Source organism: Stomoxys calcitrans, chromosome 2 (assembly GCF_963082655.1).
Source record: "Stomoxys calcitrans chromosome 2, idStoCalc2.1, whole genome shotgun sequence".
Lineage (NCBI taxonomy): Eukaryota > Metazoa > Arthropoda > Insecta > Diptera > Muscidae > Stomoxys > Stomoxys calcitrans.
This window is the reverse complement of record NC_081553.1, coordinates 56,096,889-56,241,067: the sequence shown is the minus strand read 5'-3', so window position 1 is coordinate 56,241,067 and position 144,179 is coordinate 56,096,889. Positions and strand designations below refer to the sequence as shown.

Here is a 144,179-nt window from a genome sequence, read left to right as displayed (position 1 = left end):
GCGATGAGGGTCATTTCTGGTTGAATGGCTACGTAAATAAGCAAAATTGTCGCATTTGGAGTGAAGAGCAACCAGAAGCCGTTCAAGAACTGCCCATGCATCCCGAAAAATGCACTGTTTGGTGTGGTTTGTACGCTGGTGGAATCATTGGACCGTATTTTTTCAAAGATGCTGTTGGACGCAACGTTACGGTGAATGAACACATTTCGAACCGAACACTGATTTTGGTAATAAAATTCAATGATTTGCAAGCGTTGCTCGTTAGTAAGTCTATTCATGATGAAATGTCAAAGCATACTGAGCATCTTTCTCTTTGACACCATGTCTGAAATCCCACGTGATCTGTCAAATACTAATGCATGAAAATCCTAACCTCAAAAAAATCACCCTTTACATAATGGGGACATAGACGAATATTTCGAGGAGTTACAAATAGAATGACGAAATTAGTATACCCTCATCCTCAGACGAAATGTCAGTAAAATGTTCCAGTAAAATTTTCCCTAATGACAAAAATCCAGAGAAATTTCCTCAAATGACAAAAATCCAGAGAAATTTCCTCAAAAACCAAAATTTCAGTGAAATTTCCTCAAAAATTAAAATTTTAGTGAAATTTTCTCTAAAAAACAAAATGTGAAATTTTCTCTAAAGACAAAATTTCATTGAAATTTTCTCTAAAGACAAAATTTCAGTGAAATTTTCTCTAAAGACAAAATTTCAGTGAAATTTTCTCTAAAGATAAAATTTTATTGAAATTTTCTCTAAAGACAAAATTTCAGTGAAATTTTCTCTAAAGACAAAATTTCAGTGAAATTTTCTCTAAAGACAAAATTTCAGTGAAATTTTCTCTAAAGACAAAATTTCAGTGAAATTTTCTCTAAAGACAACATTTCAGTAAAATTTTCTCTAAAGACAAAATTTCAGTGAAATTTTTTTCTAAAGACAAAATTTCAGTGAAATTTTCTCTAAAGACAAAATTTCAGTGAAATTTTCTCTAAAGACAAAATAGTAAAATTTTCTCTTAAGACAAAATTTCAGTGAAATTTTCTCTAAAGAAAAAATTTGAGTGAAATTTTCTTTTAAGACAAAATTTCAGTGAAAGTTTCTCTTAAGACAAAATTTCAGTGAAAGTTTCTCTTAAGACAAAATTTTAGAGAAACTTTCAGTGAAGACAAAATTTCAGTGAAATTTTATCCAAAACAAAATTTTAGAGAAACTTTCAGTAAACACAAAATTTAGTGAAATTTTATCTAAAGACAATATATCAGTGAAATTTTCTCTAAAGACAAAATTTCAGTGATTTCTCTAAACTCAAAATTTCAGTGAAATTTTCTCTAAACACGAAATATCAGTGAAAAATTCTCTTAAGACTAAATTCCATTAAAAGACAAAATTTCAGTGAAATTTTCCCTAAAGGCAAAATTTTATTGAAATTTTTTATTAAGACAAAATTTCAATGAAATTTTCTTTAAAGGCAAAATTTCAATGAAATTTTCTTTAAAAGCAAAATTTCAGTGAAATTTTTTCTATACACGAAATCTCAGCGAAATTTTCTCTTAAATTTCGTTTGAACGTAAAATTTCAGTGAAATTTCTCCACATACTTAATTTCTGTGAAATCTTTTCTTAAAACAAAATGACGGCAAAATTTTACTGAAGTTTTTTTTTAAAACTAAATTTTAGTAAAATTTTCTCTAAAGTCAAAATTTCAGTGAAATTTTCACTAAAAATTTCAATGAGATTTTCTCTAAAGACAAAATTTCAGTAAAATTTCTCCAAAGACAAAATTTCGGTAAAATTTTCTTTAAAGAAAAAATTTAGTAAAATTTATACTAAATGAAAAATTTTAGTGAAATTTTCACCATAGAAAAAAAATTGTCAGTGAAATTTTCGGAAAAGACAAATTATTAGTGAAATTTTTTCTAAAGACGAAATTTCAGTAAAATTTTCACTAAAGAAAAATTTTCAGTTAAATTTTCGGGAAAGACAAAATGTTGGTGAATTTTTGTCTAATGTTCTCTTAAAAAATAGCAATGAAATTTTCTCTAAAGAAAAATTTTTAATTAAAATTTTCTTAAATAAAATTTAAATGAAATATTTTCCTGATCGGGCAGTCCTTTGATACATGACCTCAAATTTGAATGCCGAATATGTATTCTACTGTCATTTACCTTTCATTTGAGTCCCATTTCGTTCCAATTAGTCAACATGTCCGCTCGATGGGGTTATGGGGTCGGGCGTTCCCCCTAGTTTACAAAACCAAGATTTGAATTTAAGATTCTTGTTGTTGGATACAATTTTTCCAATAAAATTTTCCCAAAACTCTCTATAGACAAAATTACAGGAACATTTTTTCTCAAAAAACAAAACTTTCTTTTTAAAGACAAATTTGGATAAAATTTTCTCTAATGAAAAGATTTCAATGTCATTGTCATAACATTTCTATGGAAAATTCATTTTGCCAGCGATATCTTGACAATATCGATAAAAATATTCAATTGACTGGTGTCTCGCAGTCATCAATGAATTCCACGTAAATGTAGTAAAACTAATGTTAACAATAATTCAGTCGCACTTGATGGCCAAAAGGAGCCAAAAACAAATTTATTGCCGATAACGAAATTTGATAACTTATTTTGTTTCTTTATTTTGGTTTGCTTTCTCTTCGCTTTTGACAAACGGAAATGTGCAAAATATTCAAATATTATATGCCATTTCCGTTGCAAAAGGGATTCGAAAGGGATTTCGTTATAAGTCTGCAACATTAACAAGTACAACACAAAATTAAATTTCTTTTGTAAGGCGAAAGCCTTATCGCTATGTAAGGTGAAGGTGAAATCAATTGAATCAGAATGAATAAGTGAATGAATTTCGCAGCACTGCGAAGAATTGCACCTGAGAGGTATTAAAGATACAAACAAAATAATACAACAACAAAATACAAATAATTAATTAAACAAAATGGAGAATTAATGAATGAATGAAAATGAAACGAGCCCAAGGCATACGCTGTTGACACAATGTACGTTATATTTTTAAACACTTACATCAACCGAATTGTGATTTCAGCCTTAGTTTCGTTGTTTGCTATTTTGAAAAATTACTTTTTAGATAAGCGCACTGTTTCTATGACACAATCAAATGAATAAAAGTTAACAATCTAACAAAGAAATTTAACATGACTCCCACAATTCTTATCTGATACATATTTCAGTATGACTCTTGACACCGTGTAGAAGTCTTGTAATGACTTGTATTGCAACCAACAAAAACTGCCAACCACTATGAGGAAGCCATTTACCCACTGATGTCATGCGGATTAGTCAATAGGTAGATCTTTAAAATCGCTAAAACTATCAAAATATACAAAAAAAAATTATAATCATAATAATCAGGATAGCTCATACGAAGTGGTATCAAGTTCACGCGGGTATATCTGTCACACTAGAAATGATATTTGTTTTATTAACAGCTCATAATTCGTAATGGATTTCAAGCGTAATAAAGCGATTTGACAGGAAAATCACAACTGGTTATTGTTTGCGAACTCAAACACCTCAAAGTGGACAAAATGTTTGTATATCGAACCATAAGTCGTCATGATGATACTGGTGGCTTTGCCAAACGCCATGTTGCCAGTCCAAAAATAAAACTGCAACAACACCTGAAATGTGTGGATTTCTTTTTCGAAATCAGTTTAATGATCGAACATTTTTATGCAATGTAATGAAAGTCATAGGAGATAGAGGCTCGACTTCAACCCATGAAGACTGGAATTCAACGAAATTCGCATCGTAGTTGCAATCAAATGGGTAATAAATGGAAAATATCCCGTTGAGGAATCTATTATTTATTTGAAAAAACAAGCTCTAGGTTAAGCCTTACAACTCTCAAAAGGCACTTACACCATAGCAAATAAGTTCGAGGCGAACAAGCAAAAACGTTGCTATACTGGCACGAATGTGGTGAATAACCGAACATCATGTTCTCACACTATACAAGACACAGATACTAATCGTGTTGTTATATGGTTCTGAGGCATGGATACTTGTGAAAGCAGACGAGGAGTGTTTGAAGTGTTTGAGAGAAAGATTCTTCGTAAAATACATGGAACAGTTTGCGTTAATGGAGAATATAGGCGTCGTATGAACCACGAGCTGTATGAGCTAAACGGCCAACGACTGCGTTGGCTAGGTCATGTTGTCAGAATGAATGAAGAAGCTCCAGCAAAGAAGTCTTTTGAAGGCAAACACGGTGGTACAAACCGGGAATACCAAAAGCCCGATGGAAAGATCAAGTGGTGGGAGACACCTCGAAACTTGGTGTCAGAGATTTAAGAATGAGCGCAGAAGATCGAAGCGCTTGGAACGCTATTCTACGTTCGGCTGCTGGAACAAATGTTCTGTCATAGCCAATTGAAGTAGAGTAAAGTAAACTTAAAAGCAATGGACCTTTCCATTTGGCTTGCAATTCATTTCATAATAAATCATTTAATTCATATACGTAATCTTGTAACAAAGTATAAGACCAAGTAAGGATGGGCTAAAGTCGGGCAAAGCCGACCTTTTGATTCCCTACACCACATTCGATATGCAGGCTTAGTTGTCGAATTTAAAATTTGCTTTTATGTAGATCAAAATCTCTACATATTGTAGGAGCCATGGGTAAAATCGTAGTGTAAATTTTTGAGAAGATCGATTGCTAAATGCGTTAGCATAGGCCTCAAAAGTGAAAATCGCTAGACACATATATATGGGAGCTATATCTAAAACTGAATAAATTTCTATGAAATTCATCAGTCATCAGAACAGTTATAAGAGAAACCTTCGTGCCAAATTTTGTGAAGATCGGTTAACAAATTACTAAATTATTGAGTGTGATTCAAAATCGGACGAATATATATGTGGGAGCTATATCGAAATCTGAACCGATGTCTATTAAATTCAATGGCAATACTGGGAGTCATAGGGGAATCCATTGTGCCAATTCTTAAGTGAATCGGTTAACAAATGACCAAATTATTACAATACTAGTCCAAAGCGAACGAACATATATAAGGGAGCTATATCTCAACCGATTTCCATTAAAGTGGTTTCGATTTCCAATTGTGTCGAGACTATAAGGTAATTCTTAATGCAAAATTTCGTGAGAATCCATTTGCAAAAGACGGTATAATTGCAATTTTAGTCCAAATTGGATGAACATATATATGGGAACTATATCCAAATCTGAACCGATTTTTTCAATTTCAACAGGCTTCGTCTCTAGACCTCGGAAAATGTTTATGCCAAATTTGAAGACGATCGGATGAGAATTGCGACCTGTACTTTGTACACAAATTAACATGGACAGACCGACGGACAGACAGACGGACGTAGCTAAAACGAATCAGCAACTGATTCTGAGTCGATCGGTATACTCATCTATGGATCTATCTTTCTTCCATTTAGATGTTACAAACAAGTTTGCTAAGTTATAATACCCCGTACCACAGTAGTGGTGTAGGGTATAAAAATGTGTAAATGTGATTTTTAGGCATTTTTTGGTCAAGAAAGTATTTACATTGATTAGTCTTTATTGAAAAAATTTACTTAAATATTGGGATGCCCAAAAAGTAATTGCGGATTTTTCATATAGTCGGCGTTGACAAATTTTTTCACAGCTTGTGACTCTGTAATTGCATTCTTTCGTCTGTCAGTTATCAGCTGTTACTTTTAACTTGCTTTAGAAAAAAAGTGTAAAAAAAGTATATTTGATTAAAGTTCATTCTAAGTTTTATTAAAAATCCGCAATTACTTTTTGGGCAACCCAATAACTTAATTTTTATACCCACCACCATAGGAAGGGGGTATACTAATCTAGTCATTCCGTTTGTAACACATCGAAATATTCGTCTAAGACCCCATAAAGTATATATATTCTAGATCCTCTCGACGTTCTGAGTCGAACTAGCCATGCCCGTCTGCCAATAACACGATAGCGGTCGAACGCGTAAAGTTAGGCGCTTAAAATCTTGCATAGATACTTAATATTGATGTAGGTCGTTGAAGATTGCAAATGGGGCATATCGGTTCAGATTTAGATGTAGTTTCTATATAAACCGATCTCCCGATTTGACTTCTTGAGCCCCGGGAAGCTGTAATTTTTGTCCGATTTGGTTGAAATGTTGCATGCGGTTTTTTGTTATGACTTCCAACAAATGTGTCAAGTACGGTCAATCTGTCAAGAATCTGATATATCTCCCATATAAACCGATCTCCCGATTTGACTTCTTGAGCCCCTGAAAGCTGCATTTTTCATCCGATTTGGCTGAAATTTTGGACATAGTATTCTGTTACGACTTTCAATAACTGTACCAAGTACGGTTCAAATCGGTCTATAACATGATATAGCTTTAATATAATCCGATCTCCAGATTTGACTTCTTAAACCCCTAGATCCCTAAGTTTTCATCCGATTTGGCTAAAATTTTGCATGCGGTGTTCTGTTATGACTTCCAACTACTGTGTCAAGTACGATCCAAATCGGTCAAGAATCTGATATAGCTCCCATATAAACCGATCTCCCGATTTGACTTCTTGAGCCCCTGGAAGCCTCAACTTTCATCCGATTTGGCAGAAATTTTGCACATAGTATTCTGTTATGACTTCCAACAACGGAGCCGAGTACGGTCCGAATCGGTCTATAACCTGATATAGCTCCCATATAAACCGATCTTCCGATTTGGCTTCCTGAGCATCTAGAAGTCGCAATTTTTGTCCGATTTAGCTGAAATTTTGCACATGGTGTTCAATTATGACTTCCAACTACTGTGCCAAATACGGTCCAAATCGGTCAAGAATCTAATATATCTCCCATATAAACCGATCTCCCGATTTGACTTCTTGAGCCCCTGGAAGCTGCATTTTTCATCCGATTTGGCTGATGACTTGACTTCCAACTACTGTGCCAAGTACGGATCAAATCGGTTTATAACCCGATATAGGTCCCATATAAACCGATCGCCCGATTTTTATCCGATTTGGCTGAAATTTTGCATGTAGGGTTCTGTTATGACTCTCAACAACTGCGTCAAGTACGCGTCCAATTCGGCCTATAACTACATATAGCTCCCATATTTAAGCAGGATCCATGGTGGTGGGTTCCCAAGATTCGGCCCGACCGAACTTAGCACACTTTTACTATTGTAGTTTATTCTCATTTTATAAAATCTTACTTTTCACAATTAAAATGTTTAACTAATTTGAATTCTGTTCATCCATTTTATATGAATATAATCCATCCATCCATCCATTTTATATGAATATAATATCAGTTTTTATAAATGCAGTGAACAAAAAAACTAAAGCTGTTGTAACCACACCCTAGTGGGTGGGGTGGGGGAGATATAGTTATAAGTGACTCGTTGATGCTTAGAAAACGCAAAATCTTATCAGAGTTATTTTTCTATTTATAAATAATGTTGACTTGCATTCTATCACCCTTCTCCATGTGAGTAAAAGAGAGAGAGAGAGAGAGAGAGATCACACACATTCTAGTGTCTATGGTCAAAGTATAATCTCAGCGTCAATACTAAAATTAGCCATTTACTAGAACAAAAAAACCTCTTCCATAGAAATCAGCATATTCTAATGGTTACGATATAATTACAAGGGTATTTGTTGTAAAACCACCAAACATGCGGGTTTTCTTCATCTCGTTCTAAAATTGGCACTCGCTCTAGCTTTCAACAAAAAGAGTTTTGTGGTCACTATTGGGCCTTGGATCGCCAGAAAAACCTCTAATGCTGTTAGTAGGGGTGGTAGTTTTGTGTGGTGTGGTGGATTTATGAGTTTTCATTATTTCAAAGTTGATTCTTGATTTTGGGGGGGGGGGGGGGGGGGGGGTATTTTTTTCAAAATGCTAAAGATTCGTCTTAATATTTATAGAAACCCCTTGTGTGCTATTGTTAATCAGATTCTGAGGTTGTTAACCAAAAGTATTAATATCGCCTATACGAGTGGCTTATTTTGTGGTGTAGGGGGAAGTCGTAGAATGAAAGTCTAAAGAAAAAGGGTTGCCAAACGTTTGGTTTTATTGGAGTTGTGGCAAACATTACGGTTTATAGAGGGAAGGAATATTTTTCAATCGATTTTAAGAGAATTGGGAAATGTTGGGGTCACAGGCCCAACTGCCAATTTTATTATCTGACTAAATATGGCATCTTTATTTTTTGTGTCACAAATCTATCCAACCTTATATACAAAGCTTGTTAAGATGCGTGGAGTATTAAAAGCCATGACATTTTACTTCACTTGCAACACAAATAAACTTCCCTTATAAAACACATTCAATTATTATAGGAAATCCTTTATAAATGTCAAGAGAATCAGCAACAAAAGTTGAGTATAGGAATTTTCTACCACTTTCGATATGTTCCCAGAAATGTCAGGCCTGCTAAAATTATTAACAATTTACAATTGCCCATTTCTTGTTAATAAATTATAAATCCATAAAACCACCATAAACATACCAATGTAAGAGAGAAAAAAATAAAACAAGGAAAAACGGAAATTCCCCCCAAAAAAACTGAGCGCTGGGGACTACAAAGAAAAAACGGAATGACATTTAAACGCCACCACTGTTGCAGGCGAAACAGACTTGACGACGTGCTCATACAATGGGTGCCAATGATTTTGAACGTGGAAATAAAAAAAAAATCATACGGCCAGCTACAATCAAGAAAAAAAAACTAAGGAACAGACGGTTTGAAGAATGGTCAGACCATTGAACAAACCAACAACCTGAGTGTAGTCAGCCAGTAGTCCATTTAGCCAATGAGCACGACAACAGCAGATTTCCAAGAAAAAGCGTTTTTTATTCCTCATTCAATGTTTTCGATAAAATGAGAACGAACCAATGAACGAACATACAACGATGAATGGAGCAATAAAAACTTATCAACTCAACTGCAAATTGACAAGCGAATGTTTGGTCGCTATATGCCATCCATGGTCATACATGGGGATTGTATCTTTAGTTGTATTTGAGGGGAAGTACACAATTTAGTCGTTTTAGCCAAAAACCTTTTATACGAAATCTGCACAGAACCGACTATTGCAAATATTGGCAACTAAAATAAGCCAAAATAAAAAAAAGAAATATTATGAAATAAATGTTTACCCAAAGAACTATACAACAAAGGAAACGAGCAAATATTAACGACAAATGGGCCATAAACGTTATCCAAAACAAATATTTATTAAAAGACTACAGAGACAAACAACTAGGAAGTGGTGACATGCAGGAAATTCCAATGCTTAGTTGGGAGTTGGAGTGAGAAAAACCCAAAAATTAAAGTTTATCTATAGAAAACCTAATTTTGCTAGGTTGAATTGAAGTTTTCCTAAAGAAAACCCAATTCAGCTGGGCTGAATTGAAGTTTTCCTAAAAAAAACCCAATTCAGCTAGGCTGAATTGAAGTTTTCTTAAAGAAAACCCAATTCAGCTAGGCTGAATTTAAGTTTTCCTATAGAAAACCCAATTCAGCTAGGCTGAATTTAAGTTTTCCCATAGAAACCCCAATTCAGCGAGGCTGAATTGAAGTTTTCCTATAGAAAACCCAATTCAGCTAGGATGAATTTAAGTTTTCCTATAGAAAACCCAATTCAGCTAGGTTGACTTGAAGTTTTCCTATTGAAAACCCAATTCAGCTAGGCTGAATTTAAGTTTTCCTATAGAAAACCCAATTCAGCTAGGCTGAATTTAAGTTTTCCTATAGAAAACCCAATTCAGCTAGGCTGAATTTAAGTTTTCCTATAGAAAACCCAATTCAGCTAGGCTGAATTTAAGTTTTCCTATAGAAAACCCAATTCAGCTAGGCTGAATTTAAGTTTTCCTATGGAAAACCCAATTCAGCTAGGCTGAATTTAAGTTTTCCTATAGAAAACCCAATTCAGCTAGGCTGAATTTAAGTTTTCCTATAGAAAACCCAATTCAGCTAGGCTGAATTGAAGTTTTCCTATAGAAAACCCAATTCAGCTAGGCTGAATTGAAGTTTTCCTATAGAAAACCCAATTCAGCTAGGCTGAATTGAAGTTTTCCTATAGAAAACCCAATTCAGCTAGGCTGAATTGAAGTTTTCCTATAGAAAACCCAATTCAGCTAGGCTGAATTGAAGTTTTCCTATAGAAAACCCAATTCAGCTAGGCTGAATTGAAGTTTTCCTATAGAAAACCCAATTCAGCTAGGCTAAATTGAAGTTTTCCTATAGAAAACCCAATTCAGCTAGGCTGAATTGAAGTTTTCCTATAGAAAACCCAATTCAGCTAGGCTGAATTGAAGTTTTCCTATAGAAAACCCTATTCAGCTAGGCTGAATTTAAGTTTTCCTATAGAAAACCCAATTCGGCTAGGCTGAATTTAAGTTTTCCTATAGAAAACCCTATTCAGCTAGGCTGAATTTAAGTTTTCCTATAGAAAACCCAATTCAGCTAGGCTGAATTTAAGTTTTCCTATAGAAAACCCAATTCAGCTAGGCTGAATTTAAGATTTCCTATAGAAAACCCAATTTAGCTAGGCTGAATTTAAGTTTTCCTATAGAAAACCCAATTCAGCTAGGCTGAATTTATGTTTTCCTATAGAAAACCCAATTCAGCTAGGCTGAATTTATGTTTTCCTATAGAAAACCCAATTCAGCTAGGCTGAATTTAAGTTTTCCTATAGAAAACCCAATTCAGCTAGGCTGAATTTAAGTTTTCCTATAGAAACCCCAATTCAGCTAGGCTGAATTTAAGTTTTCCTATAGAAAACCCAATTCAGCTAGGCTGAATTTAAGTTTTCCTATAGAAAACCCAATTCAGCTAGGCTGAATTTAAGTTTTTCTAAAGAAAACCCAATTCAGCTAGGCTGAATTGAAGTTTTCCTAAAGAAAACCCAATTCAGCTGGGCTGAATTTAAGTTTTCCTATAGAAAACCCAATTCAGCTAGGCTGAATTGAAGTTTTCCTATAGAAAACCCAATTCAGCTAGGCTGAATTTAAGTTTTCCTATAGAAAACCCAATTCAGCTAGGCTGAATTTAAGTTTTCCTATAGAAAACCCATTTCAGCTAGGCTGAATTTAAGTTTTCCTATAGAAAACCCAATTCAGCTGGGCTGAATTTAAGTTTTCCTATAGAAAACCCAATTCAGCTAGGCTGAATTTAAGTTTTCCTATAGAAAACCCAATTCAGCTAGGCTGAATTTAAGTTTTCCTATAGAAAACCCAATTCAGCTAGGCTGAATTTAAGTTTTCCTATAGAAAACCCAATTCAGCTAGGCTGAATTTAAGTTTTCCTATAGAAAACCCAATTCAGCTAAGCTAAGTTTTCCTAAAGAAAACCCAATTCAGCTGGGATGAATTTAAGTTTTCCTAAAGAAAACCCAATTCAGCTGGGCTGAATTTAAGTTTTCCTAAAGAAAACCCAATTCAGCTTGGCTGAATTGAAGTTTGCCTATAGAAACCCCAATTCGGCTTGGCTAAATTGAAGACCGGGAATATCGGTTGATACATGGCTTTGCAAAGGCTGAAGAAATTGAAATTAGGCGATAGATATATATAGGAGCTATATCTATACCTGAACCGATTTCTACCAAATTCACCAGTAATGTCCCCATATAAACCGATATTGACTTCCTGAACCACTAGAGGGGGCGCAATTCATATCCGATTTGGCGGAAATATAACATGAAGTATTTTGTTATGACTTCCAAAAATTGGGTTGAATATGGTTCAAATCGATACATAACCTGATATATCTGCCATATTAGCCGATCTGGGATCTTGACTTCTTAAGCCTCTAGAGGGCGCTATTCTTATCCAATTTTGCTGAAATTTTGTACAACAGCTTCCCCCATGACATTCAACATACGTGTCCAATATGGTCTTAATCGATCTGTAGCCTTATACAGCTCCCATATAAACTGATCTCCCGATTATGCTTGTTGAGCTCTTATAAGGCGTAATTCTTATCCGAATGGACTGAAAAATTACCTAATGACTTCCACTATGGTCTTCAACATTCACTTATGGTCCGAATCGGACTATAACTTGATATATCTCCAATAGCATAACTAATATTTTCCATTATTCTTTGTTCGCCTAAAAAGAGATACCGCGCAAAGAACACGACAAATGCGATCCATGGTGTAGGGTATATAAGAGTCGTCCCAGGGTATGGAGGGTGTATAAGAGTAATTTTGCAAAAAATTTGACTTTTCCGATAGTATCCATCGGAAAAATATTAATCGATATTCAGTCAAAAAATTAAATATCGATAGTGCCATCGATATTTTGCCAGCTCTATTTAGGAGATTATTGATAATGGTAGTTCCTTATTTTCACGACTACAATATCTGAGCTAAGTACGGCATTCATAGCTCAACTTTACGATATAGTCCCATATCTTAAGTCACAGAAAACTTATTATTCATCTGTTTTCGACGAAATTTGGGACATTGAATTAAAAAGAAGTCCATCGTTGCACAGAGGTTAGCATATCCGCCTGAACGCCTGTGTTCGAATCCCGTCTAGAACATCAGAAAAAATATTCAGCGCTGGTTTTCCCTTCCTAATGCTGGCGACATTTGTGAGGTGCTATGCCATGCATGGAGCCAGGTAAACACTTCTTCTTTAAGAGGCCTCGCATTGCGGCACTCCATTCGGACTCAGCTATAAAAAAGAGGCCCCCTATCATTGAGCTTAAACTTGAAACGGACATTACTCATTGCAAGTTTGCCCCTGTTTCTTAATAAAATGCTCATAGGCAAATTTGCATTTGAATTACAAAGTCTCCAAACAACTTTGGCAAAGTATAGGGCCCTCCACTATAAATTTTGTGCCTGTAAGTACTCTGCTCCATAAACCAGTTATCTAAGTATAAAGTGCACATCTTTGCAAAAAAATTTCTAAAATGCATACTTTTACTATCTTTTCCTCCCAAAGCTAATATTTGCTCATTGTCTTCAGCTCGACTATTTAACAATGCATATTCATTAATACAAAAACAAAACAAAAACTTTTTATTTACTATTCAAGTGAACATGGTGTGGAGTACTACAGAATTTATGACAGCAACTAACGTAACTACAATACAAGTACCTGCCTGCATATCGGCATATGGCCACAACCGACATTCTTCTTGTATTGACCGTGTTTTTACTACACTTTAAAAAGCACTACGGAAGAAAAAACCAAAAAAAAAAAATTCATTCATTTTAATTCACTTCATTCATGAATGAAATGAAACACAAATAACAGCAACAACAACAAGAACAACGGTGCCAACCAACAACAGCTATGCAAACAAGCAGACAAACTACACAACTTGTGAAGCTAAAACAAAGCGATGACTCATCCGCATTTTAGCCGGAATTTATAATATCAGCAAAAGTTCAAATGCCCTCTTTTACCCTTCTCCCTACATTACCACCCATCATCAACCTGCCAATCAACACAACAAAACACCTTTTTCCTTTGCTGGAAGGTTTGGGGGCGAAGGGGAATGCAGTTGGGGTTTCGTTGGAGGTTGTGTTGTAGGCTGTTTTGATTGCGTTCGCTTTACTTTTGGGGACAAGTTCCGTAGCTTGTGCTGGCTGCTGCTTCTGCTGCGATGAAAGACGCTGCCGTCACTGCTAATGTCCGAGTTGAACCATCGTCGTTATGTGTTCGTTTGGACCTTACAACTTGTTTGTCATATAGCGTACATGATTGCTGTCTGGTCAGCCTTTTTTTAGTAGCAGTCAGTAACCACACTTTGAGATAAGCATAAAACTCTTAAATTAGACACAATAAGAGCAACTGAGCAAAAGTGAGAGAGAGGGAGAGTCTTTGATATAATTGAGTGAAAAGACATAAAAATGCTCTCGAATAGTTTGTGTGGTGAAGAACTCAGCTGATTGCAAAAGTGATTTGTTGTTAGTTATAGTTTAGTTATAATAGTTGGTTTAGTTAGTGGTAGCTTTAGTAGGTTGGAGGTGAAAATTGTTTATGTATAAATTCTTTTAATTTCACATTTTATTTAAAAATTGGCTCAAAAATCAATTACGAAAAAAATAAAGGCTAAAGGAGAATATTCTCGAGCAAAGTTTAGTATGTTGTTGTTAGTTATAGTTTAGTTATAATAGTTGTTTTAGTTAGTGGTACCCTTAGTAGGTTGGAGGTGTAGTAAAATTGTTTGTGTAGAAATTCCTTTAATTTGACGTTTTATTTAAAAATTGACTTAAAATTAAAAATAAATTTCAAAACAAAACAAGTAAGAGCGTGCTAAGTTCGGGCGGGACGAATCTTATATACCCTCCACCATGGACAGCATTTGTCAAGTTCTTTGCGCGGTATCTCTTTTAAGGCAAACAAAGAATAATAAATAAGAACTGTTATGCTATTGAAGCTATATCAAGTTCGATTCGAACCATAAATGAATTGAATATTGAAGAATATAGTAGATGTCATTGTGTAATATTTCAGTCCATTCGGATAGGAATTGTGCCTTGTAGGGACTCAAGAAACAAAATCGGGAGATCGGTTTATATGGGAGCTGTATCAAGCTATAAATCGATTCAGATATCGATCCATATTGAACACGTATGTTGAAGGCCATAGGAGAAGCCGTTGTACAAAATTTCCGCCAATTCGGATGAGAATTGCGCCCTCTAGAGGCTCAAGAAGTCAAGATCCGAGATCGGTTTATATGGCAGCTATACCAGGTTATGAACCGATTTAAACAATACTTAGCACAGATATTGGAAGTGATACCAAAATACCCCGTGATATATTACAGCCAAAGTTTATATGGGAGCTATATCAGGTTATCGACCGATTTGGACGGTACTTTACACAGTTGTTGGAAGTCATAACAGAACGCTATATGTAAAATTTCAGCCAAATCGGACAAAAATTGCGGCTTCCAGGGGCTCAAGGGGTTTATATCAGAGCTATATCTAAATCTGAACCGTTATGGCCCATTTGCAATCCCCAACGACCTACATCAATATAAAGTATTTGTACAAAATTTCAAGCTACTAACTTGACGCGTTCGACCGTTGTCATGATATCGACAGACCGACGGACGGACATGGCTAGATCGAATCAGATTGTCGAGACGATCCAGAATATATATACATTATGCGGTCGCAGATCAATATTTCGAGGTTTTACAAATGAAATGGCTAGATTAGTATACGTCCATCCTATGGGGTTGGGCATAAAACAATTGTAGAGTAAACTATTTTTTTAGGTTGCTGAGTACCTGAAGATGAAGGCTCTATATAAAAAAAGAAATACATTCTTTGACTTGAACTATTCCTTTCTTTACTTTTCAAAGGAACTTTGAAAAAGTTTAATTTTGGAGCAATTGTGGAGATAGTAGTTATCGATAAATAATGCTGTAATTTCGAATATCGGCATCGCATTTTGTATATTTTGTCGTAAATCAAAAATCGATTACTATATCGGAAGCGTCGTTACGAGGGCCAAATACCCCACAGTGCCCTCTGTGCAGGCGATGACGATGAACCTTTGTATGTTAACCGCAGCTTATACTTTGGCTTTTATTTTAGTATTTTCGTTTTACTGAAACTAAATTAAGTAGAAAAAAATATTGAAAGCACTGAAATTTTTATGAGATGTATATTATTATCACTGAGCTTAAACTTGAATCGAACAGCACTCAATGATATGCGAGATTTTTGCCCATGTTTCCTAATGCAATGTTCAGACTGAAGACCACAGCAAAATCTTAAAATAAAAAATTATATGAATTTTCATTGAAACCCACTTTATAACTTATAATTTTAATACTTTCTACAGAAAACAGTCTAATAGACATTGTAAATAATCGGCTGCATAGTAAAAGAAATTGTTTATTACTTACAGATAAAAACAATTGAAAAGACATTATGGATCTGAAAAACTTACCTAAAAAAAAAAGAGAAAAATGAAACATTAATTCAGAAATAATGAAAAAATGTAGCACAATTAATAAAACAATATTAAATTTGAGTTAAATAATAATTATTTTTGTTAAGGTATTTAATTATTATAATATTAATTGCTATTAAAATAGTTTTAACATTCTTAATGGCGTGCCTCTTTATTTAAACGATTTAAATAGCAGGAATTCATTTAAATGTTGCCAGCCTCCTTGAGGAGATAACTACCGTTAACATTTCTTTAATGTTCTCTCAAATATTCGAACGGTCCCCCTCCTACAATATGTACAAACAGCACTTGATGATGCTTAATTTCAATATTCAAAAGAGAGAGAGAGGGTGACGCCAAACATGTTATTGGTGGTCCCCCATCTAAGTACTAGCTGCGCTCATTGTTGCTTAATTTCGGTGATCGGATAAGAACATATGTACTGTACAGCGGTTGTTCTTCTCAAAAAATTGGCGTTGCCAACAATGTTAGTCGCTCTCAAGTGGTCCCCATTCTAAATAAAGGGTGATTTTTTTGAGGTTAGGATTTTCATGCATTAGTATTTGACAGATCACGTGGGATTGCAGACATGGTGTCAAAGAGAAAGATGCTCAGTATGCTTTGACATTTCATCATGAATAGACTTACTAACGAGCAACGCTTGCAAATCATTGAATTTTATTACCAAAATCAGTGTTCGATTCGAAATGTGTTCAAATTTTGACAAATTTTGTTCAGCGATGAGGCTCATTTCTGGTTGAATGGCTACGTAAATAAGCAAAATTGCCGCATTTGGAGTGAAGAGCAACCAGAAGCCGTTCAAGAACTGCCCATGCATCCCGAAAAATGCACTGTTTGGTGTGGTTTGTACGCTGGTGGAATCATTGGACCGTATTTTTTCAAAGATGCTGTTGGACGCAACGTTACGGTGAATGAACACATTTCGAACCGAACACTGATTTTGGTAATAAAATTCAATGATTTGCAAGCGTACTATCCGTACCCGATTTTGCTTAGTTTTGGTTATTGGTTGGAAACCGATGTGTTCAACGTGGTTTGTTCATGGCGAAAATTGCTTTGCCAACAATACAGGATGTTCGCAAGACGTAGCTCATTTATGTACTAGCGGTGGCCGAGGCTATTTAATTTTAGTTGTGGGGGAGAACCGATGCACAGTGGGGTATTTTACATTCAAAATGGAGATCAATTCAGGGAAGCGCCCAATCATGATAAAAATTACCAAAAATGTTTTTTATGGCCTACGAATGACAAATATTTAAATTTTCAAGCTTTTTGCTGTTATGGCGAATATCATTAAATTTCACAATTTTTGTTTGTTCCTTTTTCGAGACGAGCTCAATTATCAAAGATTTTCTTTGCAAATGCCAGAGATAGCAACACACACCAACCACTATGAGACGCCTTTCGTCTTTGGTTAGAAGACTGTTCAACCATATTAGGTGTATGTTTAAAATATCTCAAAATTGATTTTTCCGATTTTTTAATTGTCCGTTCGCGGACTAGAAAAGAACCAATCTATTCAGAGTGCTATGTTCGTTGGCCATTCAAGTACAAGCCAAGACCGACGCTTTTTATTTTAAGTGACCCCACGAGAGACCATCCACTCAACGTGGTGTGTCAGAGTCTAAACCCAATCAAAGTGTCAAGAGTCAGCGTCAAGTTGATTTACATGCATTTTATATGATAAAGCATAAAAACGGCGCGGCTAGAGTCAGAGTCTAGCGTCATGACGTTGAAATAGAATCTATTCTATTTTGGCAGCGTCGCTCTCAAAGTTCTCTTCTCTAGCATATTTCTTTCTGAAAATGTTGCCATATTTTCATGAAAATTCTTTAGGTTGCCAAAAATTTTCGGAGAATTTGCAAAATTGCAGTTCAAATATCAAATTTTAGAAAAATTGCAAAAAAAAAAGATTGGGTCCATTATGACCAACGACATCTGTTGACCACCACTTCTAACTAAAATACAACTGAAAGATTGGGCCCATTATTACTAACGACATCTGTTCATATTGGATGTCTTTGGATATAGTCGTTGGTGTTGCCAACATACGCGTTGTTGCCAAGTCGTTTCACAACTATGAAATAAAATGTTGACAATAATATTACAGAATGACAATTGAAAAAAAAATTTTTAGAACATACAATTTTGATCAAATTTTTACTGAAACAACATTTTTCAAAAAAATTTTAATGAAATAAAGTTTTTGAAAAATTTTATTATTGAATTATAATTTTGCCAACATTAATTTTACAAAATTAAAAAAATTACAAAATTAAAATTTTTATAGGAATAAAATTTTATATGGAAATAAAATGTGGTTCAGAAACTACAGTTTTAACAAATTTAAAAAAATTATTATTGACAAAATTTTCTAACTAATTCTAAATTTGCCATGAACATTCCACTTAGGAACAGGGGATACTTCTCTCATTTCAATGAGTGCAGTCCGATTAATGTTTAATGAACCTCCTTTTTTATGCCGAGTCTGAACGGCGTGCCGCATAGCGACATCACTTGCCAGAGAAGTTTCAACATGGCAGGATACATCACAAATATAGCCAGAATTAGTATTACTGGATAACCAACCCTGAAATTTTTCTGCTGTTCACGCCGGAAAAAATTTTCTTTTTAATCCGTATAGAGTCAAACACGGCTGAACCGATTACCTTGAAATTTTCACAGATTGTGTAGGTTGGTCTAGAAGAAAATATAGGCTATAAAATTTTTTGTTATCGGGAGGGGGGCGGACCCTCCCCCTTACCCCAAAAGTACTACCCAAAAATAAAAGTGGACCGATCAGGACAATACGCGATTCAAAAAAGGTATTCAAGAGTAGAGTACGATTTTCATAATTAAAGTTGGGTCCAAGTACCTGGGGCGCCGCCCCAGCCCCAAAACCTAGGTTTCAAATAGGTTTATTTCACGATCATGACAATATGCGACTCAAATGAAAGGTATTCGGGAGTAGATTACGAATATGGTCAGGAAGAAGAAATATGCTTTATAATTTGTTGATATCGGAACGGGGGCGGACTCTCCCCTTTACCCTAAAATACCACCCAAAATCACAAGTGGACCGATAAAGACAATATGGATATCAAATGGAAGGTATTGGAGAGTAGAATACGAATATGGTATTAAAAATTGGGTACCCAAAAAGTCACCCTAACCCCGAAATGTCTAAAAACAGACAAATTGGTCTTCCATATCAATATGGGGCTTAAATGAAAGGTATCTGGGAGTAGATTACGAATCTGGCATACAAAATCAGATCGAAGTGTATGGGGTCACCCCACCCCCCAAAAACGACCCAAATGGGCATATGACCCATCCTGACTTTATGAGACTCGGTTTGTTTGTTTGTTCCGTGAAATTAAAAAAAGAAAACATAGGTTATATAATTTTTAGATATCGGATGGTGGCTGACTCTCCCCCTTACACCCAAAACGCCACCTAAAACCAAAAGAGGACAGATACCCACAATATGGGTATTATCAAATGAAAGGTATTGGAGACTAGAAAATGAATATCGTATATAATTTTGGGTCCAAGTACCCAACGGGCCGCCTTAACCCCAAGATGGCGCTATTGGTAAATTAACCCATTATGGCAATATGGGACTCAAATGAAAGGTATTTAGAGATTGGAAAACGAATTTAACATTCAATTTTGGGGGTACGCCCCAAATCACCCCTTAAACTGAACTTTATTTACGACTATAGCAATATGGAGCTCAAATCAACGGTATGTGGGAGTAAAGAACGAATTTGATATATATTTTCAGGGCAAAGTGCCGGTGGCCGCCCCAGCCTCCAAGACACCCTCCAAACGGTTCGTGCTTACCGACCATGATAATATGGGGCACAAAGTTCTACATGACCATACAAGGCATGATACCTCGCAAATGTCGCCAGCATTAAGAGGGGATAACCACTTCTTTAAATTTAGTCCGAAATCCCGCCAGGATTCGAACGCAAGCGTTCAGCGTCAAAGGCGGACATAGGCTGCAGTAGCACGTTATGCACATTCAGGGCGAAGTGTTCCCACCCTAAAAGGATATTAGAGAGTTAAAGAAGACGCAGCGGAGCGAGCCCTGCCTAGCTAGTTTTTATAAAAATAAAATTTTGACATTTTTTCTTAAGAAAAAAAAATATACAAACTTTTTTTTTATAAAAAATTAGACAAAATTTTCCATAGAAATTAATTTTTTTTTTCAAAATTTTAACAAAATTTTCTAAAGAATAAAATATGACAAAAATTTCTAGGGAATAAACTTTTGACCAAATTTTCCATAAAAAAACCCCACCATCGAAAAGATTTTGAAAAATATTAGCCATTTGCCCAACAGCCTCTGCAATGGTCCATCTTTTTCTCTAGAGTTTATATAACAAATTTTTGTTTGCTGTTGCTATGCCATGCTTTGGCGCCTCAGACACTATAAATTCCCATAAAATGTTCAAATCGCATAAGATTTTCTTAAAAATTTATTTATTTTTTTTATATTTATTTTATTATCATCTCCTCAATGTTGGCAGTTTACTTCCTTTACGCTTCGCTTGAAATTTTAAAACAGAAAAGCTTTAATGTCTGGCCACAGCTGCCTAGCTGTAGTGCATCAACACTAGCACCGGTTTCAGATCTCACATGAAGAAAGGAGTGGCTCTGGCTGTCTGGCTGGCTTTTATCGCACTGGAAAACGCATGTTTTGAGCATGTTTTACTCCAAAAACAAAACAAACAAAAAAACTCAAACGAAATCATGCCACCGACATCGTTAAAACCAACGCCACCATGCATGCAACACCAGGCAACCAGGCCGCCCCAGTGTAACACCCAACCCAGCCACTGAGAAGGTGGAGCAGGAGGCATCTTCATTCAACCATCATGCATCATTTTATGGAATTTCACAGTTCTGCGATTTGTAGTTTTTTTTTTGGTGTTGTGGCTGCATTTTACTTTAAGAATTTCATTGGAAAAGTGTAAAGTTATGTTTGCATGTCCGTCCATCTGTCCTTATGTCCATCCATTTGTCGTCTTTGGGTTTGTTTTTTGCTTCCTTTTTTTATTTGCAAAGACCTCTCCCAAATGAAGGGTAAGGTTAAGTAGAATTTGATATGAATGTCATATAATTTATGGAGAATTTATGTCCGATTTTATTTTGTCGTTCTGTTTTTTTTTTTTGCTTTTTTTTCTTCATGTTGTTATGCGATTAGGGTGACTGAACTTGGATATGGTGTTCATTTTTTCCCTTCTGAAAGTTTTTAAAGTAGGATTTTTTTTTTTGGTTGCGTCTGGTTGGTGTGGTAACTTGATATGAAGTTATCATTGACCCGTGCTCAAGTTTAATGTTGCACTTTAATGTGGCCAGAAATAAGAGATAACAAAAAAAAATCGGTTTAAAAAATTTCAAGCGCCATAATTCGCATAAAAAAAGGCAATAGGGGTAGGTAGGGAAGATGATGAGGTCAATAGAATATGAGAAATTTTTGATTGATTGGGGAAATGTCTTAACAAAAAGCAATAAGGGTTGGTAGGGGAGAGGGCGCTGTACTCTATACCTTAAAATTATAAACTTACAAGTCGAACCGGGCCCGCTCCGCTGCGCCTTCTTTAACTCTCTAATATCTTTTTAGGGTTGGGACACTTCGCCCTGAATATGGATATCGAATTCGTGCCATTGTAGCCTATGAACTCTGAACGCATTCGAATCCTGGCGGGTATAGCGGACAAAGCGGTGGTTATCCACCTCTTAATGCTGGCGAGATCGGCGAGGTACAATGCCTTGCATAGTCATTAAAAATGTTTCCCCAAAAAGGTATCGCACTGCGGGACGCTGTTTGGACGCGGCTATAAAAAAAGGTCCCCTTTCAAAGAGTTTTAAACTTGAATCAAGAAGCACTCATTGATGGGTGAGAAGTTTGCCCCTGCTTGGTTCCTGGTGTTTTTAAAAATTAGGGTAATAATCAGTGCTTTTTAGGGGAGGGATGGCACCTCAGACATTTCAACTCAAAGATGGATATCAAATTCCTGCTGCACTTTCAAATCCTTTGAATTTGAGCCCCATATTGCCATGGTCGGTAAATATAAACCGTTTGGTTGGAGTTTTGGTGCTAGAGCGGCCACCGGCACTTTGCACTAAAAATAGATATAAAATTCGTTCTTTATTCCCAAATAACGCTGATTACAGCTCCATATTGCCATAGTCGGAAATGAAGATCAGTTTATGGAGAAAAGACTTGAACAAAACACTTGGCTCCGAAATTGGATATCAATTACGTTTTCTACTCTCAAAGACCTTTCATTTGAGTCCCATATTGTAGTAATGGTTCAATTAACCCATTTGACGTATCTTTAGGAGGAAAAGCGCCATCTAGACTTGAACGGAAATTTTAAGGTCATATACGTAATCTACTCCCAAAAACCTTTCATTTCAGTCCCATATAGCCATGGTCGGCTTATATGCCCATTTGGGGGTATTTTGGGTCCCATTCCTTGGACCCAAATTTTAATACCATATTCGTTTTCTGGTTTCCAATACCTTTAATTTGATACCCATATTGTGCCCATCGAACCACTTTCGGATATGGGTGGCGTTTTTGGGGTAAGGGGGAGGGCCCGCCTCCATCCGATGTCTAAAAATTATATCGCCTATGTTTAATTCCTTGGAGGCCATCGTAGCTCAAAGGTTAGCATGTCCGCCTATGACGCTGATCGCCTGGGTTCGAATCCTTGCGAGACCATCAGAAACAATTTTTCAGCGGTGGTTTTCCCCTCCTAATGATGGCAACATTCGTGACGTACAATGCCATGTAAAATCTTCTCTCCAAAAAGGTGTCGCACTGCGGCACACCGTTCGTACTCGGCTTTAAAAAGGAGGCCCCTTATCATTAAGCTTAAACTTGAATCGGGTCCGTCCCCCTTCCGATATCGAAAAATTATATAGCCTATGTTTCCTTCCAGACCAACCTACACAATATGCGAACATTTCGAAAAAATCGGTTCTGCCGTTTTTGAGTCTATACGGAACAAACAAACCGAGTGCTATATAACCGTGATTGACTAATGTCCATTTTGGGTGTTTTTGTGGGGGTGCGGTGACCCCCTATATTTAGACATGAATTTGTATGACAGAATTGTTATCTACTCCCGCATACTTTTCATTTGATACCCATATTGTCCTTATCTGTCCACTTTTGATTTTGGATGGTGTTTTTGGGGTAACGGTGGAGCCTATTCCTACTTCCTGATCATATTCGTAATCTACTCCGTAATACCTTTCATTTGAGTCACATATTGTAATGATCGCCAAATAAACCTATTTTAAGAGGTTTTGGAACTGGGACGGCCCCCAGGTACTTGGACCCAACTTTTAAATTGAAATTCGTACTCTACTCTTGAATATTTTTCATTTAAATCCCATATAGTCCCAAGTGGTCCACTTTTATTTTTGGGTAGTACTTTTTGGGGTAAGGGGGAGGGTCTGCCACCTACCGATATGAAAAAATTATACAGACTATGCTTCCTTCCATCCCAACCTACACAATATCCGAAAATTTCGAGAAAATAAGTTCTGCCGTTTTTCAGTCTATACGGAACAAACAAACCGAGTACCATATATCCTTGATTGGCGAATGTGCCCATTTTGGGTGTTTTTGTGGCGGTGGGGTGACCCCCCTATATTTAGACATGCATTTGTATGCCACCTTCGTTATCTACTCCCGCATACTTTTCATTTGATACCCATATTGTCCACTTTTGATTTTGGGTGGTATTTTTGGAGGGTCCGCCCCCTTCCGATATCAAGAAATTATAAAGCCTATTCCTACTTCCTGACCATATTCGTAATCTACTCCGCAATACGTTTCATTTGAGTCCCATATTGCCGTGATCGTGAAATAACCCTATTTTAAGAGGATTTAGGGCTGGGGCGGCCCTCAGGTACTTAGACCCAACTTTTATTATGAAATTCGTACTCTACTCTTGAGTATTTTTCATTTAAAACCCATATAGTCCCAAGTGGTCCACTTTTATTTTTGGGTAGTACTTTGGGTAAGGGGGAGGGTCCGCCCCCTCCCGATATCTAAAAATTGTATAGCCTATATATCCTTCCAGACCAACCTTCACAATCTGCGAAAATTTCAAGGTAATTGGCTCAGCCGTTTTTGAGTCTATACGGAACAAAAAAACAAAATTTAAATTTTATATATAAGAAGATGGTTGGTTAGGGCCAGTCAGGTCTGAATCTTAATGTGCGACAAATTTGAGGACAATGGCATCCATAATGTCCCCAACCGTTTTAAAAACTTCCACAACACATTTAGCAGCTTTTATTCATAACTTCGATGAAACAAAAAGTCAATATAAGTTAACCAAAAATTGGAAACGCAGGTGATAACTTGACATCGAGGAAAATATTGGGGACAATGTCAGCCATAATGTCGATGATAAAGTAAAAAAGTGAAGAATTTTCACGGTTCAGCCGTTTTTGAGTCTATACGGAACAGACAAACAAAGGATATCATATTTCCCATTTAAATTTTTTTAGGATCCAAGGTGAAACTGAACTTCGCAGGCCACCGTGGCGCGAGGTTAGCATGTCCGCATATGATGCCTAAAGCTTGGGGTTCAAATCCCGGCGTGAACATCAGAAAAATCATTTTTCAGCGGTGTTTTTATAAGGTATCCTGTCATGTTAAAACTTCTCTACCAAGTGGTGTGGCTATGCGGACGCCGTTCGGACACGGCATAAAAAAGTAGGCCCTTATCATTGAGCTCAATTGATATGAGAGAAGTATCCCCTGTTCCTTAATGGAATGTTTATGGTAAATTTAGCTCAATAGTAAGGTGAAACTTCTCCAAACTTTTGTTAACATCACTCTGTTCAAAAATTCAAAATTTTACCGACGACTTTAAAAATTCCCTTTTAAATAATCAAAAAAATCAAATAAATAAATGTAATAAATTTTTGTTTATCTTAAATATGCTCCCTTTCTTTTGTTAACCATCTTAAACATCACATTCAAAGTCTAGGCAATAAAAACCTACGCTTTGAAGCGCCACATTGGCTCAATGCCATAAACAATCACATTGAAGGAAAAATCCAATTCCAATTTCCTTGAGACAAATAAACTATCCAACCATTAAGGAAAATACGAAAGAAAACGTTTTCAGAGAGACTAAAGCAACAACAACAAAAACACTAACGAAAAGAACAAACAATTTGTAAGTATTGTTATTAGTAGTTCTGGGGAAAAACTTCATTCGCCTCGTCCTTAAAATGTCCACAAAAAAAATGCTTTCACTTAAAGGAAACTTTTTTCCCCAAAATTTTGCTTAGCAACTAGAATAGCTGGAAAGAAAAAAATCATAGAAAAAGTGTAAGTAAATATATGAAATCTGAATTTGTTGTTGGCATTTTGGCGACACTGTCAAAATGTAGAAAACCCCATACCTTTGCTTGCTCTGTTTTGTCTCTTGGAAAACTTATCGAAATTTCCTAGAAAAATGGCGGGAAAAGCACGCAATCTCTGGTAATGTTACGACCGACCGGCATATTATCCCAGACTGTGCGTGCGTGTATGAGAATTTTTTCAATAGAAAAACACATAAACCTTCAAACCACAACCCAACTCCTTGACAAAAAAAAGGACATAACATTTGAAGAATACAAATACCATACACAAGAGGATTATAACACAAAAAATGACGTCAGATAAACAATAAGTGAAAGAATTTCCAAGTTATGGCCTTTGGGAAGCGTCTGAAACTGTGGCTAGAATTGGGAATGGTTAATAAGGAAATAAAAATGTTTGACGCCATTCGAGATAGAAAAAAGAAAATAAAATGTGGACGAAATTTTCTACAAAATAAATTAGACAAAAAATTTTTACAAAATTTTCTATAAAAATAAAATTTTCACAAAATTTTCTATAAAAATAAAATTTTGACAAAATTTTCTATAAAAATAAAATTTTCACAAAATTTTCTATAAAAATAAAATTTTGACAAAATTTTCTATAAAAATAAAATTTTGACAAAATTTTCTATAAAAATAAAATTTTGACAAAATTTTCTATAAATATAAAATTTTCACAAAATTTTCTATAAAAATAAAATTTTGACAAAATTTTCTAAAAAAATAAAATTTTGACAAAATTTTCTATAAAAAATAAAATTTTGAAAAAATTTTCTATAAAAATAAAATTGTGACAAAAATTTCTATAAAAATTAAATTTTGACAAAATTTTCTATAAAAATAAAATTTTGACAAAATTTTCTATAAAAATAAAATTTTAACAAAATTTTCTATAAAAATAAAATTTTGACAAAATTTTCTATAAAAATAAAATTTTGACAAACTTTTCTATATAAATAAAATTTTTACAAAATTTTCTATATAAATAAAATTTTGACAAAATTTTCTATAAAAATAAAATTTTGACAAAATTTTTTATAAAAATAAAATTTTGACAAAATTTTCTATAAAAATAAAATTTTGACAAAATTTTCTATAAAAATAAAATTTTGACAAAATTTTCTATAAAAATAAAATTTTGACAAAATTTTCAATACAAAAAAAATTTTGACAAAATTTTCAATACAAAAAAAAATTTTGACAAAATTTTCAATACAAAAAAAATTTTGACAAAATTTTCAATACAAAAAAAATTTTGACAAAATTTTCAATACAAAAAAAATTTTGACAAAATTTTCTATAAAAATAAAATTTTGACAAAATTTTCTATAAAAAATAAAATTTTGACAAAATTTTCTATAAAAATAAAATGTTGACAAAATTTTGATAAAATTTTCTATAAAAATAAAATTTTGACAAAATTATCTATAAAAATAAAATTTTTACAAAATTTTCCATAAAAATAATATGTTGACAAAATTTTCCATAAAAATAAAATTTTGACAAAATTTTCAATACAAAAAAAATGTTGACAAAATTTTCTATAAAAATAAAATTTTGACAAAATTTTCTATAAAAATAAAATTTTAAAAAAATCTTCTTCTTATATATAACCAGTAAGGAAGGGCAAAATTCGGGCGTTGCTGACTATATTATACCCTACACCAATTCTCCAATTCTGAACCAATTTTGGTGGACCTCGGCGAATGTTTTTAGATGGGTTATTAAACAATCCGTGTCAAATTCCGAGCAAATATGTTCAAACTGTAGTAACTACAGTTGACAAATGACAACATTATTGCAGATTACCCAAAATCTGACGAAGGTATATACAGGAGCTGGTAGTCGCCGAGGAAAGCGTTGTTCAAAATATTGGCAAGATTGCTCAGTAAATGCGCTTGCAGTGGCTCTTGAGTGAAAATCGGCCGATATGTATATATGACAGCTATATCTAAATCTGAACCGATTTCTACGAAATTCACCAGCAATGTTGAAAGTCATAAGAAAATCTCTCCTGCTGAATTTCTAGAGAATCGGTTAGCAAATGAGCACTTTATTGCAATATTTCTCAAAATCGTACGGACATATATATGGGAGCTATATCTAAATCTGAACCAATTTCGACCAAACTATATAGACATTGTGAAAGTCGTCGAGGAAAGCGTTGTACAAAATTTTGGGAAGATTGATCAATTAATACGCTTGCCGGGGCCATAGAAGTGGAAATCGGGCGTTTTATATATATGAGTGCTATATCTGAATACCGATTTCTATGTCTTAAGTTATACGAAAATGCTTCCTGCCAAATTTCGAGAGAATCGGTTAACAAATGACCATTTTATTGCATTATTACCAAAAATCGGACGAATATATATATATATGGGAGCTATATCTAAATCTGGACCGATTTTTTCCAATTTCAATAGGCTTCGTCTCTAAGTCGATAAACAATGACTGTACTGAAGACGATCGGATGAAAACTGCGACCTGTAGTTTGTACACAAATTTACATGGATAGATGGACAGACAGACGGGCATAGCTAAATCGAATCAGAAAGTAGTTCTGAGTCGATCGTTATACTTATCAATGGTCGTTATACTTATCAATGGGTCTATCTCTCTTCCTTCTGGTTGTTACAAACAAATACACTAAGTTATAATACACTGTGCCACAGTAGCGGTGTAGGGTATAAAAATTATGTTCCAATGTATGTTCCGTATAGACTCCAAAACGGCTGGACCGATTTTCACAGATGGTGTAAAATGAACACGTGATATCTGAAGGGGCGGAGGACCCTCCCCCTTACCATAATTTCCGAAAACACCAGATCGAGGAGATGGGTGGTGCGTTTCAAGGAAAATTTTGTTTTCACTCTTATAGTAAACTAAAACCAAAAATTTGGTATCTAAATTTAGGGTGGGGCACCTGAGGGGACCGCCCCGCCACCAAAACTCTCAAAAAGTATATATAGAACAATCATAACAATATGGGACTTGAATAAAAGGTATTTGTGAGTAGAAAACGAATTTGGTAACTAATTGTGGGACTAAGTTTTCCGTTGGTCACCCCACCCCCAAAAAAACCCCTCAAATCGGACATATTTACCGACCTTGGCAATATGGGGCTCAAACGAAAGGTACTAAGGATCAGCGAACGAAATTAATACCTATTATCGGAACCAAGTTTCTGGGGGTACACCTCTTCCTCACAACACCCCTCAAACAGGTCATATTTTCTGATCATGCCAAAATGGGGCTCAAATAAAAGGTATTTGAGAGAAGAATACGAATCTGATATCCAAATGTGGCACCAAGTGTTTAGGGGGTTACCCCTTCCCCAAAAGACCCCCCGAAGAGGACAAATTTACCAACCATACCAATATGGGGCTCATGCGAAAGGTATTTGATTTTAGAAAATGAATTAGATATCCAATTTTGGGGCCAAGTGTTTGGGGGACGCCTCATCCCATAAACTCCACAAACCAATGACAAAATACATGATATTTGAGAGTAGAGCACGATGCTGAAATTTTTTCAGGGCTAAGTGTCTGGGGTGCCACCCCACCCCACCCCCCCCCCCAAATCGGACATATTTATTTACCCACCATAGCAATATAGGGCTCCAATGAAAGGTATTTGGGAGTAGAGCACGAAATTGTTACCCACTTTCGGGGTTCCACACCACCCCCTAAAACTCACCCATCACCACCCTGTGGGCCTTTCCACTCCCAAAATCCCCATAAGAATATCGGGCTTTTAACAATGGAGTGTATCTAACATCAAAAACTGAAATGAACCTAAACCCTCCGAGCAAATTTATAGACCAATAAAGATCAGAAGGGATTCAAATATAGGCATTTATATACAGTTAGTGATTAACAACTCTTTAATTGTCGAAAATAAATATTCAAAGGAGAATTTTTGTTCCATATATTGTAAACGAAGACGCAGCGGAGGGGCACGGTTCAGCTAGTTTTCTTTAAAAACAAGAGTTTGCAGAAATTTTCTTTAAAAACTAAATTTTGACAACATTTTTCTGAAACCAAAGATATAACAAAATTTCCCATAAAATCGACATTTTCACAAAATTTTCTATAGAAATGATTGAAATGATTTTGAAAAAAATTTTCTATAAGAATAGAAAATTTCTTATGCCACCTTATCGTAATCCAAAAACACAAAATCGGTATAGAAATTTGGGGCCAAATAACCGCGGGGGGTGTCCCCCACACCAAAGCCCACCCGAACGGACTTGTTTGCCGCATGGGACAATATGGGTATAAAATGAAAGGTAATTGGAAGTAGAATACGTTCTCCGAGATCAATTGAAGTGAAATTTCTTATGCCACCTTGTGGTAATCCAAAAACACAAAATCGGTATAGAAATTTGGGGTCAAATAACCGCGGGGGTGTGTCCCCCCACCTCAAAGCCCACCCGAACGGACTTGTTTGCCGCATGGGATAATATGGGTATCAAATGGAAGGTAATTGAAAGTAGAATACAAGACAAAGACAAAAATTTGGGATAAAGTCCAAAGGACTCACCCCACTCCATACACCCCCCCAAATCGGAAACGTATGGGGTTCAAACGAAAGGTACTTGAGAGTAGAATGCAAAACTTATATAAAAAAGTTGAGGATAAATTGATTGAGTTGAGGATAAATTACCAGGCGGGCCGCCCCACCCCACCCCAATAATCAAACGAAAGATATTTGAGAGAAGAATACAAAAACTATATAAAAATTGGGTCAATTTCCGGGGAGCCGTCCCAGCCCAAAAATAAACCCCAAATGAACATGTAACCCAAACGGGACAATCTGGAGTTCTGGGGAAAGTTATTTGAGAGTTAAATACGAATATAAATAATTTTAAAATTTGAACCATGTTTAAAAGGGGCCACAAACACTTATGGGTGTAGCGAAAAACACAGGGCCAGCTAGTATTCTATAAAAATATAATGTTTCCATAAAAAAAAACTCAAAGATATTTTTCCAATAAAAAAAACATTGACAAAATTTTCTTTGAAACTAAAATTTTAACAAAATTTTCTATTGCATTTTTAATTGGACAAAAGTTTCTATAAAAGCACAATTGCCAAAATTCGCAATACTATAAAATTTTGACCAATTTTTACATTTTCATGACATTAGTGACAATTATTTATTTGGAAAATAAAACCATAGAAACTGGTTATACCCCAAATTTCAATGCAGTTGCGAAATAAATCTTAAATTTCTGGTAGCACCAACAATAAATTTAGGTTTTTTCCAAAACAACAAATGAATGCTAATTTGCCATAGTCGTATGGCAACAAACACAAAACACTTGAACATGACCGAAAAAGCTAAAACTTTTTTTTGTTGTTGTATATTAGCATAATAACAATAATAAAGCAAAACTGAAAATAAAAAGAAGAAAACTTCAGGGGAAAAATAAAAACAAAAAAAAAAAAACTTTACAAACAAAAATCATTTAAAAACTACCTGAGACCATTATTATTGGCGATCAATAAATGAACAAACGGACAGACAGTCTGACGGTCTACTTCAAGACCTCCATTTGGTTGTTAAAACCATATGATTTGCTAGCCGTCAACTCGAAAAGTGCTCCAACGCTGCCGTCGTTTCCACCTATAAATGCCATAATACCATGGAAATGATGTCATTTGAGTGAGTGAGAGAAGTCTTTAGTCTTCTTTTTAGTTTTTGTGTTATTAACAAAAACATATCCCGTCATTAACATAACCAAACACCGCCTCGACGTGCAACAAAACAATTGAATTGGCCAAAAGTGTTTTGCTCCCAAACATTTAAATTCAAAAATAACACCATGACACAAGACATTTGACACAAAATATGCATATATATGGAAATATGGGAAAAAAGCATATTCAGTTGCAAAGAAAATGTCCTTCATATATAAATCTATAAAAAAAATTGTCACCACTATATTGTGTCAAAATTATCAATTAAAAATGTCAACATTTTATGTTTATAGAAAATTTTGTCCCAATTTTTGTTTTATTGAAAAATTTTTAAAAATTTTGTTTTTAAAGAAAATTTTTTTTTATAGGAAATTTTGTCAAAAAAATTTTTTTATTAAAAATTTTGGTAAAAATTTTTTTTATGGCAAATTTTGTGTAAATTTATTTTTTATAGCAAATTTTTCAAAATTTTGCTTTTATTAATTTTTTTAAAAATTTTATTTTTATAGAAAACTTTATAAACATTTTGTTTTTATAAAAAACTAGCTGACCCGGGCCCGCTTCGCTGCGCCATCTTTTACTTTATATGGAGCAAAAATTTTCCTTTGAATGTTTATTTTCGACAATTAAAGTGATTTTAGTGAAATACCATGCTACGAACAGTTTAACAATATAAGTGCCTTTATCTGAATCCCATATGATCTTTATTGGTCTACGAATTTAAGTTTAAGGATGTAAGGTGTACTCCATTCTTAAAATACTTTATTTCAGCCCGATATTCCCATAATATCTGATTTATGGGTGTTTTCGGGGGTGAGGTGGTCCCCCAGACACTAGGCCCTGAAAATATATCAGTATCGTGCTCTTCTCTCAAATACCATTTATTTAAACCCCATATTGCCATTGGTTTAAGGGGAGCTTATAGGATGAGGTGTCCCCCAAACACATGGCCCCAAAATTGGATATCAAATTCGTTTTCTAATCTTAAATACCTTTCATTTGAGCCACATATTGACATGGTCGAAAATTTTTCACCCTTTGGGGGGTGTTTTGGGCAAGGGTGATGCCCTAAATACATGGTCCTGTATTTGGATATCAAAATCCCAAAAACCTTTATTTGAGCCCCATATTGTGATGGTCTGTAAAAAAATTGCTGTTTGTGGGGTATTTTGGGAAAGGGTTAGACCCCCAGAAAATTGGTCCCGAAAGTGGGTATCAATTCTTGCTCTGCCCCGCAATACCTTTCATTTAAGCCCCACATTGACATGGTCGGTAAATATGCCCGATCTAGGGGTGTTTTGGGAGTGGGGTGGTCCCCCAAACACTAAGCCCGGAGAATATATCAGCAATGTGCTCTATTCTCACATAACTATTATATATATCGTTTATTTGAACCCCATATTGCATTGGCCTCAAATTGGATATCAAATTCGTTTTCTAATCTCAAATACCATTCATTTAAATCCCTTATTGCAAAAGCCAGCAAATGTGTCCGGTTTTTGGAATAGGGCCTAAAAACTATGAATATCGAGCTCCACAGTATTGAAGACCCAAATTGTCTTGGTGAGCAGATACGTCCTATTTGGAGGTTGCTATGGTGATTTGACATCCCCTAGACAATTGGTCCCTAATGATGATATCAGATACGTGGTATACTCCCAAATACCTTTCTTTTGAGCCCCATTTTTCCATAGTCCGCAAACGTGAACTGTTTGGGGGGTGTTTTGGAGTAAGAGTGACTCGTCCTTGAAAATATATATCGGATTCGTGTTCCACTCTAAAATACCTCTTATTTGAGCTTCATATTGCAATGGTCAGCAAATACTTCCTATTTGGATGGTGTTATGGGGTGGATTGGCCCCATAGACACTTTTTTCCCGAATATTGATATAAGATTCGTGCTTTACTCCCAAATACCTTTCATTTGAGCCCCATATTGTTATGGTTGTAAATTTGTCTTTTTTGGGGAGGGGCGCCCCCCCAAACACTTGGTCCCATATTTGGATATCAGATTCGTATTCTACACTCAAATACCTTTTATTTAAGCCCCATATTGTCATGGTATGTAAATAAGTCCTGTTCGGAGGGTGTTTTGGGGGTGGGGGACCCCCTCGACACTTAGCGTGACATTTTTATGACAAATTTGTACCCTACTCCTAAATACTTTTCATTTGATACCCATACTGTCCCAATCGCTAAATATGTCCTGCTGAGGGGTTATGGATGGTGGGGAGGACCCTCAGACACCAAAAAATAAATTTGTATGCTACTTTCAAATACCTTTCATTTGATACCCACATTCCCCAAAGCGGTTATAGTGTCCCGTTGGGTGATTTTTTTTTTTGGGGTTGGGGGGCTCATTTACTGCCCGCTTTTGGGAAAAATTGGGACAGTGAGTTGTTTTAGGCATTTCAACATTCTTCTTCAATTTGGCTCAGATCGGTCCAGATTGGGATATAACTGCCATATAAACCCCCGATTTAAGGCTTTTGGGCCCATAAAGGGCGCATTTACTTTCCCATTTCGCCGAAATTTGAGACAGTGAGTTGTGTTAGACCCTCCGACATCCCCCTTTAATTTGGCCCAGATCGGTCTAGATTTAGATATAGCTGCCATATAGACCGATCTCTCGATTTAAGGTTTTGGGCACATAAAAGGCAAATTTATAATGCGATTTCCCTGAAATTTGACGCAGTAACTTATGTTAGGCTTTTCGACATTCGAATCGTATATAATTCAGATCGGTCTATATTTGGATATGGCTACCAAAAAGTCTAATATTTTGTTCTACAAAATTAAACAATGACTTGTACATAAGAGACCACTCAATGTCCGTGACGAATTTGGTACAAATCGGACTATATTTCGAAATAGTTGCTATGGGGGCATAAATTATTCACTTTTAAACGGATTATGTCGAAAGGTTGTTTACATATATACCCGAGGTGGTGGGTATACAAAATTCGGCCCGGCCGAACTTAACGGCTTTTTACTTGTTTCGATGGATTCACGAATATCCCTCTAGATAGAGATACAACCAATTTTAAGAGACAGGCATTTGTCCTATTTTCCTCTAGAATGCAAAGTTTAGGACATACAGCCATTTGAAAGTTTAAAGCCGAAATTTCGATTCTTGAAGAATTTTTGATAACATTATGTTCCTAAGCCCTGTAGGACGTATAGGTTGAGAGTTACCACCAATTTGAAGCTTTCAAATGAAATTTAATGTTTTGATGAATTTTCGAAGAAATTTTGATTTTTTTGATATAGTCATGAATAAGGGGCCATTTTTCCACTAGAACGTATAGTTAAAGTAATTAGGAAAAAATCTCTGACACCGACCAATCAAAAAAAAAACCGAATTCTTTATTAAGTTTATTGGACACGGGTGTGTATGATTACTTTGCGATAATAAATCCCAGGAATGTCATACATCATACGCCACCTTGGTCACTCAAAAAGAATTTTTGGCAAAAAAAAATTAATCGCAAATAAAATCGTCAATAAATATGAGGAACCCTGATATATTTGTATTTTATCTAAAACTATCAAAAATTGTCAGGAAAATGGAAAAATCTTCAAGGCAGCAGCTTTTACTGGTTGCTGCATCATGCATTATATCCCATAATGGTGGTGGTTATATAAAAATTTATAATTTTGTTGCCTAGTCTTCAAAGACAGTGGGTGGCCAAACAACTTTGTTTTTTGTTAAACAGCAGCAAACACCACGAAATTAAGACCATATGTGGTATGTCAAATGATTTCAAAGCATTCTCCTCCCGAAAATGGTGTGGAAAGATATGAATGGATGATGTCGAACATATTGTCTTAACCTTGACATCCTTTTGGAATTCCAAAAACGATCGATCATATAATGGGTAACAGAATAGTGCAAAGGAATAAATTTACTTTTTAAGAAAGGGTAAAGTAGCGATTTACCAATATACAAAATGATTTTAAGATTTAAAATCAGCTATTGCTTCTTAGTCATCTTTCCAAGCCACTAATAGTTCCTACTAATATTTTCACGTACACTGAGAAAATATTAGAAGAAGCTATATAATGGCCAAATTCAAGGGCCCGACATTAAAAGCCTACTGTCATCCGCCTTAGCCTCTAATAGATCCCACTAATATTTTCAAGTACATTGAGGAAGTATTAGTAGGAGCTATATAATGGCCAAGATTAGCAGGTCGACTCTCTGGTTATAATTGCCTAGTTTAAAGAGACTTGAATGGCCATCACTTTTCATGGTATTCTCTTCTAGGTAAAGACCAGCAGGGCATAGCATTGTTAGAGCATATTGAAGGCTGCACAGTGACTGAGGATGCCCCCACTAGGATTATGAGGAGGTGCAGCAGCTTGCAAGACATTTCAATTGGATAACCTGATCTCCTGACTTACACATCCAGGCAAGCCGTCATTTCTTGGGATCAGACCACCTCCTTGTAAGACTCACTATCGACCTACCACGCGACTTCATAACCTCTGAGCGCCGGACTTTTAGCAATCAGAAGAAGGTCGATTACATCGGCTTTAGAGAAAACACCAATCGCCACTTCAGTGAGCATAATGCTACAGGTTGTTCAACCGTCAATTTATTGTGCATCACGACTGTTACAATCCTAAGAGGAGAGCCATTCGTCGTATCCGCGGTCTCCAATCCGATGGACAAGCAAATATAAATTTGTTTATGAACATTTCATTAAGGAACACTGATGCTGTAAATTCTGGATATACCTGCAGTCGGGTACCTTACAACTGTCCTCAAATTGTCTTTGGTCACTGTTATAGTACCCGATGCCTGGAACATATTCACAGTGATACCTCTTCTGAAGCCTGGAAATGACCCCAATAAGGGGGAGTTGTAATGACCGATCTTCCTTCTCTCACCAGTAGCCAAGGCGCGTGAGGGACTACTCAAGCCTCGACCTCGGACCTCCCGAGTCTCGTTGGAGAAATTGCATTCGACAAGCATTAGCATGGATTTCGAAGACTACATAGCACAACAACTGTTTTGCAAACCATCACCGTACACATGTTGTGTAGCTTTCGACGCTGTCAGTCATGCCAAACTATTTGAGGACATCGCAAACACGTCCCTCCTGCCAGTCCTAAAACGGGAATTATCTGTGTGGTCGGGAATCTTAAAACAACTCACTGTTTCCAATATCAGCGAAATCTTTATGGGCTTCGGACCCTTTATAGGCAGATCAGTCTATATGGCAGCTATATCTAAATATAGTCCGATCTGAACCATATTTTGATCGTATGTCGGGAGGCTTAAACCAACTGTTTAAAATTTCAGCGAAATCGGCAGTAAATAAAGCTTTATTGGGTTTTGGGCCCTTTATAGGCAGATCGGTATTCATAGCAGCTATATCCAAATATGGTCCGATTTTGCCCGTTCAAGAATTAAACTGCGTCCAGCAAAAAAACGTGTTTGTGCTAAATTTCAGCTCAATATGTAAATTTTTGAAGACTGTAGAGTGATAACAACAGACGGATGGAAAGACACACGGACATCGTTAATAGTCTTAGAACTTTAATACGATCCGAAATGACTTAATGAATATACCCCATTTCCTATGTTGGTGGGTATACAAATTTTGAAAATAAGACCACAAACAAAGATTTGGCAGTCCCATAAATTTTCGAAATACCGAGGTGACCATATGTTTGGGGCCTGCCAAACGGCGTTCGGACAACCTAGGGCCTTGGAATTTTGCCACCTAACCCAACGCTAACACCTCAGCTCCAACCAATCCAAATTTCAAAGAGATATCTCTACCTGTTCTCACACGGCATATTTTTTACAAATTTTTTTTCAGTTCTATCCCACTGTGGGTTAATTGTTTAACAGCCCAGCCAGAACCACTCGACTCAGACTAGAGCTGGCAAAATATCGATGGCACTATCGATATTTAAATTTTTAACTTAATTTTTGACTGAAACTTTGCACAGATTCTTTTTTTTTTTGTCCATAAGCAGGTCAAGGTCGGAGATGGGCTATATCGGAATATATCTTGATATTGCCCCCATATAGACCGATCCGCCGATTTATAGTCTTAGGTCCATTTATTATCCGATTTTGCTAAAATTTGGGACAGCGAGTTACGTTAGTCCACTCGACATCCATCTTCAATTTGGCCCAGATCGGTTCAGATTTGAATATAGCTGCCATATAGACCGATCTCTCGATTTTAAGCCTTGGGCCCATAAAAATCGCATTTATTGTTCAAGATAAGTTAAGCCGCTCGACATATTTCTGACATTTGGCCCAGATCAGTTCAGATATAGCTGCCAAATAGACTGATCTCTCGATTTATGGTTTTGGACCAATAAAAGGCGCATTTATTGTCCAACATTTGAGAGAGTGCGCTGTGCTAGGCCTTTCGACATCCTCCTTAAATTTGATTTAAATTGGTCCAGATTTGGATATAGCTGCCATATAGACCGATTTATCGATTGAAGGTTTTGGGGCCATAAAAGGCGCATTTATTGTCCAATGTCGCCGAAATATGGGACAGTGAGTTGTGTTAGGTCCCTCGGCATCTTTCTGCAATTTGGGCCACATCGGTCTAGATTTGGATATAGCTGCCATATAGACCGATCTCTCGATTTAAGTTTTTCGGCCCACAAAAAGCGAATTTATTGTCCGATTTCACCGAAATTTGGGACATTGACTTGTGTTAGGCTCTTCAACATCTCTCTGCAATTTGGCCCAGATCGGTCCAGATTTTGATATAGCTGTCATATAGACCGATCTCTTGATTTAAAATTTTGGGCCCATAAAAGGCGCATTTATTGTCCGATGTTGCCGAAATATGAAACAGTGAGTTGTGTTAGGCTTTTCGACATCTCTGCAATTTGGTCCAGATCGGTTCAGATTTGGGTATAGTTGCTATATAGACCCATCTCTCGATCTAACATCTTGGCCCCATAAAAGGCACATTTATTGTCCGATATCGCCGAAATTTGGTACAGTGAGTTGTGTGAGGCCCTTCGACATATTTCTACAATTTGGCCCAGATCAGTCCAGATTTGAATATAGCTACCACATACACCGATCTCTCGATTTAAGGTTTTGGGCCCATAAAATACACCTTTATTGTCCCATTTCGCCAAAATTTGGTACAGTGAGTTGTGTTAGGCTCTTCGACATCCTTCTGCAATTTGGCAAAGATCGGTTCAGAATTGGGTATAGTTGCCATATAGACCCATCTCTCGATCTATCCGGACTAATAACCTTAACATAATTGTTGTAATTTTTTTTTTTGCTATCTAGGCCCCATAAAAGGCACATTTATAATTAGATTTCGCTCAAATTTGAAACAGTGGCTTATGTTAGGCTTTTCGACATCCGTGTCGTATATGTTTCAGATCGGTCTATATTTCGATATGGCCACCAAAAAGGCCAATATTTTGTTCTGCTAAATTGAACAATGACTTGTATTTATTAGACCACTCTATATCCATGTCGAATTTGCTCCAAATCGGACCATATTTCAATAAAGCTGCTAAGGGAGCATAAATTATGCATTTTTCAGCAGATTCTAACGAAAGGTTGTTTGTATATATACCCGAGGCTGTGTATATCCAAAGTTCGGCCCGGCCTTTTTACATGTTACTTGTCATTTTCGTTTGATGGAAAGTTAACGATAGTATCGATACTATCGATATTTATTATTAAAACTACCGAAAATATCGAACATTGCGATTATCGTTAGTTGGCCAGCTCTAACTCAGACCCAGATCCCTCTAGGCGCAACTCACCTAAGTCGCACAGTTCCTGGATCTGGATATTCAACAGAGCCAAGCAGACGAAAGTTGACACACAACCCACTGCTACAACAATAACAACAACAACGAATGTTTTCACTTTTCAACCACTGTTTTACAAAAAAATTCAAAAATTACAACACTCACTACACCGATAAAGTTATATTTGTTTATATTTAGAAAAGCTGTCATTATAACAAATAAGAAAACAAAGGTGTTTTAATGAAATGTTTCAGTAATTTTTCTGTTCTGTCGGTGCCAGACGCTAATTAAAGGCAAATGTCTGCCGACGGTCGCCATGATTGCGCCAGCCAGGCAGATTCACGCCATGATATCTGATGACATTTGCAATTTGTTTACTTTGGCCAGCAGCAATGTCTGGATAGAACTGGACTGTGTCATACCAGACAGGGTTAGAAAACTATTATAAATTATGGCATTAATAGCTATGCAGCATGTGGGTGAGTGAGTAGATGTCTTATGTATGAGACTACAATATTGAAAAAAGTCATCAACCTGATATTTTTATTTTATCAGGTAACAAATTACCATAAATAGACGCTTAGAGTTTTTATTTTATCGATTTCAAGATAGTTGCAACCTAAAGTCATGTATAAAACACAAGGCTTAAAAATGTCTCTGGAGTAAATTTACAGATCTTCCCTCAAAAATGCAAAATTTAGCCATGAACATTCTGCTTAGGAACAGGCGCAAACTTCTCACATATCAATGAGTGCAGCCCGATTCAGGTTTTAAGCTCAATCATAAGGGGCCTCATTTTTATAGGCGAGTCCGAACGGCGTGCCGCAGTGCAACACCTCTTTGGAGAGAAGTTTTACATGGCATAGTACCTCACAAATTTTGCCAGAATTAGGAGGGGAAAACAACCGCTGAAAATTTTTTCTGATGGTCACGCCAGGATTCAAACCCAGGCGGACAAGCTAACCTCTGCGCTACGGTGGTCTCCGATCTTCCCTCATCTTCTCAGTATTTAGTAAGGACGGTCTGTCAGTTATATTTTGCATAAATACTTCCTTGGTAGGTTATGCTAGGATCTCCTTAAATCTGTATTAACTGGAGAACGATTTATATATGGTCCCCATATACACCGATGTTTCAGTTTGACTTTCACAGGACTAGCCTACTCGATAATGAAGTATGGGGTTGCCCAAAAAGTAATTGCAGATTTTTCATATAGTCGGCGTTGACAAATTTTTTCACAGCTTGTGACTCTGTAATTGCATTCTTTCTTCTGTCAGTTATCAGCTGTTACTTTTAGCTTGCTTTAGAAAAAAAAGTGTAAAAAAAGTATATTTGATTAAAGTTCATTCTAAGTTTTATTAAGAATGCATTTACTTTCTTTTAAAAAATCCGCAATTACTTTTTGGGCAACCCAATACAATTACTTCTCTATTTAAGTCTCTATCTGCAACTAGTTCTTCTTCTTCTTCTTTCTTACTTTTCTCAGTTTTAAGGACTCATGATTTTTTCAATTTGTTTGTAACCATTGATTTTATTACTCACTTTGAAATGGCTATTCTGGCGACAAAAATTGTTTCCTAAATGGCACGACAGATGAACGTTATGGCATTGTAAGAGGGGGTGGGGGGGGGGGGGAGAAATAGTTTCAATCAGTGTCCTCCTTACATACATCCATAGGTAATTAATTTAAGCCCCTCTTAAAATGGGGTGGAGTAATTAAATTTATTGCCATTTTATGCTTGCGACTCTGCAGTCGTTTTTAATTATTTGCCAACACTTGATGGTCGCACAAATCTGAGAAGTAGCTGCAGCGGCTACTTCGACAAGACTGCTGAGAACAACAACAGCCACATACACCTGAAACATTTATCATGTAGTCGTGACTTTTATGTTTCTATTCAGCCAACCAAGCGGCGACGAAAACCATCCATTTTCTGTCCGTCCTTACATTTGCTTCAGCTCGCAATGAGCATAGATTTCCTTGGCGGTATGATTTTAGTCGGTGGGGGGATTGTTTGTCACATTGCCTTCAATATTATTGACACTTTTTCCTTTTCCCCCCACTTTGAAACGAAACGAAAATTTTGTATGCGACAGATAGTAGTTTTGTTGTGTAGTAGACACCATGTGATTGTATGGGATGATGTCGTGTTTTGTTGTAATAATGGATTTTTCTGTTCATGAAATTGTTTTCGTTTTCGGTTTTTTTTTTTCTGTCGATATACATCCCATTCACGAATGATTTTGACCTTGACATTGTTATGTTGCCATGCGGCTGCGGCTGCGACTGCGACTGGTGCCCGGCCAACCGGCTGTGATTGTTATATTGCTGGTTGTTGGTGTAGGCATGTCTGGTGGAAATTTTTAGGGAGCATATCAATTACCTGCTGACGTTACAAGTAAAAATTATGGCCAAAGTTCGTGGGAAATTCCTGATATGAGATGAGGAAAAATGAAAAGGAAATTTCGTGATGTTAGAATAGGTTAGCCTGAAAAGAGGGTGCAGATATCAATGTGACCCATGCTACTATAGACATACACCTTAGCCAGCAATCGGCTTATTGTGCGCTCTAAAAACTAAAAAGTAACCTCGAACAAGTAAAAAGGCGTTAAGTTCGGCCGGGCCGAACTTTGGATACCCACCACATCGGCTGTATATGTAAACCACCTTTCGTCAAAATCCTGTGAAAAATGCATACCTTATTCTCCAGCTATACCGAAATATGTTTCGATTTGGACTAAATACTACTAAGTACAAGTCATTGTTCAGTTGTGTATAGCAAAATATTGGTCTGTTTAGTAGCTATATCTAAAAATAAACCGACCTAAACCATGTACGACACGGATGTCGAAAAGCCTAACATAAGTCACTGTATCAAATTTCAGTGAAATCGAATTATAAATGCGCTTTTTATGGGGCAAAAACTTTAAATCGAGATATCGGCCATATCGGAAGATATATCGGAAGATATGACAGCTATATCGAAATTTAGACCGATATGGGCCAAGTTTTTGAAAAATGTCGAAGAGCCTAACACAACTCACTGTTCCAAATTTCGGCGAAATAGGACAATAAATGCGCTTTTTATGGAACTAAAACCTTAAATCGAGAGATCGGTTCTATATGGCAACTATATCCAAATCTCAACCGATCAGAGCAAAATTGAAGAAGAATGTCGAAGGGCCTAACACAAGTCACTGTCCAAAATTTAGGCGAAATCGAACAATAAATGCGCTTTTTATGGGACTAAAACCTTAAATCGAGGGACCGGTCTATATGGCAGCTGTATCCAAATCTCAACCGATCTGAGCCAAATTGAAGAAGAATGTCGAAGGGCCTAACACAACTCACTGCACCAAATTTCGGCGACATCGGACAATAAATGCACCTTTTATGGGCCCCAAAATCTTAAATCGAGAGATCGGTCTATATGGCAGCTATATCCAAATCTAAACCGATATGGGTCAAAATAAAGAAGTGTGTCGATGGGCCTAATACAACTCACTGTAAAAAATGTCGGCAACAACGGACAATAAATGCGTCCTTTATGGGCTCAAAACCTTAAATCGAGAGATCGGTCTATATGGCAGCTATATGCAAATCTTGATTGGTCTTCACCAAATTGCAGATTTATGTCGTGGGGTTTGACGTAACTCACTGTCAAAAATTTCGACGAAATCGGACATTAAATGCGCCTTGTATGGGCCCAAAACCTTAAATCGAGAGATCGGTCTATATGACAGCTATATTCAAATCTGGACCGATCTGTGCCATATTGCAGAAGTATGTCGAGGGGCTTAACTTAACTCACTGTACCAAATTTCGGCGAAATCGGACAATAAATGTGCCTTCTATGGGCCCAAAACCTTAAATCAAGAGATCGGTCTATAAGGCAGCTATAGTCAAATCTGAACCGATCTGAGCCAAATTCAAGAAGAATGTAAACGGGCCTAACACAACTCACTGAAAAAAATTACGGCGACAACGGACAATAAATGCGCCCTTTATGGGCTCAAAACCTTAAATCGAGAGATCGGTCTATATGACAGCTATATTCAAATCTGGACCGATCTGGGCCAAATTGCAGAAATATGTCGAAGGGCCTTATACAACTCACTGCACCAAATTTCGGTGACATCGGACAATAAATGCGCCTTGTATGGGCCCAAAACCTTATATCGAGAGATCGGTCTATATGGCAGCTATATTCAAATCTGGACCGATCTGGGCCAAATTGAAGAAGGGTGTCGAAAGACCTAACACAACTCACTGTCCAAAATTTTTGCAAAATCGGATGATAAATGTGGCTTTTATGGGCCTAAGACCCTAAATCGGCGGATCGGTCTATATGGGGGCTATTCAAGATATAGTCCGATATAGCCCATCTTCGAACTTAACCTGCTTATGGATAAAAAAAGAATGTGTGCAAAGTTTCAGCTCAATACCTCTACTGTTAAAGACTGTAGCGTAATTTCAACAGACAGACGGACGGACATGGCTAGATCGTCTTAGATTTTTACGCTGATCAAGAATATATATACTTTATAGGGTCGGAAATAGATAATTCGATGTGTTGCAAACGAAATGACAAAATGAATATACCCCCATCCTTCGGTGGTGGATGTAAAAAGAAAATCTATGTTAGGAATTCCGTGCTTCTTACAAAATCCTTAATTATTTTCCATGTCACGCCCTTAAGTTGGTTCATGTCTGGTATTGTGTCCCCTCCTAAGTGCCGGTATCTGTTAAACGCGAAAGCCGGGAAATGGCAAAGGAAACTCTACAACGTCTCATTATCTTCCCCGCTCATAGTCCTGTGTGTCCCGTTATGATACCAATAGCTATACTGACCTCCTTCTTGCTTCCTTTCAATAATAGCCTCGTCCTCTCACGATCTGGATCCCCCCATAGGACTTTCGCCGTCCTACCGACTTTTTCCTTATTCCACAGTATTGCATACGCAATCGTCGCCCTTAACTCGGACTGCGTCGACCCGAAAGGCTTTGGGTTAACCAAGTTTATTGACGGCAGTCCTTTGGCCTTCACTGTCAAATCGTTTGCTTTTTCATACCCCCTTACTCTGTTATGGCCCGGCATCCAAACGATACGGATTTTGTCATCCTCAGAGAAGGCGTTTATCTCCTTTTTACACTGCAAGACAGTTCGTGACCTTACCGTCCTGGTTGTTATTGCCCTGATGGCCAGTTTACTGTCCTTAAAGTTGTTCAGGTCGAGTGTGACGCGTTAGCACCACACCACTTCACGCATTCCGCGATCGGCCGTATATCCGACTGTAGGATCGTATTATGGTCAGGCAGTCTAAAAAAAATCTCAGTCCCTGCGGTTCTAAATATAGACCCCCAGGCCGACTCTGTCCAGTAGCTTTGATCCATTCGTGTAAAATGTTCTTCCAGATGGCAGTACTAGTGTTCCGTCAATCCCAGAGTGTGTCGTTGGCAGCAGTGTCTCGCACTCAACCTCAAGGTTCATCTCAGATATCCGATCGGAAACCTTTTCTCTTCTTTCCAGGTTTCCTACTGTCGCCTTGATAATATCTCGATACTATGAGCTGCTCCCATCCTTAATCCATTCTCCCATTGCCTTAAGTCTCATAGCCGCAGTGGCTGCTGCACACTTAATCTGTATGCTAATGGGTCGGATATCTAGAATAGTCTCTAGTCCCCGAGTGGGAGTGGTTCTCATCGCTTCGCCTATGCCAAGACAACACTGTATGAAACTGTTGTATGGTCTTTATATTGCACTTTTTCTCCATAGCAGTCTCCCAAACTTATGAAGCGTAAGTAACTATTGGTCTAATCACGCTCCTGTAGAGCCAGTGGACTATCCTTGGATTCTGGCCCCATTTCGAGCCTACGGCCCGTCTACATAATGCCCAACATCTGTACGCCCCTGAATGTATTACTTCCAATTCTCGTTATAGTTTTTAATGAAACATGAAACTTTGCACAGATTCTTTTTTTGCCCATTTACATGACTTTAACCATGACTCGTAAGTCGTGAGTGTCTCCTGCGTCGAGATTGTTTCGTGAGTCGTGAGTGTCCCGTGAGCGGTGACTTTCTCGTGAGTCGTGAGTACTTCGTGAGACGTGATTGTCTCGTGAGTGTTTGGTGAATCGTACGTGAGTAAAATTGTTGTCTCGTGAGAGTGGGAGTGCGTGAACGTGAGTCGACATATAAAAGTGAGTGAGTAACATTTTTTTCGTAAGCATGAGTGAAACATTTTTTTGCTTCCGTGTATAGAGCGTGTTTCCGTTTCGACAAAAAAAATTCATGTGCGACCTTTTGCATGTTGGATTGTAGTCTCCTGTGCATGTTGGATTGTAGTATTCTTAGCATGCCTGCTGTGAGGCTCCTTTACACCATCCTGAGCCCGGTAGGTGATCTGTTGGGCCTATTCCGTAGTAGTAGCATATACAATACCAGACATGGAATCAGTTTAGGGCCATACGATCGAAAACAGAATTTTTGCCCTATGTACATAACATCGAGGATGTCTTTCGGATTCAGAGCACACAAAATGCCGATTACTAACTTAGATGTATTTTAACCTGCAGTATGGACTCAGAGTAAATAATTGAACTACATCATACAGATGTGCAATGACCAGATTGGTGGTTTACGCTTTGGTCCTGTTACGCAACTGCCTTCCTTTGTACCACAAAAAAAATATAAAATTTTAAAATGTTGGCTTAATTACATTATGAAATAACAATTCTGTTCTTTCCTCTTATCCCACAGCAACACAAGATTTTTCCCCACAAATGATACAAGCAAACACACTTATCACCTTTCTTGAACTAGTCTCAACATTTAATTCTCTTTAAGGTAATGGAAGTTTCCTAAGAACTGTTAACCACCCATAGTCATTATAACAATTAGTTTTGACCTCGTTTGGCTATTTATTTCTTTGAAGGACAATGAACTTTCAACTTTCCCTTTCTTAATTCCACAAGCGTCAGAGAGCGGGGAATAAATTGAAAAAAATCTACTAGGGTAATCTCGTGACATCATCAATTATGTAGAGAATATGTAATGGGATTTTGTGTCGCCGGACATTTCAGGAAGTGCTCTTGAACAAACAATAGGTCATAATAGTCAGCACCGAAGTTCCGTTGGAAAAACGGAAACATGTGGCATGCCGCATGGCATCAGTAAGGGAATTCCTATACAGTGAAGAGCAGAAAAAAACTATGTAGATAACAAATCTATAGCATGAGAGAGATATTATTTAATCAAATTTTGTAAATACTCTTGCATTCTTGAAAAATAATTCGCGCTCTTTCTTATTCTCACTCTCTGGGTATCATGCTCTATGTTTGTGTTTACTAAACGTATAAAAAATAAGTGTCAAAGTAGAAAAAGAAGGGGAAAGAACATGAATTCCAACTGGAGAAACTTGAAAATAAAGGAAAACGCATAATAGAGACACCAAACAAACCACAAAAAGATACAATGTGAGATTGATACGAATTATGAGATACAACCAGAGTTGCCAACCAGGTAAACTAAAATAAATTCGAAGAATATGTTTTTTAATGAGGGAAACTAAATTTTTGTTTCTCTCGGCAACAGTTTATAATTATTGTTTGTAGAAGAAGAACAACTTGAAAGATTTTTCATATAACGGGGACATGTAATAAGAAGGCAGACACATCAACATGGACATTCAAAGTGAAGCTTCCGAGCCGAAGGACTGATTTGCAAAAAAATTAAAATTATCATAGAAATTTGAAAGTGCTTTCGAGAAACATGTGGAATGCGGTATTTTATGTTAATATACCCTACAGCAACATTTTGGTACAGGGTATTATAACTTAGTGCATTTGTATGTAACACTCGTAGCACAGAGGTTAACATGTCCGCCTGCGAAGCTAAACGCCTGGCTTCGAATCCTGGCGAGATCATCAGAAAAAAATTGTCAGCGGTGGTGTTCCCCTCCTAGTGCTGGCAATATTTGTGAGGTACTATGCCATGTAAAACTTCTCTCCAAAGAGGTGTCGCACTGCGGCATGCCGTTCGGACTCGGCTATAAAAAGGAGACCCCTTATCATTGAGCTTAAACTTGAATCGGACCCCACACATTGATATGTGAGAAGTTTGCCACTGTTCCTCAGTGAAATGTTTATGGGCAAAATTTGGAAATTTACCCACAAGGAAGAGAGATAGACCCATTGATAAGTATACCGATAGACTCAGAATCATTTTATGATTCGATTTAGTGATGTCCGTCTGTCTGTCCATGTTAATGTATTGCCCACTTGCAGAAATATCACTATTGTGAATGGCAAAATAAAATCCAAACCAATCTTTATATATAAAAATCAATTTGTGTTTGTTTGTAGGTTTGTTTGTTTGTGTGTTCCTTATAGACTCAGAAACGGCTGAACCGATTTTCACAGATGGTGCATAATGATCCCGTGGTGAAAATAGGGTACTACATTTTTTGAAATATGAAGGGGGGACGGACCCTCCCCCTTACCCTAATTTTCAGAAACGCACGCTCTCAGAGATGGGTGGTGCGAAATGTTGTGTGCTCTCATATAGTACTCTAAATATCTAAAGATAAAAATTTGGTATCAAAATTTCGGATGGGGTACCTAGGGGGGCCGCCCACACACAAAACTACCAAACATATATTTGGACCAATCACGAAAATATGGGACTCAAATGAAAAGTATTTAGGATAACAAAACGTATCTGATATACAATTGTCGGACCAAGTATTAGGGGGACCACCCCAACCCCCAAAAAACACTCCTAAATCGGACATATTTACTGACCATGACAATATGGGACTGAAATGAATGGTATTTGCGAGTATAATTCGTATGTAATATCCAAATGTGGGACCAAATTTCTGGGGGTCTACCACTTCCCCAAACAGGACTTATTTACTGACCATGGGAATATGGGGCTTAAATAAAAGGTGTTTCAGTGTGGAATACGAATCTGATATCCAAATATAGAACCAAGTGTTTGGGGGCAGCCTCTCCCCAAAAACATCCCCCAAAGGGGACAAATTTACGCCAATAGGAATATGGGGCTCAAATGAAAGGTCTTTGGGAGTAAAGCACGAATCTAATATCAATATTCGGGAAAAGTGTCTATGGGGCCACCCCACCCCCACAACACCACCCAAATAGGAAGTTTTTGCTGTCTATTGCAATATGAGGCTCAAATAAGAGGGTTTTTAGAGTAGAACATGAATCCGAAATATATTTTTAAGGCCAACTCACTGAGTGGCCGCCCGTCCCCCAAACCGTACATGTTTGCCGACTATGGAAATATGGGTCCAAAATTAAAGGTATTTGGCAGTAGACCACGTATCTGATATCAACATTAGGGACCAACTGTCTAGGGGATATCCCACCACCATAACAACCCCCAAATAAGACGTATTTGCTCACCAAGACAATTTGGGTCTTACAGAGAATGGAACTACATATTTATAGTTTTTAGGGCCAATACCCCAAACCAGACATATTTGCTGACTTTTGCAATAAGGAGTTTAAATGAGATTAAAAAACGAATTTGATATCCAATTTTGTGGCCAATAGCAATATGGGGTTCAAATTAATGATATATAGATTTATAAGAATAGAGCACGTTGCTGATAAATGTTCCGGGCTTAGTGTTTGTAGACCACCCCAGTCTCCAAAACACCCCTAAATCGGGCATATTTACCGACCATGTCAATGTAGAGCTTAAATGAAAAGTATTAGAGGGTAGAGCAAGAATTGATACCCACTTTCGGGACCAATTTTCTGGGGGTCTACCCCTTTCCCAAAAAAGTAAAAATGTTTCGACCATGCCAATATGTGGCTCAAATGAAAGTTATTTTAGATTATTAAACGAATTTGATAACCAATTTTGGGGCCATGTGTTTGGGGGACGCCTCATCCTGTAAACTCCCTTTAAACCCATGGCAATATGGGGTTTAAATAAATGGTATTTGAGAGAAGAGCACGATGGTGACGCTTTAACCTCATCAACACCCCTAAATCAGACATCATTAGAATATCGGGGTGAAATAAAATATTTTAAGAATGGAGTACACCGTACATCCAAACTTAAATTCGTAGACCAATAAATATCATATGGGATTCAAATAAAGGCACTTATATTGTTAAACTGTTTGTCAAGCGTAGCACGGCACTTCACTAAAAGCTCTTTAATTGTCGAAAATAAATATTCAAAGGAGAATTTTGCTCCATATAAGTAAAAGAAGGGGCAGCGGAACGGGCCCGGTCCAGCTAGTTATTTATACAATTGCGTGCACAATTGCGTTTTTTTTCCAAAAACTCACTTCTTTTTCACTCTCATTGTTTTGACAGGTTGGTAAATGGTGTTATCACTCCATAATAAACAGACTTGCACTGGAAACTTTTTTGCGTTTTATTTTTGCCCTTCTCGGCTTATCTATGCAGTACTAAAATAAAACACAGCAATAATTCCTTGAAATTTTCTTATTTGAAAACTCAATGGGCAACCCTGGCTACAGACTTCTGGTTCGGTTGTGTTTGCTCGCTCGAAACGGTAAAATAAAATAACTCTCTTGCACACACACTTGCATATCCGCTCACTCAGAGTTAATCCCCTGTCATTTGACAAATGTTTTCTTGAACTTTTTTAGTTGTAGTTCTTATTATTGGTGTTTTGATGAAAGTTAAAAGTGTAAATTGAAATTCCATAGATAAACCAGCAAAAAAAAAAAAATTATTAGCAGTCACACAATCAAGGTGACGACTGAGACAACGACGGACTGCGTTGAAAGGAACAAAAAGTGAAAGAAAACAAAATGCGAAAAATAAACTACATTACGAACGTGGGGCACACAGAAAGCAAACGAAAAATAAGAATTTGAAATTGGGAATAAACAAATAGACATAAAGGCCAATGCGCGCCAACAACAACTGTGGGATAGGGGATATGAAATTAACGATGACGGCAGCGATAATAGATACGGCCGAATGACCTTTACCCCAGGCAAAGTAGTAATAGCAGTGGCAAGACGAGGGGTCTTTATCGGCAGATGGACGTTAGGTTGTATAAATTGCAGAAAAAAAGGGCATCAACATCAATTCAAGCGGCACATTAGAGCAAGAGGAAAGAGAAGAGCGACTGAGCCCCTGCGGGACGTTATACAGATATAAATTAAAATGTTAATAAGAAGAAAAACTCACAAACAAGTTTTTTAATCTAAAGCCTCATGCAATTAAGATTTAATTTATTTTAACCCTTTCAGACCCCTCCAACCTCCCACACACCCTCTCTTACTTTCAAAATAGGTTTATAGTACAGACTCTGTACTAAGCCGCATTTCATACAAATTAAATGTTTTTAGAAATCTACATGGTTATGCATAACCATGAGAAGCAAGACTATTTTGCGCCTTTTTGAACGCATTTTAAAAATCGAGTAAAATAATCAAACACAAAAACTAAAGATAAAAATATGTTTCCATAGATTAAATTGCTTCACAGCCAGTGTAGTTAACAGCTAATTGTTGTAAGTAGAAACGACAATGCTTGTTTTATCAGTTTGTTTTATAGTACAATGAAATCCATTGTTTATATGATATTAAAAAAAAATTTAATTCTATGGTAAGCATGGCAATCCTGTCTATCAGCTGCGAAACGTCTTATGGTGACATTACAAAGGGCGCATACACGATGAAATCAAATTTTATGGAACCTTTCCAGTATTCACTGAATAAAGTTAAGCCAAGCAATCAGCCGACATATTTTTTTTTTTAATTTTTGGCAGTAATTGGCATTGGGGATGTCAACTTGTTCTCTTTTTACGTTCATTCTTTGTTTAGGTTCTCTCCTATTTGATGACATTTTCAAACGGCAGATTTGACATCCTTAATGATGTTCATGGGGCCTATCCACTTTATGTTTTGGCTAGTGACCTAACCTATTATAAGTGAATCCTGCAACCTTTCCGGTAACTACAGAGAACAGTTCTGACTAATATTGTGGAGCATTAAGCTTGTCTCGAAAGACAAATTAACAGAACAGGCATGTTGTTGAACTAGCAATTTTAGAAACTTAAAAGAAACGATATCTCTCTGCTCATGGTTATGGTTATGAAGCGATCTGCAATCAGATACCACAGGAACCGTTGAACCATTAAGATCGCTATCAAAAGCCAAACAACAAGCACAAGTATACTTCCGATACTTGTCGGAGAGCTTCTTCTAAGAGTTCCTTCTGTTTATACGCACACAAAAGATTATTTACTGTTTCCTTTTTTACAATGTCCTCACAGCTGTTTATGATATGGTTATAATAGGACAGTGATCAGTCATGATGAACACCTTTTCGAGTTAAGTTTGAGCCATAAGTTTTTGGCACAAGTTGTGACCATCTGTCAACAATGTCCTCACAGCTGTTTATGATATGGTTATAATAGGACAGTGATCATTCATGATGAACACCTTTTCGAGTTAAGTTTGAGCCATAAATTTTTGGCTCAAGTTGTGACCATCTGTCAACCGTTACCCTTCGCGTCTTGTTCTCAAAGAATTAGCATGTAGGACGCGATATATGTAAAGTGGTTCCTAGTATACGGAGGCTACCGTAACGCAGTGGTTAGCATGTCCGCTGAAAGACTAGGTTCCAATACTGGCGAGAACATCAGAAAAAATCAGCGATGGTTATCCCCTCCTAATGCTGGCTTCTTTTGTGAGGTACTTTGTCATGTAAAAACTTCTCACCAAAAAGGTGTCGCACTGCGCCACACCGTTTGGACCGGACTATAAAAAGGACGCCCCTTATCATTGAGCTTTAGCTTGAATCAGACAGCACTAATTGACATGTAAGAAGTTTACCCCCATTCCTTAATGGAAGGTTCATGGCAAATTTGCAAATTTTTTGTTCCAAGTATATCTTGTAATTGATCCGGCAGCCAGAGAAGGTGAATTTTGAACTGTTCGGGTAAAACCACACCTCTAAAGAAAGAATTCCTTAAATATATTTACTAGCAGTGCAATGGTTCGCCAAGATAGAAGCATGGTATCTCTGTATGAAGAGGCCACCGTAGCGCAGATGTTAGCATGTCCGCCTATGACGCTGAACACCTGGGTTCGAATCCTGGCGAGACCATCAGAAAAAATTTTTCAGCTGTGGTTTTCTCCTCCTAATGCTGGCGACATTTGTGAGGTACTATGCCATGTAAAACTTCTCTCCAAAGAGGTGTCGCACTGCGGCTCGCCGTTCGGACTCGGCTATAACAAGGAGGCCCCTTATCATTGAGCTTAAACTTGAATCGGACTGCACTCATTGATATGTGAGAAGTTTGCCCCCGTTTCTTAGTGGAATGTTCATGGGCAAAATTTGCATTTATCATCTCTGTATGAAGACGTGCCTTTATAGTCTCACTCAAATGTCGCCCTTTAGAACAATTTCGATAAATAATTCCCCCTGTTTACTGTTTACTGTCCTTAAAGATGTTGATAATCGACGTCCTTGCGTTAACACCACACCACCTCACGCATGCCGTGATATCCCGGACCTCCGCCTGCGGGGCCGTATTATGTTCAGGCAGTCTAAAACAGATCTCAGTCCATGGGTTTTGGGGGTTTACATTGAGAACCCAGGGACTGAGATCTGTTTTAGACTGCCTGAACATAATACGGCCCCGCAGGCGGAGATCCGGGAGGTCACGGAATGCGTGAGGTGATGTGGCTTTGACGCGAGGACGTCGAGTATGAACATCCTACGAAAACTAGCTTGCTTTCGACAGACAAACAGACAGACGACATGGCTAGATCGACTTAAAAGGTCGTAACGATCAAGAATATATACTTTATGTGGTCTTAGACCCATATTTCGAGGTGTTACAAACGGAATGACGAAATTAGCATACCCCCATCCTATGGTGGAGGGTATAAAAAAGACACCAATACCTTGGTCACCTTGTAATCCATTACATACCCCAAGTCTCATTTGCGCAGTCACGACAGAAAGTCCCATTCCTGCCAAAATACTACCAAATAATTTCACCTATATGGTAGGAACGAAAACTTTTCAGTACCGCCTCGCTGTTCACATAAATTGGGACAGTTTTATGGTCATAAAAAAACAGGTCACCAGCATCTTGGACACCTTGTAATCCATAATATACCCAAGTTTAATTTGAGTAGTTGATCTGTCATCCAAGCGTCGCCAGCTCATGGGTAACCTACTCCCTACTCAAGATTCGGAGGTACTTCATGCACTATCTCCACACGTTTCGACCCCATAACCGCCAGAACAACTCTTCAGTACCGCCTATAGCATAGCATAGTCTGCCGCCTAACTGTCCACGCAAAAGAAGACAGTCAGACAGAGCAGTTTAAAGCCTGCAAAATATTTGCTTGAAGACACTCCCGTAAGATCTTCAAAAACTAACTTCACACTTCTACCACGAAAATATGGTACTTATGGTCCCCTCTGGGAGGGTCAAAAGAAGTGCCGTTTCACTCTATGCCAAATCTCTCCGTCCCAAGAAGTCGAAATGCCGAAAATCTTCGCATGAACAATGATTCATCCTTATCCAACATGTAAGACTGAGATGGTAGTTGCCCGGAGAAGTTAGCCTTGCCTTATAGTGGCTTCTAATGCCTGCAAAATCCGTAATCAATTCCTAAGAACTCACTCCAAATATCTTTTTCCGAAGACTTTAAATTAAAGAATCTTCGCCGGAAGATTTCTTAGAGGGTCAAAAGAGAGCAAAATCCATCTTCGCCTAAAGATTTCTTAGAGGATCAATTGCTAAACCCATGCCGTTCATATAACGGCAGATAGCTTCGTTTCGCCGCTCAGAACACTTGGCAACCATGGTCCATGGTTGTCAGGTTTCATTAACAGAAGGTTGCATCACTTGCAAAAGAACAAAAGTGGAAAGGCCCCATGAACATTAGCAAAGTCAAAAAAATGTGCCGATTGAAAATGCCATAAAAAGGAGAAAACGTAAATAAAAAATTAATAACCAAAAGAAAAATTGACTTTCACAATGACGAGAACTGTCAAAATTTCAAAAAATTATATGTCGTCTGATTGCTTTCCGCGACCTTGTTAAGTGAATCCTGTTTGCTTGTCAAGTTTTCTGGACTATTCAGCGTCATATTCATACACATTTTTAGGTCATAAGAGGAATTTTGCATTGTAAGGGTTCAAGAAGTCAATCAGCAGGATCAGTTTATACCGGGCTGTGGGTCGATTTGGTTCATAGTAGACCAGGAGTTAATCAAATCAAATTCGAATTCCTCCACTCCAGGTGCTCAATAAGTCAAATCGAGAGATAGAAATATATGTAGTGGAAGTAAGAACAGAACACAAAAATGTTGAACTAAATATGATATAAATAACGCCCACACGTTATAGACCAAATTAGACCCTACTTGGCATAACAAAACACTGTCCAAATCGCTGTCGATTCAGATAAAATCTCTATCCTATATGGGCCATGTTGTGTGTAACAGGAAGCAAGAACTGATTAGTTTTTGAGAGAGGGAGCTAGGATTTCTCTAGTCTCGGTTACTGTCATTTACCTCTTCCCTTTAACATATACGACAGAATCGGAGTGGTATGGAAAACAATTAGAAATTTTGTAAGTAGCATGGAATTCCTGACTTAGATTTCCTTTTTCGAGGTTACTTTTTTTACCCTCCACCATAGGATGGGGGTATACAAATTTCGTCATTCTGTTTGTAACACCTCGAAATATTCGTCTGAGACCCCGTAAAGTATATATATTCTTGATCGTCAGGACATTTTAAGTCGATCCAACCATGTCCGTCTGTCTGTCGGTCCGTCCGTCTGTCGAAAGCACGCTAACTTACGAAGGAGTAAAGCTGGGCGCTGTAGGCCGGTTGGGATTGTTAATTGGCAATATTCATGTTTTAATATAGCTGCCATATAAACCGATCTTGGATCTTGACTTCTTGAGCCTCTGGAGGGCGCAATTCTCATCTGATGTGGCTGAAATTTTGCGTGAAGTGTTTTGTTATGACTTTCAATAACTGAACTATGTATGGTGCACAGGCTGTGAGAACACGAAACGTAATATTGGATGAAGAAGATAATCTAAACAGCGTCATTGCAATCATTATCGGACACAATCAATTTAAATGTACATGGCTCGCATTGGTATTACGAATAATGACATCTATCGCTGGCATCATGGAACTAACACCGCGGAAGTTAGTTATCATTTTCTATGCCAGTGTTCGGCCTTAAGTCATTGCAGGAATAAATACGGGGAAGAAGCACAATGGGCCACACGAGGGTCTAGGCGGATAGCTATTTTCTGGTATTATACCCTTGAACCTAACACTCTCTCTCTCTGTTTCTTTAGGAGCTACATATAAACATTGGCCTTTTAACACTCTAAGCCGACCAATATTGGTAAATTTAAGTATGTGTGGGTCTTAGTTTACTTTTTCAAGATGCTTCGAAAAGAATGAATGTTACAATTCACCACTTTACCGTATGGTGGTGGGTATAAAGAATCGCAAAGTTTAAACACCCATTAATAGTTCAATTATCAAATTGGCAACACTGACTCTTAGGCCATATGTTTAGCCTCACTGTTTAATTGTTGAGAGTGAGTGTGTGAGCGGTTTTGCAATTGAGGCTAACAACGGTTCCTATGCATTTTGTTTTCCAAGAATTGTTTATTGTTTCTTGCGAATATGTGCATGTTTTGCTAAGTATGTACTTACGATAAGATTATTATTGCGCGATGTTGTCGAAGTCAGCGTTGTCGATGGTGAGGTTACATTCAATTGTGGCAATATATCCAATGTATAGGTTTCACCCACACCATCGTTTTCTTCCTCCGCCTCCTCATCATCGTCGTTGTCCTCTGCAACGACAGCGGAAAGTTTGGGCAGTGCCAAACTAATGGCATTGTCTTCGTCTTCCTGTAACAATTGTTCCTCCTCATCGGTGTCGACGACATCCTTTTCCGGTGATGTTTTTGTAACTTGGGGTGTTTTATTTTGAACTTTAAGTTTTGAAATATTGGTTGTAGAATCGACTTTGACTTTCATGGTTGATCGTAGTTTTGAGAGATTTGAAATATCAAAACAAACGAAAAAAACACTTTTTTGCTATTTACACTTTGTTGTTTAGAATGTAGTAATACTATTTAGTTTGAGATTTTAAGTTTGGTTGTATTTATAACAAAAGGAGGGAATGTTACGAAGGAAATTGAACTAAAAAATAAAACAGAGTGCTAGTATTGTGAACCTTTGATTTTAAACTTTAAACTTTTGTGGGGAGCAACAAGAAGCCGAAATCTTGTTTTAGCTGCCTTATAGTTTCATAACAAAAAAATAAAAGCAGGGAAATAACCGACTTCCTCAAATGCTTCTTATCTCAAAAACACTTGAAAAATATTTCTTGGAACTGTTCACTAATTTTTTTATCTTCAATTAAATTGTAAATTTCCCGATGTTAGGGTTTGCTTCACTTTCAGCTGTTACAACTCCTATTGGCAATCTTATTTCGTTATTTACAATCGACACACCCTGTTTTTGTAACAGTAAGGCTTATTTACGACACGTTACAATTTTTTTACATGGAGAAAATAAAAATGATGTCAAATTATTTGCATTTAAAAACAACAGCCACAGCATACTATGTGTTATTATGTAGAATTTCACAATCTTATATAAAATTAACAATAAACAACATTTTGTAAAAACAAGCAACACACAAAATGAAATACACGGTCTTTAACTTGTCTGCTATTTCTACTGGAAATCGCGCACACATAAATACTGAACATTGTTTTTGGCAGGCTAACGAAATCATATGCTACCTCGCTTTTTCGCTCTTTCTCTCACAACAACAGAGTGAGAGAGTGCAACTGAGGTAATCACAGATGTTAACACAAATTGACAGCGAAACACATGTACTGTAATGTCAATTGAGAGTTTTTTTCAAATAAGATTGCGTTGCAAGACGACGGCGTTTTTACATTGAAAAGGAATTGTTTCTGCCAAAATATTTTTAAAAACCATCTCAAAGATGAAACCGCAGAACTTTGTCCCTTCTAAAGAATAAAATGGTTATAATAAAGCAATATGACTTTTAATACGAACGGACTAAAGTTGCCATCATACAATATGTGCGTTATATATGTGCTGTCGCTTTCCGTAGCCAGAGGACTTTCCTTGTGTACGTCAAATACAAAAAGGCGCGCTCTAATCTGCATGTATGTTAACATCAAAGATGTTTGCTGGGATGTCAGCCAAACAAAAAATTCTTTATATTGGATTTCGATACCAAAAAATTGCTGATTCTATTGATTAATTCATTGACCGCTGTCAGTCAACATTGTCCGCCTGCAACAACAAACAGTGAACCATCATGATTTGTAAGCAACAATATGAAATGGTAATGGTAATGAAATGTAAGCATTTCTACAGCTAACGCAAGGGTCAACAATCCGTATCCACCAGTACCGCAGATCAACAGCAAACACAGCAAAGCGGGTAACCTGACACCTCATGACGACAACAATAACAAAATCGTCAATCAGCAAGAAACCAATAGCAGCACCAGCAACAGCACCAACCAACAGCAGCAGCGCCAACAGCCGCACCAACCAACTTCAACCTAAGTTTAAGATTTTTGATTTAGTTCTGTAAAAGCACTCAAATTAATAAAAACAGAAATGTAGTAACTGTTAACTGGCGCCCAACAATCCATCAACGCACCCGGAGGCTGTGACCAAGGACCAAAAAAACACCCTAGAAGACCACAGAGGCTGTAGCTACAACTACCGGCTCAACACACGTCAACAAGTAAGCGGACGATTCTCCAAGTAGATTTAACGAAAGGACAACGAAATCGCCTCCATGGACGTATGGAAAATCTTTATAGGGATACATTTGTAAGTAGGCAGTGAACAAAAAAAAGTTGTGAATCGTAGATTTAATAATTAAGAAGAATTTAAATACAAAAGTGAAAAAAATGTGAAAACTCTGGTAGAGAAAAAAATTTTGGTGAATAATTAAAGAATTTAAAAATTGTAACTTCAGGAAATAGAAAAATCAATAGAATTAAGAAAAGTTGGAAAAAGTTAGATTTAATAATTAAGAAGAATTTAAGTACAAAAGTGAAAAAAATGTGAAAACTCTGGTAGAGAAAAAAATTTTGGTGAATAATTAAAGAATTTAAAAATTGTAACTTCAGGAAATAGAAAAATCAATAGAATTAAGAAAAGTTGGAAAAAGTTAGATTTAATAATTAAGAAGAATTTAAGTACGAAAGTGAAAAAAATGTGAAAACTCTGGTAGAGAAAAAAATTTTGGTGAATAATTAAAGAATTTAAAAATTGTAACTTCAGGAAATAGAAAAATCAATAGAATTAAGAAAAGTTGGAAATGGATCGACGGAAATCCAGATCACGACGATTTCGAGATAATAGAGCAAAAAATTAACAATGTTTTGTCAAGCAATAATAGGCAGGTTGTAATAAATAATCTGTCTCTAAAAAAAATAGATGAACTCACAGAAAATACCAACAAAATTATAAAAATTGTAAAAACCAATGAAAATTTTATAACCATGCTCAAAATGAAAATTGACCTTTTAAAGGAAGAAATTGTTAATGTAAATTATGCCATTCACTGGGCAAAGTCCGGCATAATAAATTCATTTGTATTGTCGAACACTGAAGTGAATATTGCAAAAGAGCTTTTCGAGAAAGATTCAATTCCCTTTGTAAACATAGAAGAAATATTCGAATTCTCTGAAGTAAAAATTGCATCAAATGAAAAATCACTTATTTATATCGTCAATGTACCGACTACGAATTTAGATTCCTGCAGTAAACTCTTGATTAAACCCACTAAGAGTGGGGATCTTATTAATAAAATTGATTATAATGAAATACTAGTTTGTAAAAATGAATCCTATGGGATCCTTAAACCATGTAAATCTTTCAATAATCTGACTGTTTGTAATTTAAATAATGTCAAAAGAATAGAAAAAGAAAATTGTTTGTTAAATCTTTTAAAAAGCGTAGAAGCAAACTGTACTTTATTGAGACATAGCACCACCCCTACAGTAGAGGAAGTCTTGCCTGGGATGATTCTACTAAATCAATTCGATGGTACCATTCTCATCAACGACGAGCAGTACAATCTTACGGGAACCTTCATAATCAAGTTTCAAAACGCTTCCATAACAATTGACAACGAGACATACAACTATTTCCAAACAACGTATGCCGAACCATTACCTGCAATCCTACAACCTAGATCTCCTGGATCAAAAATAGAAGAAGTAACCACTTTGGAATTTGTAAAAAGGATCCATCTAAACAATACAAAAGCGATAGAACTGTTGAACATTAAAAACAAATGGAGTGCGGCCGTGCATTTACTCACAATAGCTGCAGCTCTCATTCTGGTATTGTTCTTGATAAGAAGAAAGCAGCGCCCATTGATTGAAACCGTTAATCTAGCACCTCCCAATCAACTATCAGTTCCGACATCGAATTCAACAAACTTTCCAAGAGACGTACCAAGATTATCTCAGATACCTTACTTCTAACGGTATTACGATCGAGGACGCTCGTAACTAAGAGGGGAGGTGTTAACATCAAAGATGTTTGCTGGGATGTCAGCCAAACAAAAAATTCTTTATATTGGATTTCGATACCAAAAAATTGCTGATTCTATTGATTAATTCATTGACCGCTGTCAGTCAACATTGTCCGCCTGCAACAACAAACAGTGAACCATCATGATTTGTAAGCAACAATATGAAATGGTAATGGTAATGAAATGTAAGCATTTCTACAGCTAACGCAAGGGTCAACAATCCGTATCCACCAGTACCGCAGATCAACAGCAAACACAGCAAAGCGGGTAACCTGACACCTCATGACGACAACAATAACAAAATCGTCAATCAGCAAGAAACCAATAGCAGCACCAGCAACAGCACCAACCAACAGCAGCAGCGCCAACAGCCGCACCAACCAACTTCAACCTAAGTTTAAGATTTTTGATTTAGTTCTGTAAAAGCACTCAAATTAATAAAAACAGAAATGTAGTAACTGTTAACTTGTATTCTCAATTGTATTCTAGTTTTGTTATAGACATGTGTCTACATGTATGTTCGATGAAATACGAGCTCGCTTTAATCGAAAGAGTTGGATATTAATTCGAAAATCCATCTTTCATAAATAATTTTCAGTACGTATCACACGATGTGTACAACATTCAGAGTTGCTATCTTTGAAAATACATTAGACAATCCATATCGTGTGATAGCAGCTTAAGTTGTTTAAAAGTTAAAGCCTGGCATCAGCAGACAGGCAGAAGGGCATCACTGTATCCTATAACCTGTTTGTCCCAGTCTTCGCCCGTAGCAGTTCAGAGTCATATTTGAACCACCGTTTTTCAATGGGTTTAAATCCTGGACCACGGTATGGCGTAATACTTACGAAAGTCCAAGGAATTACACGGAAACGGCAACTCTGGACGGTTTGACCTACACCAAGCTCAGGATTCTCTGAATAAAGTTAAGCCAAGCGATCAGCCGACATACAATTTTTCTCCTATTTTTATGACATTTTCAATCCGCAGGTGTGACATCATTAATGATATTCATGGTGCCTATACACTTTATGTTTGAGCAAATGACCTAATCTTCTATTAATGAATCCAATTTGAGCTTGGATTCATGCACCAAGCTATTGGATTGGTTGTTTCGGATCCAAACGATGCCTTTACCACAACCGCAGTTAGAAAATATAGGGTGGGTTAGGTCAAAGGGTAGCCCACCAACAAGGAACGTTATCTAGGAGGTAAACTTGGACAATTTTGATATCCTAGTTAGGAATTAAAGGTATACGAGGGTAAAAGATTTAAATATTCCTTGGTCATACAACTAACACGCAGTCCCCTATGTATGCAGTGCATTTTTTGGCAACTAGAAAGAAAGGGGGAAAGAGAGGTAGTGTTTATTACCATGTGTTTTTATTGCCGGAATGTCATAGTACGTGGAATCACATTGACCGTAAGATGATTCCACATAAGAATCGTTCGGGCGAAAAAGGAATTTTCTCTGTAGTGGATGGTCCTGTCATCTGGCCAATCAACTACAACTGTCGAACTTCTTGCATAGCGAAGATAAAGACGAAAATCTGTGCAATACAAATAATGGAAGAATCGATACAACAGCGCGACACAACCCACATTTCGACGATTCTCAAGGAAACGTATAAAGTTGGATACAATACTAGCAGCAACTCCTAATCTAGAAGTTGTTAGGATGATTTAGAAGCTGCTGTACATATATGTAGGCTATATTAAGTGTTCAGTCTGACATTGGTAGTAAAGAAATTAAGAGGATAAGAAGTGAAGTCATTTTGAATCGCTAAAGAAAGCCCAAACACTTGAATGCTTATTTCGACACTTCGAATACATTTTTTGGCCGAAGGAAATCACATTGTGTATATTCCGGGGGCCCGCCCCCTTAAATGAAAGTAGAATACGAAACCTTTATAAAACAAAAACCACCCCCTAAGGGACATGTTAGCCGATCGGGACAATATTAGATCCAAACAAAATGCTCTGGAGAGTAGGGTACGAAACTTTTATAAAAATTTGGGGTCTACTCCCAGGTGGATCGGCCAACCCCAAAATTATGCCTCAAATAGACATGCACACTGAACGGGACAATATGGTACTCAAACGAAAGGTATTTTTGAGTAGAATAGGAAACTTATATATTTATATATTTGGATAAATTTCCGGGATGTCGCTCCAGCCCAAAATGTGCCCTAAATGGACATGTGTACCAAACAGAACAATATGGTACACTAAAGGATGTAGCGTAGCACACCGGGTCATCCACCTGCTAAAATATTATTCGATGTTATCGCCGAGATTTGAGCCCAGTCGGCAGACGCACATGGAAACCTTTGCGACACAGTGACATCAAAAATTCTAAAGACCTTTAATAGGTCACTCTCTTCAATTTTTCGTATTCATGTTCGAAGTCTCAACAATAGAGACAAAAATTCTAGAAATCGAAAATGCGTCTTTAAAATTTTAAGGGGAATAACGCAGATCAACCAACTTTAGACTTTTACATATTCCATATTTTATATTTAAATCTAATCTAATTTTCCTATCTGGCAAAATAAGTGCGGATTTCTCGTAGAATTTTCGTGTTAGCTAACCGGAACATTAATTTATTGTGGAGATAAACCCCCTGTTAATCAATTTGGTTTTCTCGTACACTTTTAAGGTAATTTCAAAGATATGGCAACATTACGCAGCAATAAGCATTTAGAGTGTTTGCGTACTCAAAATTTTTCACAAACTTTTACGGAAAGTCGTTCGTTTTTTTAATAAAAGAGAGTGTCAGAGGGAAAACCTTTTGGAGAGTTTTGTAAGGGAAAGGTTTCAAACTTCTGGTTGTTATTTTTCCCGCAGAAGTGTTGTTACTGAATAAGTACGCGAACACCCCGTTATATCTATCATGCAGCAATAGGTAAACAAAATACAGCTGTATTTATCGGGACGATATGTCGCTAACCGGCACCCATCTGCCAGTTAAGGTTTATCATTAGCATAAGCAAAAATCATATATTCAGAAAACCAAATTCTTTTATGGCTGGTACTATGTTTGTTTTTCACCCCCCTATTCGCGATTACTTTTCTTAAGCATTACAAAAATAACAATGATAAAGTAATAATTTTATTAAAATTTTACTATAAGAAATGAGGGAATGTCCTACTGCACGAAATCAGCAAGTTTTTTTGCTTTTAAATCTATTATCTCAAAAAAGTAATCGGCGAAAAACATCACAAAAACGAATATAATACCTGCCTTTAACCAGAAGAATATCAATATAATAAATTGCAACCGGGGAATGAGAAACCCGGCCAAAGGCTCCTTAATACAAACAACCCTGATTGCTAAATTCGTTCTATGCCATTTGCCAATAGGAGTGTTGACAACACTGTTTCTTATTTTCTCATTTTGCAGCCATGCGAATGAATTTTAAAATGACAGACGGCCAAGACCACGTTAACGAAAACAAAGGAACACAATAAAAGGCGGAAAAAACAACAAATACAAAGAAAACAAGGAATTTCACATAAAAACACACACATATACACTCTCCAAATAAACACTAGTTAACATGTATGGACTTGTTCACTTTTGCACGAATTTAAAACAATGAAAAACGGTGTTAATTTTTATTATTGAAGTTTTGGTTTTAGATGACTGACGACAATCGATTTTGCAATCACATGCAATTAATATCACCAATATGTTGGTTTCAGATACTAACAAGGCAGAGTATCAGTGAGAGAGTGGGAAGGGATATATGGGATTTGTTTAACACTTTTTTTGTACGACAAAGGCGGCGGCTACCTTTGTGTGTTGTTTTTTGTTACCGCAATAAATTTGAATTAGAATAAGAAGAAGAATGACAACAACACGGGAATAAAGAGCATTCACTTTGTGTCATATTCCCACCACCACAAACACTTGTTTTTATTTGCTTTTGTTTTCTGGATGATGTTGATTGGGGGTGTGGGGAGGTGGGTAATGGATGTTTGTTTGACAAAATCGTGAATTAAAAAACCGAAAAAAGAGAAACGACGATTACAGACAATACGATGAAAACAGAAAAAACAACGTCTGACGTTCGCACACGCACGTACACACAGACACTTACAACTACACTAAACTACTGGAACAAACGACAAAGTGTAAATGTGAAGACGAAGAAGAAGCAGAAAAAAACACGAAATGTGAACGTACTTGAACTTAATGCAGAAAAATAATAATTTTTTATTGGGATTTGTTGTTTTTTCTGCTATTTCCAACGTGAGACGACTTATGTTACGGGGTTTCACACACACACACACACACATTAAAATGTTAGAAAAATAATTAATTTTTTTTTGGGATGTGTAGCAAACACAAAATTTTATAACTCCTCTGGGAGAGTAGATTTTAATTTCTTAAAACGCAATATAACAAATTTTGTGGAAATTTTGGATTTTTCGTAAAGATTTCTTTTTGGTGCCTATTTAGTTTCACTAAGAATCACGTCACTTCTTTGGTAAATAGTACAACGTTTGGGAGTCTGGTGACCGCCACCGTTTGTTTGCTTTTTTGCTGCGCGTTACGTTTTAGTTGTGGGTTGTCGTAATCGTTTCACTGAAATTCTTTCGTTTCTTTATTTTGCTCTTGTTTAGTTTCTTTTTCTTCTATGATAATTTTTCTTTCATTGCTCTCACTTGCTATTTTATTTTATTTATTTTGTTTGTCGTTTTTTTTTTTTTTTGATTTTATATTTTCACTATTTCGTAGCAATTTGGTTTAATGGGAAAGTGAGGGATTTGCCCTTACTTTTTTACTTTGCTTGCTGCTAGAAGAGTTTTATCGTTTTTTCTCTCGTTGTTTTTGTCTTGACAAAAAGCGCGTTTATGTTGGTTCGTTAGGGGGACTTAACTGAAAATCGAAAAAATAACTAAATTCCATAAACTTCGTTTTTTACGTTTCTATCTTCAAAATTCATCTACATACAATCGAACACACATTCATGTGTTTTTTAATAAGTAGGTGTATCTCAAATTCTCATGTACGAATGACGACAGTAACAACACCAACAACAATAGCACCACGACTAACACCAGTCAACAATCTACAAACAGAGAGAAATTGACGTTTCTTTGGCTAATGGTGTATAAAGGCGACCGCTACTACAAATACAAACCACGACATCGTCCACTTGTACCGTTGTTTCTTCTCACCTCCTCTCCTTCGCTCCTGCTCCACACCAGAGTATCTGATGAAATTTGTTTGTTTTTGGGAAATCAACAGTGTTTCTCATCTAGGTGTTGGTATGTTGTATCTGTGTATGCTTTAGTTGTTGTCTTCGTCGTCCGTTATGGTGGCTGTTTTCGTTTCGTTATTTGAGTGAGGCGACTAGGGTTGCCACAACCATAGTTAATATAAGTTAAAGAGGATAAAACATCGAAAAGTATTCGAACCGAAACCATTGACACAATGATTTCTAAGAAATTTAAAGGAGAAAACGGGAAATCCAAGTAGAATCCCTTAACCCATTTATAACAGCAAATCCAAAGATGACCATGACCAATCCAATAACGAAAAGAGGCAAACTTCTGAAACATCGATTAGTGCTGACGGATTTAAGTTTAAGATCAATGATAAGGGTCCGCCTTTTTAAAACCGAGTCCCAGGCCATAGCGCAGTTAGTGGTCATGCTAACCTCTTCGATACAGTGGCTTCCATTAGCGACTTATGTTTAGAAAATGGTCTAGCTAGCTGCTTAAAAATGTCTAGCTGAGTTTCGTGGGAAATACAATTTTCAGATTTCATAGCCATGCGATGGATGAATGAAAATAACTTAATAAAATTTTCCCGCCATGCGAGACCATGTTTTGGGGGGAAAAGTGACACGTCAAAGGTCAACAATTTTACAAAGAGAAAAAATTCTAAAATAAATTTTTGGAGTGAGATTTCGTGATTGTGTTGTTTTGGTGGCTTGCAGTGTTTGAGGCAAAAAAAAGCTTTCACCTGAGTCGGAGCATTTCAGAAGCTCGCCCTTCTTCCGAAAGGTGAAGTCGAGGTGTGACTCAGCAGCCCTGACATTTGTACTATTAAAGAAAAAAACTTACCATAATATTGGTTTCTCTGCAAAATGCTTTCTACGAGACTTACCTGAAAATAAAGATAAGAAATATAAAGTCAGATATATAATGAATTTTTTTAAAGTTTAATTTAAAAGAACATTGTCAACGAAGATCGCACTCAGGAACCGATTTGAGACTTTTTTCATCAGAATAAATGGTGCTCGACTAAACTGAGTCGAGCAATTTACCATAGTAAATTTTTATTTATAGCCGAGTCTTTTTTGGATGGATTTTTGAGAGTGAAATATGAACTATAAGCATCAGATTTGGTTTTATTAAAGACAACCCTTTACTTGAGATGTAGATGGAAATCTTCTACAGAGGATGAGTGCGGGCGTATAGAAATATCATTTTGGACAACGTTATTATGTGTGTACCGCCCAGCAACTAACCCTTCTCCAAAACCCCGTTTATACTGCTCTTTTAATCCGGATTTAATGACTCGATCATCTGTTTTCCCTTTATAAAATTAGCTGACGGGGGCCTTAAATCCAGATTGAATAAGCAGTGCAAACGGGGTTCAAAATAATAAGGCAGAATGAGCCGAAGGTTTACCAGCTGAGTTATTTTAGACCAGAAGCGACAAGCTGATAAGGCGTACAATGAACAGAAAACTAAATAAGAAATATAAAATATAAAAACCAATATGGATATGGGCGGCAGAACGATGGAAAATATGTTTCTTCCGACACAACTGCAGATAGAAAGAGTATTCTGAGTGGACCACAGTCAACATAATCTCCTCAAGACAAAAGAGCAAAAACATGCCGCCCATAACCTTTAAAAAAAAACGGGTTCGATGGAAAACCTAAGGGACAGTGGCGGAGCCGCAGCTGTCATCGGCATGGTCCCGATAAACGTAGAGGCTCCGGAGCGGGTCAAGGTGTATATCGTGAAATCCACCCCTCAAACGAGAGGGAAAGATATACTCAAGCGTATAATGCACAGGCCATACGAGATAACTTAAATCTGATCAAGTTGTTATTCGAAAATAAAGTGTTTCTTAAGAGCTATAGAAAAGTTTTACAAAAAAAAAACACATAAAATTCAGAAAAATGCATTAAAACTTTGTTTGAATCCATAGTACGGTCCATATAATTAAATGTTTGAAGATTATTTAATGCAAATGTTAACCGTGACTGCGCCTCAAATGGTCCATCCAATTTGGGCATACTCTTTCCAACATTTTGGCCGATATCTCACGAATAAATACTTCAATGTTATCTTCCAAAGCGTCAATTGAAGCGGGTTTGTCTGTATAGACATAAGCTTTAACAAAGCCCCAAATAAATAGTCTAAAGGCGATAAATTGCACGATCTAGGCGGACAATTCACCGGTATCGAACGAACTCGCCTCTGAACAAATCCATTGTTACGCGTACTGTGTGGCATGTGGCAGCGTCTTGTTGAAACCACATGTCATGCAAGTTAAGCTCTTGCATTTTGGGCAAGAAATGTTGGATATCATCTCACGGTAGCGCTTACCATTCACACTTACATTACGATTCATCTTTGAAGAAGTACGGTCCAATGATGCCACCAGCCCACAAACCGCACCAAAATGTGACTTTTTCAGGATCCATTGGTAGCTCTTTCAATACTTCTGGCTGATCTTCACTCTAAAATCGAAATTTCAGATCATTTACGTACCCATTGAGCCAAAAATGAGCTTCGTCCAAAAAATGGAAGAAGCATGCGATGAAATTTATTAACAGAGCATTTTGCAAGCGTTGTTCGTTTATTAGACAATTCATGGTTACATTATAGACCAAACTGAAGATGTTTGACAATGAAACAAAACGCTCAACGTGCGTGAGCTGTTTAAACCAGTGATTCCAAAAAGATAATAGCTAAAAAATCACCCTTTATGTACATCGTATGGGGAAATGTTATTCGAACACCTTCACGTATGAAGTATACCGGCGACGACATTGAATAAATTAAAAAAATACCACTGTTTTCATAAATTGACTTTCATGTTTCTGGTGAAATCAAATCGAAAAGATTAGAGAATCTTGTTCCCAAATAATAATATCAAAGTCATACTCTACTCTCAAAGATCTTTCATTTGAGTCCCATATTGCCGTTAACCACCTACATGTCATTATTAGAGGCGGCTTCCAGATAATTTGTTGCCAGTTTTATGCCCCCCAGATTCCTACTCTATTGTTAAAGTCCTTCCATTTGAGTCTTATAGTGTCAAGTTCGGGCTACATGTCCATTTGATGGGGAGTTCGCAATGGGCAGACCTTCAGACACGCGATGCAAATTCAGACATGAGATTCGTATATCCTAATCAGTAAAAGTCCCTTTTGACGGGTTTTGGGATGGGTCGTATTTCCAGGCTTAAGAGATTTTCTTAACTGAATCTCTTAGACTGGGTCTGAGTCGAGTGGGTCTGGCTGGGCAGTTAAACAAGAGATGTGTGTCGTGGAATCACTGGTCACAATCCGGATATACATCCTGCATCAATCCTTACTCTGTAGGAGTTGAGGCGGCTGAATCTGCTGGATCGTAATTAAACTAGAACTACGCTGTTTTAACGACGAAGGTCAATTTCTTCAGTTGCAATGGGAGGCGGTCGCTCTCACGAGAGCAAAAAAAATTTTCGGCGGTGGTTTTCCCCTTCTATTGCTGGCAACATTTGTGAGGTACTAAGCCATGTAAAACTTCTCTCCAAAGAGGTGTCGCACTGCGGCACGCCGTTTGGACTCGGCTATAAAAGGAGGCCCCTTATCAATGAGCTTCAAACTTGAATCGGACTGCACTCATTGATATGTGCGAAGAGATATTTAACATCGGCTCTTAAGAGTTGGTATTCTATTCTGCTTTTGGAAAAGTCGCTGAAATTTATAATTGCTCCGCGAGCGGAATTTGGCAGCAATCAATAGTTTTTGTTTCCATTGTTTTCTCTATTAATTCATATTTTTGCAAATAAATAAAGAAAAACGAACCATTGAAACTAATATAGCATACAAAAAGCCAACGTTTCGCCGACGTTTTTTTATATGCAGTTTGACAACATTGCACTTGAAAAGCTGATTTAAGATTTAACCACACTTTATAAGTTAGCGGCAAAATATATTATACATACCATGGCAACCCTAATGCTTAACAACAGGGAACGTGTTCACTGACTAGCAAAAGCAAACCGAAGAAACATGGAGGAAATACATAACAAGGTAAAATATGCATTAAATGTCAAAATGACATAGCAAAATTTTGTAGGAGAATAATTTTATATAATCTCTCTCTCTCTCTCACACAGACACAGTACGGTACTCTCTTACATGTTATGGCTCTCTCTCTCTCAAGAAGAAATTAATACCAAAAAGAAACGAATAAAAAGCGCATAACATATATTACTAATGCAAACAAAAATAAAAACATAACAGTATTTGTAGCATGCTAGAAAATGTTGTATGCTATTTTAGTTATGCTATAAGAAATCATAACAAAGAGTATAAATGTTGCATTTGACTCTTGAATCAACATGGGCCGTATTTCTTCGTTCTAACCATGTACTGGGTAGAACGAACGGATGTACTAAACAAATTATCAGCACAAATAAGCCACAGAATGTTAATAATAGTCAACAACACTAAATTTGTACTGTATGACTGTTGATGTTTTTTTTTTTGTAATTTTCCATACGTTTATGCTGTTTGAGTATCGAGTGTCGCATTAGAGGCACGATTTAGAATTTCCTATCTCACTCTTGAGAGAGTAGATATGTATGTGTGAGCCAAGCGAAAGAGTTTTATTTGCTTAAGAGTACTAGGCCTATAATGGTAAAAGTTTTTGGCGCGCTAATGTGTCCCCTTTGGGGCAAGAGCACAGTTTTGAGTGAAATTTTTGTTTATTTGAGAGAGTTGAGCATAGGGTATGTTGCTGTTGGGCTTGTTGCTGCTCCTACCAAACAACATGTCCTATGCTTTATGCTGCTGCTGCTGCCTACTTAGTTGTTTTTGCTGTTGTTGTAAATGTTGATGCGATGACTCATCGGGGTTTTTCCAAAATAAACCCAAAATACAAAAAAAACAACATTAATTCAATGTAAGTCCCCTACAGCGTTTTTTGTTCTATGTAACAATGCGTGTATGTGTGTGTGTGTGTGGTTTGAGGATGACAGAAGACAAATGAGCCATACACACTCACGCATTAATGATGTGATGGCATCAAATGATGTTAACAGCAAGGAATGGCTGGAGAGACCATGAGCAGTGAGTGGGGAAGGATTTTGTGTTGTTGTAAGGTGTTTTTCCCCAGCTCATTTGTATGCTGCCGACAACCTACTTTTAAGACTTTTAAGCCTTATGCACACACACAATAATTATCGTCTTCTTTTTTTCGCATTTATTCGTGGGATGCATTATGGCTTTTGCTTTTTGTTTAGTTTATCATTTAACAATGTTGCCAACCCGCCGCCAAGTAGTGGCAGGGAAAGAGTGAGTGAGAAAGAGAGAGAGAGATGGAGTGCAGTGTGTTGATTGCAATGACATTGTGCCACTAACAGGCTGCGAATGCAAATCTCACAACTCACAAGTGCAGTCTATGCATATCGATTGATGATGCGTACAGTGTCTAGCAATTGAGCACAGTGGTTAGAAAATTATTCAAGAGAAATTTTCTGTAGAAAAAAAAACAAAACTGTTAACAAATGTCAAAGAGCAACGCGTACCTAAATGCTAAACAATGTTAAACTTAGACGTCTAAAAACACTACCTTACGTATGGTAACATGGAATGACGCTCGATTTATATATATACTTCTGCTGCAACTCCATTTGAGGGAGTAGGGGGTTTGAGCCTGGGCCGGTACATTGGATGTTTACGGCGGTTACTCGGTCGATTTTCATCTACGCATGTCTCGAGTAGCATCGGGCTATGTTCTATTCACGAATGGGGCTAAATTGCATGGAACCACCGGGACAGTACATTCATTAGAATCAGAGAATCATATAGGTTTCTGGACGAGTCTACCGTCTTTCAGGCGGAGTTCTTAGCGGCCTTGATGGTAGTGTCAATCTGGCGGCGACGGCCCAATCAAACTGTCACCATATACGTGGACATTTAAGCGGCGCTGAAAGCCCTGGGCAATGCGAGATCGAGACTAGTTGGAAAAGGCAAAGGGCATCTTCGAACCATGATCAAGGGTGTCCAGCTCTGTTGGGAATTGGGTAGAAGTTGTGGCGGAGAACGATGAGTGTATCGATGGCCAGAAATGCATCGATGATTAGAGCAAATCATGCTGCGGACTCGGTGAGTCCTCCTTTGTGCGAGTTTCTTATAGAGATCTCGTGGAAGAAAACATTTTAAGAAAAAAACCTATAGAGATATCATAATAATTCTTTTTGAATTTTGGAGATAAAAATGTCCTTAAAAACCCAAAAATAAGTTCTATGCGAATTTTTTTCAAATGTTCCCAAAACACCCCACAATCTCGGCCACACCTCAGCTTTAACCATTTCAAATTTGAAAGAGATATCTCTAATCGTTCTCACATGGCATATTTTTTACTAGTTTTTTCTATTATCTCCCACTGTGCGTCGTTTATTCTGGGGCTGAGGAAGCATGACTTGGGACTGCTGATGGGAGTCCTGACGCGTCATAGAAACGTTGGTTCCTTGACGTCACACTGAACGTAATAGAGGCAGAGTTAGCCAACCCCTTGGGTACGTCTCTGTCCAATGGCATATACCTTCCCATTAGGAGGCACAACTGTGTCTCACTGCCTCATCAGTACTTGCCGTAGTTCGCTCTCTGCTGCTTCGATATCTCTTGCAAAGTCGTCTGCATATTCTCATCATACTCGTATCTGTCACTTCGGATATCCGGTCCCATTATGGGAGAGTTATAATTGAGGTACGTCCTGCTATGCAAGCAGCTCATTATCATTCCCAACAGATACGCCCGTACATTAAAATCTCCTATAAGTGTCCAATGGACTTCAGACCACCTTAAAGCTATTGAAAGCATTCTAAACTTTCAGAGTGGGCAGGAAAGCAATGGACTTCCAGTAGTGGTTTCATTGCCTAGCCCACTCCAATACCTTTAGTACATCCCTAAGAGTTCCGATCGTAGACCTCTCTGTATGTTTTCGAAGCTATGTCTTTTCACTAATGGTCCACCTTCCACAATACATTTTTGAGGGATTTTGCGATATATCGTAGACGTGCCAAGCATCAAGATTGGGGGTAAATCGGTTTCGATTTATCGTATCCTATGGCCTTCACTCAATGTGTGTATCATCTGGTTTCAGCTTCAAGGGTCGCTATTTAAGACATTGAGACTCTCCAATTCGTAGAGCAATAATGACGCCGAGGGTAAAATTCAGGGTTCCGACGAAAAGGAGAGTTTATAGCGGGGCAGGTTGCGCCGAGGTTTCATATCTTCATGGTTAGAAATGGTACTAGGAACCAATCCGCATCGCCCACCTTGTTACAACACCACAATACCAGTTCCGTCAGTTCCATCAGCTCTTTGCCTAGGCGTCTCTACTGTCGATATTTCAACCCTAAGGGTTGCGAGCATTCTGTACGCAAGCTATGTGGTTTCACAAAGAGTTCACCTCCCACACGGAGGCTTTATAAGTTAGTCCGATACGTTTTCTGACGGATCTAGCGATATATCGTGGATGTGTCAAGCATTGAGATTGCGGGCAAGGCGATTGCGAATCGGATCGAGATCTGGTTCCAAAGGATAGGGTTTTCAATTTATATGAAGACCACCTGGTTCCAGATACGAGGTTAAGCTCGCCATTTTTAAACATATTGTTGGAAGTATTGATTAAAAAGAAAACATTGAGACTCTCCGATTCTTAGGGCAATGGTAACGTCGAGCGGACAATTCAGAGCTCCGGCGAAAAGGAGAGTTTAAATAGTGAGGCAGGTGTGTGGAGGATTTCCAGCTTCATACTTGGAATGGGTAGGTACTAGGCACCGACCCGCTTCGTCCACATTTGAACAACACCATATAGGGCTGGGCTGAAAAGAGCCGTGTACAGCAAAGTATGCCATTCGCAGGTTTTTAAAGCCAGCGTAGGGGTTTCCTTTATTTCTTTCCGAAATGGGTATGGAAGTAGACTCAAATCCAAAAAAACTGTTAGCCCTCAATGAAAGAAGGATTTAGAAAAATTTATTTTATGCGCTTTCCGGAAAGAATCTACCTCCCTAAAAGTTCGCTCATGTTTTTCTACAGCAAATATTGTAAAAATTTTATTTCACCAAAAATATTATTTTGGACATTTAACTTCCTTACTACAGTGGTCATATTTTTATATTTTAGGCTTATTTTCTTTTTATGGTGCTGTTTAATTACCATTTTCAGTTCGTATGGGATTTTATGTTCGCATTTAACGCTGATTTAATTTATTTTGCACTTAATTTGTGTAGAAAGTTATGTCAAAATTAATGTTACGTCCCTTAGTGTTTGTATATGCGTTTTTATGTGCAGTGTATATGCAGATTGTTTGTTTAATACACATGCACACATATAAATAATTGTTGTTTGCATTTACTTCGCCAGGGGGAGGAAAGAAAACGTCTTTGGCTCTTCATGGCCAAAGCAGAGCCACACTCTCCTTATTAATTTAATGGGGCGTTATAATGGAGGGATTTTTATGGCAAATGGGGTCGTTTGAAGTAAATCATTCGTTGGAGGGGCACACATTTATGGTGAAGTAAGCAGCGAAAATGACACTTGGAAACTTTTTCTACACTTGCTCTAAAGTTTACAATAAAATAAAATAAAATAAAATAAAATAAAATAAAATAAAATAAAATAAAACAAAATAAAATAAAATAAAATAAAATAAAATAAAATAAAATAAAATAAAATAAAATAAAATAAAATAAAATAAAATAAAATAAAATAAAATAAAATAAAATAAAATAAAATAAAATAAAATAAAATAAAATAAAATAAAATAAAATAAAATAAAATAAAATAAAATAAAATAAAATAAAATAAAATAAAATAAAATAAAGTAAAATAAAATAAAATAAAGTAAAATAAAATAAAATAAAATAAAATAAAATAAAATAAAATAAAATAAAATAAAATAAAATAAAATAAAATAAAATAAAATAAAATAAAATAAAATGAAATGAAATGAAATAAAATAAAATAAAATAAAATAAAGTAAAATAAAATAAAATAAAATAAAATAAAATAAAATGAAATGAAATGAAATGAAATGAAATGAAATGAAATGAAATGAAATGAAATGAAATGAAATGAAATGAAATGAAATGAAATGAAATGAAATGAAATGAAATGAAATGAAATGAAATGAAATGAAATGAAATGAAATGAAATGAAATGAAATGAAATGAAATGAAATGAAATGAAATGAAATGAAATAAAACAAAATAAATAAAATAAAATACAATAAAATAAAATAAAATAAAATAAAATAAAATAAAATAAAATAAAATAAAATAAAATAAAATAAAATAAAATAAAATAAAATAAAATAAAATAAAATAAAATAAAATAAAATAAAATAAAATAAAATAAAATAAAATAAAATAAAATAAAATAAAATAAAATAAAATAAAATAAAATAAAATAAAATAAAATAAAATAAAATAAAATAAAATAAAATAAAATAAAATAAAATAAAATAAAATAAAATAAAATAAAATAAAATAAAATAAAATAAAATAAAATAAAATAAAATAAAATAAAGTAAAATAAAATAAAATAAAATAAAATAAAATAAAATAAAATAAAATAAAATAAAATAAAATAAAATAAAATAAAATGAAATGAAATGAAATGAAATAAAATAAAATATAATAAAAAAAATAAAATAAAATAAAATGAAATAAAACAAGTGAGAGCGTGAGAGAGAGCGAGAGAGAGCGGCCGAACTTAGGCCAGGTCGAATCTTATATACCCACCACCATGAGAATTGCGCCCTTTAGAGGCTCAAGAAGTCAAGATCCCAGAACGGTTTATATGGCAGCTATATCAGGTTATGTTCCGATTTACACCAGTTATTGGAAGTCATAATAAAAAACCTCATGCAAAATTTTAGCCCAATCGGATGAGAATTGCGCGCTCTATTGGCTGAAAAAGTCAAGATCCCAGATCGGTTTATATGACAGCTATACCAGATTATGAATCGATTTGAATCATACATAACATAACATAACATAAGTGATACAAAAACTCCACGTGCAAAATTTCAGTCAAATCGGACGAGAATTGCGCCCTCTAGAGGCTTAAGAAGTCAAGACCCAAGATCGGTTTATATGACAGCTATATCAAAACATGGACCGATTTGGCCCATTTACAATTCCAACCGACCTACACTTATAAAAAGTATTTGTGCAAATTTTTGTTTGTTTCTCTTTCGAGACGAGCTCAATGATCGGAGATGCAAATGAAAAAGGAAAGCCAAAGATAGCAACACACACCAACCACTATGGGACGCGTTTCGTCTTTGGTAGGAAGACTTTTTAACCATATTAGGTGTGATGGCTTCAAGGGCCGTGTGTTGGTATGTTATATTTGAATCTTATTAATTGCGAAAACGCATCTATGATACAATTACCACATTAACCACACTCGACAACCCTGTCTATTAGCTGTACTTTTCCCAATGCATGTATTTTTGTGTAACGACAGACATTCTGTCTGTGACAAATTACACTTCTTCCGTACTACACATGATTTAGTTCATCTGTTGGTGGCTAGCTTTACTCCTTCGAAAGTTAGCGTGCTTTCGACAGACAGACGGACGGAGAGACGACGATCACGACGATCAAGAATATAAATACTTTATGGAGTTTTAGACGCATACTTCGTGGTGTTACAAACAGAATGACGAAATTAGTATACCTCCATCCTAAGGTGGAGGGTATAATAATATAAAAAAAAAAATAAAATAAAAAAAAATAAAATAAAAAAATTAAATAAAATAAAATCAGTTAAAATTAAGCATAACTAAAATATTTAATGGAAATACAATTTTTTAAATTAAAAAAAAAACTTTGTGAAAATTCCCTAAAAATCAATCCTTATCCTTTTATCCTGTCATACTCGTACATACAATGTAACTATTAAATGATACCATGGGAAATAATTTCTTCCCACCTTTTAATAAAGTCATTCTTGTCCTTCTATAACTCAAACTTCATACCCCCACCCCCTCCCATTTCATACAATGATTATGAAACAATTCCTCTTTGGCATTAAAAAAACTTCAAGGAATGCAAAAAAATATTCAACAGGCGCAAATCGAAAGACAATGGGAACACACACAGGCCGAGATGATGACAATGTCCTCCTTCTGCTTTGGCAAGCTGCGACACCTCACAACAGGTAACAGACAATTCTTGGCACTCAATGGAATTCATTCCATTCAATATAGGATTGAGGTACAAGCAAAAAAAAAAAAAAAAAATAACGCGGAACCAAATAAAGATATGAAACATAAACAGAGTGACTTAAGTGCTTTTTTTGAAAGGATAACCATATCCCTTGCCCCGCCACAATTGAGCCTGAGATGACAAAAACAAAAACAACCATGTGGTTGGAATTCCATTAACACAAGAAGGCCATAAACAATCGTTTTGTAGCCTCAACTCAACTCAATTCCACTTCAAACTGAAACGAATTGCAGTGTGAAGTCGGATTGTGGAAAGGACGGACAACAATAAAAATTCCACATCCGTGTAGGGTATGTTGAGCAACAAACCCCTTGCTTGGCTGGTTGGTTGGTAATATTTTCACAGGTAGTTGAGTTTGATCAGAGCGAAGGTTGGTATGGCTGGCTAGCCGTTGCAGCCAGCCTTGCTTTCCAACTCCCCCAACCTCTCAATGGGTTTTTATTTTAATCGGATATAAATAAGAGGTTAAACTGTTCCAAGTGCCTTTAGCGGAGGTCTTCGTTTAGTTTAGGGTAACAGTGGCGTCATATCAGCGAAACATTTATAATTGTAAACAGGAGGAGTCAAGCACAGCCCTTTTGCCAAGATGAGGAAGAACTAGGAAATACTTGTCTCGTGTGCGTATCTTAAGGTGTCCTCCCGATAAGGCAATGCATTTTTATGAAAGAAAACAAGAAAAAGAAATGGGAACTTCGAATGGTGATCAGCAATTTTTGTGTCCTAAATACTTGTGTCAGGCTTCGTCGCACTCATTTCCAGTCATTTAGCCAGCCATCAAGGCCTGCAAGATTGTGAATGAAACCTAATTGTGGTGGCGACATGTTGGAATGTTTTGTTGGCGCGGGCATTAATATCCCAAGAAAACAATAAAAATGGGCATTTTATGTCAATGCATTGAAAAGTCTTTTTTTTATGTAAAAAAAAAAAAACAAAAAGAGAGGGAAAGAAGGTGGGAAACTGACAAAACTTTTTCGCTTGCCAAAAATTTCATTTAGATAAAAAAATATTCTAAGGAATTTACATTTAAATCAATAGGAAATTTTCTTATAGAAATTAAATTTTGACAAATATTTTTGAAGAAATGAATTTTTAACACAAATTCCCATAGGAATGAAGAGTGACAACCTTTTCAATAGAAATTAAATTTTGGCAAATTTTTCGATCAATGCATTGGGCAGGCTACAGAGATCGCGATTTCAAAGCTAACCAAGCTTCATCATCAGTCTGCTTTGTCTCAAAAAGATTAGCTTCATAATGCGCTCGAAGAACGGAGTCCTGATATGATCCAATGTTCGTTTCAAAAAGGCATGCCTCTACCATTGCACAGCTCACTAATAGTGAGTGGTGGAAGCATGTAATCTTTTTGGGGCAAAGCAGACTGATGATGAAGCTTGATTAGCTTCGAAATCGCAAAATCTCTGTAGCCTTCCCAATGCATTAATCGCCACCACAGCTCACAGAAAGGTGTACTGATATGATCCAATGCAGACTGATGATGGAGCTTGATTGGCTTCGAAATCGCGATCTCTGTAGCCTGCACAATGCATTAATCGCCACCACAGCTCACAGAAAGGTGTACTGATATGATCCAATGTTCGTCTCAAAAAGGCATGCCTCTACCATTGCACAGCTCACTAACTAGTGAGTGGTTAAAGCATGTAATTTTTTGGGGCAAAGCAGACTGATGATGAAGCTTGATTGGCTTCGAAATCGCTAAATCTCTGTAGCCTTCCCAATGCATTAATCGCAACCACATTTTAAAAAACTTAATGTTGAAGAGAGTTGATACTTGCTTCAAACAACGCCATCTACCCTTCTCTGTTGTACTACCATAACCTTCACAACTAACAGTACGCCATCTGTAAATTTCGTGGGGCACTACAGAATAATCACCATGCAATATCACGTCAGTTGTCAACTCATCGCTCAACCTTTAAGATGTCAGTTCGCCGTATAAAATTGTTCACGAAATAAAAAATAAAATTAAGTAAAAAAAAGTGTTTAATTCCTACCATTCTGGTAGTGAATTAAACACTAAAAACAGGGTTTTTATTTTGCTTTCTATTTTAAATAGGAACACAAACAAACCCTATATTGGTTTCATAAATCCAACAACCAAAATAATGTAGCGCAAAAACAGAAAAAAATTCTTATAAAATTGAAAAAAGGGTTTAGCAATGGTGATGCGTTTGTTGTTCTAAACATTGAAGATTAGTTTCTATCGCAATAGTGGAAAGTAAGGCTTTCTTCTCTCTCGCTGCCCTTAGGAGAGTTAGAGGACTTATTGAGCCCTGTTTCAAGACAAAACCGTGCTCTACACCATACTCAATAGTCTTTGGCTATGTAGGGTACCGTAATCAATTTGACACAGGTGTTGATGAAGATACATAGCGTATGAGAAATCATGATCCACCAAGCCAGTCAAAGTGTTCTGGATAACAACAAACACTTGCTCAACTTTTATAAGTTCTTTGCTCGATCTCGAGCTAGAAGAAGTTAGAAAAAAATCACAAAAAGATTTTAAATATAAACCAGTAAGAAGGGCAAAAGTAGGGCGGTGCCGACTGTATAATACCCTACACCTACCCTATAAGTACAATGTGGGAGCTATATCGAAATCTGTCTAGAGTCATGAGAAAATCCTTCTTATCAGACTTCGGAGAGAATCGGTTAAACAATAAGCACTTTAGCGTAATATTTCTCAAAATCGGAAGAATATATATATGGAAGCTATACCTAAATCTGAACCGATTTCTAGCAAACTTCTCAGATACTGTGGCAGTCTTCGAGGAAAGCGTTTTGCAAAATTTTGGCAAGATGGGTCAATAAATGCGCTAGAAGTTAAAATCGGGTGATATATATATGAGAGCTATATCTAAATCTGAACCGATTTCTATGCAATTCACCGGTAATGTTGAAAGTCATAAGAAAATCCTTTCTGCCAAATTTTGAGGGAATCGGTTAACAAATGATCATTTTATTGCAATATTACTGCAAATCGGATGAACATATATATGGGAGTTATATCTAAATCTGAACCGATTTGGAGCAAATTTTACAGAGATTGTGGAAGTCGTCAAGGAAAGTGTTGTACGAAGGTTTGGGAAGATTGGTTGATAAATGCTCCTGCAGTGGCTCTGGGAGTGAAAATCGGGCGATATACATATATGAGAGCTATATCTAAATCTGAACCGATTTCTATGAAATTCACCAATAATAGTGAGAGTCAAGAGAAAATACTTCCTGCCAAATTTCGAGATAATCGGTTAACAATTGACCATTTTATTGCAATATTACTGTAAATCGGACGAACATAGATATGGGAGCTGTATCCAAATCTGAACCGATTTCGAGCAAATTTTACAGACATTGAGAAAGTCGCCAAGGAAAGTGTTGTACGAAGGTTTGGGAAGATTGATTAATAAATGCGCTAGCAATGGCTCAAGGAGTGAAAATCGGGCGATATACATATATGGGAGCTATATCTAATATGAACCGATTTCTATAAAATTCACCAGCAATGTCGAGAGTCATAAGAAAATGCTTCCTGCCAATTTCGAGAGAATCGGTTAACAAATGGCCTTTTTATTGCAATATTACTGCAAATCGGATGAATATATATATATATATATATGGGAGCTATATCTAAATCTGAACCGATTTGGGGCAAAATTTACAGACATTGAAGAAGTCGTCAAGAAAAGCGTTGTATGAAGGTTTGGGAAGATTGGTTGATAAATGCGCTAGCAGTGGCTCTAGGAGTGAAAATCGCGAGATATACATATATGGGAGCTATATCTAAATCTGAACCGATTTCAATGAAATTCACCAGTAATGTTAAGAGTCATAAGAAAATTCTTCCTGCCAAATTTCGAGACAATCGGTTAACAAATGACCATTTTATTAAAATATTACTGCAAATCGGATGAACATATATATGGGAGCTATATCCAAATCTGAACCGATTTTTTCCAATTTGAATAGGCTTCGTCTCTAGGCCGAAAAACAGGCCTGTACCAAATTTGAAGACGATCGGATGAAAACTATGATCTGTAGTGTGTACAAAAATTAACATGGACAGACAGACGGACAGACAGGGTTTTTGGTCTATCTCTCTTCCTTCTGGGTGTTACAAATGCACTAAGTAGTGGTGCAGGGTATTATTATTAAAAAGTGTTGATATATCAGTTGAGGGGAAATAGTAGTTTTACTGTCCATAGTTTTATTGCCTTCCATTCACTCCAGAAACGTTTTGTGGCAAGTTATAAAACTAAAAAATTGTCTTTTTAATTCAGCACTGACATAAAATCTAAATCCCTACACATCTCAACCATAAATGCTATGAAAAACGAATTATGAACTGAACCAAAATTTATAGGATTTCCATGCCGGAGGGGGTGAAAATGTCAAGTTCAACAAGAAAAATCTTTCTGAACAATAAACACCGCATGCATGAAAAAAATGTATGTGGCGGAAGGACTTTGAATGGCAGGAAGAGTGTAACAACATCATTAATTTTATTTTTACTCTCACTCCTGTTTATGACCCTGGGCCTTCATCAAAGACTTCCTGCTTTGACTTTCAAGGGTGGCAATCTTAGATAACACGAGACGATAGACACCATTGTTGTACTTTTTGTTGGTTTGAAAACTAATTTCTAAAATGTTCTCCCATCTGGGAATAGTGTGAATTTTATTTGCAAATTCTTGTGTATGCTGCTTGCCAGCGAGTAATGGAAGGAGGGATGCTATGGCGTTTCTGTTGCTTTGAGGGGGGTGGCTTGTAATCTCTAGCAATTAAGACGCTTCTTATCCTATCATCAATCTTGTGGTTATTTATTTTATTATTCGATTTAGTTTATTTTATTGCAAAGTTTTGCAGCAAGTGCTGATGTTGCCATCAGGAAGTAATAAGTCACAGAATGTGATACCAAACGTTGAGAGGGCAAATTTGTGACTTGTTGCCAGTGGGAGGAGGATGAAAGAAAATGCTAATAGGAAAAAAATCAAAAAATGTTGGCAAAATTTCCCATAGAAAGGAAATTTTGATAAAATTTCCTATAGAAATGAAATTTTGACAAAATTTCCCATAGAAAGGAAATTTTAGCAAAAATTTTCCATAGAATTGAAATTTTGACAAAATTTCCTATAAAAATGCAAAATTGACAAAATTTCCTATGGAAATGGAATTTTGACAAAATTTCCCATAGAAAGGAAATTTTAGCAAAAATTTTCCATACAATTGAAATTTTGACTAAATTTCCTATAAAAATGCAAATTTGACAAACTTTCCTATGGAAAAGGAATTTTGACAAAATTTCCTATGGAAATGAAAATTTGACAAAATTTCCTATAGAAATGAAATTTTTAAGATATGGCCCATAGAAATGAAATTTTAACAAAAAATTCCATTACAAATAAATTTCCTTTAGAATTGAAATTTTGACAAAATTTCCTATTGATATGAAATTTTGACAAAATTTCCCACAAAAATCAAATTTTGACAAAATTTCCCACAAAAATAAAATTTTGACAAAATTTCCCACAAAAATAAAATTTTGACAAAATTTCCCACAGAAATGAAATTTTGACAAAATTTCCTATGAAAATGAAATTTTGACAAAATTTCCTATGAAAATGAAATTTTGACAAAATTTCCTATAGAAATCAAATTTTGACAAAATTTCCTATGGAAATAAAATTTTGACAAAATTTCCTATAGATATGAAATTTTGACAAAATTTCCCATAGAAATGAAATTTTGACAAAATTTCCTATAGAAATGAAATTTTGACAAAATTTCCTATAAAAATTAAATTTTGACAAAATTTCCTATAGAAATGAAATTTTGACAAAATTTCCTATAGAAATGAAATTTTGACAAAATTTCCTATAGAAATGAAATTTAGACAATGACAAAATTTCCTATAGAAATGAAATTTTGACAAAATTTCCTATGGAAATCAAATTTTGATAAAAATTTCCCATGGAAAGGAAATTTTAGCAAAAATTTTCCATAAATTTAAATTTTGAAAAAATTCCCATAGAAAGTCAATTTTAGCAAAAATTTTCTATAGAATTGAAATTTTGAAAAAAATTTCCTATAGAAATGCAAAATTGCCAAATTTCCTAATTGACAAAATTTCCTATAGAAATGCAAAATTGACAAATTTCCAAAATTGACAAAATTTCCTATGGAAAAGAAATTTGGACAAAAATTTTCCATAAAAATGTAATTTTGACAAAATTTTCCAAAGAAATGAAATTTTGACAAAATTTCCTATAGAAGTGAAATTTTTGACAAAATTTCCCACAGAAATGAAGTTTTGCAGAAAAAAGTTAAAAATCAGTTTTTGTTTGTTTGTTTGTTCCGTATAGATCCAAAAACGGCTGAATCGATTACAAAATTTTGATCGACTTGAAAATTTTTAAAGAATGTATAGGTTGGTCTGGATCATAGGCTATATAATTTTTTGATATCAGAGGGGGGACGGACCCTCCCCTTTACCCTAAAAAATACTACCTAGAAATAAAAGTGTACTGATTGGGACCATATGGGACTCATTTGAAAGATTTTCAGGAGTAGAGTACGAATTCCATATTAAAAGTTGGGTCCAAGTAACTAGGGGGCCGCCCCAACCTCGAAACCCTCTAAAATAGGTTTATTTGACGACTATGACAATATGGGACTCAAATGAAAGGTATTCGGGAGTAAATTGCAGATATGGGCAGGAGGGAGAAACAGGCTTTATATTTTTTTTGATGTCGGAAGGGGAGGGGGGACCCTCCCCCGTTTACCTAAAAACACCACCAAAAATCAAAAGAGGACCGATAACTACAATACGGATATCAAATGAAAGGTATTGAGAAGTAGAATAGGAATTTGGTATCAACATTGCGGTTTAAGTACCCAAAAAGTCACCATAACCCTAAAACTTCTGAAAACAGACAAATTGAACGTACATATCAATATGGGGCTCAAATGAAAAGTATTCGGGAGTAGATTACGAATCTGGCATACAAAATCAGATCGAAGTATAGAGGGTCGTACCAGCCCTCCGAAGGTGCCCCAAATGGGCAATATGGGACTCAAATAAAATGTATTTGAGAGTAGAAAACGAATCTGATATCCAATTTTGGTGCCAAGTGTTTGTGGAAACGCCCTAAAGCACCCCTTATACTGAACTTCATTTCCGACTATGGCAATATGGAGCTCAAATCAGTGGTATTTAGGAGTAAAGAACGAATTTGATGTTTGACGGACGGACGGACCAAGCCATGTCCATCGACTTAAAATGTCATGACGATCAAGAATATAAATACTTTATAGGGTCTTAGACGCATATTTTAAGGTGTTACAAACAGAATGACGAAATTAGCATACCCCCATCCTATGGTGGAGGGTATAAAAACGAATTTGATATCCAATTGAAGAGCCATGTGTTTGGGGACCCGCCCCAGCCACCTTCATAACCGGAAGTATTTACCGACCATGGCAATATGAGACTAATCTAAAAGCGACTTGGGAGTAGAGTACGAAATGATACTTATTTTCGGGATAAAGATACTGGGATCCACCCCACCGTCAAACAGAACTTATTTACCGATCATGCCAATGTGGGGATCATATAAAAAAAAATGTATATGATGTTCTCGCCAGGATTCGAACGCAGACCTTCAGCGTCATAAGCGGACAAGGGCTACAGTGACACGAACTCAATAGTCACATTCAGGAAGAAGTGTCCCCACCCTAAAGAGATATTAAAGAGTAAAGGAAGGCGCAGCTGAGCGGGCACGGTTTGGCTAATATCCTATAAAAATTAAATTTTGACAAACTTCCTTTTAGAAATGAAATTTTGGCACAATTTCCTACATTTAAAAAATTTTGACAAAAATTCCGAAAGAAATTAAGTTTTTACAAAATTTTGAAAAAATTTCCTATAGAAATGAAATTTTGACAAAATTTACCATAGAAATGAAATTTTGACAAAATTTCCTATAGAAATGAAAGTTTGAAAAAATTTCCCAAAGAAATGAAAGTTTGAAAAAATTTCCCATAGAAATGAAATTTTGACAAAATTTCCTATAGAAATGAAATTTTGACAAAATTTCCTATAGAAATGAAATTTTGACAAAATTTCCTATAGAAATGAAATTTTGACAAAATTTCCTATAGAAATGAAATTTTGACAAAATTTCCTATAGAAATGAAATTTTGACAAAATTTCCTATAGAAATGAAATTTTGACAAAATTTCCTATAGAAATGAAATTTTGACAAAATTTCCTATAGAAATGAAATTTTGACAAAATTTCCTATAGAAATGAAATTTTGACAAAATTTCCTATAGAAATGAAATTTTGACAAAATTTCCTATAGAAATGAAATTTTGACAAAATTTCCTATAGAAATTAAATTTTGACAAAATTTCCTGTAGAAATGAAATTTTGACAAAATTTCCTATAGAAATGAAATTTTGACAATGACAAAATTTCCTATAGAAACGAAATTTTGACAAAATTTCCTATAGAAATGAAATTTTGAAAAAATTTCCTCCAGAAACGAATTATTGACAAAAAATTTCTATAAAAAAATAAACTTTGAAAAAATTTGACAAACTTCCTTTTAGAAATGAAATTTTGGCACAATTTCCTACATTTAAAAAATTTTGACAAAAATTCCGAAAGAAATTAAGTTTTTTACAAAATTTTGAAAAAATTTCCTATAGAAATGAAATTTTGACAAAATTTACCATAGAAATGAAATTTTGACAAAATTTCCTATAGAAATGAAAGTTTGAAAAAATTTCCCAAAGAAATGAAAGTTTGAAAAAATTTCCCATAGAAATGAAATTTTGACAAAATTTCCTGCAGAAATGAAATTTTGACAAAATTTCCTATAGAAATGAAATTTTGACAAAATTTACCATAGAAATGAAATTTTGACAAAATTTCCTATAGAAATGAAAGTTTGAAAAAATTTCCCAAAGAAATGAAAGTTTGAAAAAATTTCCCATAGAAATGAAATTTTGACAAAATTTCCTATGGAAATAAAATTTTGACAAAATTTCCTATAGAAATGAAATTTTGACAAAATTTCCTATAGAAATGAAATTTTGACAAAATTTCCTATAGAAATGAAATTTTGACAAAATTTCCTATAGAAATGAAATTTTGACAAAATTTCCTATAGAAATGAAATTTTGACAATGACAAAATTTCCTATAGAAACGAAATTTTGACAAAATTTCCTATAGAAATGAAATTTTGAAAAAATTTCCTCCAGAAACGAATTATTGACAAAAAATGAAAGTTTGAAAAAATTTCCCAAAGAAATGAAAGTTTGAAAAAATTTCCCATAGAAATGAAATTTTGACAAAATTTCCTATAGAAATGAAATTTTGACAAAATTTCCTATAGAAATGAAATTTTGACAAAATTTACCATAGAAATGAAATTTTGACAAAATTTCCTGCAGAAATGAAATTTTGACAAAATTTCCTATAGAAATGAAATTTGAAAAAATTTCCTCCAGAAACGAATTATTGACAAAAAATTTCTATAAAAAAATAAACTTTGAAAAAATTTGACAAACTTCCTTTTAGAAATGAAATTTTGGCACAATTTCCTACATTTAAAAAATTTTGACAAAAATTCCGAAAGAAATTAAGTTTTTTACAAAATTTTGAAAAAATTTCCTATAGAAATGAAATTTTGACAAAATTTACCATAGAAATGAAATTTTGACAAAATTCCTATAGAAATGAAAGTTTGAAAAAATTTCCCAAAGAAATGAAAGTTTGAAAAAATTTCCCATAGAAATGAAATTTTGACAAAATTTCCTATGGAAATAAAATTTTGACAAAATTTCCTATAGAAATGAAATTTTGACAAAATTTCCTATAGAAATGAAATTTTGACAAAATTTCCTATAGAAATGAAATTTTGTCAAAATTTCCTATAGAAATGAAATTTTGACAAAATTTCCTATAGAAATGAAATTTTGACAAAATTTCCTATAGAAATGAAATTTTGACAAAATTTCCTATAGAAATGAAATTTTGACAAAATTTCCTATAGAAATGAAATTTTGAAAAAATTTCCTCCAGAAACGAATTATTGACAAAAAATGAAAGTTTGAAAAAATTTCCCAAAGAAATGAAAGTTTGAAAAAATTTCCCATAGAAATGAAATTTTGACAAAATTTCCCATAGAAATGAAATTTTGACAAAATTTCCTATAGAAATGAAATTTTGACAAAATTTACCATAGAAATGAAATTTTGACAAAATTTCCTATAGAAATGAAAGTTTGAAAAAATTTCCCAAAGAAATGAAAGTTTGAAAAAATTTCCCATAGAAATGAAATTTTGACAAAATTTCCTATAGAAATGAAATTTTGATAAAATTTCCTATAGAAATGAAATTTTGACAAAATTTCCTATAGAAATGAAATTTTGACAAAATTTCCTATAGAAATGAAATTTTGACAAAATTTCCTATAGAAATGAAATTTTGACAAAATTTCCTATAGAAATGAAATTTTGACAAAATTTCCTATAGAAATGAAATTTTGACAAAATTTCCTATAGAAATGAAATTTTGACAAAATTTCCTATAGAAATGAAATTTAGACAATGACAAAATTTCCTATAGAAACGAAATTTTGACAAAATTTCCTATAGAAATGAAATTTTGAAAAAATTTCCTCCAGAAACGAATTATTGACAAAAAATTTCTATAAAAAAATAAACTTTGAAAAAATTTGACAAACTTCCTTTTAGAAATGAAATTTTGGCACAATTTCCTACATTTAAAAAATTTTGACAAAAATTCCGAAAGAAATTAAGTTTTTTACAAAATTTTGAAAAAATTTCCTATAGAAATGAAATTTTGACAAAATTTACCATAGAAATGAAATTTTGACAAAATTTCCTACAGAAATGAAAGTTTGAAAGAATTTCCCAAAGAAATGAAAGTTTGAAAAAATTTCCCATAGAAATGAAATTTTGACAAAATTTCCTATAGAAATGAAATTTTGACAAAATTTCCTATAGAAATGAAATTTTGACAAAATTTCCTATAGAAATGAAATTTTGACAAAATTTACCATAGAAATGAAATTTTGACAAAATTTCCTATAGAAATGAAAGTTTGAAAAAATTTCCCAAAGAAATGAAAGTTTGAAAAAATTTCCCATAGAAATGAAATTTTGACAAAATTTCCTATGGAAATAAAATTTTGACAAAATTTCCTATAGAAATGAAATTTTGACAAAATTTCATATAGAAATGAAATTTTGACAAAATTTCCTATAGAAATGAAATTTTGACAAAATTTCCTATAGAAATGAAATTTTGACAAAATTTCCTATAGAAATGAAATTTTGACAAAATTTCCTATAGAAATGAAATTTTGACAATGACAAAATTTCCTATAGAAACGAAATTTTGACAAAATTTCCCATAGAAATGAAATTTTGAAAAAATTTCCTCCAGAAACGAATTATTGACAAAAAATGAAAGTTTGAAAAAATTTCCCAAAGAAATGAAAGTTTGAAAAAATTTCCCATAGAAATGAAATTTTGACAAAATTTCCTATAGAAATGAAATTTTGACAAAATTTACCATAGAAATGAAATTTTGACAAAATTTCCTATAGAAATGAAAGTTTGAAAAAATTTCCCAAAGAAATGAAAGTTTAAAAAAATTTCCCATAGAAATGAAATTTTGACAAAATTTCCTATAGAAATGAAATTTTGACAAAATTTCCTATAGAAATGAAATTTTGACAAAATTTCCTATAGAAATGAAATTTTGACAAAATTTCCTATAGAAATGAAATTTTGACAAAATTTCCTATAGAAATGAAATTTTGACAAAATTTCCTATAGAAATGAAATTTTGACAAAATTTCCTATAGAAATGAAATTTTGACAAAATTTCCTATAGAAATGAAATTTTGACAAAATTTCCTATAGAAATGAAATTTTGACAAAATTTCCTATAGAAATGAAATTTTGACAAAATTTCCTATAGAAATGAAATTTTGACAAAATTTCCTATAGAAATGAAATTTTGACAAAATTTCCTATAGAAATGAAATTTTGACAAAATTTCCTATAGAAATGAAATTTAGACAATGACAAAATTTCCTATAGAAACGAAATTTTGACAAAATTTCCTATAGAAATGAAATTTTGAAAAAATTTCCTCCAGAAACGAATTATTGACAAAAAATTTCTATAAAAAAATAAACTTTGAAAAAATTTGACAAACTTCCTTTTAGAAATGAAATTTTGGCACAATTTCCTACATTTAAAAAATTTTGACAAAAATTCCGAAAGAAATTAAGTTTTTACAAAATTTTGAAAAAATTTCCTATAGAAATGAAATTTTGACAAAATTTACCATAGAAATGAAATTTTGACAAAATTTCCTACAGAAATGAAAGTTTGAAAGAATTTCCCAAAGAAATGAAAGTTTGAAAAAATTTCCCATAGAAATGAAATTTTGACAAAATTTCCTATAGAAATGAAATTTTGAAAAAATTTCCTATAGAAATGAATTATTGACAAAATTTCCTATAGAAATGAAATTTTGACAAAATTTCCTATAGAAATGAAATTTTGACAAAATTTCCTATAGAAATGAAATTTTGACAAAATTTCCTATAGAAATGAAATTTTGACAAAATTTCCTATAGAAATGAAATTTTGACAAAATTTCCTATAGAAATGAAATTTTGACAAAATTTCCTACAGAAATGAAATTTTGACAAAATTTCCAATGAAAATGAAATTTTGACAAAATTTCCTATAGAAATGAAATTTTGACAAAATTTCCTATAGAAATGAAATTTTGACAAAATTTCCTATAGAAATGAAATTTTGACAAAATTTCCTATAGAAATGAAATTTTGACAAAATTTCCTATAGAAATGAAATTTTGACAAAATTTCCTATGGAAATGAAATTTTGACAAAATTTCCTATGGAAATGAAATTTTGACAAAATTTCCTATGGAAAAGAAATTTGGACAAAAATTTTCCATAAAAATGTAATTTTGACAAAATTTCCTATAAAAATGAAATTTTGACAAAATTTCCTATAGAAATGAAATTTTGACAAAATTTACCATAGAAATGAAATTTTGACAAAATTTACCATAGAAATGAAATTTTGACAAAATTTCCTATAGAAATGAAATTTTGACAAAATTTCCTATAGAAATGAAATTTTGACAAAATTTCCTACAGAAATTAAAGTTTGAAAGAATTTCCCAAAGAAATGAAAGTTTGAAAAAATTTCCCATAGAAATGAAATTTTGACAAAATTTCCTATAGAAATGAAATTTTGAAAAAATTTCCTATAGAAATGAATTATTGACAAAATTTCCTATAGAAATGAAATTTTGACAAAATTTCCTATAGAAATGAAATTTTGACAAAATTTCCTATAGAAATGAAATTTTGACAAAATTTCCTATAGAAATGAAATTTTGACAAAATTTCCTATAGAAATGAAATTTTGACAAAATTTCCTATAGAAATGAAATTTTGACAAAATTTCCTACAGAAATGAAATTTTGACAAAATTTCCAATGAAAATGAAATTTTGACAAAATTTCCTATAGAAATGAAATTTTGACAAAATTTCCTATAGAAATGAAATTTTGACAAAATTTCCTATAGAAATGAAATTTTGACAAAATTTCCTATAGAAATGAAATTTTGACAAAATTTCCTATGGAAATGAAATTTTGACAAAATTTCCTATGGAAATGAAATTTTGACAAAATTTCCTATGGAAAAGAAATTTGGACAAAAATTTTCCATAAAAATGTAATTTTGACAAAATTTCCTATAAAAATGAAATTTTGACAAAATTTCCTATAGAAATGAAATTTTGACAAAATTTCCCATAGAAATGAAATTTTGACAAAATTTCCTATAGAAATGAAATTTTGATAAAATTTCCTATAGAAATGAAATTTTGACAAAATTTCCTATAGAAATGAAATTTTGACAAAATTTCCTATAGAAATGAAATTTTGACAAAATTTCCTATAGAAATGAAATTTTGACAAAATTTCCTATAGAAATGAAATTTTGACAAAATTTCCTATAGAAATGAAATTTTGACAAAATTTCCTATAGAAATGAAATTTTGACAAAATTTCCTATAGAAATGAAATTTTGACAAAATTTCCTACAGAAATGAAATTTTGACAAAATTTCCAATGAAAATGAAATTTTGACAAAATTTCCTATAGAAATGAAATTTTGACAAAATTTCCTATAGAAATGAAATTTTGACAAAATTTCCTATAGAAATGAAATTTTGACAAAATTTCCTATAGAAATGAAATTTTGACAAAATTTCCTATAGAAATGAAATTTTGACAAAATTTCCTATAGAAATGAAATTTTGACAAAATTTCCTATGGAAATGAAATTTTGACAAAATTTCCTATGGAAATGAAATTTTGACAAAATTTCCTATGGAAAAGAAATTTGGACAAAAATTTTCCATAAAAATGTAATTTTGACAAAATTTCCTATAAAACTGAAATTTTGACAAAATTTCCTATAGAAATGAAATTTTGACAAAATTTACCATAGAAATGAAATTTTGACAAAATTTACCATAGAAATGAAATTTTGACAAAATTTCCTATAGAAATGAAAGTTTGAAAAAATTTCCCAAAGAAATGAAAGTTTGAAAAAATTTCCCATAGAAATGAAATTTTGACAAAATTTCCTATAGAAATGAAATTTTGACAAAATTTCCTATAGAAATGAAATTTTGACAAAATTTCCTATAGAAATGAAATTTTGACAAAATTTCCTATAGAAATGAAATTTAGACAATGACAAAATTTCCTATAGAAACGAAATTTTGACAAAATTTCCTATAGAAATGAAATTTTGAAAAAATTTCCTCCAGAAACGAATTATTGACAAAAAATTTCTATAAAAAAATAAACTTTGAAAAAATTTGACAAACTTCCTTTTAGAAATGAAATTTTGGCACAATTTCCTACATTTAAAAAATTTTGACAAAAATTCCGAAAGAAATTAAGTTTTTACAAAATTTTGAAAAAATTTCCTATAGAAATGAAATTTTGACAAAATTTACCATAGAAATGAAATTTTGACAAAATTTCCTACAGAAATGAAAGTTTGAAAGAATTTCCCAAAGAAATGAAAGTTTGAAAAAATTTCCCATAGAAATGAAATTTTGACAAAATTTCCTATAGAAATGAAATTTTGAAAAAATTTCCTATAGAAATGAATTATTGACAAAATTTCCTATAGAAATGAAATTTTGACAAAATTTCCTATAGAAATGAAATTTTGACAAAATTTCCTATAGAAATGAAATTTTGACAAAATTTCCTATAGAAATGAAATTTTGACAAAATTTCCTATAGAAATGAAATTTTGACAAAATTTCCTATAGAAATGAAATTTTGACAAAATTTCCTATAGAAATGAAATTTTGACAAAATTTCCTACAGAAATGAAATTTTGACAAAATTTCATATAGAAATGAAATTTTGACAAAATTTCCTATAGAAATGAAATTTTGACAAAATTTCCTATAGAAATGAAATTTTGACAAAATTTCCTATAGAAATGAAATTTTGACAAAATTTCCTATAGAAATGAAATTTTGACAAAATTTCCTATAGAAATGAAATTTTGACAAAATTTCCTATGGAAATGAAATTTTGACAAAATTTCCTATGGAAAAGAAATTTGGACAAAAATTTTCCATAAAAATGTAATTTTGACAAAATTTCCTATAAAAATGAAATTTTGACAAAATTTCCTATAGAAATGAAATTTTGACAAAATTTACCATAGAAATGAAATTTTGACAAAATTTACCATAGAAATGAAATTTTGACAAAATTTCCTATAGAAATGAAAGTTTGAAAAAATTTCCCAAAGAAATGAAAGTTTGAAAAAATTTCCCATAGAAATGAAATTTTGACAAAATTTCCTATAGAAATGAAATTTTGACAAAATTTCCTATAGAAATGAAATTTTGACAAAATTTCCTATAGAAATGAAATTTTGACAAAATTTCCTATAGAAATGAAATTTTGACAAAATTTCCTATAGAAATGAAATTTTGACAAAATTTCCTATAGGAATGAAATTTTGACAAAATTTCCTATAGAAATGAAATTTTGACAAAATTTCCTATAGAAATGAAATTTTGACAAAATTTCCTATAGAAATGAAATTTTGACAAAATTTCCTATAGAAATGAAATTTTGACAAAATTTCCTATAGAAATGAAATTTTGACAAAATTTCCTATAGAAATGAAATTTTGACAAACTTCCCTTTAGAAATGAAATTTTGACAAAATTTCCTATAGAAATGAAATTTTGACAAAATTTCCTATAGAAATGAAATTTTGACAAAATTTCCTATAGAAATGAAATTTTGACAAAATTTCCTATAGAAATGAAATTTTGACAAAATTTCCTATAGAAATGAAATTTTGACAAAATTTCCTATGGAAATCAAATTTTGATAAAAATTCCTATAGAAATGTAATTTTGACAAACATTTCCCATGGAAAGGAAATTTTAGCAAAAATTTTCTATAGAATTGAAATTTTGAAAAAAAATTCCTATAGAAATGCAAAATTGCCAAATTTCCTAATTGACAAAATTTCCTATAGAAATGCAAAATTGACAAATTTGCAAAATTGACAAAATTTCCTATGGAAAAGAAATTTGGACAAAAATTTTCTTTAAAAATTTAATTTTGACAAAATTTTCCTAAGAAATGAAATTTTGACAAAATTTCCGATAGAAGTGAAATTTTTGACAAAATTTCCCACAGAAATAGAAATGAAATTTTGCAGAAAAAATTCAAAAATCAGTTTTTGTTTGTTTGTTTGTTCGTTCCGTATAGACCCAAAAACAGCTGAATCGATTACAAAATTTTGATCGACTTGAAAATTTTTAAAGAATGTATTGGTTGGTCTGGAACATTGGCTATATACATTTTTGATATCTGAGGGGGGACGGACCCTCCCCTTTACCCTAAAATATACTACCTAGAAATAAAAGTGTACTGATTGGGACCATATGGGACTCATATGAAAGATTTTCAGGAGTAGAGTACGAATTCCATATTAAAAGTTGGGTCCAAGTAACTAGGGGGCCGCCCCAACCTCGAAACCCTCTAAAATAGGTTTATTTGACGATTATGACAATATGGGACTCAAATGAAAGGTATTCGGAAAAGGAAAGGAAACAGGTTTTATATTTTTTTTTTTTTGATATCGGAAGGGGAGGGGGACCCTCCCCCATTTCCCTAAAAACACCACCCAAAATTAAAAGTGGACCGATAACGACAATATGGATATCAAATGAAAGGTATTGAGAAGTAGAATAGGAATTTGGTATCAACATTGCGGTTTAAGTACCCAAAAAGTCACCATAACCCTAAAACTTTTAAAAACAGACAAATTGAACGTACATATCAATATGGGGCTCAAATGAAAAGTATTCGGGAGTAGATTACGAATCTGGCATACAAAATCAGATCGAAGTATAGAGGGTCGTACCAGCCCTCCGAACGTGCCCCAAATGGGCAATATGGGACTCAAATAAAAGGTATTTGAGAGTAGAAAACGTATCTGATATCCAATTTTGGTGCCAAGTGTTTGTGGATACGCCCTAAAGCACCCCTTAAACTGAACTTCATTTCCGACTATGGCAATATGGAACTCAAATCAGTGGTATTTAGGAGTAAAGAACGAATTTGATGTTTGACGGACGGACGGACCAAGCCATGTCCATCGACTTAAAATGTCATGACGATCAAGAATATAAATACTTTATATGGTCTTAGACGCATATTTTAAGGTGTTAGAAACAGAATGACGAAATTAGCATACCCCCATCCTATGGTGGAGGGTATAAAAACGAATTTGATATCCAATTGAAGAGCCATGTGTTTGGGGAGCCGCCCCACCCCAAAATACCTTCATAACCGGAAGTATTTACCGACCATGGCAATATGAGACTAATGTAAAAGCTATTTGGGAGTAGAGTACGAAATGATACTTATTTTCGGGATAAAGATACTGGGGTCCACCCCACCTCATATAAAAAAAATTGTATATGATGTTCTCGCCAGGATTCGAACGCAGACGTTCAGCGTCATAGGCGGACAAGGGCTACAGTGACACGAACTCGATATTCACATTCAGGAAGAAGTGTCCCCACCCTAAACAGATATTAAAGAGTAAAGGAAGGCGCAGCTGAGCGGGCACGGTTTGGCTAATATCCTATAAAAATTAAATTTTGACAAACTTCCGATTAGAAATGAAATTTTGGCACAATTTCCTATATTAATAAAATTTTGACAAAAATTCCGAAAGAAATTAAGTTTTTACAAAATTTTGAAAAAATTTCCTATAGATATGAAATTTTGACAAAATTTCCTATAGAAATGAAATTTTGACAAAATTTCCCATAGAAATAAAATTTTGACAAAATTTCCTATAGAAATGAAATTTTGACAAAATTTCCTATAGAAATGAAATTTTGACAAAATTTCCTGTAGAAATGAAATTTTGACAAAATTTCCTATAGAAATGAAATTTTGACAAAATTTCCTATAGAAATGAAATTTTGACAAAATTTCCTATAGAAATGAAATTTTGACAAAATTTCCTATAGAAATGAAATTTTGACAAAATTTCCTATAGGTATAATGTTTTGAAAACAATTCCTTTTGCAATAAAATTTTGCAAAAATATCTTTCAAAAATGCAATTTTCACAAAAATTTTCTTTATAATTTTCGTAAAATTTTCAATAGAAATAAAATTTTGAAAAAATGTACTAACTAATGAGGTTTTGGAAATATTCCTTTATAAAAGAAATCCCCTTTAGGAATGAGGTTTAATGGAAATTTCCTACAGAATTTTCTATTCTTTAATTTATTTGAATGTTTTTTGTCCTCATACACCGTGCCATACGCCCGCATAAACACCAAAGTCCACTACGTTGGCTGTCAATAAATATCGTTGGCGTTAAATTTAGAAATTAATTTAAATGAATGTTTGTTTGTTTGTTTTCATTCGGCTTTGTTTTGTTTTGGATTTTTCCCATTGAGGAAAATCGCCAATCACGCCGATTGGGTCTTAATAGACTCTCGGTACAAAGCCACAATGGTGATAGAGTCCGACAAAGACAATGCCATCAGAATATCGGCAGCGATGCAAAAGGTCAGCGCTATTTAAACTTTGCAATTGCCCACTCGCACAGTGTGCGATCGGTCACGGTGTGCCGCGATATTGCACTGGGGGTGGTATCATTATTGGCGTCAACGCTGTGTGGCTATTGTGTCTGTAGTTGGTGTTTTCTAGAGTTTTTCGCCTCTCTCTCGCTGTATATGGCTAGGCAGTGGTTTTTGTTTTACGTTTCCATTGACTTTTGTTTCCATTTTTTCCTAATGATTTATTTCGAAATTTTTGTTTGCGATTCCAAAGGCTTCTGTGCAATATGATGATGGTGGTGCTATTGTTTTTATTGTTGTTGCTAGATTGATTTCAAAAATCGCCTCCAGAGAAGCCAAAAGGAGACTTCGAATGTTTGTCTGGCTGTGTTCGTGTGTGTGTGTGTGTGTGTATGTGTTTTCTGTCCATTTGTTTGTTCTTTGAACATGAAAATGCAATTTTCATTGCATTTGAGTTGTTGTTTGCGTTGCTTCGCTGGATGGTTGCCTTCATTTGGTCGTCTTTTGTTGTGGCTGCCATTGTCAGTTTGCTGCCATGAATTATGGCAATTTAATTAGAAAAACACATTCTCAGCCAAAGGAAAATGTGTCAGTAATACAAATTTTTCGCTTTGATTTCATAGCCACATCGCCACCATTCCATTGATTTTCATTGGAGGCTCCATTAATAAAGTCAGACCAGTAATGAATGTTCTCTAATTACCCATTCGTGGAGTGGAGTGATGTTCTTGCAAAACATTTACAACACTCGTCTGTACTTTTAATTACCTTACAATTGTTTTGTGAGTTTGTGTAGTCAGTCAGTGAAGGACAAGAAAATGTTAGAGGTGTTTCATACAGTTTTGTTAAGCCATTACAAATGGCTTTGAAATACAAACGTGTCTTAAGATCAAAGGCGGTATTTGAAAACAAAAATACTTATATGAGGTTTTCAATTAAATCGTAAAATTAATAGAAAATATTTTGTTGGCGAAAAAAATATTTATAAATTTTTGTAGAAAATTCGAAAAATTTATTGGGTTGCCCAAAAAGTAATTGCGGATTTTTTAAAAGAAAGTAAATGCATTATTAATAAAACTTAGAATGAACTTTAATCAAATATACTTTTTTTACACTTTTTTTCTAAACCAAGCTAAAAGTAACAGCTGACAGAAGAAAGAATGCAATTACAGAGTCACAAGCTGTGAAAAAATTTGTCAACGCCGACTATATGAAAAATCCGCAATTACTTTTTGGGCAACCCAATATTTATACCAAAATTTTTTTGAAAGTTTAATTGTAAATCTTTTCAAAATTTCGATTTCAAAGGAATTTTTTGTTAAAATTTAATTTTGGAATGAAATTTTAGAAACATTTTATTTTTAAAATAAACTAGCCGAATCGGGCCCGCTCCGCTGCACCAGCTTTAACTCTCTAATATCTTTTTAGGGTGGGGAAACTTCACCCTGAATGTGGAAATCGAATTCGTGCCACTGTAGCCTGTGTCCGCCCATGATGCTGAACGCCTGCGTTCAAATCCTGGCAAGAACATTGGACAAAATTTAAAAAGGTGGTTATCCTTTCTTATTGCAGGCGACATTTGTCATGTATGGTCAAAAGAGGTGTCGCACTGCGGCACACAGTTCGGAAGACGCCTCAAACATGGATATCAAATTCGTGCACCACTCTCAAATCCATTTAGTTTGAGTTCCATATTGCCATGGTCGGTGAATATGAACCGTCACTTTGCCCTGAGGGGGACCGCCACCCATTTCACCCGAAGAAATTGACCTCCCCCGGCAAACCAGAGTGGTTCTGGCTCAATTACGTTCCGGCAGATGCAGCCGCCTCAATTCCCACAGAGCTGAATTGAGACCGACGTGCAAGATGTATGTCCCGATTGTAACCAGGGACCGCACGATATACGTCACCTGTTTAACTGCCCGGCTAGACCCACTCGACTCAGACCCAGATCCCTGTGGACGCACCCCATCTTAGTCGCAGAGTTCCTGGGTCTTGACACTCAACAGAATCAAGCAGACGAAAGATGGAACACAATAAACTGCTACAACAACAACAACGACAACAACAACAACAACAACAACAACAACATAGATCTCAAATTCGTTCTGTACTCCAAAATATCGTTGATTTGAGCTCCATATTGCCATAGGCATCGGAAATGAAGTTCAGTGTAGGGGATGCTTTAGGGCGTACCCCCAAATACTTGGCTCCAAAATTGGATATCATATTCGTCTTCTACTCTCAAATACCTTTCATTTGAGTCTCATATTGTCATAAGGGGTCAATTAACCTATTGCAAGTATTTTTAGGAGAAAAAGCGCCACCTAGACTTGAACGCAAATTTTAATGTCATATTCGTAATCTACTCCCAAATAACTTTCATTTGAATCCCATATAGCCATGGTCGGCTGATATGTCCATTTGGGGGTTATTTGGAGTTGGAGATCAATTAACTTATTGGAAGTATTTTTAGGAGAAAAAGCGCCACCTAGACTTGAAAGTAAATTTTAATGTCATTTTCGTAATATACTCCCAAATAACTTTCATTTGAATCCCATATAGCCATGGTCAGTTTATATGCCCATTTGGGGGTGGAGCGACCTATTGCCGAATACTTTTCATCTGAGTCCCATATTCATACGAACATCGAATATATCTTTTTAGAGGAGGTTTAGGGTTGGGAAGGCCCGCCGGGTACTTGGACCCAAAATTTAATACGACATTTCATTTAATACCCATATTGGCCACCGTAGCGCAGAGGTTTGCATGCCCGCCTATGACGCTGAACGCCAGGCTTCGAATCCTGGCGAGACCATCAGAAAAAATGTTCAACGGTGGTTTTCCCCTCCTAATGCTGGCCCTTATCATTGAGCTTAAAACTTGAATCAGACTGCACTCATAGATATGTGAGAAGTTTGCCCCTGTTCCTTAGTGGAATGTTCATGGGCAAAATTTGCATTTACCATAACAGTTCTTATTCATTATTCTTTGTTTGCCTGAAAAGAAATACCACGCAAAAAATCGACAAATGCTATCCATGGTGGAGAGTATATAAGATGCTGTCCGGCCGAACTTAGCACGCTTACTTGTTGATTCTACGGAACAAACAAACAAACCGAGACCCATATAGTCATGATTGGTTCATATGCCCATTTGGGGCGTAGGGTGATCCCCTTTACTTCGATGTGATTTTGTATGCCGGAATCGTAATCTACTCCCGAATACCTTTCATTTGAGCCCCATATTGACGTCCACTATGTCTGTTTGGGGGAGTTTTTGGGGTTGGGCTGGCTTGAGGGGTACCTAGACTAAAATCCTAATACCATATTCGAATCCTACCTGTAATTTGATATCCATATTGTTCCGATCGGTCTACTTTTGGTGGTTTTTGGCATAAGGAGGAAGGGTCCGCCCCTTCCCTTCCGTTTGGAGGGTGTTTTGTGGATGGGGCGCCCACCCGCACTTTGCCATGAAAATAGATATCAAATTAGCTTTACTCCCAAATACCGTAGATTTTAGCTCAATATTGCCATAATCGGAAATGAAGTTCAGTTAAGGGGGTGCTTTAGGGCGTAACCCCTTGGCTCCAAAATTGGATTTAAGTTTCGTTTTCTAATACAAATACCTTTCATTTGAGTCCCATATTGTCATAAGGAGTCAATGAGCATATTTGAGGTACTTTTAGGAGGAAAAACGCCACCTAGGCTTGAAAGCAAATTTTAATATCGTATTCGTTATCTACTCCCAAAAATCTTTCATTTGAGTCCCATATAGCCATGGTCGGCTAATATGCCCATTTGGGGTATTTGGGGGTGCGGCGACCTCCCATTACTTGGACCTACTTTTTTTATGCAATATTTGTAACCTACTGCCGAATACTTGTCATTTGAGCCCCATCTTGACATGAACGTCCAATATGTCTGGAGTTTTGGGGTTGGGGCGGCTTGATGGGTACCTATACTAAAATTTTAATACCATATTCGAATTTTACTCCCTAATATCTTTAACTTGATATCCATATTGTCCCAAATGATCTACTTTTGATGGTTTTTGGCATAAGGCGAAAAGGTCCGCCCCCTTTCGTTATCAAAAAATTTTACAGCCTATGTGAAATCTGTGAAAATTTTAAGGTAATCGGTTCAGTCATTTTATTTCTAAAGGAAATTTTGTCAAAATTTCATTGCTAAAGGAAATTTTGTCAAAATTTCACTTCTTTTGGAAATTTTGTCAAAATTTCCTTTCTATGGGAAATCTTGTCAAAATTTCATTTCAATAGGAAAGTTGATAAACACTTCATTTTCATGGGAAATTTTGTCAAAATTTCATTTCTAAGGGAAATTTTGTCAAAATTTCATTTCTAAGGGAAATTTTGTCAAAATTTCATTTCTAAGGGAAATTTTGTCAAAATTTCATTTCTATAGGAAATTTTGTCAAAATTTCATTTCTATAGAAAATTTTGTCAACATTTCATTTCTAAGGGAAATTTTGTCAAAATTTCATTTCTTTAGGAAATTTTGTCAAAATTTCACTTCTTTAGGAAATTTTGTTAAAATTTTTTTTGGTGGTTTTTGGCATAAGGAGGAAGGGTTCGCCCCTTCCCTTCCGTTTGGAGGGTGTTTTGTGGATGGGGCGCCCACCCGCACTTTGCCCTGAAAATAGATATCAAATTAGCTTTACTCCCAAATACCGTAGATTTTAGCTCAATATTGCCATAATCGGAAATGAAGTTCAGTTAAGGGGGTGCTTTAGGGCGTAACCCCTTGGCTCCAAAATTGGATTTAAGTTTCGTTTTCTAATACAAATACCTTTCATTTGAGTCCCATATTGTCATAAGGGAAATTTTGTCAAAATTTCATTTCTATGGGAAATTTTGTCAAAATTTAATTTCTATAGGAAATTTTGTCAAAATTTCCTTTCCATGGGAAATTTTGTCAACTTTCATTTCTAAGGGAAATTTTGTCAAAATTTCATTTCTAAGGGAAATTTTGTCAAAATTTCATTTCTATGGGAAATTTTGTCAAAATTTCACTTCTTTAGGAAATTTTGTCAAAATTTCCTTTCTAAGGGAAATTTTGTCAAAATTTCATTTCTATAGGAAAGTTGGTAAACACTTCATTTTAATGGGAAATTTTGTCAAAATTTCATATCCATGGGAAATTTTGTCAAAATTTCATATCCATGGGAAATTTTGTCAAAATTTCATTTCTATAGGAAATTTTGTCAAAATTTCACTTCTTTAGGAAATTTTGTCAAAATTTCACTTCTTTAGGAAATTTTGTTAAAATTTTTTTCTATGGGAAATTTTGTCAAAATTTCATTTCTATAGGAAATTTTGTCAAAATTTCATTTCTATAAGAAATTTTGTAAACTTTCATTTCTAAGGGAAATTTTGTCAAAATTTCATTTCTAAGGGAAATTTTGTCAAAATTTCATTTCTAAGGGAAATTTTGTCAAAATTTCATTTCTATGGGAAATTTTGTCAAAATTTCCTTTCTAAGGGAAATTTTGTCAAAATTTCATTTCTATAGAAATTTTGTCAAAATTTCATTTCTATAGGAAATTTTGGCAAAATTTCATTTCTATAGGAAATTTTGTCAAAATTACATTTCTAAAGGAAATTTTGTCAAAATTTCACTTTTTTAGGAAATTTTGTTAAAATTTTTTTCTATGGGAAATTTTGTCAAAATTTCATTTCTATAGGAAATTTTGTCAAAATTTCATTTCTGTAGGAAATTTTGTCAAAATTTCCTTTCTATGGGAAATTTTGTCAACTTTCATTTCTAAGGGAAATTTTGTCAAAATTTCCTTTCTAAGGGAAATTTTGTCAAAATTTCATTTCTATAGGAAAGTTGGTAAACACTTCATTTTAATGGGAAATTTTGTCAAAATTTCATATCCATGGGAAAATTTCCTTTCTATAGGAAATTTTGTCAAAATTTCATTTCTAAGGGAAATTTTGTCAAAATTTCCTTTCTATGGGAAATTTTGTCAAAATTTCATTTCTATAGGAAAGTTGGTAAACGCTTCATTTTAATGGGAAATTTTGTCAAAATTTCCTTTCTATGGGAAATTTTGTCAAAATTTCATTTCTAGGGGAAATTTTGTCAAAATTTTCTTTCTATGGGAAATTTTGTTAAAATTTCATTTCTATAGGAAAGTTGGTAAACACTTCATTTTATTGGGAAATTTTGTCAAAATTTCCTTTCTACAGGAAATTTTGTCAATGTTTCATTTCCACCATAGGAAATTTTGTCAAAATTTCCTTTCTATGGGAAGATTTGTCAAAATTTCCTTTCTATAGGATATTTTTTCAAAATCTCATTTCTATAGGAAATTTTGTCAAAATTTCTTTTCTATAGGAAATTTTGTCAAAATATCATTTCTAAGGGAAATTTTGTCAAAATTTCCTTTCTATAGGAAATTTTGTCAAAATATCATTTCTACGGGAAATTTTGTCAAAATTTCCTTTCTATGGGAAATTTTGTCAAAATCTCATTTCTATAGGAAATTTTGTCACTACTTCATATCAATAGGAAATTTTGTCAAAATTTAATTTTTATACAAATATTGTGTCAAAAAAATTGTTTGACTTCTTGTCATGTTTTTGCTTGTCGCTATGTGTTCTTCCTAGTTTTTTTTTATCAATTTATTTAATCTTTTAATTTGCCTTTACATTGTTTGAACTTGCATAATGTCTGTCTCTTTGAAAGCCCATAAACACTCGGCATTCCAACATGAAAGCAAATACCGATTATAAACCTTGAAGTAAAGCTAAAAACACGTGAATTTATTTCGGTGAGCCCAGCAGATCAAGAATTGTTCTTTCATTCTAACAGCAGAATGCATCAAAGCTCCTATGTATGATAAAATGTTTGTTTGTTTATTTGTGAACAAACACACAGACAGGGGTAGACAATTGGTGGAATGCGAATGAAGTTCACACGATTCACAAAAAACAAAAAACGAATTCATACGAACCTAATCAATAAAACATTATTTTTGTTCATAATTATTGATAAAAACAACAATAAGAAAAACAATAAAAATCATCAAAAAAAAAAGCATACAACTTATTTAAATAAGAGCGGGGTTTGCTTACCCGACGCCAGACTGGCAGCGTAACAAAACGAAAGAATTCGCATAAAAATTTATGCAAATATTTGAATACAATTTTAAGCATTAATTCGAGACCGTGAGAAACTGTCAAACTGGAAAAAAAGGATTGGTGAAGGAAACTTGTTTTTTTTTTTGGGGAGGGGGGCTGGTGCTAGCACTCTACCATAGGTAAGGGTAATGGTAATAAAAATTAATCGCTATAGGTAAAAATTTTTTAAGGTCATAAAATGGAATTAAATAAGGTGGGTATCTAGATTAGCTGACTAATCAATTTTAACTCACTTACAATACCTCCTGGGTTGCTTTTTACATTAGCCCTGACCTACTCCTTCATTTTTATTGTTGTCAAAAATAAAGTCCCATTATTGGTCTATGATGATGTGTAAAACGAGAGTGGTCCTAAAAGTAGCTGGAATTTATTTGATTATGACAAAATTGCAAATTTTGCCCATGAACATTTCACTAGGGAACAGAAACAAACTTCTCACACATCAATGAGTGCAGTCCGATTCAAGTTTTAAGTTCAATGATAATGGGCCTCCTTTTTATAGCCGAGTCCGAACGGCGTGCCGCAGTGCGGCACCTCTTTGGAGAGAAGTTTTACATGGCATAGTACCTCACAAATGTTGCCATCATTAGTAGGGGAAAACCACCGCTGAAAATTTCGTTTCTGATAGTCTCGCCAGGATTCAAACCCAGGCGTTTAGCCTCATAGGCGGACATGCTAACCTCTGCTCTACGGTGGCGCAGAGGTGTAGGGTATACTAATTTTTGTTACAACAACAATCGTTCCAGTGTACAAGCGTTCCTTCCTTTTTATACCCTTCATGATAGGATGGGGGTATACTGATTTCATCGTTCCGTTTGTAACTCATCGAAATATTGATCTCGGATCTTAACTTCTTGAGTCTTTATAGTCAGAGGAAACGTGGTGCTTCAAATTGGCCCAAATTCGTCTTCCTCGTGTACAGTCAGATTTTAGTCTTCTCTGGGTTAACATTGAGACCTCTGGGTCTAGTCTAGTCTTATACCATGTGCAAGATCCTTTCGGCCCTTCTGCACCACAGCTCTTTCGGTGCCTTACCCCTTAGAAGTATTATAACATCGTATGCATAGCAGACGGGTTCAAATCCCTCCTCAGTCAGCATCCGTAATAGGTCATTTATGGTGGTCACCCAAAGGAGTGGCGATAAAATAACCCCCTGTGATGTGCCCTGTGCCAGTTTCTCCTTTATATTTATGTCATGGCACACACAATTTATTCAACTGTTCCTTAGCATATGGTTTATGCAGGCTCTAAGGACCGGGTCCACCCGGTACTGGTCTAAGGTTTGGATCAGTGTGTCGGTCCGCACATTGTTGATAGTCCCCTCAATGTCAATGCATACCGTCAGTGTGTACGTTTTGGCATCGAAGGATTCTTTCATTTTATGCACAAGCTTGTGCAGGGCAGTCTCCACCGACCTACCCTTGACATAGGCATGCTGTATGTATTTGAGCAGTTCGCTGGATGTCCTACTCTTTATCATGGTGTCCACAATACGTTCCATGGTTTTGAGTAGAAAGGACGTTAGGCTTATGAGTCTGTAGGCCTTTAGTGTCGCATAACTTGCCTTGGGTATAAACACCACCCTTGCCTACACCACTTCGAAGTATATGCAAGTCCTAGGCACGCTATGAAAATATTGGCCATATGAGGCTCCAGATAGTCAGCCTCTTTCTTTAGTAACGCCGGAAATATTCAATCAGGTCCGGGTGACATAAATGGTTTGAAGCTCCCCAAGGATTCCTTCACCATAAATTCCGTAATTATAAACCTTCGATCAATGTCATTATTCCGAGATTCCGGTGTCTCCGTAAGTCCCTTCGTAACCTGTGGAAAAAGGGTTTTTATCGTTGTCTCTGCTCTCACTCCCATGTCGTCTGCTAAAGTTTCAGGTTGGACACGGGTTTTTGAGAGAAACTTTTTTATCTTGGCGACGTCATTAACGCTATCGATCTGTTCGCAGAAAAGCTTCCAGGAGGTTCGTTTTGCCGCTCTGGTAATGATATTGTATTCCATGAACCGTGTGTATACACTTACCAATGAATTTCCGCTTTTTTACGACCTGCTCTGTTAAAAATTCTGCGGACCTCTTTCCCAATATTGCCAATCTCCCCGGTCATCCAAGGTTTTACTTGGGCTGATTTCCTTTCCCGAAGAGGACAACTAATTTCAAAAGACCCCACTAGTGTAGTAGTAATCCCGTTGACATTTTCGTCAATGTCTTCTATGCTTGGACTATCTAAATTATCTTGCCCAGGTCCTCTTCTGAGTAGTCTTCCGAATTTTGTCAAGTTGGTCTTTAACTTATTCCAGAAGCTTATCGGATTCGACGCAGGCCATGCTATTCTAAACCTAATGTAGCGATGGTCAGAGAAAGAGTGTGCCATGGAGACCCTTCAATCCTGAACGTCATCGATTAGATTTTCCGTACATATCGTTTTTCTACCCTCCTCCATAGGATGCAGGTATACGAATTTCATCATTCCGTTTGTAGCACCTCGAAATATGCGTCGTCATGACATTCTAAGTCGATGTAGCCATGTCCGTCCGTCCGTCACGTAAACTTTCGAAGAAGTAAAGGTAGGCGCTTGAAATTTGTGCACAAATACTTTTTATTAGTGTAAGCCAGTTAGGATTGTAAATGGGCTATATCGGTCCATGTTTTGATATATCTGCCACATAAACCGATCATGGGTCTTGACTTCTTGAACCTCTAGGGGGCGCAATTCCTGTCCGATTTGACTGATATTTTGCACGTGGTGTTTTGGTACCACTTCCAACAACTGTGCCGGAGGCCACCGTAGCGTAGAGGTTAGCATGTCCGACTATGACGCTGAACGCCTGGGTTCGAATCCTGGCGAGACTATCAGAAACGAAATTTTCAACGGTGGTTTTCCCCTCCTAATGCTGGCAACATTTGTGAGGTACTGTGCCATGTAAAAGTTCTCTTCAAAGAGGTGTCGCATTGCGGCACGCCGTTCGGACTCGGCTTTAAAAAGGAGGCCCCTTATCATTGAGCCTAAAACTTGAACCGGACTGCACTCATTGATATGTGAGAGAATTATTGCATTTGCAATAACTGTGCTAAGTATGGTTCAACTCAGTCTATAACCTGATATAGCTGTCATATAAACCGATCTGGGATCTTGTCATCTTGGGCCACCAGAGGGCATAATTCTCACCCAATTTGACTGAAATTTTGCAAGAAGTATTTTGTGGTGACTTCCAACATCTGGACTGAGTATGGTTGAAATCGGTCTATAACCTGATATAGCTGCCATATAAACCGATCTGGGATTTAGACTTCTTGGGCCACCAGAGGGCACAATTCTCATCCGATTTGGCTGAAATTTTATATGAAGTGTTCTCTTAAGAATTCAAACAACTGTGCTAAGGATGGTTCATATCGGTACATAACCTGATATAGCTGCCATATAAACCGATCTGGGATCTTGACTTCTTGGGCCCCTAGAGGGCATAATTCTCATCCGATTTGGCTGAAATTTTGCAAGAACTATTTTGTGGTGACTTACAACTTCTGGACTGAGTATGGTTGAAATCGGTCTATAACCTGATATAGCTGTCATATAAACCGATCTGGGATCTTGACTTCTTGGGCCTCTAGAGGGCATAATTCTCACCCGATTTGGCTGAAATTTTGCAAGAAGTATTTTGTGGTGACTTCCAACATCTGGACTGAGTATGGTTGAAATCGGTCTATAACCTGATATAGCTGCTATATAAACCGATCTGGGATCTTGACTTCTTGGCCCACTAGAGGGCACAATTCTCATCCGATTTGGCTGAAATTTTGCATGAAGTATTTTGTGGTGATTTTCAACATCTGGACTGAGTATGGTTGAAATCGGTCTATAATCTGATATAGCTGTCATATAAATCGATCTCGGATCTTGACTTCTTGAGCCACTAGAGGTCGCAATTCTCATCCGATTTGGCTGAAATTTTATACGAAGTGTTCTGTTAAGAATTCAAACAACTGTGCTAAGGATGGTTCATATCGGTACATAACCTGATATAGCTGCCATATAAACCGATATGGGATCTTGACTTCTTGGGAAACTAGAGGGCATAATTCTCACCCGATTTGGCTGAAATTTTGCATGAAGTATTTTGTGGTGACTTTCAACATCTGGACTGAGTATGGTTGAAATCGGTCTATAACCTGATATAGCTGCCATATAAACCGATCTGGGATCTAGACTTCTTGGGCCACTAGAGGGCACAATTCTCATCCGATTTGGCTGAAATATTGCATGAAGTATTTTGTGGTGACTTCCAATATCAGGACTGAGTATGGTTGAAATCGGTCTATAACCTGATATAGCTGCCATATAAACCGATCTCGGATCTTGATTTCTTAAGCCACTAGAGGACGCAATTCTCATCCGATTTGGCTGAAATTTTGTATGCAGTGTTGTTTAATGAATTCAAACTACTGTGCTAAGTATGGTTCATAGCGGTACATAACCTGATATAGCTGTCATATTAACCGATCCGGGGGCTTGACTTTTTGGGCCACTAGAAGTCGCAATTCTCATCGGATTTGGCTGAAATTTTGCATGAGGTTTTTTGTGATGTCTTCCTACAATTGAGGGAAGTATGGTTCAAATCGGTTTGTAACCTGATATAGCTGTCATATAACCCGATCTCGGATCTTGACTTCTTGAGCCACTAGAGGGCACAATTCTCATCCGATTTGGCTGAAATTTTACATGAAGTATTTTGTGGTGACTTCCAACATCTGGACTGAGTATGGTTGAGATCAGTCTATAACCTGATATAGCTGCCATATAAACCGATCTAGGATCTTAACTTCTTGGGCCACTAGAGGGCGCAATTCTCTTCCGATTTGACTAAAATTTAGCATGAGGTGTTTTGTTATGACTTCCAACAACTGCGCTAAGTATGGCGCAAATTGGTACATAATCCGATATAGCTGCCATATAAACCGATCTGGGATTTTGACTTCTTCAGACTCTAGAGGGCGCAATTCTCATCCGATTTGGCAGAAATTTTGTTCAACGGCTTCTCCCATGGCCTTCAACATACGTGTCCAATATGGTCTGAATCGATCTATAGCTTGATACAGCTCCCATATAAACCGATCTCCCGATTTTGCATTTTGAGCCCCTACAGGGAGCAATTCTTATCCGAATGGACTGAAATATTACACAATGGCTTCTACAATGTTCAGCATTCAGTTCATTTATGATCCCAATCGGACTATAACTTGACGAAGCTCCAATAACATAACAGTTCTTATTCATTATTCTTCTTTTTTTTGCCTGAAAAGAGATACCGCGCAAAGACCTAGACAAATGCGATTCATGGTGGAGGGTATATAAGATACGGCCCGGCCGAACTTAGCACGCTCTTAATTATTTAATTTTAAAATACAGGTATTCAAAGCGAAACAACGAAAAAAGAATATTTATGTTATAAGAGATATGATATGATGAGGGTTTTTTACAGAGCCATACATTGTTAAATTCTTGCAAACGGAGCTATCATAAAAGAATTAGGGTCAATAATTTTTTCTTTTATTTATGCTTTGCTAAAATTGTGAAATTCTTCACAGTTTTTTGGTACTTTTTGGCTTTGGGTGGTTGAATGGTGGGTTAGACATAAGTTATAATTAGATTTGTTTGTAAATGACTAACGCCACACTTATGTTCAGAGTCTAATCTTATCTGCAGTAAAGGTTTATTTAAGTCAATAAATGTAAATATGATGAGTGTTTGTTAGAATTACCTTCTAAGGATTCAAAGAAATGCCACAGTTATTCTTATAAATATGATGACATTGTGGTTAGAAGAGTAAAGTAAACAAATGTCAAGTCAACTTAATGTGACGAAATGTTTTCTCCAAAAACAAAAAACCATACTCAGCTAATAATTATAAGCGAAATTATGTCAAACCAGTAAAAGCGTACTAAATTCGGGCGGACCGAATCTTATATACCCTCCACCATGGATCGCATGTGTCTAGTTCTTTTCCCGGTATCTCTTTTTAGGCAAACATATGATAAAAGAAAAAAAATTGCTATGATATTGCAGCTATATCAACTTATGGTCCGAATCATAATTAAACTCAATGTAAAAGTCGTTGTGAAAAATTTCAGCCAATTCGAATAAAAATTGCGCCCTCTAGAGGCTCAAAAAGTAAAATAGGGAGGTCGGTTTATATGGGAGCTGTATCAGGCTATAGATCGATTCAGACCATATTAGACACGCTTGTTGAAGGTCATAAGAGAAGTCGTTGTACAAAATTTCAGCCAAATCGGATTATAATTGCGACCTCTAGAGGCTCCAAAAGTCAAGATCCCAGATCGGTTTATATGGCAGCTATATCAGGTTATGAACCGATATGAATCATACTTGGCACAACTGTTGGAAGTCATAATAAAATACTTCGTGCAAAATTTCATTTAAATCAGATAAAAATTGCGCCCTCTAGAGGCTCAAGAAGTCAAGACCCAAGATCGGTTTATATGGCACCTATATCAGGTTATGGACCGATTTGAAATTAACTTAGCACAGTAGTAGGAAGTCATACCGAAACACGCCGTGCAAAATTTCATTCCAATCGGATAAGTATTGCGCCCTCTAGAGGCTCCAAAAGTCAAGATCCCTGATCGGTTTATATGGCAGTTATATCAGGTTATGAACCAATTAAAATATATTTGGCACAACTGTTGGATGTCATAATAAAATACGTCATGCAAAGTTTCAGCCAAATCGGATAGGAATTGCGCCCTCTAGAAGCTTAAGAAGTCAAGACCCCAGATCGGTTTATATGACAGCTATATCAGATTATTAACCGATTTGAATCATACTTGGCACAGTTGTTGGATATCATAATAAAATAAGTCATGCAAAATTTTATACAAATCGGATAGGAATTGCGCCCTCTAGAGGCTCAAGAAGTCAAGACCCAAGATCAGTTTATATGGCAGCTATATCAGGTTACTGGCCGATTTGAACCTAACTTATCACAGTTTTTGGACGTCATAGCGAAACACGTCGTGCAAAATTTCATTCCAATCGGATAAGTATTGCGCCCTCTAGAGGCTTATAAAGTCAAGATCCAAGATAGGCTTATATGGCAGCTATATCAGGTTATAAACCAATTAAAATCATATTTGGCGCAACTGCTGGTAGTCATAATAAAATAAGTCATGCAAAATTTCATCAAAATCGGAAAGGAATTGCGCCCTCTACAAGCTCAAGAAGTCAAGTCCCAAGATCGGTTTATATGGCAGCTATATCAGGTTATGGACCAATTTGAAATTAACTTAGCACAGTTGTAGGAAGTCATAGCGAAACACGTCGTGCAAAATTTCATTCCAATCGGATATGAATTGCGCCCTCTAGAGGCTCAAGAAGTCAAGACTCAAGATCGGTTTATATGGCAGCTATATCAGGTTATGGACCGATTTGAACCATACTTGGCACAATTGTTGGAAATCATAACAAAACACGTCGTGCAAAATTTCATTCCAATCGGATAAGAACTGCGCCCTCTAGAGGCTCAAGAAGTCAAGACGCAATATCGGTTTATATGGCAGCTATATCAAAACATAGACCGATGTGGCCCATTTACAATCCCAACCGACCTACACTAATAAGAAGTATTTGTGCAAAATTTCAAGCGGCTAGCTTTACTACTTCGAAAGTTAGGGTGCTTTCGACACACAGACGGGCGGACGGACATGGCTAGATCGACATAAAATGTGACCACGATCAAGAATATTTATACTCTATGGGGTCTCAGACGAATATTTCGAGTAGTTACAAACAGAATGACGAAATAAGTATGCCACCATTCTATGGTGGAGGGTATAAAAACAAAGTAATGATAAGATGATCTCCCCAAATGTCTACTGACCTCTTATTACCACATAATCAGCGTATAAATCTAAGTCAATCTAGCCATCACGCTACAGTCTTTAAAAATAGAGATATTGAGCTGAAACTTTACCCAGATTGATATAGCCCCCATATAGACCGATCCGCCGATTTAGGGTCTTAGACCCATAAAAGCCACATTTATTATCCGATTTTGCTGAAATTTGTGACAGTGAGTTAAATTAAGCCCCTCGACATCCTTCTCCAATTTGATCGGATCGGTTCAGATTTGGATATAGCTGCCATATAGACCGATCCACTAATTTAGGGTCTTAGGCCCATAAAATCCACATTTATTATCCAATTTTGATGAAATTTGGGATAGTGAGTTGTGTTAGGCCCTTCGATATCCTTCTTTAATTTGACGCAGATCGGTTCAGATTTGGATATAGCTGCCATATAGACCGATCTCTCGATATAAGGTTTTGGGGCCATAAAAAGCGCATTTATTGTCCGATGTCGCCGAAATTTGGGACAGTGAGTTGTGTTAGGACCTTTGACATTCTTCTTCAATTTGGCTCAGATCGGTTCAGATTTGGATATATCTGTCATATAGACCTATCTCTCGATATAAGATTTTGGGGCCATAAAAGGCGCATTTATTATACCATGTCGCTGAAATTTGGGACAGTAAATTAAGTTAAGCCCCGCGACATACTTCTGCAATATGGTACAGATCGGTCTAGATTTGGATATAACCGCCATATAGACCGATCTCTCGATTTAAGGCTTTGAGCCCATAAAAGGCGCAATTAATGTCCGATGTCGCCAAAATTTGGGACAGTGAGTTAAGTTAAGCCCCGCAACATACTTCTGCAATATGGTACATATCGGTCTAGATTTGGATATAGCGACCATATAGACCGATCTCTCGATTTAAGGTTTTGAGCCCATAAAAGGCGAATTTATTGTCCGATGTCCCCGAAATTTGGAACAGTGAATTAAGTTAAGTCCCGCGACATACTTCTGCAATATGGTACAGATCGGTTCAGATTTTGATATAGCTGCCATATAACACGATCTCTCGATTTAAGGTTTTGGGCCCACAAAAGGTGCATTTATTGTCCGATGTCGCTGAAATTTGGGACAGGGAGTTGTGTTAGGCCCTTCGATAGCCCTCTTTAATTTGGCTCAGATCGGTCCAGATTTGGATATAGCTGCCATATAGACCGATCTCTCGATTTAAGGTTTTTGTCCCATAAAATCCACATTTATTATCCAATTTTGATGAAATTTGGGATAGTGAGTTGTGTTAGGCCCTTCGATATCCTTCTGCAATTTGGCGCAGATCTGTCCAGATTTGGATACAGCTACCATATAGACCGATCTCTCGATGTAAGGTTTTGCGGCCATAAAAGGCGCATTTATTGTCCGATGTCGCCGAAATTTGGGACAAGGAGTTAAGTTAAGCTCCGCGACATACTTCTGCAATATGGTACAGATCGGTCTAGATTTGGATATAGCTGCCATATAGACCGATCTCTCGATTTAAGGTTTTGGGGTCATAAAAGGCGCATTTATTGTCCGATTTCGCCGAAATTTGGGACAGTGAGTTGTGTTAAGCCCCGCGACATATTTCTGCAAAATGGCACAGATCGGTTAATATTTTGATATAGTTGCCATATAGACCGATTTCTCTATTAAAGGTTTTGGGCCCATAAAATGCGCATTTATTGTCCGATTTCGCCGAAATTTAGGACAGTGAGTTGAGTTAGGCTCTTCGACATTTTTCTGACAATTGGCCTAAATCGGTTCAGATTTGGATATAGCTGCCATATAGACCGATCTATCGATTTAAGGTTATGGGCCCATAATAGGCGCATTTATAATCCGATTTCACTGAAGTTTGTCACAGTGACTCATGTTAGGTTTTTCGACATCTGCGTCGTATATGGTTGAGATCGGTTTTTTTTAGGTATAGCTACAAAAAAGACCAATATTTTGTTATACACAATTGAGCAATGGCTTGCATTTATTCGTATTTGGTCCAAATCGGAACACATTTCGATATAGCTGCTATGGGGCATAAGGTATGCATTTTCTTCGGATTTTGATGAAAGGTGGTTTACATATATACCCGAGGAGGTGGGTATCTGAAGTTCGGAACTTAACGCCTTTTTACTTGTTTTTTCTACTTTGAATTTATAATCTTACCCTGCAAGTAATCGAATTACTTGTCATCTCCCAATGCCTTAAAATATTTATCATGGCTTTCAGTAATTATATTCATTTAAATCGTTTTTTGTTTCTTCCATGTCTCCCAAAGCTGTCAAAAATGTGGTGTCCGAAAATGTGTTTCCAATTAAACTATAACAACATCAAAACTAATTTGTTGCAAACAAAGAATGACTTTTCAACTTATTTCCTTTTTTTAATCAAAATTTACAACAAACGGGGGGGAGAAAAAAAAAAACAAAAAATCAACAAAAATTAACTTAAAAATAAACCAACTGTTGTTGTTGTTGCAGGAAAGCGGGCAGGCAACCAACCCTGGTTGCTGTTTTATTGCAATTTATAAAGCGAAGACTTTGAGTTATGAGTGCAATGGGTCTGAGAGCAAAAAAAAAACCGAACCAAATTAATTTAAAATAAAGTTAACTGCAAAAAGAAAACAAGAACAAAAATTATAACAATAACAATAAAAAACACAGCAAAATTTAATTAATGAATGTTATTGTATTGTTAACGACAATGATGATGGTGATGGTGATGGTAATGGCGGCGGTGGCGGCAATGGATGTATGAATATTACGACGACGACGATGGAGTTAATAAAAAATTACACAGATTTGCCCCCCACGATAACAGAAGCAGGCAGAGTGGACGGACACTCAAAAAGCCAGCCAGTCAACCAGACACTTTAGTGCAGAGACCATAATGGGCCGAACAGGCTGGCCAACAGAAGGCATTTTGACATTTGTTCGAAACACACTCGATTTTACACTTTGTCATCAATCAGAGACCACACCGGGGTAACATGCATGATGGAGCGGCCGCACCAGGAACCATTTAAAAACAACAGAATAACATTTTATATCTGATACTCTGCTGCTCTTAATGCTCAGTTAATTTGTTATAAAAATTTACAAAATAAATAAAAAACGGCTGTAAAAATAACAAAAAATTAACTTTAATGTGACAAAAGTTTAAAAGCGCAAAAATGAACTAAACAGAACAGAACCGAACAGTTGTTATGGATAGCTGTACTCTGATCGAAGGGGAGTTTGTATGGTGATGGTGGGTAATCACAGCTGAGTTAATTAAATCAAAAATATTCACAACAAAAGTTCATGGACGTTGAAAGTTCTTTTGTTTTTGTAAAGGAATTTATATACATATATGTGTTCATGTAAATTGGTGGTCAATTGTTTAATTGCCTATAAAGACTGAACAGTATGGAAACTTTGTTGAAGTTTCAGCTCTGTCACATATCAATTTATGTAAACATTGTAGTAAAACATCATGTTGTGTCCATGACATGTCTATGTCTATGCCATGTCATCGCAATGAATGTATGTGCCATGCCATAAAGTATTTAGGGTTGTGACATATACACATGATATTCCATTTTTACAATGTCATGATAGAGCCCCTGTTCTTTAGTGGAATATTCATGGGCAAAAATTGCCCATTAATATTCCAATGCATACTATGCTACGGCACCATGTCATATCATGACATGTTCACGCCAACACCAAAGACAAACCATGTCATATCATGACATGTTCATGCCAACACCAATGACAAACCATGTCATGTCATGACATGTTCACGCCAACTCTAATGACAAACCATGTCATGTCATGACATGTTCAAAGCAACTCCAATGTCAAACCATATCTTGCCATGACCAGAAAAAAGCAGCGACCCACCTTAAAAATAAGTGCGCATGCTAGACATGCAGCGAATGACAAGTTCACACCTTATACCAGCCATCTAACACCTTATACCAGCTTACGGCTTTCGATGACCAAAACATAAACTACCCCTTTAAATTCATTGAGCTATTGACAGTGTTTTTGCTTATGAGCATAAAACAAGAGCGTGTTAAGTTCGGCCGGGCCAAATCTTGGAAACCCACCACCATGGAATCTGCTAAAAATGTATACAAAATAAATTATTTTAGACCAGGAAAAATTAAAGCTTCTAGGAACTAAACAAGGATGATCGAGAGATCAGTTTACATGAGAGCTATATCAGGTTACTGACTGATTTGGGCCGTATTTGGCACAGTGGTTGAAAGCCATAACAGAACACTCTATGCAAAATTTCAGCCAAATCGGACAAAAATTGCGGCATGTTAGGGCTCAAGAAGTCAAATTGGGAGATCGGTTTATATGGAAGCTATGTCAGGTTATAGACCGATTTGAAGCGTACTTGGCACAGTTGTTAAAAGTTATTGAAGAACACTACATGCAAAATTTCAGCAAAATCGGATGAAAATTGCGGCTTATAAGGGCTCAAGTAGTCAAATCTGCAGAACGGTTTATATGGGAGTTATAGCCCGATTCGGACCGTACTCGGCACAGAAGTCATAACAGAACACTACATGCAAAATTTCAGCCAAATCGGACAAAAATTAAGGCTTGTAAGGGCTCAAGAAGTCAAATCCGGAGATCGGTTTATATGGAAGCTATATCAGGTTATAGGCCGATTTGAACTGTACTTGGCAAAATTGTGGAAAGTCATAACAGAACACTAGCGCCAAATTTCAGCCAAATCGAACAAAAATTGCGGCTTGTAAGGGTTAAAGAAGTCAAATCGGGTGATCGGTTTATATGGGAGCTATATCGGGTTATAGACCGATTTGGACGGTACATTGGAAATCATACAAGAACACTACATGCAAAATTTCAGCCAAATCGGACAAAAATTGCGATTTGTATAGGCACAAGAAGTCAAATCGTTCACGGCTCCACTAAGTTTCGTCTTTCTCCCACTAAATACTTCCAAAAAAAAGGGTAAACAACCTAGTAATAGTCGAATCTTCTTCAAGAGCCCTAATAAACTGTCTTCAAGGGCCCTACTCGCAGATTCTCATCGCGCCTAAATCTCCAAAATCAGCTGTATACGGATATCCTGCCTGCTGCTCTCAGTTATCAGGTCTCAACCAGCAGGTTTCTCTGATGCAGAAATGGAGCCATGTTCTGTTGATATGAAACTCTGACTTCGAGTAAAGCCAAAGTCTGGGTGACCAAGAACGAACGTCGTGTCTTGAATAAATTCGCAAGTTTTCCACTTGTCATCAAGACACTCGAAAATAAGCGCCTTGGGCGGCGTAAATCATCATCCGCTAGCTCAAAAACAAAGAGGAATGGTTAGGTTGAAAAAAAGTTATTCCCTTTCTCACTCTTTACAGAACAGCCTTCGTAGACACGAGTAGATCAAGCTAGGGCACGCTAAGCGAAAACTGGGCAGCTGTTGACATAATCCTACACAAAAGCAAGAATGGCAACATAACCATCCTCTTACAAGAGAAGATCGGAGGCCGTCATATTTCATGCCACACTGGTGCTCCATAAGTGTAAGTAAACCACCAAACACGATACGACGAGGCATGAAGGATCCATTTATTACCCGAATTTTATGAAAATTGGGGTAATAAATGAATGGGTAGTTAAACCACTACCCATTTCTGTCAAATGTGGTCCAGATCGGACCATATTTGGATATATTGGGTTGCCTAAAAAGTAATTGCGGATTTTTTAAAAGAAAGTAAATGCATTTTTAATAAAACTTAGAATGAACTTTAATCAAATATACTTTTTTACACTTTTTTTCTAAAGCAAGCTACAAGTAACAGCTGATAACTGACAGAAGAAAGAATGCAATGACAGAGTCACAAGCTGTGAAAAAATTTGTCAACGCCGACTATATGAAAAATCAGCAATTACTTTTTGGGCAACCCAATAGCTGGCATATGGAGCGATTTCCCAATGTAGAGTATTAAACCAATAAAAGCAGCATTTTTCATCCGATTTTGATGAAATTTGAAACAGAGAGTTTCGATAGACCTCTACCCCTCTCTGTTGAATATCGTCCAGATCGGACCATATTTGCATATAGCTGCCATACAAACCTATTTCCCGATATGGAGTATTGAGCCCATAAAAGGAAAATTTTTCATCCGATTTTGATGAAATTTGAAACGGAGAGTTTCGATAGACCTGTGGCCTCCAAAAACAAACTTCTCTACCAAGTGGTGTCGCTTTGCGACACGCCGGTCGGACTCGACATAAAAAAGGAGGCCCCATAGCATTGAATTTACAAATTTAATTGGACAGCGCTCAATGATATGAGAGAAGTACCTGTTCCTAAATGGAATGTTCATGGGAAATTCAGTTATAGTAGTATACCTTTCTATAAAGATGAAGACAATGCTATGGCCTTTTTCTGGAATTTTCAGAATATCAATTTTACTAAGAAATAAAAGTTTACCAAAACTTTTTTGAAACCAATAAGGAAAGGCAAAAGTCCGACAATATGATTCCCTACACCTACCCTACAATTATAAATTCGGGCAAAATATATATATATATATATATATATATATATATATATATATATATATATATATATATATATATATATATATATATATATATATATATATATATATATATATATATATATATATATATATATATGAGAGCTTTATCTAAATCTGCACTGGTGCTATATCCAAACCTGATTTTGTGCAGATCGGTTGAAAATTGTAGCTACTACGGCCATATAAGGACAAATCAGGCGATACATATATATGGGAGCTATAACCAAATCTGAACCGATTTTGATGAAATCTGGCAGATATGTTAAGATCAGCAACAAAACAGTCCGTGCCAAATTTTGTGCAGATCGGTTGAAAACTATAGCTATTACGAACATATAAGCACAAATCAGGGGATACATATATATGGGAGCTATAACCATATCTGAACCGATTTTGATGAAATCTTGCAGATATGTTAAGATCAGCAACAAAACAGTCCGTGCCAAATTTTGTGCAGATCGGTTGAAAATTGTAGCTACTACGGCCATATAAGTGCAAATCAGGCGATACATATATATGGGAGCTATAACTATAATCTGAACCGATTTTGATGAAATCTGGCAGATATGTTAAGATCAGCAACAAAAGAGTCCGTGCCAAATTTTGTGCAGATCGGTTGAAAACTGTAGCTATTACGGCCATATAAGTGCAAATCAGGCGATACATATATATGGGAGCTATAACCAAATCTGAACCGATTTTGATGAAATCTAGCAGATATGTTAAGATCAATAACAAACCAGTCCGTGCCAAATTTTGTGCAGATCGGTTGAAAATTGTAGCTACTACGGCCATATAAGTGCAAATCAGGCGATACATATATATGGGAGCTATAACTATAATCTGAACCGATTTTGATGAAATCTGGCAGATATGTTAAGATCAGCAACAAAAGAGTCCGTGCCAAATTTTGTGCAGATCGGTTGAAAACTGTAGCTATTACGGACATTTAAGTGCGATTCGGGCAATACATATATATGGGAGCTATCATATCAAGATAGCTCCTTACAAGATAGCTCCTTACAAGATAGCTCATTACAAGAATCATAGACTCACAGACGGACATGACTATCAGAATCAGAAAGTGATTTTGAGTCGATCGGTATACTTATCAATGGGTCTAGCTCTTCTCCTTCTAAGCATTGCAAACAAATGCACAAACTTATAATATAATGTACCACAGTATTGGTGTAAGGTATAATAACCCAAACATTTTTTTCAGAAAAAAATGTAAAATTTTTTTTTTTATACCCTCCACCATAGGATGTGGGTATACTTATTTCGTCATTCTGTTTGTAACTACTCGAAATATTCGTCTGAGACCCCATAAAGTATATATATTCTTGATCGTAGCGACATTTTATGTCGATCTAGCCATGTCCGTCCGTCTGTCAGTGTAGGTCGGTTGGTATTGTAAATGGGCCATATCGGTCTATGTTTTGATATAGCTGCCATATAAACCGATCTTGGGTCTTGACTTCCTGAGCCTCTAGAGGACGCAATTCTCATACAATTTGACTGAGATTTTGCACATAGTGTTTTAGTATCACTTCCAACAACTGTGCCAAGTATGGTTCAAATCGGGCAATAACCTGATATAGCTGTCATATAAACCGATCTTGGGTCTTGATTCTTGAGCCTCTAGAGGGCGCAATTCTTATCCGATTAGAATGAAATTTTGCACCACGTATTTTGCTATGATATCCAACAACTGTGCCAAGTATGGTTCAAATCGGGCAATAACCTGATATAGCTGTCATATAAACCGATCTTGGGTCTTGACTTCTTGAGCCTCTAGAGAGCGCAATTCTTATCCGATTGGAATGAAATTTTGCACAACGTGTTTTGTTGTGATATCCAGCAACTGTGCCAAGTATGATTCAAATCGGTTCATAACCTGATATAGCTGCCATATAAATCGATCTGGGATCTTGACTTCTTGAGCCTCTAGAGGTCGCAATTATTATCCGATTTGCCTGAAATTTTATACGACGTATCCTCTCATGACCATCAACATACGTGTTTATTATGGTCTGAATCGGTCTATGGCCCGATATAATTCCCATGTAAATCGATCTCTCTATTTTACTTCTTGAGCCCCCAAAGGGCCCAATTCTTATTCGAATTGCCTGACATTATACACAGGTCCCCAACATATAATTTAATTGTGGTCTAAACCGGATCATATCTTGATATCGCTCTAATAGCAGAGCAAATCTTTTCTTATATCATTTTTTGCCTAAGAAGAGATGCCGGGAAAAGAACTCGACTAATGCGCTCCATGGTGGAGGGTATATAAGATTCGGCCCGGCCGAACTTAGCACGCTTTTACTTGTTTACCCTTATTTTATCATTCCGTGGCGTATGATTTATATTACATATTATTATATTTATTACATAACTTATACGCAAGGTAGCCCTTAAAATAATAAAAAGTTCTCATACGCACCAATGTACTCCACGTTTTATGGTTTACGCATCTATGACAACTATACCAAGCCACATCAATTATGCATAATACCAAACACCTCTCTAAAAATGTCACCAAAATCTGACCATTAAATATCCAAAATGTGACAACAAATATAAATGTCTAACAAAATTAATCATGTGAGACAAAAAACATATGCATCTGTTTATAAATATGTTAAGAGCCAAAACAAGTAATTAAAAATTTCAAAATACAATAAATAAAAGAAAAAAACACTACAAACTCACAAATTGTTTTAAAAATCTGCGACAAAGTGCATACATCATCCTCAAGTGTATTTTATTTGTTTCAATATTGTATCCTCAGTGGCATAAAAAGATTTGATTATTTTTATACCATTTGACGTTATGCATGTACAACAATACGTTGGCTATGCGAAAGAAGTATGCCCTCATCAAAGAAATATTTATAATTACCCGAACATGTCAGATTTGCAAAAATGTGACAAGTAGCATTAGAATTTTGCGAAACGATTTCGAAACAATAAATTTCATCTTGATGATGACGATGATGCTGTTAATGCTCAACGAACAACATTTATATGGCCCCGCAGAGATTAACACTAACACTCGAGTTCATAAATAAATGACACAAAATTTAGATTCGCAAGAAAATTTAAAAACCTCTGACTAACTGTTTCATAAAAAGGCCCAGCCTGGGTGGCATGGCCAGATGATGGTGGTGCTACATATAACACAGCCATTAACATGACAGTTTACATAATGTGACAAAGTGATAGAAATGTTAAAGAGTATATGAGGGAAGGACAGGAAACAAGATTCATTTTTGGGAAGACAAAATTTTTAGAAAATTTTGTATGGCAAGAAAATGTTGCCAAATTTTTCTAGAAAACTCAAAATTTTCAAAAGATATAAAATTTTTGATGAAAAATAAATTAAAAAAATGAATGTTCTGCTTGAGGACCTTTTTTTTATTTAAATAATAAAAAAACTAGTAAAAAGAAGGCATGTAATCTTTTTGGGGGCTGATTGGACTGATGAGATGCCTTGGTCGGCATTGAAATCGCGATCTCTATAGCCTGCTCGATACATTACAACACACCACACATACCTTAACTTTTTTAAAAGGTTTTTATTTTGCTTTCCTTTCTAAATAGAAGCAAAATCAAAGCCTTTTGACAAAATTTCCTATAGAAATGAAATTTTGACAAAATTTCCTATAGAAATGAAATTTTGACAAAATTTCCCATAGAAATGAAATTTTGATAAAATTTCCTATAGAAATGAAATTTTGACAAAATTTCCTATAGAAATGAAATTTTGACAAAATTTCCTATAGAAATGAAATTTTGACAAAATTTCCTATAGAAATGAAATTTTGACAAAATTTCCTATAGAAATGAAATTTTGACAAAATTTCCTATAGAAATGAAATTTTGACAAAATTTTCTATAGAAATGAAATTTTAACAAAATTTCCTATAGAAATGAAATTTTGACAAAATTTCCTATAGAAATGAAATTTTGACAAAATTTCCTATAGAAATGAAATTTTGACAAAATTTCCTATAGAAATGAAATTTTGACAAAATTTCCTATAGAAATGAAATTTTGACAAAATTTCCTATAGAAATGAAATTTTGACAAAATTTCCTATAGAAATGAAATTTTGACAAAATTTCCTATAGAAATGAAATTTTGACAAAATTTCCTATAGAAATGAAATTTTGACAAAATTTCCTATAGAAATGAAATTTTGACAAAATTTCCTATAGAAATGAAATTTTGACAAAATTTCCTATTGAAATGAAATGTTGACAAATTTTTCTATAGAAATGAAATGTTGACAAAATTTCCTATAGAAATGAAATTTTGAAAAAATTTTCTATAGAAATGAAATTTTGACAAAAATAAAATACAATTTTAACTAAATTTTCTCTAAAAATAAAATATTAACAAAATTTCTTATGGAAATAAAATTTAAACACAATTTCTATAAAAAAGAAAAAAATAACAAAATTTCCTTTAGAAATGAGATTTTGACAAAATTTCCTTTTTTTATAAAATATTCATGGGAACAAAATGTCGACATTTTCTGTTTCTTAAATTTTGTCCCGCAGCACTCTAATGTTCATCTTTTCACAATTCCCAGAGAAGAAAAATAGGCGAATCACAAATTGAGTGACAAGAAAAATGCAAAACATCTTAAATGAATGGATGACAACAACACGACGACATCAAAGCCTAAACAAAGATGAAATGATCATAATAAAGGGGACACACATGTTGAGGCTAATGCAAAGGCATACTCGTACAACAAACATACACACACACACACACACTCATTTTATACATCATGCCTACATCGGTAGAAGGCTCCACCTCTTCCATTGTGAGACCTGAGAATGCAAATGCAACAAATCAGAAGACAGCAGAGAAAAAACGAACTCAACGGACCAAGCACACACACACACACACACACACACACACGAAGCAATGAGCGAACACAGGCGACGAGTGATGAAGACGATGATGATGAACAAATTAACACTTCGCATTGTCGTTGTCAGTGAGTGGATGGGGTATATGCCAGTGTATGTGTTTGCATCCCCCCAAAGCCTTGGCTAATTATTTCACATCAAAATTTGACACAACAAAAGACCATGATGTTAATGAGAAAAAAAAGCGAACAGCAAAAATTATTTGACACTAAAACGTTGGGCAAGACTTTCAGGTCGTAAATTTTAAAAAATTAAAAAAGAGATGCCCCTTTTTCACATACCCCCTTAAGAAGAAGAAGAAGAAAAAAGGTGGCTACAACGACTTACCCTTCTCTGATGTTGTGTTAGCATTTGAAGATTTTGATGCTGCTGTTGTTGTTGTTGTTGCAGGATAGGCGTTGTATGTGAAACAAGCTGTGCTGATTGCTGGTGTTGTTGTTGTTGTTGTTGTAGACGGGGATGTAGTGGTTGTTGTTGCTGTTGAGATGCTGCTGATGCTGTTGGTTGGCGGATATTCGTGCTGACCGGTGAATGGGCGGGTGTTAATATCTGTGGCTGTGGCTGGGCATTCGGGGTTTGATGTAAGATTTTTAAATTTTGTTGTTGGTGTTGTAGCGGCTGTTGATTTTGTTGCATACATTGTGACAGTTGATTATGATTATGCTGATGTATAGACTGTTGTTGTTGTTGTTGTTGTGACTGAAGATGTCGTTGTTGTTGTTGCTGATGATTGGCATAGAAATTCATTGGAGGTAAGGAGATCGTTGTTGGTGTTGGCGATATTTGAGGTGGTTGTTGTTGTTGCTGTTGAGGATAATTATGATATTGCTGCTGCTGCTGCAAGAATTGCTGTTGCTGCATTAGTTGTTGTTGCGTTGTAATACATTGGCTACGATTTGTATCTTGTACCCAATTGTTAACACGCAATTGTTGTTGCTGCTGCTGTTGTTGTTGCTGTTGCAGCAACAATTGTTGAGGCAACATATTACTGTTGTTGTTCACTACAGCATTTTGATTAATATTAATGTGGTTATTATTATTGTAATAATAACAGCTTTTCAAATTATTATTTATTATGTTGTTGTTGTTGTTATTATTTGAGTTATGCATTTTGGTTTCGTTCATTAGAAAACTCTGAAATACCAAAAAAAAAGGAAGAAAAGGGATGAAAAAGGTTGAAAAGTAAAAGAGGTTAGGTTTTGCTGCTCAATAAGATAGAAAAAACAAAAGTGTCAATTTGACATGCCAAACATGAAAAACAAAACTTGAGTTACAGTAAAGATTGACGAACGATAGTAACTTATCGCTCGGTGATAAGAAATTCCCTCATATGTAGGTTTAGTGATCTATGATTTCGCTCAAACAATATTCTGACTTTCTATGAAGGTGTAAATGATGCACAAGTGAATGAGAAGTGTAAACCCGCATGACCCTCCAACATTGCTAGTTACTACACTGTGTAAAAATAGAAATACTAAATATAGATGAATACATGAGAAAACTGGCCAAAGAATAATAAGGTATCCATGACTAATTTCTTGCCAGGTAAATAATTTAAGGCCAGAGGCTATACACGGTAACCAATATGTTTCAGTTTATTTGTGAAAGCCAAATCTTTTTATACATTATATTGTAACTACTCTTTCTCATAGAATGCAATCTAAAACGGGGAAACTCCGGAGTGCATCTTTTAGCATATAAGGAAAAACATTTTTCTTTGAATATTTATTTTTAATGTAACACTTCTAAATTGATATAGGAATGTCTCCAGAATAACTGTAGTTTAATTAATCCAAAATTCCTTCATTTGAGTCCCGTATGATCTTTATTGGTCTAAATGCTTCAATAAAATATTGGGTTGCCCAAAAAGTAATTGCGGATATTTTAAAAGAAAGTAAATGCATTTTTAATAAAACTTAGAATGAACTTTAATCAAATATACTTTTTTACACTTTTTTTCTAAAGCAAGCTAAAAGTAACAGCTGATAACTGACAGAAGAAAGAATGCAATTATAGAGTCACAAGCTGTGAAAAAATTTGTCAACGCCGACTATATGAAAAATCTGCAATTACTTTTTGGGCAACCCAATACTATACGAATATTATTTTTTGATGCATTTGAAGAAAATACATTTGGAACAACCACCCACATTCTGCTCAAATGAAGTGCTCAAATTCTTCTACGAACTTTATTTAAATCGACCAATAATAGAAATCTCATCTGTTTGAAAAGTTTTTCCAATTTAGGAAGTTTTCCAATTTTTTGTCAACATTTTGGGAATTTGACTGGTCAATTTTCACCACAATTTTTCCTACGTACCCCTTAAGAAAATTATTCGTAAATTTGGTATATTACAAAAGCTTTTATATGCGAAAATTTGAGCAAATTAAATGAGCCATCATGTGTATTTATTTTATATATAGACATGAAAAAAAGATAAGAATATAAAGATGTTCTTGAAAGAAAACCAAAAATTCTAAAAGTTTTTTCCCAAATTTAAGTCTTTAGATAAGTCTTTAAATTATTTTATTTCGAGAAATCTTCATGTGCTTCCATTGTCTGATCAGCTGGCCAATCAAACACAAACGGTTGTGAATTCTGAGAAAGTTTTGTATTCCTGACGCGCATCCTCACATCAGGAATAATAAGGCAGATGTCAGTGGAGCACACAACATGGAAATCACGATAGAACAGTGCCCACATTACAACGGTGTTCGAGTGAAATAATGGAGTTGGATACTGTACTGTCCCCCCCATCACCACAATCGCCCTCGTCTGGACACGGTCGAATAGTTCCTAGGATGTCCTCGGAGTACCGGCCCATACATGCGAGTTATATTCCATCTTCGGCCAGATGTAGGTGGCATAGAAATTAAGAAGATTAGATGAGGTGAAGTAGTTCTTGCAACGCTTAAGAAAACCTATGCAATTTGATGCTTGTTTTGACACTACGAGTACAGGTTGTGATCAACGAGCATCACATTGTATTTTCATGCCCAGAATCTGAAGAGTGTTTGATCTCTCAATATCCGAATCTTCGATAGATATTGACGATTGTAAAGGGTCAGGAAATCGTTTGTGAGGCAACAAACAATACTGGGTCGCGCGTGCATTTAAATCCACTATGTTCATTCGACCAGACTCAAAAATGGCCAGCAAGTCCTGACGGAGTGTATCAACCACAATTCATCTCCTGTCTCCGATCTCTCGGAGACGCGGTCTATCGTCGAATGAATATGAATGACTTAATAGATCATCAATGAAAATAAGAACAAGTAAAAGCGTGCTAAGTTCGGCTGGGCCGAATCTTATATACCCTCCACCATGGATCGCATTTGTCGAGTTCTTCTCCCGGCATCTCTTCTTAGGCAAAAAAAGGATATAAGAAAAGATTTGCTCTACTATTAGAGCGATATTAAGATATGGTCCGGTTTGGACCACAATTAAATTATATTTATGTTGGAGACCTGTGTAAAATGTCAGCCAATTCGAATAAGAATTGCGCCCTTTGTGGGTTCAAGAAGTAAAATAGAGAGATCGATTTATATGGGAGCTGTATGGGGCTATAGACCGATTCAGACCATAATAAACACGTATGTTAATGGTCATGAGAGAATACGTTGTACAAAATTTCAGGCAAATCGGATAATAATTGCGATCTCTAGTGGCTCAAGAAGTCAAGATCCCAAATCGGTTTATATGGCAACTAAATCAGGTTGTGAACCGACTTGTACTTTATTTGATATAGTTGTTGAAAGTAACAATAAAAAACGTCTTGCGAAATTTCAGCCAAATCGGATAGGAATTGCGCACTCTAAAAGCTCAAGAAGTCATGTCCCCAGATCTGTTTATATGACAGCTATATCAGGTTATGAACCGATTTGGACCATATTTGGCACAGTTGTTGGATATCATAACAAAATACTACGTGCTAAAATTCATTCAAATTGGATAAGAATTGCGCACTCTAAAGGCTCAAGAAGTCAAGACCCCAGATCGGTTTATATGGCAGCTATATCAGGTTATGGACCGATTTGAACCATACTTGACACAGTTCTTGGATATCATAACGAAACACGTCGTGCAAAATTTCATTTCAATCGGATAAGAATTGAGCACTCTAGAGGCTCAAGAAGTCAAGACCCAAGATCGGTTTATATGGCAGTTATATCAGGTTATAAACCGAGTTGAACCATACTTGGCACAGTTGTTGGATATCATAACAAAACACGTCGTGCAAAATTTCATCCCGATCGGATAAGAATTGCGCACTCTAGAGGCTCAAGAAGTCAAGACCCAAGACCGGTTTATATGGCAGCTATATCAAAACATAGCCCGATATGGCCCATTTACAATACAACAAATAATAAGTATTTGTGCAAAATTTCAAGCGGCTAGCTTTACTCCTTCGGAAGTTAGCGTGCTTTCGACAGACAGACGGACGGACGGACGGGTGGACGGACAGACGGACGGACAGACGGACGGACATGGCTAGATCGACATAAAATTTCACGACGATGAAGAATATATATACTTTATGGGGTCTCAGACGAATATTTCGAGTAGTTACAATCAGAATGACGAAATTAGTATACCCCCCATCTTATGGTGGAGGGTATAAAAAGAGAGAGAGAGAAAGGGGATTGCAAATGGACTATATGGGTTCAGATTTTGATATATCTTATATATAAAAATTAATTTGTGTTTGTTTGTAGGTTTGTTTGTTTGTTTGATTGTTTTTTTGTATGTTTGTGTGTTCCTTATAGACTCAAAAACGGCTGAACCGATTTTCTTGAAATTTTCACAGATGGTGCATATTGATCCCGTGGTGAAAAAAGGGTACTACATTTTTTGACATCTGAAGGGGGCGGACCCTCCCCCTCACCTTAATTTTCAGAAACGCCAGATCTCGAAGATGGCTGGTGCGATTTAAGCGAAATTTTGTGTGATCTTATATAGTACCCTAAAAATAAAAATTTGGTATCCAAATTTCGGAAGGGGTACCTAGGGGGCTGCCCCACCCTAAAACCTACCAAACATATATTTAGACCAATCACGACAATATGGGACTCAAATGAAAGGTATTTAGGATAAGAAAACGTATCTGATATCCAATTGTCGGACCAAGTGTTAGGGGGACCACCCCAACCCCCAAAACACCCCCAAATCGGACATATTTACCGACCATGGCAGTATGGGACTCAAATGAAAGGTATTTGCGAGTAGAATACGAATCTAATATCCAAATGTGTGACCACGTTTCTGGGGGTTCACCCCTTCCCCAAAACACTCTCCAAACAGGACTTATTTACTGACCATGGGAATATGGGACTTAAATAAAAGGTATTTGAGTGTAGAACTCGAATCTGATATTCAAATATAGGACCAAGTGTGTGGGGGGCTACCCCAACCCCCAAAACACCCCAAAATCGGAAAAATTTATGACCATAGCAATATGGGGCTCTTTGGGAGTAAAGCACAAATCTGATAACTATATTCGAGAAAAGTGTCTATGGGGCCACCCCACCAGCACAACACCACCCAAATAGTAAGTATTTGCAGACTATTGCAATATGAGGATCAAATATGAGGTTTTTTAGAGTAGAACACGAATCCGATATATATTTTCAAGGCCAACTCTCTGAGTGGCTGCCCCCAAAACACCCCCACGCCGGTCATGTTTGCCGACTATGGAAATATGGGACTCAAATTAAAGGTATTTGGAAGTAGACCACGTATCTGATATCAACATTAGGGACCAACTATCTAGGGGACGTCCCACCACCATAGCAACCCCCAAAATAGGACGTATTTGCTCAACAGGACAATTTGGTTATTAAAGAGAGTGGAACTAGATATTTATAGTTTTTAAGGCCAATACCCCAAACCGGACATATTTGGTGACTTTTGCCATAAGGAGTTTAAATGAGATTAGAAAATGAATTTGATATCCAATGGCAATATGGGGTTCAAATAAATGATATTTGAGAGTAGAGCACGATGCTTATATTTTTTTAGGGCCAAGCATCTGAGGGACCACCTCTTCCCCGAAAATACCCCTTAATCAGATATCATGAGAATATCGGGCTGAAATAAAGTATTTTAAGAATGGAGTACACCTTACATCCAAACATAAATTCGCAGACCAAAAAAAATCATATGGGATTCAGATAAAAGCACTTATATTGTTAAACTGATAGTCATGCGATTTTTGTAGCATGATATTTCATTAAAAGCTCTTTAATTGTCGAAAATGAATATTCTACGGAAACTTTTTTTCCATATAAAGAAAAGAAGGCGCAGCGGAGCGGGCCCGGGTTGGCTAGTTATATATAAGACACATTGTAGAATATAAAGAAATTTAATAAAATGACCTTCCGCATTTCCCATAAGTCTGAATCACAATTAAGTCAGAATTTGGTGCAAAGTGTTGGCAAAAACAACAAATTCCCCTCCCAAGTCGTGTCAACCACTCCATAGAATTCGGACCGACTTCGGATCCGAATTTGGATGAATTTGCCGAATTTTTGTACAGACTTCTGGCCGAATTCTGAACGTTTGTTCACTGGGTACCGACACTAAAGCCAGATTTGGCAAATATTTGGTACGTAAACGACTTTTATGCAATTCAATATTTCGATTAAATACCTTCCAGATAAACCTCTTATAAGCCTATTGTCTGATTTGCGTCATGTCTTGTTCGAAACAAGACATGACGCAAGCAGCCAAACCCATACTAGATAATTAATACAGAAATTGAGTATTTTTTACTTAGATAATGAAAAACCTCATCTACCAAACATTTGACACTGCCTGGATTGAAAATACAATCAATTTTCTTGGTGTACTATACTATTTATCTGTGAAGGAGCTATCTAAATCCCATGTTTCTGAGATTATTTCTAAATTTGAAGGATTATATCATAGTCTCATAGGAAATTAAAAGAAATTAAAAAAAAATTCTAAATCTTCTTATTGATTTGTTTCAATAATAAATGCAAATTTTTTTGACGTCAATATCGTTTTGCCCATAACAATATTGAATAAACTACGTATGTTTAACCGCAATTCTACATGAGCCGCGTATAGAAGGCATTTAGGGATTTCCACATATTACAATAAATTAAAACTGGCCACAAATATAACATAAAAATTGGGGTTTTGCCCATACTGGCAGACTTTGCCAATAAAAAGATATTTCGTTTATGTCTTATCACACCCGCCAAAGAGGAAAAAACGAAATTCTTAGAAGTGCAAAAGCTGTATGTAAAACTTTTCATTTGCACCCATTTGCAATCTATATTTCTAAATTTAGTTCTCCGGCTTACCATCAAAATGCAAATTTTGTAGCTTAATTAGTACCATGAGAACTTTGTTTTTTTCGGATAATTTAGCCAGAATCCAATTCCAGATCCATATGATTTATATGACCAATTGCTAACCACTAAAGGTGGTTGGTTAATTTACATTTTAAGAGTTGCTAAAATGCTTGCTTTTAGTTTATTAACACCGACTAGATAGCCAAAGAGGGGGTGAAGACTTGAAACTCGCGTGAGTGCTTTTAAAAGAAACAAAAAACAAAAAAAAAAATTATAGATTCTACAGCGGCAGCAGCAGCGGCAGCAGCAGCAGCAGCGGCAGCAGCAGCAGCACCCATGCGATCAACCGAATGTGTAGTAAAAGCGTCCATGTTCACGTTCACGTTCACGTCCGTGTCCGTTTGTGGTTTTCAAAATTTGCATTTCATTTCGTATGATGTTTTTGTCGCTATGGTTGTTGTTGTTGTGGTTATTGCTGTGTGCCTGTGTGTGTGCGCCTATGTGTATGATAAAAATAGTTTGTCAAAATTATGACTCACTTGTGGCAATGTGCGTAAAAAGCTCGCTCTCTCTCTCTCTCTCTCGCACGTTTGGTCTTCTTTAGTTTGGGATCAATGTTTCTTCTTTTATGGAGAACAAACTGCTGTTGTTGTACAGATGGTTGCCGATGTCGTGGAGTGACAATGTGTTACGAATGACTCAAACAATAAAAAAAGCCCTATGTTGTAAAAAAAACGAAAGTTATTTTAGCAAATAGGGCAGAAGTTAAGTAAATTAACTATGGGACTGAAATAAAAGGCTTTTTAGGGTAAGCAAATAATATTTGGAACCCTTGAAGAAATCCCCAAACAGACATGTCAGTGCGATCCGGACAATATGGTGCTCAAGTGAAAGGTCCATGGTCGTTGAGTACGGATCTGATATTAGAGCTGGCAAACTATTTTCGATAGTCGTAATATCGAAACTATCGTTAATTATCCATCACCTATATTTCAAACGAAAATGAGAAGTAACAAGTGGAAGCGTGCTAAGTTCGGCCGGGCCGAATCTTATATACCCTCCACCATGGATCGCATTTGTCGAGTTCTTTTTGCCGGCATCTCTTCTTAGGCCAAAAAAGGATAAAAGAAAAGATTTGCTCTGCTATTAAAGCGATATCAAGATATGGTCCGGTTTGGACCACAATTAAATTATATTTATGTTGGAGACCTGTATAAAATGACAGGCAATTAGAATAAGAATTGCGCCCTTTGGGGGCTCAAAAGTAAAATAGAGAGATCGATTTATATGGAAGCTGTATTAGGCTATAGACCGATTCAGCCTATAATAAACACGTATGTTGATGGTCATGAGAGGATATACGTCGTGCAAAATTTCAGGCAAATTAGATAGGAATTGAGCCCTCTAAAAGCTCAAGAAATCAAGTCCCCAGATCGGTTTACATGACAGCTATATCAGGTTATGAACCGATTTGAACCATACTTGGCACAGTTGTTGGATATCATAACAAATAATTCTGGCAAAAATTCATTCCAAGAATAGCGCCCTCTAAAGGCTCAAGAAGTCTAGACCCAAGTTCGGATTATATGACAGCTTTATCAGGTTATTGACCGATCTGAACCATACTTGGCACAGTTGTTGGATATCATAACAAAACACGTCGTGCAAAATTTCATTCCAATCGGATTAGAATTGCGCCCTCTAGAGGCTCAAGAAGCCAAGACCCAAGATCGGTTTAAATGGCAGCTATATCTAAAGACATGGACGGATTTGAACCATACTTAACACAGTTGTTGGATATCATAACAAAACACGTTGTGCAAAGTTTAATTCCAATCAGATAAGAATTATGTGCTCTAGAGGCTCAAGAAGTCAAGACCCAAGATCGGTTTATATGGCAGCTATATCAAAACATGGACCGATTTAAACCATACTTAGCGCAGTGGTTGGAAGTGATACCAAAACACCACGTGCACAATTTCATTCAAATCGGACCAGAATTGCGCCCTCTAGAGACTCAAGAAGTCAAGACCCAAGATCGGTTTATATGACAGCTATATCCAAACATGGACCGATTTAAACCATACTCACCGCAGTGGTTGGAAGTGATACCAAAACACCACGTGCAAAATTTCATTCCAATCGGATAAGAATTGCGCCCTCTAGAGACTCAAAAAGTCAAGACCCAAGATCGGTTTATATGGCAGCTATATCAAAACATGGACCGATTTGAACCATACTTGGCACAGTTGTTGGATATCATAACAAAACACGTCGTGCAAAATTTCAGTCAAATCGGACCAGAATTACACCCTCTAGAGACTCAAGAAGTCAAGATCCCAGATCGGTTTATATGGCAGCTATACCAGGTTATGAACCGATTTGCGTCATACTTAACACAGTTATTGGTAATGATAGCAAAACACCAAGTGCAAAATTTCAGCCAAATCTGATAAGAATAGCTCTCCCTCTAAAAGCTGAAGAAGTCAAGACTCCAGATCGGTTTATATGGCAGCTATATTAGGTTAAGAACCGATTTTAACCATACTTAGCACAGTTGTTGGAAGTAATACCTAAACACCACGTGCAGTCCAATCGGACAAGAATTGCGTCCTCTAGAGGCTCAAGAAGTCAAGACCCAAGATCGGTTTATATGGGAGCTATATCTAAACAAGGACCAATTTGGCCCATTTACAATCTCAACCGATCTACGCTAATAAAAAGTATTTGTGCAAAATTTCCAGCGCCTAGCTTAACACCTGCGAAAGTTAGCGTGCTTTTGAAAACCAGACGGACGGACATGGCTGATCGATTTAAAATGTCATGACGGTCATCGACTTAAAATCTCTTAGACGCATATTTTTGTAGGTGTAACAAACAGAATGACGAAATTTGTATACCCCCATCCTATGGTGAGGGTATAAAAAAATAAAACATCTAAATCTGAACTGATTTCTATGAAACTCACCAGTAATACCAAGAATCGTAAAGAATCATAAAATCCTTCCCGTCAAATCGAGAGAATCGGCTAACAAAAGACCACATTACTGCAATATATCTCAAAATCTGACAAACATATATATGGGAGCTATATCTAATTCTGAACCATTTTAGAGCAAATTTCTTACATATTATGGAAGTCGTCGAGCAAAGCTTTGTGCAGAAGGTTTGTCAATAAGAAGATTTGGGAAGATTGGTCAATAAATGCACTTGCAGGGGCTCTAGGAGTGAAAATCGGCCGATCTATATTCATATATAGAGCTACGTATATCTAAATCTGGACCGATTTCTATGAAATTCACCAGTCGAGAGTTAAGACAAAATTCTTCCTACCAAATTTCAAGAAAATCGGTTAACAAATGACCATTTTATTGCATTATTTCTGCAAATCGGACGAACATATATATGGGAGCTATATTCAAATCTGAACCGATTTTTTCCAATTTCAATAGGCTTAGTCTCTGGGCGAAAAAGAGAATGATTCTGAGTCGATCGGTATACTTATCATTGGGTCCATCTCTTTTCATTTGGGTGTTGCATACAGTGGAAAGCTCTGTCTTCTACTGAGTCTTCGGCGAAAATGTATATGACTTTGTCTCCTACTGTGTTTTTGATGAAAATGTAAAAGACTCTGTCTGTTACATTGTCGTCGACGAAACTGTATAAGACTGCGTCTCCAACTGTATCACTGACGACAAGATGGGCAAAACTGTTAGCGAAATTGTCGTCAAGGACATGATCGTTCACCTTGTCACTTGGAATGTCATGCTGGAGTTTTGCGACATTTGTGTGAAAATATCGTCAACGATTTTGGTTTTGTGTCCACCAGTATGTCTTCAAGAATTTTAAATGGTCGTGCACGCTTCGTTAATGATGTCTTGTAGACAAACACCACTGGGCATGGGCTTGGAAATATTATGCACACTAGCACATGTGCCCAACACTGCTTAAGGGTCATGAAATTATGAAAATGCTGCCAAAGTAGGCCTGAAGATTATCCTAGCAAAGACGAAATTTATGAGGACAGGAACATCAACTTTGACACCGCTCACTATAAGAAGACGTTGGCAACTTCTCCTATCTTGGCAGCAAAATAACAAAGGACGGAGGATCGAAAGCAGACGTACGCGTATCTGCCAAAAAGGTTAGAAGGGCTTTTCTTAAACTCAATCTAGTTAGGAGATTCAGTGACATCTGACATAATACAAAAGTCAGAATCTTCCACAGTGGGGAGAAATCTATTTTATTATACACTCATAAAAATTTGTTTGTAGAAACAGCAAAAATGTTTGCTGAAACAGCAGAAAGTCAGCTGAATATGGGACAGCAGTAATTCGTTGCTAAAACAGCAAACATTGTCTGCGGTTTTCAAACTTAAAAAAAGTGAAAAAAAGCTTAAAAATGTCATAAATATTTCAAAAGTTGTTATATTCCATCATGTCTTTCAATTTTACAAGCATATAACTTGACATTTTTTCAAATTTTGTACAATTTACAAATATTTGATCGAATTTAAATAACAGCAAACAAAATAACTACTGCTATTATATTTAAGCTTTTAAAGAAAAACGCCAGAAATGTTGTTTAGAAGATCAAAACGTTTTAGTGAATTTATTCAAAAGTTTTAATTTAATATCAGCAGACAGTGTTTGCTAATATTAGCAGACTAATTTTTCTGGGTGTATGGCTGCACAACTTGGAGCTCGACATAAGCGACTTCCTGTGACAAATACTTTGAATTTTCTGGTCAAATCGTATTTCAGATGAGGTCGATGTTGAAATCCGGAAGAGAAAATGGACATTGTTGGGTCAAATCCTACGCCGACCGCGAAATAAAATATCGAGAAATATCCTACACTGGAACTGTATAAATTCTTGAATGTTTGACATCCTAAGTCGATCCAGCTATGTCCATCCGTCCCTATATCTGTCCGTCTGTGGAAATTTCGATCCGCTTGAAATTTTGCATAAATTTATTTTATTGATATAAGTTTGCCATATCGGTTCAGATTTTGATATAGCCTCCATAGAAACCGATCTCTAGCCTAGAAGCGTAAATTTTTATCCGATTTGACTTTGCACGGAGTCTTTTCAATAGCTTTTCCGTAAATATGATCCAAATCGATCTTTAATCTAGTATACCTCCCATATAAACCGATCTACCGATTTTACTTCTTGAGCCTCTGGAAGCCGTAATTGTTATCCGATTTCTTTGAAATTCGGCAGGTAGTGTTCTTTTATGACTATCAACAACCGCGCCAAGTACAGTTCTAATAGTTCTGATATGGCTCCCATTCAAACCGATCTCCGTCTTTGACATCTTGAGCCCCTGGAAATCGCAATTGTTATTCGATTTCGCTGTAATTTTGAACAGAGTGTTTTGTTGTGACTTCCAATATCCGAGGGAAGTATGGATGGACCTAATCTAATTTAAACCGAGTTCCCGATATGACTTCTAAAGCTCTTGACAGCCGTTAATGTTATCCGATTTGGCTGAAATTTAGCATAGATTGTTTGGTTATGATCTCCAACATCCATGGTGAGTTTGACCCTAATCGGTCTATAATCTTATATAGCTTCCATATAAATCGATCTCCCGATATGACTTCTTAAGGCCCTGAATTTCCCAATTGTTGTCCGATTTGGCTTAAACTTTGTATGCAGTGTTTTTTAAGACTTCTACCAGCAATCGCTTCAGCAATCTTTAACGAGCCCAAGAAAATTCAATTTTTGCTTGATTTGGCATAAATTTGGTACGAAAAGTTCTCATATGCACTTCAACTAAGTTCATTTGTCGCAATTTTCAGCGTATTTCGAGGTGATAGGGTTAACTTATTCTTCTTCTTCTTTTGCTTTGCAATACTTGTTAACAATTTCTTGATGTGATGAAATTAAAAAAAAAAAAACTTTCATCAAGAATTTTTTCCTAAAACAAATGTTGAAGAAAAACTTCCAAATCTTTTTAAATCAAAAAAAGAAAAAAAAACTCCAACTTCATCTTAATTTTAAAGACACCATTACTCATGTTTCTAAAAAAAAAAAAAACAAAACGACAAAACTGAACATGAACTTTGTAATCATCTTACTTGAATTTTGTTTCTTTTGGCACTTTAAGAACACAGCAAATGGGGCATAATTTAACGCCCTCGCAATTTTGATATTGTTGCTGTTGTTGCTGTTGCTGCTGCTACTACTGCAGTTATTGTTGTTATGGTTGTTGTTTTCATTCAGGTCATTAATAAAACAATTTTTAATTTTCACACTTTTTTGACAGAATTATTATTCTCGGCTTTTTGTTTTGTATTTATTGCACACTTCATATTTACACATATAGACTTTGTTGTTGTTTTGTTTTTGTTGTTGTTGTTTGCTCTTCTGAAATATTATTAATAATAATAATTATAACTTTTAATCATTAGCTCGAATTGCACAAAGGGTTAATGACTGCAGCCCAAAAGGCTATTCAACTTTACAGAAAAAATGCAATTTTTCACACTCCCGGGCCACAGCAGCGCGTTTGATTTATAAGCACATACAACAACAACCACAACTACAAAAGAAAGGATTAATGATCATAATTCAGAGAGAGATAAAAGATATAAAAAAAAACACTAAACTGTCCAAGGAGTTGTTGTAACTTTTTGTGTTTTCTTTGCTGGCTTGCTTTTGTTCACTGTTGCGTGTTGAAGTAGTGGGGTATGGTAATAATTGATTGATTGAAAATCCCCAACTTCTCTAATAAATATAAGCGAACGCACTTTACAGGCATGTATTGCATTTATTTGTCACCACACACTTTGTGCTAGCACACACTCACACTCTCACACCCACTCTCACTCATCTTCATCATCATTTTTTTGTTTTTGCTCCACACATCACTCATTCACAGTCTGGACAACAAACACACTACTATATTGACTATCGACAAAGATCGTTCGTTGATTCGTGGTGTTGAAGGCGGCAGCGGCGGCGCGTGTTTTGTTTTCTTGGCGACGGCGGCGCGTTGGTGGAATCGAATTTTGTCATTCGTGTTTTAGTTTGTTACTTCCTTACGTTAGCAAAGCCCGCAACATATTAAAATACGAAATGTAAACCGAAATTTGATAAACCTTTTTTTCGGATCGTTTCGTTCAACAAATATACGACGACTATAACACAACACCAACGACGACGTCGGCTATGACGATACGACAACAGTCAACAACGGCTTGCTGGATATGGCTAGCTGGCTGACTGACTGGCAGCATGCACGTGTGCCCAGTGTCAATGTGTTTCTTTTTTTTTCTTTTGCCTGACCGACCGCTTGTTTCTACAGTCCATGCAAGTGTGTGCAAACTGTAGTAGTAGGAAAGAAGTTAAGCAAATGTAGCGCGCAAAAAAATTAGTACAACAAAATAACACCATATTCTGACTGTTGAATGACTGACACCACATACATATATGTTTGTATGAGCCAGCCATGCACTCACTCATTCACTCAACCAGGCAAATGAGAACAGGACAATTTTTGTTGTTGTTGTTGTTGTTAATGACTGACTTTATTTTACTAATATTTCTTCTCTCCTTGAAAATGTTACGATCGGTTTTGTTTACTTTTGAATTAGTTGGCTGTGTGTTGATGGATGAAAGATTCGTTTGTTGATAGTTAAGAACGAGAAAAGAAAATGGGATAATAACGATAAGGGTTTTCAAAATAATAGAAAACATGAAATTAATTTAGATCCTATAAAATAAAATATTATTAAATAAGATATTATAAAACATAAGAAAATAAACAAGGAGTGGGTAATAACTTCGTTCATTTTATATCGAGTTTTCTCAGAGATCGCACTATACTGTAGATGGGTTCTCATCCTAGAGTATACATTGACCGCAGGTGTGCCACAAGGCTCTGTACTTTCCCTTTTTCTTATTTTCATTGACGATCTATTGGGTCAGACTTCGAATCCAGTCTACTCATTTGCCGATGACAGTAGTCTGTGTCATTCATATTCATTCGACCATAGGCTCAGTCTTGTGCATTAAAGATGAGACGCTCTCCCAGGTTTTGTTGGCCATTTTCGAGTGCGGTAGAATGAACAGAGTAGACTTTAACGCACAGAAAACGCTGTGCTGTTTCTTGTCTCATAAATTATTCACTGACCCACTACAATCGTCGATATCTATCGACGGTATAGATATTGAACAGTCAGATGCTTTTGATGTTCAGGGCATGAAGATACAATGTGATGTCCGTTGGTCATAACATGTATTCAAAGTGTCGAAAGAAGCATTCAAGTGTTTGGGCTTTCTTAAGCCGGCACCTCTTCTGATCTACTCAAAATCTATACTATCTACATCAGGCCAAGAATAGAATATAACTCTCGTATATGGGCAGGAGCTCCAAAATCATCCTTGGACCTACTTGACCGGGTTCAACAAAGAGCGATGGTGTTGATTGGGGACAGTAGAGTATTCAATTCTATTGGTTTTCTTGAATATCGTCGGAATGTGCGTAGCGTTGTATTGCTCTATCATTATTTTCATGTCGTGTGTTCTAGGGATATTCGTCTTCTTATCCCTGACGTTAGTATGTTCACCAGGTATAAAAGACTTGCCAGGAACTCACATTCGTTAGTAACTGATTGGCCAGTCGACCGAACCATGCACTATCGAGAAAATTCATTTTTCGCCCGAACCATTCGTATGTGAAATCGACTTCCGTATAATGTCTTTCCCACCGACATTGACGTTGAGATTCAATTTAAGGCGAATATCGATAAACACTACTGCCTCTTTCCCCCTTCCATTCCATGACTTTCCTAATTGCCAACGCAATTCACTGCATATATAGGGGGCATACCCCGCATGTTGGTTACGTGAAAAAAATGTTATACACCGATTTTAATCAAACTTACAAAAGATGTTGAAAGTCATAACAGAAAACCACGTGCAAAGTTTGATCCAAGTTGGAAAATATTTGCGGCTTTCCAAGACTCAAAAGGTAAACTCGAAAAATCGGTTTATATGGGAGCTATATCATGGTAAAGACCAATTTGTACCATACCTACCACCGATGTTGAAAGTCATAAAAAATTTCAGACGAAATTGGGGCTTATAAGGCTTCATGAAGTCAAACTTGGCTGCTATATCCAAATCTGAACCGTATTGGCCCATTTGCAATACCCAACGACCTACATCAAGAAGAAGTATCTGTGCAAATTTTTAGTAAAAACATGCATTTTTTCTATCGTTATCGATTCAGATTTGGAAAAAGACCCCATATAAAGCGATTCCCAGATTTGAGATTTTGAAGACCTAGAAGTCTTAATTTTTATCCGATATCAACAACCGTGCCAAGTATTGTTCAAATCTGTCTATAACCTCATACATATAGCTCCCATATAAACCGATCTCCCGGTTAGTCTCCAACGAACCCTAAAAACAATCTAAGGAACTTGGTAATTTTGATACAATGATGGAGGTATTTAATACTTTTTTTATTTTTGCTTTTTCGTCAGGTGGCAACACTATGAACGCTCGTAAATTTTTTTCTCTTTTTAGCCGTCGGCTTGGTTAAAATGGCACATGCGTCTCTGACGAAAGCGAGTAGCGAATAATTTACCGAAATTACGCAAATCTAACCAAATACTCCAAAACCATAACAATAACATAACTTGAACCTTGCATTGGTGGAAGCAAATTTCAATGAACATTCATTTAGTTCTTTACTTGCTAGGAATAGTTTCAAAAGCTGCAGTTGTGCCAGTGAGTAAATAATTGAAAAACCACCATATGCAAATAAGTCAACAGTGTTTTAAGAAGCGTAATAATGTGATTGTGATATATTTAGTGAGAAAAACCCACCAGGCTGTTGTTGGGTAACTCAAACACCTCGAAGTGTACCAAATGTTTGTATATCGCTTATTGCATTGTTAAAAAAAAAACATGCAACAGCCCCGGCAACGCTTGGCGAATGAAGGATCGAATTCAACGAAATTCGTGCCATTACGGAAATCAAGTCGCTAAAGACCCGGAGATATCCGGTGAAAGGATGATGAAAATGAAGCTCAAGCTAAAGCCTTGCAAGTTTCAAAAGGCATACGATCTTATACCAAAGCAAAAAAAAAACGTTGACTCGAAAGAGCAAAGGATTTGCTGCGCTTGCATGAGCGTGGTGAATTTCCGAACGTAGGACGATCAATTCTGAGTGGTACACCACAATGAAGAGAGAAACAAAAGAAGACAAATTATGGTTGGTCACCATGATAATTTGAGCTCTCACACATCGGCCCAAACCAGCGTCTGCTTGACTGGACAACATTTCGAATTGATGGTTTACCCGCCGTACAGCTCTGACTTATCACCCAATGACTTCTTTTTATTTTCGCACATTAAGATAAAACAAACGTGATAAATGATTTACGTCACCATGTTCCGCACTTCATTTCATTCACACAATGACCTTCCAGTTCGCCAAATGCCAATCCGATGGACTTTTCTATTTGGGCTATTTTAGAAACCAACGCAAAGCCTTAAGAATTGCAGCTTGCAACTCCTTTTTGGACTGACTCATGCTGCCATATACACCGATCTGGCGGTTTTCAAGTCCATAATTGCGGAATTTATTACCAGATTTCGCAGAAATTTTAAAAGGTGGGTTGCAGGAGGCTTCCTCATATCTAATTTGAAGATGGTTCATAACGGACCATATTTAAATAAACCGGTCTCCCAATTTTATCTTTTGATCCCCTGAAGGGCGCAATATTTTTCGGATTTTTGTACATAGCGTTTTGTTTTGACCTCTAACATACATGGGGAGTATGATCTTAAACGGCACGGATTTCACTTCTTAAATGGTCCTGCCTTCAAAACACCCCAAAACATAAGTTTTTTACCTAACATGACAACTCAGCAAACCAAATGTCTGATGTCAGACAAATCTGAAAGAATTCTGAACGATTTTGACCGTCTTTTCGTATGTTTTTTATTTTTAATTTTTCTTCCGACAGTTCGGAAGGAATTCTGAACGATTTCTGCACTCTTTGTCGGAAGGAATTTTTGTTCCGACAGTTCTGAAAGAATTCTGAACGATTTCTGACCGTCTTTTCGTATGGGGTTTTTTTTTAATTTTTCTTTCGACAGTTCGGAAGGAATTCTGAACGATTTCTGCACTGTTTGTCAGATGGAATTTTTGTTCCGACAGTTCTGAAAGAATTTTTAACGATTTCTGACCGTCTTTTTTTTATGGGGTTTTTTTAATATTTCTTCCGACAGTTCCGAAAGAATTCTGAACGATTTCTGTCCTGTTTGTCAGAAGGAATTTTTGTTCCAACAGTTCTGAAAGAATTTTGAACGATTTCTGACCGTCTTTTTTTATGAGGTTTTTTTAATATTTCTTCCGACAGTTCAGAAAGAATTCTGCACGATTTCTGCACTGCTTGTTTGAATGAATTTTTGTTTGTTTGTGCACCTTTGAAAATAGTGACCAGACGGGGCGCCAGATAGTCGGCCATCTTCTGTAGTAACGTCGGAGCTTAAAGCATTACTCTCGACTACAGGTGACAAAGCACACAGACCTATAGAAAGGACGAACAACATGCTACAATGTCATCACCGCAGCTGTTGGATCTTTGGAGTCCGTTTTGAGCCTATTCCTGAAAGACTTGAAAATTTTTACGTAATAGATAGTACCTATACCGAGATACAGATATTTTTCTCTGCTCAACGGTTATATATCGTACGATTTCAATACCAAAAAATAATTCCGAAATTGTTCAGAACGCTTTATGAAGTTTCGGAAGGAACATCCAAATTCTATACGAAATTATTTCCGAAATCGTTCAGAATTCTTTACGAAGTTTCGGAAGGAACATCCGATTTCAATATGAATTTACTTCCGAAATCGTTCAGAATTCTTTACGAAGTTTCGGAAGGTACGAATTCAATACGAAATTACTTCAAAAATCGTTCAGAATTCTTTACGGAGTTTCGGGAGGGACATTCGATTTCATTATCGCCACCATTTCATAGCCACCTACACCAAAATAGCGGTGCACCCTAAATATCATGTATGTTCGTAAACGCCTACATTTAAGTAAACTTCACGCGTAAAACAGCTGATCATATTAATGGGTGGGCCCAATGGTGTCTCCTTCATGTTTAAGCTTTTTATTGCCAAGTCATAATGGCATGCCGCAGAGCGACTTCGGCAAAAGTTGTACACGGCTGAGTATCTCGACAAATGTCGCCAGAATTCGAACCCAGGATTTCAGTGTTATAGGTGGGTATGTTAAAAAGCCACCTCTGTGTCAAGGCGGCATCCTGTTCCCCCACCTAAAATTAAATACTCATTCACGTTTTTTTCCAGCCAGCATTTACCTTAAGACAAAATTTTTTCATTCTTTTAAATTTTTTCTTATATTTATTAATATTGTTTCAAGTTATGAGGGAATGTTGTACTGAATGACATCAACAAATCTTCTTCAAAATCTATTATCGACAAAAAGTAATCACTAAAAAAATTTCGCGAAAAACGAACATAGTACCAGCCTTAAAACAGCGCTGTGAAAACAGACCATTCCATTATTCAGCTATTGTACTCTTTTTCGAAATTCTCCCCCTTTTATTCTTCTCATCTGAAAACCAAAAGCTCCTAGAAGCAGGAGCCGTAACAATCACATATACGCGAACACCAACCTAATAACAACAGCAATAAACCAACAACAATAAAATCAGGGACAAACAGCTACGAAGGCGAAAACAAAAACCCTAACGACGAAGTTGTACACGAAAATAATTTGTTGTTGTCGCTGTCGTTATTACACGATCGTTGCAATAAAAAAAACATTGCCTTTGTTATTGTTGTTTTCTTTTTGGTTTTCTGCTGCGCGGCTGGTGCCATAGTCATTTTGCATAGCCTTTATTGATTTTTGGTCAATTCTTTCTTGGGCTGCTGGACTATAGCCTAATTGTGGAAATGACCGGCTGGCCTAATGCTTATTGGAGTGTGTGTCTCAGGCGGTGAACTAACAACTTCTTGAATGGAAATAGCCATTCATTGTCGCCACCAACGCCGCCGCCACCGCTGCCATTACCTCATATTAAAGTGGTGTGAATGCAAACATAACAGCTAATGAAAGCAGGCGACAACAAAGGCAGCGACGCACAGTGGGCCAAATGGCAAAAAAATTGGAAATAAGTCTACAACTTTTTATCTGTTGATTTTAGCCATACAAAATGTTCTAGACATTTGTAGAGGAGGACATAGGCTTTCAGAAAAGTGCTGTTGTTGGTCCATATCTTTAATACAGGGTGAGCTACAGGGTGTCAAAGTTGACCACTTTTGACTTCTCCAAGCTTCTGGGGGCCATAACTTTTGATCTACTCAACCGATTTACATGATTTAGGACTCTAGAGAAAGAGCTTGACAAGATCTAAAAAACTTATGCATAAAGTACCATGCCATCGTGTACTGTTAAGGAGTTATGAATTGTTTAATTTTAAAATATGAAAATTTGGCCTTGGTTTTTTTCAGTGTTTTTTAAATAACTCCGTCAATTTTAAAGCTATAAACTTCATACTTCACACAAATTATGCCAGCATATGTGTGCATAAAATACAAAAGGAATCACGTGAATATCTTTGGCGGTTTAAAAATGGCATCGTTTTCAATATGAAAAATATTTTTTTTGTCAAAAAATTGCAAAATTTTTCAAAAAAGATACTCCCATTTCCTTTAAGTTTTCGCAAACTTTGGCCGTCAAAGCATTATCATTTCTTTCCATTTTCACAAAGTCGAGGTATTAAGAAAAGTTTTAAGTGCTAATTTGGCTAATTTCGATATCAAACAACACCGTTATCTTAAGACCAAAATGGCCAATTTTTTTACTAAACTTCAAAAGTTTCTCACTGGAAAAAAAGTTCCACGGGGATTTTTTCGCTTTTTTTGAACTTAAATGAAAGCTTAAAATGTTCCCAACATTTTAAGGTATGTCTCGCCATATCCTAGCCATAAATGAGATCGTAGCGATCAAAATACTGAAAAAAGTCAATTTTCAAGTAGTGCTATATTCATTGCTAAAAAACAAGTATTACGTCACATTTTATTGCAAAGATGTTAAATAAACTTTTATTTGGTAACACTTCTTCTACAAAACACAAAAAGAATCATGGAAATATCTCTATTCTATTCCATTTTATGGAACCGGCAATAAAAAAGTCAATTTTTCAAAAAAGTCGAATTTCCCAAATTTTGTTTTTGTTGTCCTAATTGCACATGACACACTATAGCCATATTTACGCAACATACCTTATCGTAAAGGAAATTTTCATACCTTTCCAACGATGTATAAAACATTTCTCAACTCGGATTCTATCTACTCTAAAATTCATTTACACTTCATTAAACTCTATATAAAAATGTCTATTTGTGAAATGGAACCTTATATGGGGCCTACACTAAAACATTGATAGATTTGCCCAGGGTTTACAATACAAATGTGTTAGAATAAAAAAAGGTCTCCTGCCAAAGTTTAAAAAAATTGGAATAAAAATATGTGTTTTAGAGCGAAAACACTTCGCATCGGCGTGCGTTTGTATAGTACCTACATCTATTTTTAATGTAAGCTGATGATTTTTGAATAAAAAGTAACCTAGAAATATACCTGCATATATATATATATTTGTGTTAAGATTTGATGCAGACAAATGTTACCTGTTTCGCTATGTCGAATTCCCAGGAAATCCACCGTATCAATGAATGTGAAAAAACCTACCCATAAAAAATTCATTGTCATTTTTTTTAACCAAATTCGAGTCCAGGTAAATAATTATAGAAGAGTAAGTAAAAAGAGGCACTTTGGACCCCTTTTTACGATTGCGTCTGATACCTGAAATGGGTCATTAATTGTGAATATATTGCATAAATATTTGAACAAAATCCAAATTTTCTTCATTATATTTTGTAGAGGCGTAAAGGACATTTATAAGTTATGGAAGTCATACTGAAGTATTCCACTCTTTCGAAAATTGTATGGGACATCAAAAATGAT

At 35.7% G+C, this 144,179-nt stretch overlaps 2 protein-coding genes across 3 annotated transcripts in view; both read right to left on the bottom strand.

Moving 5' to 3' along the window:
* Positions 1-64,373, bottom strand: part of LOC106096236 (uncharacterized) — a 145,250-nt gene extending 80,877 nt beyond the window's left edge. For both annotated transcript variants that reach the window (XM_013263882.2, XM_059363230.1), the window contains exons 1-2: positions 64,253-64,373; positions 55,573-56,067 (exon numbers count right to left, since the gene is read on the bottom strand). In XM_013263882.2, coding sequence (XP_013119336.2) covers positions 55,573-55,902 — 330 coding nt within the window. In that variant the 5' untranslated portion in view covers positions 55,903-56,067; positions 64,253-64,373. The remainder of the gene's footprint in view (positions 1-55,572; positions 56,068-64,252) is intronic.
* A 930-nt stretch (positions 64,374-65,303) lies between these two features.
* LOC106096209 (bromodomain-containing protein DDB_G0280777) lies at positions 65,304-136,598 on the bottom strand. The gene is made up of 3 exons (XM_059363228.1): positions 135,965-136,598; positions 122,155-122,961; positions 65,304-65,590 (listed from the first exon to the last, which is right to left on the bottom strand). The coding sequence occupies exons 1-3, from the start codon at positions 136,028-136,030 to the stop codon at positions 65,462-65,464; spliced, it is 1,002 nt and encodes a 333-aa protein (XP_059219211.1). The 5' UTR covers positions 136,031-136,598; the 3' UTR covers positions 65,304-65,461.
* Between the last annotated feature and the right edge of the window lie 7,581 nt (positions 136,599-144,179).

Bases quoted from the DNA above. Each gene is read 5' to 3' on its own strand.
- LOC106096209 (XM_059363228.1), bottom strand. From the start codon at position 136,030: ATGAGTGATGTGTGGAGCAAAAACAAAAAAATGATGATGAAGATGAGT. The intron at 122,962-135,964 runs GTGAGTGTGTGC...TTGGTATTTCAG, and splicing joins GTGAGAGTGGGTGTGAGAGT to AGTTTTCTAATGAACGAAAC. The intron at 65,591-122,154 runs GTAAGTCGTTGT...CTTTATTTTCAG, and splicing joins TAACACAACATCAGAGAAGG to GTAAGTCTCGTAGAAAGCAT.